The 136,397-nt window shown below is 38.9% G+C and overlaps 1 pseudogene and 2 gene segments (V, D, J or C); all 3 read right to left on the bottom strand.

Annotated features, from left to right (window-relative positions):
• Positions 1-22,532: 22,532 nt before the first annotated feature.
• Positions 22,533-29,186, bottom strand: LOC129435383 (immunoglobulin heavy constant gamma 2-like; the record flags this gene model as incomplete). The annotated part of the segment is given in 7 exon segments: positions 22,533-22,687; positions 23,150-23,304; positions 24,249-24,554; positions 24,650-24,952; positions 25,076-25,369; positions 25,522-25,815; positions 29,123-29,186. Coding segments are annotated over 7 exon segments (1,428 nt in total), but the record flags the coding sequence as incomplete, so codon positions are not given.
• A 7,522-nt stretch (positions 29,187-36,708) lies between these two features.
• On the bottom strand, positions 36,709-110,835 carry LOC129435097 (uncharacterized; annotated as a pseudogene).
• Positions 110,836-134,614: 23,779 nt separating this feature from the next.
• LOC141351055 (Ig heavy chain V region 914-like) lies at positions 134,615-135,301 on the bottom strand. The segment is given in 2 exon segments: positions 134,615-135,021; positions 135,164-135,301. Coding segments are annotated over 2 exon segments (375 nt in total).
• Between the last annotated feature and the right edge of the window lie 1,096 nt (positions 135,302-136,397).

Genomic DNA, 136,397 nt, shown 5'->3' with positions numbered 1-136,397 from the left:
TCTGCAGTAAGAGGTTTGACAACATAGACAGGGGAATCATTTATTTGTTTTACAACTTGGTAGATGGTCTTGCTCCATCTGTCAGCTATCTTGTGCTTGCCTCTTATGCCAACATTCTTAACGAGAATGCGGTCCCCAGCTTGTAAAGTGGATTCTCTCACCTTAAGATCATATCGTTGCTTGTTGCGAGAAGCTGTCTTCCTACTGTATTCCACAGCAATTTTGTAGCTCTCTTGCAAACTCTCTTGAAGCTTTTTGATGTACTCGGCATGACTAACTCTCTTTTCACCTTCAGGTTTGATACAAAAAGCTACATCTATTGGAAGACTTGGCTGCCTCCCAAACATCAGCTGATAAGGAGAAAATCCGGTGGTGTCATTTTTCGTACAGTTATAGGCATGTACCAGAGGCTGCACGAAATCACGCCATCTGATCTTGTCTTCTTCTTGGAGAGTTCCAAGCATTTGGAGAAGAGTTCGGTTAAACTGCTTCACAGGATTTCCACGTGGGTGGTATGGAGTGGTCCTAGTCTTCTTTATACCCAATAGGAGACAAAGGTCTTTGATCACAGCAGATTCAAAATCTCGACCCTGATCACTGTGCAGGCGTTCTGGTATCCCATAATGAACGAAGAAATTATTCCAAAGTGCTTTAGCAACTGTCCTTGCTTTTTGATCAGCTGTTGGAATTGCCACAGCATACTTTGTAAAATGATCAGTGATACCTAGAATGTTCTTGGTACCTTTACCATCTGGCTCAAGAGAAAGGTAGTCCATGCAGACTAGTTCTAATGGTCGACTGGTCTCAATGTTAACAAGGGGAAATGCTTTTTCTGGTTTTGCCTTTCTTCTGATACACCTCTCGCAAGTAGTGACCTTGGTTTCAACATCAAACGACATCCTTGGCCAATAGAACCGTGTGCGAACTAAATCCAAAGTCCACTCCACTCCCATATGACCTATGGAGTCATGTAAAGCTTTTAAGACAACTTCCTTATACTTCTGGGGTAGAACTAGCTGATAGACAGGCTCTCCACCATTCATACGCTTCCTGTAGAGGACTCCATCAATGACTACAAGTTGGTGAATCAGACGAAGCATAAGCTGGACTTTTCTCTTTTCTTGTTGTCTGACATGGTAAGAAAGACGTTTTCCAGTGTTTAACAGGTTAGTCACTCTACTAATGACAGGATCATTCGCTTGCTCTGCAGCCCAGTCTTGCTGTGACATCCTGGGAAGAGTACAGGAACCAGGAACATACTCAGCTTGATAGAACTCCACTGGGATGGCATCAGTTTCAATTGCAAGACATTCCAGAGCAACAGGTAAGCTAGCATTTTGGTTTTCCACTGTGCAATCATAGAGTTGATGCTTTTGACAAACAGCTCTCACAGCTTCTTCAGGAAAGGAAACCTTATTTTCTCCCTTCAAAAACGTGGAGATGAACTGAATGATACGGTCATCTTCAGCCTGAGAACTGAAATCAGGGTCGACCGGATCATGTGGTCATCTGGAGAGGCCATCGGCATCTTGATTTTTTCTTCCAGCTCTGTATTGAATGCTGAAGTTAAAAGTAGACAGGGCCGCGAGCCACCTGTGCCCTGCAGCGTCAAGCTTGGCGGATGTTAATATATATGTGAGGGGATTATTATCAGTCATGATGGTGAACTCTGCCCCATACAGATAGTCATAAAACTTATCTGTCACTGCCCACTTTAGCGCTAAAAATTCCAACTTGTGGGTGGGATAACGCTTTTCACAGTTTGACAGACCTCTGCTGGCAAATGAAATCACCCTCATGTGACCATCCTGTTCCTGGTACAAGGCTGCACCAAGACCATGAAGACTAGCATCTGTATGTAAGATGTACGGTTGTTTTGGATTCGCAAATCCCAACACCGGGGCAGTGGTCAGCTTTTGGATTAGTGTCTGGAATGCGGTGTCACACTCAGGTGTCCATCTTCCCCCAAAAGGTTCCTTGAAATCAGAATTGGAGGGAGGTTTAAAGCCCTTTACTTTCCTTCGAGGTGGACAATAGCCAACTGTTAGGGCATTCAATGGCTTGGCAATTTTGGAATAGTCTCTGACGAACCTCCGATAGTATCCAGTGAAGCCCAAAAAGGACTTCAGCTCACTGATGTTTGTCGGCTTTGGCCAGGTGGTAAGTGCAGAGATTTTTTCAGGGTCTGTTTCTACGCCGTTCTCCGAAACAATGTGTCCGAGATATTTATAGGATTTCATGAAAAAGTGGCATTTGTTTGGAGATAGCTTTAGACCAAACTCTTTCAGCTGGTTCAAAACTTTCATAAGGCGTTCCTCGTGTTCCTCCAGGCTTTTTGAGAAGACAATGAGGTCATCGAGAAAGACAAGGACTTCTTTAAGATGCAAGGTGCCCATGCACTTTTCCATAACACGCTGAAATGTACTAGGTGCATTCGTTACTCCTTGCGGCATTCTGTTAAATTCCCAGAATCCAAAAGGTGCTTTGTTGTGATTCTTTCTTTCCATTCTTCTGAAAGAGATGAGTCTGTGAAGTTGAACATGAGATTGTTTTTAGGATTAGTGGAACATACAGCATTGCAGCTGACTTTTGTAGTGGAAGACACAACACTTTTCTCTCTCTCTTTAGCTGTGGTGTTCTTTAATGTAGACAGAGCTGATGGAGCATGGAGCTCAGCTAAACAACAGTTAGCTGGGAGTGTTATTTCATGTGCAGTTTCATTCTGGAGGATAATGGGGACTTTAAATGAGGTCCTTCTGGGGCTGGTCAGGACGTAGCTGCACAAAAGCAGGCCACCAGGGAGGTTGGAGGGAGTGGATGGCTCTACTACGAGCGGAGCGTCAGCAATTGTAGACACATTCCTAGCATACCCATCCAGGACCATCTTTTGACCCGCTGGAATGGTGACTTGGTTCTTTCCCTGTAGCTTGACTTGGCCCACTTTACCATTGTTTTGTCCCAGGGTATATCTGTGCAATAGAGCTTTCAAAAGGGGAGAGTATCGGAATTTGCCTTTGGACGCAGCATAACTGTTGCCATTTCCAAAACAAGACTGAAATAATATGTCTAGCGTGTTGGTACCAATAAGCACTGGAACTTCAGCATTGTACTTGTAGTCAGGGATGAAAAGTGCAAGTGTGCAAATGGTTTCGGCTTTTCCAGCAATGTCTTCTGGAAAATGTATGCTCACTTCAGTGTAGCCCAAGTATGGTACAATTTGCCCCCCAGCTCCTTCAACTTCAATAAGATCATCTAGGGAGAGAATTTGAGAGGATGAGAGATATGTATCATAGAAAGATTTGGACACAGTGGTCACCTGTGACCCTAAATCAAGAAGAGCGTTGCGAAGTTGTCCCTCAATAATGATTTGAGCTATACATTTAGGACCCATTATGCCAGAGATTAACTCACTTTCATTTGTAGGAAGACTCGAGTGAGCTTGACATCTTAATTCTTTTTGGTTCATTTCTTTGGGACATCCTTTGCTGCAATGGGCCCCAGTATGTCCCTTTACTGAAACCCCGTCCAGTTTAACGGCATTCCATTCTTCACTTTCCATTCATCTTGTTTCACCTTGAGCTCTTTATACTTTTGGTCCACAAGCGCTTTGTTAATGGAACCTTCACATGCCCTGGCTATGTGGCCATCTTCGCCACATCTGAAACAAAACCAAGGTTTTGGTGGTTTAGGTGTGACTGGTTGAGCTAACATCTCCACTTTAGGTGTCACAGTCTTTGAGTACTCTGTCAATTCAGACTCATGTTTCTTCTTCTTTTTCTCCTCAGTTTTGGAGGATCTAAGCTGCATTTGGAGATCAGCTACCTGTTTTCTCAAAGCTTCTGTTTCGGAAATGTAGGCCTGCAGCACCCCTGAGTCACCATAAGGAGACATGTCAATGACAGATCGACTATGAATGGCAGCTTTAGGTTTTGAACTGCCTAAATGCCATTGCATTCTGTCCAGTTTTGCTGTACACCTGTCTTCCTCAATTCTGAGCAGCAACAAAAACTCTGCAAAGTCAGGTGGTGCCTTCGCTTTTGATTCCAGCTGAAGGGTAAGTATTAATGAATGATCCCAGCAGCCACGCTGAAATTGTTTCAATAACTGACGATCTGCAGATGACCGTTTTACACCATTTCTCCGAACCGCAGTACTAAGCAGTGTTTGTAGTCTTTGTAAGTAATCAGATGCTTTCACCCCAGGATCTTGGTTGGTGTTCAGAAAACGAGCAAAGATTTCATCACCATCCTCAACTAAGCCGTATGCAGAGTCTAGGAGCTTCACATAGTCTCTAGGAGGAGCTGTGGAACCAAGCTGCTTAACCACATCTGAAGCTGGTGGTAAGAGGCTCTCTAAGATTTTCCTTCGCTGGATATCTATGGGAAGTGAATCCTGCAACAGAAGGTCAACATGAAGACACCAAGTATCAAAATCAGCTTCTCCTGGGGGCTTAGGTACTTTTCCTGAGAAGGAACGCAGCCATGTGGAGTGTGTCTGCACAGAAAAAAAATAATTTTTGATGACATGTTCAACCACAATGCGCTGTATCTCAGGAGGGTTTAGGTCATCATTGGTAAGTGTGTTAGAGGCAGGCTTTGTCATTTTTTTCCTCACAGCAAGATCAGGGTTGTTGTCTGAGCTTAGGACACGTGACTTTGATTTTGCCTTCTTAAAAGGTTTTCTTTTTATATACCTCTTTGGAATGACATCACTATTGTCAGAAGGGACTTCTTCGGGGTCAGCATTATCACTGTCATCACTTGACTCAATGGACGAACTTTGCACTTGGGCACTGGGCTGCGCAGAGCGCTGTGCTAGTACTTTGATGCTATCTGCATACCATGTAACTGCTGGGTTTCTTACACTCTTAATTTCTAGTGGGAAATTAGGCTCAAGATGCATGACTGGAGTGTCTACATCAAACTCAACTATAATAATGGACTGTCCTGTCTGCCCAGTAGAGGGAGCTACTCTCACTACTTTCACAATATTACCATATTTCTCAAAAGTTGCAGTAATGTCATCATCTGTGTCATTATCAGTAATGCCTAACACACATAATGAACGTTGTGCTTTGACATTGTAACACTTTTCAATATCAGACATACTCATTGTGCTCAATCACAAAAATACTTCAGAAAATAAAACTTGAAATTTCACCGCTGTCCAAATATACTTGTAACCGGCTTTAAAAAAAATCCCCCTGCCTGGCTCGCCACGAAAAGGTATGTAACACGGGAACAGATGGGTAAGTATTCAATATATTATACTCAACAAATGTTTATGTAAAGCCTAGGCTCGGCTCTAGGAGGATTTTATAATAATAAAAGAATGGGGAAAAAGTATATTCAATTAATTAACAGCCGGCAATTTTATTACAGATACAAAATTTTAAATGAACAATTCCCACAATGTAAATGAAATCACAATGGTCTCAATTCAAAATGGATTCATACTCAACACAAAGAACAAAACTTGATATTGAACCCAAAATTATCCAGAGTAAAGTCTCAATAGTCCTCTTTTATGTGTGTGTGTATGGGTGTAATGTTCAAATGTGGATGTGTAAAGGCCTTTTTTGTGTTACTTTTTCTACCCGGGTAGTGTTTGTGTGCTTATCTCAAGTTCAACAGATCCGTATGGAATCGCGATGGCTCTTTGAATCAAAGATCAGGCCTGGCTCACCGTTCAACCGTGGATCAACAGAATCGACATTCAAAAAAACCAATCTGCACAAAATAAGTCATATTAAACATTTCTTGCTGTTAACAATATATACTTTGACATCTTATATCAGGTGCACAGAATGTTCATGAGTTCAATGGTTAATCCAACAATGTTAACATAGGCACACTTAACCACATAAAAGTGCCTGAATATATTATCTCACTGCACAACATCTTATTTTTTCCTTTTCTGTTTTCATTTACATACAAATGATGATGCAAACATTCAATTTAAACAGATTAATTAATGTTGTACATAAATTAATAATATTTCAATCCCTCACATATAAAAATACAGTTTTAATCATCATAAACAACTCTGATTGGATAATGTCAATTAGGCCCAAAGTAATGCATGAATCAGCAAAACTCTCCAGAGTTCTCAAAAACAAAAGCACTCACAATGAAGCATTGACTGTTTCAGAGATGAGATGCAACATCAACCTGAGCAATCAACAAGAGTCTTAGTAAACATAAATACACATTGAAATAAAGAACTTAACGAAATTTAAATAATATATTGCACCTACTGCCAGCCTCGTGTAAGCATGTTGAGCTGGCTTCTTCATCTGAATCTTACACTGAATATCTCACTGACATATTGCATTGTTTACTGCCCCCTAGCGGTTAGGTGTAGTATTGCAGCAAACATACAAACATTGCTTTGTGGTATACAAAAAGAAAAGTTAATGCAATTGTTTTAAACAACTCAAGTATAACTCAAGGGGGTTACAATTGCATAGTCCTCTTTAAGTAAATAAATATGGCCACTCCAGTGCTATGTCACTAATGACAGGAGGGGGCATAAATTAATCATTTTGCGCTGAGCAATGTAAGTATCTTTCATTAGTTTGTCCACATCAGACAATTCACAAGACCTTGCCTCCAGATTGAAAAATTTCTAACAAAGTCTGTCTCTTTATTTCAAGAGATTCAGAGGTCTCTCCTTCTGGCATGGAGGTAGGGTGCCAATTAATGCATTCATAACTTTACAGCAAAATATTTTGGCTGTGCTGTTTTGTCCTTGATCTGCTGTGTTGGTTCTTTTTGGTTGACGGATCTTGTGTGCTACATTGTCTCTATTAACATGTTCTACTCTGGTTCTCAGTTGTCTCTGAAGTGAACTATAGCCTTTCCCCAGTTGTTTCCCTTCCTCCGTAAAGTCTCCAAATGTTAGGGGAAATTTGGAAAAAAAATCTTGCCACTTCCTCACAGTCAGTTAAGCTTGGGTTTGGGCAAAATTCCCATATGGCTGCTATAAATTCTATAGCATAAATTCTATTCTTGGTCCAAGTGGAGCCTTTTCATTATTGGATGTTGCATGAAGAAGTGCTGGAGGCATGTAACAAGCTGATGAACTGAATCAGGTGTTTTATATATGGAGACATCTAAAATGTTCTGGGAGGGGGGGCCCGAGGACTGGAGTTGAGAACCACTGACCTAAAGAATACCTATTCTTTGCCGTTGATCTCTTACGCCTTCAAGAGGTTGCAGGGAGCATCCATTTTCACTAAACTGGACTTACGTAAAGCTTAACATTTGGTCCGCATTAGGAAGGGGGATGAATGGAAAACTGCTTTTAACACCCCCAGGGGGCATTTTGAATACATAGTTATGCCTTTTGGCCTTTCTAACTCCCCAGGAGTTTTCCAGGCACTCATCAATGACTTGCTGAGAGGCATGGGTAATCAGTTCATATATATTTGTAACCCGTCACGGAAACCAGGGACACAAGTCGGCAGCACAAGTTTCGAGAAAATGAGAAACAAAGTTTTTTTTTTTCAAAATTTGTGATTTTCGTTTTATTGCAGAATCTGTTAGTTGAGATCACGAAGAAGCCTCTCCATATTTGAGATAGCAGTTTATGTATATTTAAAAGCGTACATTTTGCGGTTAAAATAGGCTTGTTTTCTGGAGATTCTAGCGCGCAGCGGGGGGCGTCATTGTCTGTGTGTATATTTACATACTGTATAAGCTTGTGTTTTCGCCTCCGCCCCCAAAGGGAACAGCGTGACTACTGAATAAGGATAGTTCGCCCAAAACTGAAAATAATGTCATTAATGACTTACCGTTATGTCGTTCTAAACTCGGAAGACCTCCGTTCATCTTCGGAACACAGTTTAAGATGTTTTAACATTAGATTTAGTCTGAGAGCTTTCTGTCTCCTCCATTGAAAATCTATGTACGGTTTCCATGTCCAGAAAGGTAATAAAAACATTATCAAAGTAGTCCATGTGACATCAGTGGGTCAGTAAAATTGTGTTGATGCATCGAAAATACAGTTTGGTCCAAAAATAGCAAGAATTACGACTTTATTCAGCATTGTCTTCTCTTCCGGCTCGAGCGTGAAGTCACGTGACTGTAGTGACGTGGCTGCTCTGTCCCTTAGACATGTTTGCTGAGTTTTATTTTTTTTTTTTCAAACTTATAGCGTGCTGCGGCGCCCCATAAAGTCAGTGATGCGGCTGACTGTTATTTGTCCAAACACACAGAAGTTACACAGAGATCGTTGTATTCTTTATATAATTGGCTACATGTTTTGTCTATCAATATTTTCCATGAAGTCATTGGCTGATGGAGGAACGAGCGAGCGATTGGTAACATCTCTTAAGGACTTCACGTTTTCGACGGTGCTGTTTTTGGATTATCTATTTTAAATACAAACTTTGAAGGCGGGCTCATGTGTTTAACGGAACGTAAATACCGGAGTGTAATCTGATATACCCTTACATGTTACGATGTAAATTACCAGAAGTTCATGCGAAATAGACTATATATCTATATTTCACGGATTATACGCATTTGTGGACAAAAATCATTGGATGATTCACACATCTGAAACAGACTGGATTCGACTTGTGATCCCCGCAAAGGTAACGTTAAAAGTCCTGTTTATTTTTGCATTTTGTCATTCGAACTTCTGTAATAAAATACTACATATGATGGTAGAACCTCTGTATCTCAAAACGGCTTTACAGGGGGTATGGCTTAGCTAAATGAGATGTAAATGAGCCCTATTGTCTCTCCAGCCAGGGAAAAGGGAAAGTGTTACCTTTTTTCTTTCTCAAATTTCTCAGCATTCTTTTCTTGAATGTGTTACATTCAAATGGCCACAACTTCTCCAAATCTTATCAGATTTCCATGTGTTACACATCGTTGGAAAGCTTAGAATCTGCACTTTCAGAATCTATGAATAACTCAAAATGCCCCAGATCCGACTTGTGTCCCTACTTTCCGTGACTGGTCACATTTACCTGGATGAAATATTTATTTTTTCTTTGTCTCTCTTCAGGAACACGTTCAGCATGTCAGACGAGTGCTTCAGAGACTGCTAGTGAATAGTCTTTTAGTTAAAGCAGAGAAAATGCAATTTTCAAGCACAGTCTGTTTCTTTTCTAGGATACATTGTTTCATCTGAGGGTTTATGTATGGACCCTGACAAGTTAAAAGGCTGTGGTGAATTTGCCAAGTCCAGATTCGGCAGAGATTTCTGGGATTCGCCAATTTTTACTGGCATTTTATTTGCAATTTCAGCCAACTAGTCGCATCCCTGACTGCCTTGACCTCCCCCTGAATGACAGCTGAGGCTGTTTCTACCAAACAAAAGAGCTGCTTTGTTTCAGCTCCTATTCTTATAACCCCTGATCCTTCACTTCAGTTCGTGGTGGAGGTCGACTTGTCAGAAGCGGGAGTAGGTGCAGTGTTGTCACACGACAGAGTGCATCCTTGCGCGTTTTTTTTTTCCATCGCCTATCATCTGCCGAACGTAACTATGATATTGGTAACAGAGAGTTGCTGGCAGTCAAGTTAGCATTAGAGGAGTAGCGTCACTGATTAGAAGGGTCGGCGGTACCTTTTTTCGTTTGGATGGACCATAAGAACCTGGAATTTATCAGGACTAGGGTGACCAGATGAGATTGGCTGAAATTCGGGACGGGGGGGGGGGGGGTGCAGACGTAACGGGGGGGGGGGGGTCATCCAATAATAGTTTTATTTATTAATTTTATTTAATAATAAAAGATAATGAATTTCAAACGGAATCAATCATATTAATATAAGTACATATGCATATAAATAAATTTATATAATACGTATAGTATTTTATACTTTATACAATAATAGTTCATACAATAATAGTTTTCTTTATTTTATAATAAAAATAAGGAATTTCAAACTGAAGTTACTGAACTAATCCTATTTTTATTAATATAAGTACATATGCGTATAAATTTATATAATACGTATAGAAGTATTTTTTTAACAAAGTGCCTTGCCTGCCCTCGACCAATCTGACTCCTTCACGCGACTGACTGTCACTGCCCTTTCAACTGTCCTCGCGGTTGCTGCAATTTTCGCTCTCTTAATCAACTCTATAAAACAAAAAGGTCCTATTGTCTTTGTGCATATAGATGAATAAGATAAATTAATAGAAACAATACAACGTCAGCATATTTCGCGTAGGTTTTAACTGCACCAAGCACAATGAGAGCCTACAGTATAAAAACAAGATGCTGCAGCCAATGAGCAGCCGGCGGCGGCTGGCTGCAGGCAATGGGCAGCCGGCGGCGGCTGGCTGCAGGATGACTTAACCTCCTCGCTCATGTTTTATCAGACAACTACTACTCAAGATTTTGCTTTAGTATAATTTTCGGGGAAATTAAAGCGGGATTCGGATTAAGATTTAGCTTCAGTATGATTTTCGGGACAATTAGAGCAGGATTCGGGATTCGGGACAGCAGCTTAGATTTCGGGACTGTCCCGAATTTTTCGGGACGTCTGGTCACCCTAATCAGGACAGCAAAGAGACTTTACTCCAGGCAGGCGTGGTGGGCACTGTTTTTTTGACATTTTGACTTTACTCTCTCATACAGGCCGGGTACTAAGAACATCAAACACGATGCATTATCTCGTATTTTTTACCCTTCCGAATGCCCGTCTACTCCTGTGTGTATTTTACCTAAAACTATTGTAGTCTCCACTCTAACATGGGAGATTGAATCGAAGGTCAAGAGAGCCTTAGAAGGGGTAACGCCTTCGCCCGGGTGTCCACCGAACCGTTTATTTGTACACTTGCCTTGAAGGTTGTGTTGGAAAGGGGGTGTATCTAAAACTGACTTGAAAATGTATTGGTTGCTCCTACGTATGTACTGTCCAATGGCATTTTTCTAACTTGATTGACAATAAAGAAAAGCATTTGGCAAAACAAAAATGAAAAGCAATTGACAAATAGAGAGAAAAAAACAATTGGCAAATGCTTTTAAAAATGGCCATTTAAATGTATGTACTATTTTATTTTACTATATTTGAAATCATGAATTAAATAGCGAGTTAAAAAATTGACTGTTTATTTTTCAATTTAAAAATGGTTTTCAAAATCACAGTTTTATTGATCTATTTAACTACATTTTAAAGCATGAATTTAATAACCTTAAAATGTAAATATGTCTAGTAATTTGTCAATTTAAAGTGTTTTATTTATTTCCATTGAATGATTAAATTGATTATTTGATTTCTGATTTCATAAACTGGCACCAGAAGTCCTCCATAAATGAACCCTTGTGAATGAGTGTACTGTAAAATGGTAATACTATTAATAATAATAATAATAATAAAATCTATACTTCATAAAATATATAATTGAATATGAAACTTTAAAAAAAATTAATGTGCTTTTATTGGAGATTAGTCTTTGATCAGTGAAGCAAAGATTAAATGCAGAGAAAGAAAACATTTCAAACTTTAAGAACTGCCATCAGTTTCACTTCTGCAGGTTTGAGAAGAAAGAGGAAGAAAGAGGGACTGAATACTGGAAACACCTCAGTTATAATTCCATTGGGAGGTTATAGTCAAATTAAATTCATCAAGATACAGTACCAAAATAACTGCAGTCTTGGTGCAGTACTAAATCTATGCACACACTTGAGCTATATAATTTTGCACAGATGCTATTATATTAGAAAGATTGTTAAGAGTTAATAATTCTTAAAATAACCAATTTTTCATACCTTTTTATGAACTTTGTGTGCTACAGAAAGGTTATGTGGATGTTAAAGGCACTTTATTGAACCATACTGTCTGACAAAGACCTTTTCAGAAATATTATTTTTATTCTCTTATTCACCCCCGATGCATGTTTTAAGTTAACACATATTTTTATTAGATATCTTAGTTTTCTGGAGGGCTCAACAATTTCAAATGCTCAAATGCTTTGCGTGATGTGCATCTATGAAGAACGAATGTTGTTTTAATGGTCACCCCGTTTCCTTGAGATTAAACAAAAAACAAAATATAGACCCTTTTACAGCCCACATGATCAAATAGCCTGGTCGTGCATTTAGCAATGGAAGTGGTGTTATTCCCTAGTGGTTCTAACGTGTTAGCAACTGAGAAAGTGTTATAATTTTTTTTAACCTTTATTTAACAGGTTAAAGTCCCATTGAGATTATAAACTTCTTTCACAAGGGAAACCTGCCCAAGACAGGCAGCTGCCAAAATAAAAAACACATAGTTCAACAACTTACAACATAAACACAAGTTCCCTTTCAGTCGGTCACTACGACGTCACGTCGTGACCGACGAATTGGGAACCGCTTCGCGGGTGACCTATCTGCTTCGAGAAACCTTTAAAACGCCAATGAACTTGGCATGCAGATAATTGCATCTGCCGGCGCCACCCCGCCGCACAGCTATTTAATGAGCGGCAGGTGCAGTTATCAAATCAGCTTTTTAGCTTCGAAAGCTGGCAGACAAACACTGCTCACGAGAAGCTGCTCTGATCCTGTGAAATAGATCTCTGCGTGTCAGTTGGTTGGGCGAAGGCACCACAGCGAGGCTCGCGAGTGTTTTCCACCTCTTTCTTTTCACTCTCTGTATTTGAGTGTGTGCGTTCTCCTCCCTGTGTGCTTCATCAACTACACAGCTAAAAGAGTGATTTCCCCTAAAAGAGCTGCAGTTGAACTTGCGTCTTTTTAAAGACAGCCGTTCACTGCTCACGGGCGTTAAAGCGTCTTTTTAAAGATGTCTTTTCGTCCGTGTTCGACTTCTGGATGCGGCAAATACATGGGTCCTCGCGATAGACATGATCGCTGTCTCTCATGTCTGGGTCTCCAGCATGCTGAAGCGGCTTTCATGGGAGGGACATGCTCCGCTTGCGAGAGCCTGACTCTTGCGGATCTGCGGGGTCGTGTGGCGTTTCTCCGGGAACGCCGCCCTCCGTTGCTGATCACCGCTAAGAAGGCGGCTGTGAAGCTACGGAGAGACGACCTCCGCCTCACGGTGCTGAATCGGCAAGCTGGTTCGTCCAGCGGCCCTCAGCCACCGGATCCGCAACCATCTGAGGTTCCGATGGAGACGGAGAGCGCGCGTTCTGCGTCGCTTTCTACCTCTGTCGGACCTCCCGAGGATTCGGTGTCTGTCGTAACATCGGAGGGGGGGCCGTATCTTTCGGACGTGGATCCCGAGCCTCTCCCTCCTTCGGGAAGGGTTGCGGTTCCCGATCTCGACCCGGAGATGACGGCCATGCTCGTTCGGGCCGCGGAGACGGTCGGGTTGGAGTGGAGAGCTCCTCCCCCTCCCGTACCGTCCCGCCTAGACGATTGGTACTTTGGGGCTGCACGGGCTTCACAGTCTTCCCCACCGGTACCTTTCTTTCCCGAGGTGCATGATGAGCTGACTCGGACGTGGAAAACCCCGTTTTCCTCCCGGAACCGTCCGCATCAGCCATCACCCCTCACCTCCCTCGATGGGGGGGCCGCTAAAGGGTATGCCGGTATCCCGACAGTGGAGCGCTCGGTAGCGATGCAGTTGTGTCCTGCCGGCGTCTCCTACTGGAAGGACCGTCCTACCCTTCCCTCACAGGCCTGCAGGCATTCGTCAGCTTTGACGGAGTCTGGATATCGGGCTTGTGGGGAGGCGGCCTCTGCCATACAGGCCATGGCTTTGTTGCAGGGTCATCAGGCTAAGTCTCTGAAGGACCTGCACGAGGGAGGTCACGATTCGGCGGTCTTTAAAGACCTGCGTGCGGCTACGGATCTGGCGCTACGTGCGACCAAGACCACCGCACAGGCCGTCGGTCGTGCTATGTCCACCTTGGTGGTCCAGGAGCGCCACCTCTGGCTGTGCCTTGCGGACATGCGGGATGCCGATAAAACCCGGCTTCTAAACGCCCCGGTGTCCCAGGCCGGCCTGTTCGGCGAGGCGGTGGAAGACTTCGCACAACAGGTCTCCGCCACCCAGAAGCAGACTGAGGCTCTGGCTAACATCATGCCGCGTCGGAAGAGACCAGCACCTGCCCCGTCGACGTCGGCACCTCAGTCTGCCCCTCGCCGAGGGCGTCCTGCAGCGGCGGCCGCCTCCGTTCCTCATCGGGGCCGTCCAAGAAAGCGAGGAACCGGCCGTCAGCAGCCCGCCCCGCCCGCTCAGCCCGCTAAGCCTGGTGGAAAGCGAAAATCTAAGCAGCCCTGAGATGGGCGACCTGGAGGTGGAGGGGATCGCTCTTCGGGAGATGGTGAACGCACCACTCCCCCCCCGGAGGAGGACCGGGTGGGGAATCTTTGGTTTTCTTTAATTTCTGTTCCGCCGGCTTTTCAGCCGGCACCCACAAAACCACAAAAAGAGCGAATTCCTCTTCCTCCTCCAGGTCATCAGAGGCAGTCGGGTGTGACGGATGGGCTCATAACCCTACGTTCTCCCCCTCCTCTCTCGCCAAAGGATGTGTTAAGCGCACCGAGATATCTTCATCAGAGTCTTCCCCGCGCAGCCATCCATCAGCGGAGTCAGGTGAGTGCTCATTCTCACAATACACATGTCAACGCAGCCCAAGAGAGCGCGTCATCGAGCACCGCCGTTCCGCTCGCCGCGGGTACTACGATTGTGCCGTTAATTCCCCTCGCCCGGTATCTGGAAGCTTGGCAACAACTTCCCAGTCCGTCGCGCTGGCTTTTACGCACGATCCGTCTTGGTTATGCGATACAATTCGCCCGGCGACCTCCCAAATTTACGGGCATCCGTTTCACTATAGTGAAACCCGCCGATGCGCACGTACTACGTGCAGAAATTGCTGTCTTATTGGCGAAAGACGCGATTCAGCCGGTTCCTCCAGCCGAGATGAGGTCAGGGTTTTACAGCCCTTACTTTATTGTACCCAAGAAAAGCGGCGGGTTGCGACCGATCCTGGATCTGCGCGTTCTGAATCGAGCACTTCACAAGATGCCGTTCAAAATGCTTACGCAGAAAACCATATTTCAATGCATTCGCCCACAGGATTGGTTTGCAGCCATCGACCTGAAGGACGCGTACTTTCATGTCTCAATCCTTCCCCGGCACAGGCCGTTTCTCCGCTTTGCGTTCGAGGGAAAAGCATATCAGTACAAAGTCTTACCGTTCGGGCTCTCTCTCTCTCCCCGCGTCTTCACAAAAGTGGCAGAGGGTGCTTTAAAACCTCTCAGAGAGAGCGGTGTTCGCATCTTGGCATATCTCGACGATTGGCTCATTATAGCACAGTCGCGTCAAATGCTTTGCACTCATCTAGATCGGGTGCTCAAACACCTCGCCCGTCTCGGTCTTCAGGTCAACCGAGAGAAGAGCAAACTGTGCCCGACACAGAAGATCTCTTTTCTCGGCATGGAATTGGATTCGGTCAATCTTACAGCACGCCTCACGGAGGCGCGCGTTCAGTCAATTCTGGCTTGCTTGAATACGTTTTCGGGCAAGACTGCGGTCCCTCTGAAACAATTTCAGAAATTACTGGGGCATATGGCTGCAGCCGCGGCTGTAACGCCACTCGGTTTGCTGCATATGAGACCGCTTCAGCATTGGCTTCACGACCGAGTCCCGAGGAGAGCGTGGCTAACCGGCTTTCACCGTGTCACGATCACACCGAAATGCCGTCTCACTTTCACCCCGTGGTCAGACCCAGCGTTTCTCAGGGCGGGGGTGCCACTGAGACAGGTCTCCAGACATGCAATAGTATGCACAGATGCCTCCAACACGGGGTGGGGAGCCACGTATGGCGAGCTTGCAGCTTCAGGAGTATGGATATCACCCCAGCTGCATTGGCACATAAATTGCCGAGAACTGTGGGCTGTATATCTTGCGCTCGTCCGCTTCAGCAGCGAGTTGAGAGGCAAAGATGTATTAGTTCGCACAGACAACATTGCGACTGTTGCGTATATCAATCGCCAAGGCGGAGTGCGCTCTCGTCACATGTCGCATCTCGCCCGCCATCTCCTCTTTTGGAGTCAGAAGAATCTGAGGTCTCTTCGTGCCATTCACATCCCGGGGTCGCTCAACGTAGCGGCAGACGCGCTTTCCCGAGCAGCGCGCCCCGGCGAATGGCGACTCCACCCTCAATCGGTCCAGCTGATTTGGAGACGTTTCGGCAGAGCGCAGATAGATCTGTTTGCATCTCCAGAAACAACCCACTGTCACCTATTTTATTCACTGAACGAGGGATCACTCGGCGTGGATGCATTGGCGCACAGCTGGCCGAGAGGTCTTCGCAAATACGCATTTCCCCCAGTGCGCCTCATTGCACAGACATTGTGCAAAGTCAGGGAGGACGAGGAGAAAATTCTTTTAGTTGCTCCATATTGGGCCACCAGGAGTTGGTTTCCAGAGCTCACTCTCCTCGCGACAGCCCCTCCCTGGAGGATTCCCCTGAGGAGGGACCTTCTGTCTCAAGAAGGGGGCACATTATGGCACCCCTGTCCCGATCTGTGGAACCTCCATGTGTGGTCTCTGGACGGGGCGCGGAGGTTGTAGGTGATTTACCCCCGGCGGTATCTAACACCATCGCTGCAGCGCGAGCGCCGTCTACGAGACAGGCGTATACGCTGAAATGGAACCTGTTTGTTGTTTGGTGTACTTCTCAACGAGAGGACCCCCGAGAATGCCCGATCAATATTGTGCTTTCATATCTCCAGCACCGCTTGGAGAAGAGGCTGTCACCGTCTACTATTAAAGTAGATATCGCGGCAATATCCGCGCATCACGCACCCATAGACGGTAGATCTGTGGGTCAGCACGATCTGGTCATTAGGTTTTTAAGAGGTGCACGGAGGCTCAATCCTTCGCGTCCTCCCTCTATTCCTCCTTGGGACCTGTCCATGGTGCTGAACGCTCTCAGGGACTGCCCGTTCGAGCCTCTGCAGACGGTGAGTGTCAAGTTTCTCACTATGAAAACTTTGATGCTCCTCGCACTGGCTTCTATTAAGAGGATAGGGGATCTTCATGCATTCTCGGTCAACGATTCGTGCCTTCAGTTCGGGCCGGCTGAATCCAGCGTTACACTGAGACCCCGGCCGGGCTACGTGCCTAAAGTTCCCACCACTCCCTTTAGGGATCAAGTGGTGAACTTACAAGCTCTGCCTTTGGAAGAGGCAGACCCAGCTATGGCTTTGTTATGTCCTGTACGTGCACTACGTGTGTATGTGAATCGCACTCAAAGCTTTCGGACCTCAGAGCAGCTCTTTGTCTGTTACGGTGGTCAGCAGAAAGGGAGAGCTGTCACTAAACAGAGGATGTCTCACTGGATTGTAGACACAATCGCCCTGGCTTATGAGAAACAGGGCATTCCCTGCCCTTTTGGTTTGAGAGCCCATTCAACCAGAAGCGTGGCTTCATCTTGGGCTTTGGCTCGTGGTTCCTCGCTTTCAGATATTTGTAGAGCTGCTGGCTGGGCGACACCTAATACGTTCACTAGATTCTACAGTGTTCGTGTTGAGCCGGTATCCTCTCGAGTTCTCTCATCAGATCAGTGAGAACATCGAGGAACGGCTCCTGTGTCGGCTTGGAGCCTTTCTTTTTGGCTGCGCAGAAACCGCACCAGTATGGAAGGCCATTATGGCAAAAACTTTACAAAAAATGTTTTTTGTCTTTTTCCACCGCTTGGCGGCCGATGTTGCGGAGCATCGGCTGCCAGCCTCTCACTGGATGTATTCTTGACTATCTGGGTGAGGCTAGCGCCCACATTGCGCCCCCTAGTGGTTTCTTTGTGAGTATTTCCGTGGAAAGTTTGTGATTTACCACGTTTCCCTTAGCGGAGTTCGTTCCGCGCCTCTCTAGTGTTGCTAAGAGAGTGTATTTTTTATAGACCTCGTGTCTTTTTATCCATCACCTTAGTGGTAGACCCCTAGAGGGTTTTTCTTCCGCAGCGATCTTAGTCCCGCCTGACGAGTTCGCTTCCCAGTTCGCCTAGTCACTATCGTGGGTTAAGGAACAAGTAGTGACCGGCCTCTGCTTCAACCCCATTTCCGTTCCCTTAAAGAGGAGAGTCGGAGGGTTTACGCAGGCACTGGAGGGGTCAGCTTCAGTGGCGCTTTGGTAGGGATTCCCAATTCGTCGGTCACGACGTGACGTCGTAGTGACCGACTGAAAGGGAACGTCTCGGTTACATATGTAACCCTCGTTCCCTGAAGGAAGGGAACGGAGACGTCACGTCCCGTCGCCACAGTTTGCTGTTCCACTGCTGATATCGGCCGGACAATTTTTTCTTTCTGGCCAGCTTTCTCAGCAAAAAATAGCTGATTTGATAACTGCACCTGCCGCTCATTAAATAGCTGTGCGGCGGGGCGGCGCCGGCAGATGCAATTATCTGCATGCCAAGTTCATTGGCGTTTTAAAGGTTTCTCGAAGCAGATAGGTCACCCGCGAAGCGGTTCCCAATTCGTCGGTCACGACGTGACGTCTCCGTTCCCTTCCTTCAGGGAACGAGGGTTACATATGTAACCGAGACGTTAAGTTAAAAGCATCTACATTTTAGAGAGTCAGTTTTTATGTCATTCATTCTTGTCTTAAAAGTATTCAGGTAAATAAAAGTACATTTTAAGCTCATTCTGCAGCATATACAAAAGCCCTTTTTTCTATTTCCATATGGACATTATGGATATCCAGCAAGACAAGATCCTGTGAGTAAAGGGGACATTGACCAACACGTTTATGCCTAATTAGAAAACGCAGGTATAGTGGGGCCAGCCCAATAATTACTTTGTATATGAATGTGTACCAGTGACAGAGCTTTTTCACTAGGTTCTCCACATGTTAAAAGTCAGGGAGTCATCAATCAAAATTCCCAAGTATTTATAAGAGCTTACAATTTCAATCTCACCACCCTCAAGTGTGACAACCTTAGGGATGTATTGTGGTCTACTTCTAGAGCTGGTAAACAGCATGAGTTTGGTCTTGTCAGCATTTAGAATGAGCTTGAGCTGAAGTGGGGTGTTTTGGATAGCAATAAACGCATTTTTCAAATCCTGAATGGCCTTATCAAGAGTAGCCGCACTGCAATATAGGACAGTGTCATCAGCATAAATATGAAAATTAGCATCAAACACTTGTTGCCCAATGTTATTAATATAAATAGTAAATAAAAGTGGCCCAAATACAGAGCCCTGTGGGACACCCTTGAGGATGAATACAAAATCTGAACATAGACCATCATATTTAATCCACGGCTTATCACTCAGGTAGTTAGAAAACCAAGCAACAGCATTCTCAGAAAGTTAAGCAGCCTAATTTTTAAAACACCATGATAAACTGTGTCGAACGCTTTAGACAAATCAACAAAAAGTGATCCACAATGTTTATTTTTATCAAGGGCCACAAAAATGTCATTAACCACCTTCGGTGCAGCTGTAATGGTACTGTGTTTTTTCTGAAGCCTGATTGATAAGTTGATAAGATAGCATTGTTATATAGAAACTACTTAAGTTGATAACTCGCAAGGTTTTCAAGAACTTTAGCCTGTACCGATAAGTTAGAAATTGGTCTATAATTATTTAAATTTGCTGGATCACCCCCTTTTAAAACAGGGAGCACAAAGGCAGATTTCCATATTTTTGGGATTTCCTTGTTTACAACGTAAGATTAAAAAGATATGTATATGCTTTCTCGGCAGAGCCGGTGCCAGGCTCATTTCCCATATAAAGTGCAGATGATCCCAAACTACTCAGTATTACCATAACCACGTCACAATGCTGTTAACGGTCTACAGCCACACTTCACATTTAGGCTTATGTAAATTAAAACAACGCTAACTTACCTTTAAAAAAGCTGAAGGCAGCGTGTACGAACATTAAACTTCCTTTAACTCATTCACCGCCAGCCTTTTTGAGAAAAGTTGCCCACCTGCATTTTTGTGATTTTAACTAAATTTTCACAAAATTCCTTGCAGGAAAAATTATTTTCTATAAATATATAAACATACAAATTATATCAAATTAAAGAACACACCCTCTGCTTTCAAACAAACAATAAACAAACAAACAAACAAACAAAATGGGGAAAAAACGTTTCATCATATATTTACTTTTTCCACTTAATTTAACCACTGAAATATGGATATTTCTCTTCAAAAATACAACATTTTGAGCAAAAAGCTTAAAAATTGCGTTTTTTTAAAGGAATTTATGTTAGAGATCAGACTCAGAATGACTATCAAACATAAAGGCATTTAAAATAAATCTTAAAATCTTTTTAACATCCGTTTTTGATAAATTCGTTTTGGTGCGATCTGGTGGATAAAAGCGGTTATTACACTTTCACTTTGAAATTCGTCCAGAAAGGCATTTTTATTAGTTAAATATGAACTCATAAATGACGAGATAACTCGTCAATGGCGGTGAATGAGTTAAAAAGTGTCCTGTAGATTTGAAAATTCCGCCTCGACCTTGTAGGCCCTAATCTCAGAGTTTGAGCCAACTGGTGTTTGCATGAAGTCAGATGGAGCAGGCGGTGCTGGTTCATTCTAAATGTTCAAATATCCATATTTTACACGATCCATAAAATGCTGCGAAAAAACACGTTGCTAGTATCAAGTCACATTAATATGCTAAAGACGTAAAGACGCATGAGATGCCGCAATACAACCAATCAGAGAAACTGGTATATTTTAAATTAATTAATAAAAAACATATATCAACTATATTTTCCTCATTTGATTACATTAAAAGTCATGAAACATTCAATGTTTAATTTATATTTATTATTCTTGATATATATTAAATTAATAAAAAACTGTGTATGGGGGCACAACAACCCCGTTTCTCGGATCTAAGGTTTTAAGGGCTTTATGAACCTCTAAAACAGAATGATCCTGCCTCATATCCACTGAATTGCCAGTGACTTGCTAGCTTCGCACGTACACACACATGCACATTTCTCCGGATAGAGACTATGGCATTGTTTGTGAACATAATTAGCATGTTGTTCATTTGGAATTTAGAGAGCGTGACCGGCTCTGGGTAAGTGCACCGAACAATGTTAGCATGTTGTTTGTCTGGGACTTCGGGCAGGTGACCGGCTCTGGGTGAGTGCACCGAACATTGGGGCTTGCCAGCTGGACCTTGCTCATGGATGCACTTGCCCTGTGACTATAGTACCCGTTCGGACTCCGTGGGCGCTGGCAGAGGACATGAACTTAACATGAAATTTATTCGGTGACTTACCCTGTTTACAAAGTATTTTGGTTCTGAATAACTACTTTGTGCCCAAGGAGAGATTTTGCTCTGACTTAATGCATCAAATGTCGACGGATTTGTTACATAATGTTGTTAAACAGAGATGGTTGATTGTTTTGTTACTACACATGAAGAGTTTGGATCCAAAACGCAATAAATCCATTTTGACTAATTTTGGTAAAAACATGTTTTTTATACTAGGAAAGTGACAAGATAAAAAACACTATTTTCTGTTACAAACTTTCACATAACATCTTAAGGTTATAGAAACATAAAAAAATTCAAATCCATAATTTGATTTTCAAAGATTCAATATATAAACTGATAATTTTTTTCCATAAAATGCAATAAATCTATTGAATCAATATATAAATGTGCATTCATCTTTGCCATGTTATTATTAATTTAGTTGACTAATGGTATACACTGAGTAAACATCAACTTTCCTATATATATTGCGACCACAGTCGCAACCTGCCAGTCGTGAGCCTCGAACCACTAAGCTACAACTGCCCCCCATTTAACTCTTTCCCAGCCATTGACGAGATATCTCGTCAATCAAGAGAAAACGCTTCCCCGCCAATGACGAGTATTTCCGTCTTTCCGCAATACCGCTATGATCCACTAGGTGGCGCCCTTCCGCAACTTTTTAAACCCGGAAGTATTGCCCTATGGCAAGCTGCTTCATGTCGGTGTCTGTTTTAAAGATCGCTCTGAATGGGATCTCTATGAAAAGTCCGTCACAAAAATGGAATTATCTCTGCTTTTTGCTCAAAATGTGGTGTTTTTGCAGAAACCTACCCATATTCAAAAGCTGATTACAAAAGAACTGCTGAAGGTAGGATGATATATTTGAAGAAGAACATTTTCTGGAAGGCATTAAAATTTTGTGAAAATCATGAAAAACGCTGGCGCTGGATGGCAACTTTTTTTTAAAAACGCTGGCGGGGAAAGAGTTAAAAAAAGAGTTACCGCCAAAAAAGTAAATTCTCAATGTTATGCAAAATCCAATATCCAACGTGATATTCTGTCATCTTTTCTCATTTTTTTCCCAAAACAATCGCCACTCCTCCTTTTCTGCAAAATTCTTCCAATGCCAAAATATATTGTCACGTCATCATTGTGTTCAAACAGTTATGGTTAGAGAAAGTATATTTCTGTTACAGCTTTTCTAGGAAATATTTTATTTGCACACATTTTCTGTTTTTACACTGAACAAATGAAAGATCTGAAATGATTTGAATATATTTTACATTAAACAAAACTATTCTACTTCTTGGACAAAACCTTCACATGTCGATTTATTAATTATGACTGCATAATTGTCAATAATATAACAAATAATATAATTACAGAAATCTCAATGAGCTTATACAATGATGACCAAAAATACAAAACAAAGAAAAGTACAAAACATGAGAGAAAAAAATAAATTTACAATGATCATAAAGAAAAAAATAACCTCTGAGTCTTCATTTTCTTTTCTTAAGATTTTCACTGCTTCATCTAAAAAACAGACAATAATTATAATAATTTAAAATAAACACTTCAATTACATAAAACCCAGGACATTCCATGTACAGTCCCAACAAGCGATTTTGTGTTTAAAAGACAAACACAGCCCAAACACAGCCCAAATGTGTAGATAAAATTTTGGGCTGTCAGAGGAAATGTACAGTAATGAATGTGTAACCATATCCCAAAAATAAATAAATAAAAAACAAACACTTTGCAATCATTGTTGACTTTGCCTACATGATGGAATTTCATACATTTCACAAATTATTTAGGCAAAAATGACATGGCTAGAAGTGGGTTTCTCATAACCAGACTATATCGGGTCTATTAACCTAGACAGTGAAATTATGGCTATTTCTTGTTGGGTTGTACAATAGCAACAGTAATCCAGAGTGGATCTTCTCCATTTGAAATGTTCTGTACTTTATTTAATAATATTTGACAGATTACCTTAGATAGGGTGATAAGAGCGCTGTAGGTCAGAGAAAAGAGGAAGAGGAAGATGAATGAGGTAGCAGTAGACCAGAGACTTCTGAACTCATCTTCCTCCAAACCAGTTTCATTACAGTGTAATGCAAAGCCTGTTTCAGGTTCTGGAGGTTCATCTGAGAAAAAACACATAAATGTACATGAACGGTACGTACATCACACATATTGTTTAATACACATATTATACATCTGAGTTATCCTACACTTTAAACTCAAAACCATTTGTTTAACCTTCGTTGTGTTACATTAACACACGGCTGCCACTGAATTTACTTATTTTCATTTTGAATGTGCACATGAAACACATTTGGTCATAGTGCAACAGCATAACCTTTGTTTAAATGTGCATAAGTTCTGCATAAGTAAACACTGTAACTTTAATGAACCTAGACATACTCAAAACACCTTTTCTCTATGTGTTTGGTAAATATCAATATTAAGAAAATGTAATTCTAGATGGAATACAAGTGGCATTACTACACATGCTGTGTTTCCAAATTATATGGCTTTGAGATGAACCATGCATACATTTTCAAACCTCTAATAAATGCTGGACTAAATCATGCAAAACACAGATTTATTAGCAAAAATGTAAAAGAAGACAAAACAGAAAGAAACGATCAACACTTAAACACATATTTGCCAAAAAGTGGTTTGGTGTAAAAGCATCTTTCATTGAGTATAAACATAACATTAGACTGCATTAAAATAAACACAGGACAAAACATGAATCAGCACATCAAAAACTGTATCACATATTCACATCGGTCATCATAAATCATTGCTTAAAAAGTTTTAAATATTTTTGTCTTATATTTATTATAAATTGACCTGACATGTTTTTGGTGTAGCATTGGTGTTTGACCCATGCAGTACAGTGATACAGACATGAAGAACAAAACACATAACAAAAGATCAAAGGTACATACTGTAACATAATAAGAGCAATAGGACAAAAGCATGTCAGATAATTTAAGTGAGATAAAAACATAATCACATTGAAAATATCATTAACTATAATCAGCAGGGCAAGCAGGGCAAGGATGACATGACGGTTTACTTTTGCTTGCTGGCTTAATTAATGGTGATCTTGTATTGTCCATGTTGGCATGCACGACTGCACACGAGATCATAGATTCTTTGTACTGTTTATCAGACACTTCAAATAAGCTGATGACAGATGTGGAGTCCTTTCGACGGATTGGAGCACTGGTATAACCCTCCTCATATTTTCCATTATCTACTTTCCACATAATATAAACATCACCAAGTTGAGGGCTGCTGACCTCACATACCAGAGAGATGTGTGAAGGGTTTGTGCTGTCACTTTGTTGTTCATAAAAGACAACACTGGGTTTCTTTGAATCTGAATTTAAAAGGGAAGATAATGAATCATTAAATAATTCAATTACATATGGCAAAGTCAATCACAAAATTCTAATAATTCAATTGTTGAATTACCTCCTTTATTAAAACGGATCTCCTGCTTTATGTTTTTGTCACTGATAGTACAGGTGACCATTTTCCCATCAAACCATTTATCTCTATTAACAGTGACATTGTAGATTTTCTGAAACTGTGAATTGGCTTGTGATTGTATTTCAGCTGTAGTTAAGATTAAAGCTTCTTTTTCCACGTCGCATGACACTGAGGCATCTTCCACTGCTTTGTATTCATTTCCAGAAACAACAGCCTGCAAGATCACGTCACCGAAGAGGAATATGTTTCTCTGTATTGGTGACTTCAGGGTCAGCTCTAACGTAGCTACAGAAGAGTGTGTGAAAATGTTTAAATGTCAGAATGGTGTCATTTATGGTGGTGACAAAATGGTGTAATTAGGTTGGTGACATTTGGGAAAGATTGCAATTGAGCAATATAATTATTTACCTTTGATGTTTTTTGTCACATGTTTCACTTGGCCCATGTGCGTGACATTACAGGTGTATTCAGTATGTTTGTTCCATGATTCACTGCTTACTTTGTAAAGACTCCTTGCTGTGTAAAGACCTGTATCTTTATCCTGAATGTAGTACGGTTTTGTTTGATTGTCCATAATGATATTATTTTCCATCCATTGTACAGTGAGGGCTTTGGGGTGGAAGTCCTCAATAACACACATGACAGATGTACTTTTCTGAGTTATTACAGGGACCAGGCTCAGGGTTGGTGCTTGGGCTATAACTAAAACAACATATATTCTGAGACAAGTAAACAACTATGTGGAAGACATTCAAAATTTTAACTAAAGAAAGTATACCTCATTTTCTCATTTGCTTCATCTATTCATTATGTTTGTTTAAATGTTGTATAAAAATGCTAATGTCTCTAATTACCTCTTGGGAATGTTTCATTAACAGTTTCTGAAGGGTGCACTGCTTGACATGTTATACTGGTTTCATTTAATTGACTTTCTGTAACAGTGATGTGACTGATTTTCAGTGACTTTCCATTAATTTCTACTGCAGGGTGTTGGACAAAATCAGTCAAGGTGTTTCCGCTTTGATCGGTCCATTTGAAACTGAGTGCTGTAGCAGGAGAAAATTCAGAGGCCAAACAGCCAAGCGTTTGGGTAGCTGAAGTAGTACACTCAGACATCTTGAACACTACAGGTTTTTTAGGTTCATCATCTGAAAATACAGAAACCACAGTTTATTACACACAGATATTCTTGAACCAGTCAAAATCTTGAAATTTTATAGTTACACTCAAATAAAAAAGATTGGATTGTTTTAACATTTTGCTGTGTAAAATTGAACATAATTAATACAAATTGGATGCTCGTTCATTTTAGCTCATTGTGCATTGACTAATGAAAAAATATACACCATATTTTAATGGGATACTTCACCCAAAAATGAAAAGTCTGTCATAATTTGCTCACCTTCATGTTGTTACAAACCTGTATACATTTCTTTTTTCTGCTAAACACAAAGGAAGATATTTTGAGCAATGTTTGTAAGCAAACCGTTTTTGAGCCATATTGACTTCACAGTAATTTTTTTCCTACAATGGAATTCAATGGGGCTCAAAAAGAAATATTTGGTTACAAACATTGCTCAAAATATCTTCCTTTATGTTCAACAGAACAAAGAAATATATTCTATTTAGTTGTACCTCCTTTATCAAAATAGTTCTGCTGCTTAAGAACTTAGATTAAATGCTGTAGAAGTATTGTTCATTGTTAGTTTATCTCAACACACGCATTTAACTAACGTTAATAAATATGACCACACTTGCAAGATATGTAAGATATGTTTGTTTCTTTGTAATATAGAGATCTTTTCCGTGCGATGTTCACCATATGCTGAGAAAATACAGTTTTAAACATATTATTAAATATATTTAAAAATATACAAAATATACAAAAAATATATTTCTAAATGTATTTATGTACATATATTTTCTATCAATATATTATTTGGCCACTTTTTGTATATTTTTATAAATATTTTAAAGCATTTAAAAATACATTTTGCCACTAATATATTTCAGTCATGTCACATTAGAAGAAAAAAATTATTGTTGTCTGTCCTGGTTTGAACAGAATGTGTTAAAACGTCCTTCAGCAGAAACAACATTAATGAAAAAGAAAAAACGAAATTGCAACATTATAAACACTGTAAAAAATAATATTTAAAAAAAGTGAAAACTAAAAGTAAAAAATTGACTCAACATATTGCTTTTAAAAAATTCTCCCCAAACAAAATATGCATTGTGGTAATTAATACTTGGGGTAAAAATATAAAGGCCATAGTTATATTAGAACATTTAGGTCGTTTTTACAAACGAACCTTATAAAAAAACATTACTGGTGTCTATCATGAGACAAAACAATGGCACTTATGCATGTTAAGATATGTCAGTGCAAGAGGATTTTAAATTAAGATTAATATAATATAATTAAAAATAATTATTTTTTTATGTCTAAACATCTAATGAGTTGTCCTTAACTTAACACATCTCTGTGTTATTTTTGGAACAACACCCTTTGTGTTGTTTTAACACATCTTATGTTGTCCCTTTTATTTATTTGAACTCAAATTCAACACGAAATGACACATGGTGTGTTAAAATAACACATAATCTCTTAAATAGGATAACATAAACAATGTGTTAAAATCAATATAATTTCTTAGTGTGTTGTAAAATTAGAAATGTATTTGCTTGCCCCTCAAATACATTTTTAAATACATGTTAATATATGAAGGATAAAACTAGATATATTTTCAACTTCAAAAATGTATTGTGTTAAGCTTTACTTCCCAAAAAATGTATTTAAATCTTAAACATGTTTTTGGCTGGAAAAAATGTACTGTTTTGCTGTATGGGACAATATTTGAAGAGTTTCGTTGCAAAACAAGATACATTTTTTGTCAAAACATGTTTATTATTATGTTATCATGTTATTATTTAGTTTTGTGGTGCTACTTAGGTGTATTTTTTAAGTTATGAATGTTTAAATCAAAACAAACCAACTGCAGTTGAATAGATATTAATTGGAATGCACAACCAAAAAACGAGATTTCTGAAAAATTTCTCTTTGCAACGAAACTCTTCATTTAAAGATTAAATCATTTTAATTTAGTATTGAAAGACTTCATCATCTACATTATACAGTTAAAACACTTCACTTGCACTGTGGGAATAATAAACTAAACGTATGCGAAAAGCCATTGTGAAATAAACCTTTAAAAGAGATTCTATATCTCGTGAAAAATCCCAAACAGAAAACATACAGAAATACAAACAATTAGCTAGCGTTTATATAACTATACAATAACTAAAAAATAACATGGAGCACGAAGTTAAAACAGCTTGGTTTTGCAAGTCAATTTAACCTACTATTTTAAGTTTTGGCTTAAAAAGTTGACATAACTTAAATTTAAGTTGACATTTTTTACTTATTTTTAAGTTAAAGCAACATAAAAATATGTTTTGATTTGACAAAAATGCTGCAAATTTTTTTTACAGTGCAGCTATTATAATAATTATTTCAAATAATTGTGAACACAAAGATAAATAGAAACACAAAATCACATTAATACACAACTAACATTTAAGTAGACAATTAGATGGATAAAGGGACTTACTTGTGACGGTCACTTGTGTGCCTTTACCCCAGTAGTCAAAATAACTATCACAGTGCTATACAGTAGTTTAAAGCTATTCGCATAAGTCTAGTTCTTAGTATTTAACGAATATACAGCCTATTAGCCTTACCCAGAACACAGAAAATGGGCTTTGAATACTAAACTAAAGCAACTTGTGTATTTAGCTTTTGTAAGCATTTTTTTAAGATTGCTGGGTTATTTTTAACACACCTGCTGTGTTTGTACCTTTTTGACTCAATGGATTGAAAATATCCCACCATTTTTAGAGTGTAAATTTCTTAGCTGCCTTTCAAATTTTAAGTAAAAGCAAACTTATTGTTTTCGATGCTTTAACATGTTAGATTAAGTTAAGCAATTTTAATTTGTTAAAATTTGTAAATAATAAAAACAAGTCGAAATTACTTAGCCAAATTTTAAAATATGTTTAAAGTATGTTACAATCACTTGCACAATTAGTTTGCTTCAACTTAAACATTTAGGGAAGATTTGTTTTCACAGCGAGTCCATCTGTGTCAAAATCTCATATAAAAATAACAAAATAATGAAAACAGCATACGAATACGGACCTTATACAGGAATACTAAATTTAGGCTAACTAATCATGTTTTAATAAACAATTATCCTATTATTTTTAAATATTTAAATGATATCACCACAATGCTATAAAAGAATGTCTCGTACGAATAAGAAACATAACATGTGAAATGAAAGTAATGTTTCGTTCTGACATGAATACATTTGATTTCTACAAAAACAGACTTAAGCTTATTAAATTAAATGTGTAAGAAATACCAAATAAAGGTAAAAGAAGTAAATTACTTACTTGTGACGGTCACTTGTGTGCCTTTACCCCAGTAGTCAAAAGCATCACAATGATAAGTCAGACGTTACCCGATGTGCAAAAACCTTCATCCTCAAGTCTATGAACTTAAAAAAAAAAAATACAGTATCACCGAAAACACTGCCATATTATAGCAAATCTTTACACAAAAATAGTTTCACACATTTCTCAAAACAAAGGTCGAAGCTCTCATAACAGCCATTAAACACTTTTTCTAATTAACACAACTGTCCACTTTATGTTTTCAAATGACATCCTATTTTGGGTTAATGTTCTGAGAAAAGTAAATGCAGTGTACTATCATAACTTATTTATGCATAAAATGTGTCATGTTCTGTATAATAATAAAGAGGAAGAGTGAAGGGAATAAGCGAAAAAAGAAAACAGAGAGATGTATTGTAAACCTTGTGAAAAATAAGTAGATGAGAAGAGGAAGATTTTCCTACAGTAGTTGACATTAAAAAAGTTGAGAGGAATGCTAAAGGATGTTTAAAAATATACAAGTAGACAGTACAATCAGTGGAAACTCAAATGAGATTACAGTTAAATTACCCTAATAAGTATCTTAATAAGTATAATTTACAGTATTGAAAATGTACTCTCTATTACTATCAGATCTGGCAAAACATACAATATCATCATAGATAACTTTGATAATTAATACATTTCACAAATATTAAAGTCTTTATTAATTGTATGTTAATTTCTGAATTTGACAATTGTTCATAACACTATATTTTTTATTCAGCACCCGAAATACTGATAGCATGTATACTGACTGATTGTTTAAATGGCCTGATTAAAAGAGCCATATTCCTTAATCTCCAAATAAATAAAACTCTTATATGTTTTATTTATTAAATTGGTTACACTTTGCAATAAGGTTGTATTAGTAAACATTAGTAAATGCATTAACTAACATGAACAAACAATGAACAGTATAATTTTTAAACATGTATTAATTCTTGTTAATGTTATTGTAACGTAGGCTGCTTTACACAAAGCGGGAAAGAGACGAATCCATATGCAAGGAGGTTTATTTCTAATTCAGGACCTTGTGGCTGAGGCGGGTTTAGTCCAGAGGGCAGAGTTGGTCCTGGGTCGTGTGGCCAGGACGGTCCAGGGTCATGGGGCAGGCGTGGACCTGGTTCATGGGGCAGGCGTGGACCTGGGTCATGATATTCCTAATAAATTTAACTTTTCTAAAATGTTTCTTTAACTCTTTCGCCGCCATTGACGAGTTATCTCGTCAATCAAGAGAAAACGCTTCCCTGCCAATGACGAGTATTTTCGGCTTTCCACAATACCACTATTATCCACCAGGTGGCGCCCTTCCGCACCTTTTTAAATCCGGAAGTATTGCCCTATGGCAAGTGGCTGTGTGTCCGTGTCTGTTTAAAAGATCCCTCTGAATGGGATCCCTATGAAAAGTCCATCACAAAAATTGATTTATCTCTGCTTTTTGCTCAAAATGTGGTGTTTTTGCAGAAACCTACCAATATTCAAGAGCTGATTACAAAAGAACTACTGAAGGTAGGACGAAAAGTTGTTTTGTTTGTTTGTTTGTTTGTTTTTTTTTTTTTTTGAAAAAACTGTTCTTTCATTTGGTTTATTGCATGTTTATATATTTAAAGAAGAACATTTTCTGGAAGGCATTAAACTTCATGAAAAATGCTGGCACTGGCTGGCAACTTAAAAAAAAAAAAAAAAACGTTGGCGGCGAAAGAGTTAATAAAGAACACAGCTATCTCATAACGCAGCGAAACCTATTACATGTTAATAATTGATTGTCGAGCAATCGATATCAACCTATTCAGCACCTGAAGAAGGTTTACATTAAGCAACATCTTAAGGTATAGTTCGGAGAACACATGTAGGAAATGTATACCTGTAGTTAAGGTGTACCTTTTGAGTCTTCGTAACGCGCTAAGAGACAACTTTATCGGAGAACGTAACACGGTCTCACACCCATGGCGTCAATATTTGACGACACTTGACCATGCGTCAATATGTTGACGCAGAGGGTATGCCTTTCGCGTCATTTTTTGACGAGCTGGGGACTTCAATACTATTGGGTACGCGAAATTAAACAGTTGTCGCCTGGCATTGGGGTTAGGGAAAGGTTTGGGTAGGGATGTCATTATGTAAATCTAACCCTAAACCGACGCGAAAATGGTAGAAAATGGTAAGAAAATAGGAAAGAGAATGCAACGGGCTTAATAGTATTGAAGTCCCCAGTTCGTCAAAAAATGACGCGAAAGGTATACCCTCCGCGTCAACATATTGACGCATGGTCAAGTGTCGTCAAATATTGACGCCATGAGAACGCAGCCCAGACCATTGTTTTTTTATTGTTTGTTCAGATTACTCAGTTTGGCAAGTTGGGTAAACGATTTGGGCAAAAACGTACATATCTAAGTCCAGTCAACAAAATAATATTTGTTAGCAGGATGATTATGCTAATTTTATTCAGTAAACACAAAATAATAAATTGACCTTCTTAAACAAATAATCTTTGTTCAACTTACTTAATTATCTCTGTTGGGATAACATTCTGAAGTTGGATTTTTTTACAGTGTACAGTTACAGATGTCGTGATGAGAGCAGAAGTAAGCACCCACTGTTATGCTCAGATGATCACCTATACAAAACATTTGCTAAATAAAAAATAGTGCTAAATAGCACTAAAAGCTTGTAATCATAGGGGAACAATTTTTAATGCTATATAGCACCTGTAAATCACCTATAAAGAACCATCCGATGGTTCTATATAGCACAATATGGTTCTACACAAGTGCTACACAGGTGCTACATAATATGTTCCTCTATGATTATTATAGCCAGTGAACCCCTTTTAGTGCTAGCACCGTTTGTTTTTAGAGTGTACAGAAGCACTGTAGAAATGTGTATATTTATTAATACAGATCCTTCACTGATGAATACACATAATACACTTTAAATTAATGCAGTTAGAAATCCCTGCTGATAGCACATCAAGTCTAAAGAGTTATTTCTGATATCACAGATCTAAATTAAAACTGTCACAAATCTACAGTATATATTTTTTGGATATCTAAATTTCCTTGAGTATAAATCGTTTGTAGCTGCGATGTGCAATAAAGCACAGCAGCTCTTCACCCTCTTCCCAAGGGACAAAAACATTCAAGTACAACAACAGAACAGATCACGAAACTGAGAAAGGTTCAGTATGAAATGTATAGTAGCCTACAGTATATCAGAAATGTTATGCTTCAAACAAGAAAAAATTAAAATCAAGACTTAAAAACCAGGTAAAACTTTATTCATTTTTTTCTTACCCACTAGTGTTTTTTCTTGTTTTAAGCATGAACTCAATTTTTATAAATTTGTTCACAAAACATATTATCTTAAGTCCTTTCACTTACCGTAAAAGTATCTCAATTTTAAGAACACCCCACCACAATATATTCACACTTCACGGAAATTACTAATGCTTTTTTTTTAGTTAGAGAGAACGCATACAATATAAGAGAGAGTTTGTCTTTTAGGCTTTTATTTGTTTATCAGTTTAGCTCTTTATCCCATCTGAACACAAATAGAAGGTCTGTGGCTCTGTTCAAAGCAGACAGTATTGCAATGCAGAACAATATGGTAACACTTCATTTCAATAGTCCACTTTAGACATTTTACTAATTATAAGTTACTTTGCAACTACTTATTAACTACCAATCTTTAGAGTATTACTCATGGTCTGCTTAATATCTACTAACACTTTATTGTGATGATCCCTCAACAGACATTAAACTGTCTATAAGTATCTTTGCATGTGCATGTCAACTTATTCTACTAACCATAACCTCTTCCCTAACACTAACCATTAGTCTACTAATAATCTAATGACAGTTGGTTGACATACAGTTGCAAATTAATGAAAGTTAGTTGACATGTAGTTGCAAAGTTATTTATAGTTAGTAAAATGTCTTAAGTGGACTATCAAAATAAAGTGTAACCAACAATATTTGCACTTTCCCTAATTTAGTTAGGATGGTTGCCAATTTTTATAGATACAGTATAAGGGTAAAGTAGGCCTATTATGTTTTGAGTTTTTTGTCTTGAACAAAATACCTATAAAGCACTGGTTTTAATGAATTTTGTTATCAAAACAAAAACACATTACTTATATTCTAGTTAAACAAGTTTTTGTATGGAGTTTTATCACAGTGCCACCCCGCCAGTCACTGTAATATACACACGTACAAAAACCCGTGCTTGCATCGTGATTACTTTATAACGTGATTCTCGACAAATTACTGATTGTCAATAACAATCATCTGGATTGAACAAAAGAAGTAAGTTAGTATTTTTAACATGTATTTATTAATTTATCATATTTATTATAACCCTGTATGAAACATTAATGATGTTCATTGATTTCACTGTGATTGTAATCTGACAAAGTTGTACTTGTGACACAGTTAGAAAGTTCACTATAAAAAAATATGCAGCTTTAAGTTAAAACAACTTGGTTTGGCAAGTCAATTTAACCTACTAGTTTAAGTTTTGGATTAAAAAAGTTGACACAACTTATAAAAAACAAGTTGAATTTGTTTAACTTTACTTTTTAAGTTAAAGTAACATAAACATTTTATGCTGCACATTTTTACAGTATAGATAATGAGATAATTGTTTTTGAACTGTATAAAAACGTTGATTTTGAATGCAACGGTCAGATGTTCTCCAGGCATGGAACCACTGGAGACAGAACCACTGGAGACAGGACAATCAGTGGGACCACAGAGAATGGGGACCACTGGAGACAAAACCAATGGAGACATGATCACCAGAACAAGCATCTTTGGGACCAGGGGACTCGTTAGGCCATTTTTATATAGCCTTGGTCACTCCCTAGCAACCCCATTTATTTCTATCTCTGGCATTCTTTGTATATAGACCTAACCTTACACTTTAAGGTACCACTCTCATTGGGGGGCAGAGACACCCTAAAATGAAATCTCTAAAATCACCCCGGTTTGGGACCACAGAGGATGTGGACCACTGGGCATGGGACACTGGAGACAAGACCACTGGGAACAAGACCCCCAGAACAAGGATCTTTGCAACCACCAAGAACAGGGACCTACGAACATGGGCCCACTGGAAACAAGCATCTTTGGGAAGACAGGGGAACAAAAGGACTCATCACCTTACACGGTGAAGTGTAAATACATAATCAATGTAGTCATGTTTTCACACTGAACAGACTGCTATAGCTGATTTGGTGTAGACCACAGAAGAGTTCCATTCATGTAATTCTGGTTAATTAAAATGTTATTGTGACATTAACAACCAAATTATGAACCTCTCTACTGTGCTCCAGTTATACACAAAAGTACACACCATAACAAAAATGTGACAATTTTTAGTATCATAACACAACCAGCACATACCATGCTTTAGGAGCCACTTCTATATTTGCAGTCATTGCATTTTTTATTATTTTAATCTAACAACGGCTTTATTTATTTTATCAAACAAGTGAAGTGTTTAAATATTTAACATTTACATTTTACTTTTACATTTATTCATTTAGCAGATGCTTTTGTCCAAAGCGACTTACAAATGAGGTAAACAATAAAAGGAATTATAGCAACACAAGAACAGCAAAACATAAGTGCACTGGAAGTAGTCTCATCAAGTCCAACACAGTATAGCCAAGGGTTGGTTAGCATTTTTTTAAAGAAATGTACAGATAAAGGGAAAGGAAAAATAGAGAAAGATAGTAAGTCCCATATTAGGAAGTGAGATAATGGCGGAAGAGATGGGTTTTTAGCCAAGTCTTAAAGACAGCTACAGAGTCAGCAGACCGTGTCACAATCGGCAGATCATTCAACAGTTGTGGAACAGCTCCTGAGAAGGTACGCGCTGTTTTTTTTTTTTAAATAAACACTTGTTTTATTTAAAATAAATAAATAATGCCACTTGTTTTTGTGGATCATAAAGATTTTTAAAGACACACTGAGGTAAGTATTGTCACTTTTAAAGTGATGTTTAGGAAATTAATAATTCACTGTGGCCACCCCATACACAGTGATACATGGAACCTCAAATACTCCTCATACAGCACACTTCTTCACAAACTATTGATGGACACAACACCTTTTTTTGTTTGCTGCTGTATTTCGTATTAACATGGTTTCAGATTTCTTGTTTGTACTGATTTTATTTTTTTATCTATCAGGGCTAAAAGTAATTAACTAAAAGTCATTGTTTTGGTGTGGACAGATATGAAATGGAAAAGGATCATTTTAGATTGTTACTAAGTTTTTTTGTCACATCCTTAATCACTGCTTTTAGTAGCACAATGATCTGGACCTTAACAAATAAACAATATCTATATGATTCCATAGTTTTACTGGACATTTTATGCTTACACTATTATTACTGTGAGACAATGCTGAACTTGTGTTAAGTGTGATTTTACTACAAATAGATATTGAATTACGGTTACTGTAGTAAATTCATAGTTAAATTTTGTAAGGGATACACATGTTTTAGTTCTCATGAACTACTGCATTAAATGCAGTCCCTACTGACAGAGTTCACAATTTTGGACTTTTCTTGGTACTAGAGTAGGCCTTCTCTTCCAATACGCTGATAAGTTCAAACCATTTAAATTTAGGCTTTTATCCAAAGTGGGTTAGTTTGTGTGTGCAATGTGTTTCCTGAAAATGGTTTCATGAACTTACAGTAATACTGCTAAAACAGAGCATATCAAGTTTTATGTTTACATAGGCGTATACATTGTTTTTGTTAGTAACAAATTTTTTCTGTGTTTGGCTGTTATTAGATATCTCAGTTTTCTGAAGGGCTCAACAGTTTGCAGATGCTCTGTGTGATGTGCATCTGTGCACAACAAATTTTATGCTTTAATGGTCACCCTGTTTCCCAGAGAAAAAATATTCAAAGTTTACTACAGCGAATAAAGAGAGAATATATTTATAATAACAGTCTAATCTTTTTAGAAAATATAGTCTACCTATATGTCTAAGTTTTTATTTCCATTCTCAACAACTAAGGGAAATTAAGTCATTATTTGGAGATGTGCAGATATTTCACAGTAAACAATATACTATTTTTACAACTACAAATATATTTACCAATATACAAAAACGTTTAATGTGATAAGGCTTTGACAAAATACAAAATATCATATTAAAAGTATTCAACATGAAAAAAATATAATCTGAATGACTTAAAAAGTACACATGATATGGGAAGTACACTTAACAGTGTGATAGTGACCGCATGTTTGTCAATATCCTTAAAGAAGTAATAAATACACATTTAATAAAGATAAACAAGCACAGAACAAGATCGAGAAGAGAGCGCTTTCTTTCAATCATAGCAATGATCACAAGCAAGTAAATAAACTTTGAGTCTTTGTGTTCATTTTCAAAAATTTCACTGCTTCATCTAAAACAACAACAAAAAACATGGAAAAGCAATCAATATTTTATTTATTTAAATAAAGTAATTATTAATAATTATTTATACAAAACACTTAAATTAATACAACCCAGCATATTCCATACAGTGTACAACAGTAACAGTAATCTAAAATAAATCTCCTTCATAAAAAATGCTCTGTACCCTATTTAGTCATACTATGATTATCGTAGATAGGCTGATAAGAGCATGTAGGTCAGAGAAAAGAGGAAGATGAATGAGGTGGCAGTAGACCAGAGACTTCTGAACTCATCCTTCTCAGAAACATCTTTATTACAGTGTAATGCAAAGCCTGTTTCAGGTTTTGAAGGCTCATCTGAGGAAAACACATACATATATATGATGTACATTACAGATAGTGTCCAATACACATAATACATTTAAGTCATCCTATTTTTAAAACTCAGTTTTTTTACTGGGCCTCTTGTTTGTGTTATACAGTATAAGCACATAGTTGCCACTTGTACAGCATATATTCATTTTCATTTTAATGTACACATGAAATACCAAAATACCAACACCAGTGTCTTCATGTAACACATTTGGTAATTAGCCTAACCTTTTGTTTACATAAGCATATTTCTAAAAAATATATTTAGATTTTTGGTTAAAGTTCATTCAAGTTTACAGTGTATCATTAGAACACATTTAATCTTTGTGCTTATTAAATGTCAGTATTTAAAATATTTAAATTGTATATCTAGCTGGAAAATAAGTGGCATTACTATGTACCCAATGAAGTATAGATTTTAAAGCCTCAAATAATTGCTGGATTAAATCATGCAAACACAGATTTAGTATGAAATGTAAAAGAAAACACAACAGAAAGAAACAATCAATACTAAAACACATATGTGCCAGAAAGTGCTTTAAGCATCTTAGGTTTCAGTATGAAAACGACAACATTAGACTGCATTAAAATAAACAATGACACAACAATAAACACAGGACAAAACATGAATCAGCATAACAAAAATGGTATCATGCATTCACATAGGTCTTAGCTTTAAAAAACTTAAAATATTTTTGTCTTTTATTTCTTATAATCACCTGACATGTAATAATGTGTAATAATGGCTTTTGACCCATGCAATAAAACGATACGAACATGAAGAACAAAGAACATAACAAAAACCAGATATAACATTAAAAGAGAGCAACGAACAAAAGCATGTCAGACAAAGTGAAATGAAAACAGAGACACATTTAAAATATCATAAATGACAAATACTAGTTTGTAGACTAGACTGTTTTTAATAAAAATTGGTTTCAGACAAACAATACTTGGTTACTAGTGTTTGTATGAAACTTTTTCATAGTGCCACCCCACCCCAAGTCACTGTGATATATACATGTACAATAACCAATACCTGCTGCATCACGTCTAATACCTGTATGGTGTGAAGTTCTACTGAGCACTAATGAAAAACAGAACATAGAGTGTTATATTATATTATATGTATTTTTACATTATTTATTATGAGCCTCTGTCAAACAGTTGTTTTTGTTCTTAATTTGTTTCTTTTATTACTTTTGTAAATTGTAACTTTTTGTAGTTAACATGAAGCACCTAAATAATAGAGATGCCATCAGTTTCAGCTGAAAATAAGTTTTTATAGGATATCATAAATTCAAATGTTCTACTTAATCTTGTTAAATGTTAAAGAACTGTAGCGGTTTCAGCAATCCATAAAATAATTAGCACAGAACTATGCAGCTTCATTCTCAGTCTAAATGTGCTACACAATGTTACATGAGAAGCAAGCAATCAACAATGACAAATATATTTTAAATTATAACTGTGGTTTGGAGAAACAAATAAAATATTTCCTGAGAAAATATAATGCTCAATCCCAAACCTATACCTGCTATAATTTGCTATCAGTTGCTGTGAATATCTATGCCTTAGGTTATTCAAATATTTGTTTGTTCATTTATTTCCTAACACCATTCCAGAATCCAGAACTATATGCGTTGCATTTTATGGGCAAACTACTCTTTGATAACAGTCAAACTCAAATAGGATTTAGGCCTGCTGCCTCATCCAAGACTAAAAGTTCTGTCATGTTTAGCATATTCGAATGCATATTAAAATATGTATTATCTTTTATCCTGTCTAAATGAGTTAATATAGAAATAAAATAAAAAATATAGCAATAATTTTGTTGCCCTGTTCCATATAACAGAAGTTGACTGGTTCAGAATGTAAAGCTTCAAACAGCTGCAATAGTTATAGGTTCAGCAGGTTTATATTAGTTTCTTTAATAGTAGACAAAATAAGATGTTCTTGTCATGACATAGACATGTTTCCAGTTATTGTTAGTGTCAACAAACAATACTTGGTTACTAGTTTTTGTATGGAACTCTATCACAGTGCCACCCCAGTTATCACTACGATACACACATATACAAAAAACAATTCCTGCTTCATCACATCTACTATATGGTGTTATTCCTGACAGGTTCTGCCAAGCATCGTAGTCAACAATACAATGAAAGTCAAACCAAACTGTAAGTTAGTAGTTTAATTTCTATTTTAATTTCTATTTATTTCTCTTTTAATATATTTTATTATATTTTGAAAATTGATTTATTGTCATTCATTATCATTTACAGTACTGTGCAAAAGTCTTAGGCCACCATGCTATCATTAGATTTGTTGTTTTTGCAATTGTATAGTGATCATATATCATTATTTATCTTTATTAGAATACAATCATAAAATACAGGAAATGCATATGTATTATCTTTTGTCCTGTCTAAATGAGTTAATATAGCAATAAAATAAAAAATAAAGCAATATGCCCTGTTCCATTTAACACAGGAGTCGACAGGTTCAGAATGTAAAACCTTTAACAGCTGCAATAGTTATAGGTTCAGCAGGTTCATATATTAGTTTCTTTAATTGTAGACAAAATAAGATGTTTTTGTCATGGCCACTGTACCTAAAATGTACTACAATGCAGACAAAGACATGTTTCCAATGATTGTTAGTGTCAACAAACAATGGTTACTAGTTTTTGTAAGGAACTTTATCACAGTGCCATTCCAGTTATCACTCTAATACACACATGTACAATAACCAATGCCTGCTTCATCACATCTACTATATGGTGTTATTCCTAACAGGTTCTGCCAAGCACTGATCGTAGTCAACAATACAATGAAAGTCAAACCAACTGTAAGTTAGTAGTTCAATTTCTATTTAAAGATATTTTATTATATTTTGTTTATATTTTGAAAATTAATTTATTGTCATTCCTTGTCATTTACAGTACTGTGCAAAAGTCTTAGGCCACCATGCTATCATTAGATTGTTTGTTTTTGTAATTGTATAGTGATCATATATAATTATTTATCTTTATTAGAATACAATCATAAAATACAAGAAAAGTGAATGTAGTATTAAAAACAGTATAAAAGTATAAGCTGAAGTGTCAAGTATTTAGGGTAAACTCCCCTTCCACTTGAGCAATAGCAGGCAGCTACAGGATCTCTTAAATCTAAATGAAATTAAATTCTATTTTTTTCCAATTCTATTCGAATGACTTCAGTATCCTCAAAAAATCTCAAGATGTGTTTCATGCCAAGAGAGGTCACACTAAATACTGACTGATGCCTGAAGAAGACATTTTGTTCTGAAAATTGTTTTGCATTTTGTGTAAATATTTCTTGTATTTTCTGTTTGTATTCTAAAAAAGAGTGAAAAATAAATATGGATGGACATTGGCAACTCACAATACAACTAGGGAAATAACACTTTTTAATTTTTTTTTAATTTATTGTAACTAATCTGTATTTACATGTTTGGGTTTGCTTAAATTGATTGGTGCGTATATGAGTTTCTTTAATGCTGTTTCTGTTATGTCCACATAATGCTGATAATGATGTGTTTGGTCAAACAAGCAATTCTTGGTTACTAGTTTTTGTATGGAACTTTATCACAGTGTCCCCCCACGTATCACTGTGGTATACACATGTGCAAAAACCTTGATCAGTTTATGCATTGTCTGGTAATCAAGCCTTTGAACAAAACATTGGTAGTTGATGGTTTATTCATGCCTGACAAATGGCTATGAAGATGGAATTGTTATATTACAATTTCATTCCTTCTTTAAAAAAGTACCATTTTTTATATTATTCTCAAATTGGAGAAGGTGACAAGCAGCACAATGGTGTCTGTGTAGTGTTGATACAGTTAAGTGGGTTGTAAATGCTTACGGCGCCCTCTAGAGGCATTAAATATAACGTCAGCAGTTTCTGTCTTACATAATCATCAACTTTACACTTTTTATAATGGGTTTTAATGAAACATAGATCTTGTACAGCTCAACACTCATAGCTTTTGGATTGTTTCCATTACAGATACAGTTAAATATTAAAGTCTTAATTTAACCCAGAAGTCAACGCTAACTATGTCATTTAATTTGATCAAACCTTAATTTATTTTAAAATGTAGTCTACTTCACAACAAAATTTGAACTTAGTTTAAATTAGTCTAAGGTCAAAAGTCATGTTCTCTTTTCATCAAACTGTAGTAAGTCAAGCACATAGGTTTTTGATCAGGATCAGAGTCTGTTTTGTCACTGTGTCTTCTGGCACAGTAATACACGGCTGTGTCCTCATTCTTCAGTTTGCTCATATGCAGATACACCTGATTCTTACTGTTGTCTCTGGTGACAGTGAATCTGCCTTGAACAGCACTGGAGTAAAACTTTCTATCACTGTCACCCTCAATGATAGCAACAAAATCCAGTCCTTTTCCTGAAGCCTGTCTGATCCAAGCCATCCAGTAGCCACTAATGTCAAGGCCAGAGGCAGTACAGGTCAGTTTATGAGATCCTTCAGGTTTAATGACAACAGGTTCTGACTCAGTCAGTGTCTGACTCCAACAATCTGTAAAACAAAACATAACATAATAAATAAGAGATTAGATTGGAAAAAAATAGATTAAGATTACATTTAAAAAGTTGGATTTGTTTGTGGTCAAAAAATGTAACTCACACTGAAATGTCAGAAATGTCACAACTTGGCACAGAATGATTCGTGGCCCCATTCTTAAATTGTATTTGCTTTTCATTTTTGAAGAAGAAAAAAATGTACACACTTCTGTCAGTGAGACATAAATACTTTTGTAATGGGAGGACACTTTGCTTTGGTTTGCATCAGCCTTCCTCTTTGAGGTTAAATACAGAGCAAATAGAGAAAAGCAGCTGGTTGCAGAAAACAAACATTTACAGATGTAGGTCTATAATGTCAATGTTATGTCTGAGTTTCTTTATACAATTTTGTATATTTTGATATCACATCTTTATTTTTTCATGTTACAACCGCAAACTATTTCCTTTTATTTAGATTGTTTATGATAAAGTTGAATTCATTGTTTTTTTACTAACAACTCCAAAACTGTGTATAATTAGTAGTAACTTATACTTATTAATAATGCTATATATAAACTGTTTAAATTGTCTGGTCAAACCATTGAGGATATACAAATGTTTCTTCTTATTATTTAAAACATTGAAAAGTGGGGGAAAAGATTCCATAAAAGCACATGATTTGTAAAAAAAATGATTTTTCTTATAAAAACATTCCACATACGATAGTTATATAATGTTGGCCTAATGCATACAAATCTGATATAATTAAGATCTGTGATTAACTGGAAAGTTATGTACAATAGGCTATGGCTTTTGCAGGCCAATGCTGAAAGAATGCTCATGTCAACTTTTTGAATGTATTCAAGATGTTCCTGTTGATGACATTTTTTGATGTTAAAAACAACCATTCCAAAGAATAAATCGTATGATTTTGAGTTTTCTGTTCAACAGCTGTCAGGCCTTCAGTGATTTCATGCATGAATAGTTTTTGTGTAGCGCTGCAGTTTTTGGTGAAGCTGTGAGCCTCTTGCACAATAATAAACAGCGGTGTCCTCAGTCTTCAGTCTTTTTATTTCTAAAAGCAGCATGTTTTTACTGTTGTCTTTAGTGATGGAGAACTGACCCTGTAGAGATTGAGCATAATATGCACTTGTGCCACCATCTATATATCCAATCCATTCCAGTCCTTTCTGTGGTTTCTGACGAATCCAGGACATGTAGTAGCTGCTCATAGAGAATCCAGACACAGTACAGGACAGAGTGACTGATTCTCCAGGTTTCTTCACTACTGAATCAGAGGATGTCAATGACTGACCACTAACACATGAAAAACATAGAAAATGAATGTTATATCATTTATAAAAGTGATGTGAAAATAAAAATCAAAAGAACTAAAATCATTTTCTCACATGAAATGATTATCAACAGAACTCCAAACTGTAACATTTTCATTATCGCCCCTTAACAAAGTATACAGTGCAGTAAAACAATCAGATACTGAACTGCAGCTATAAACCCTGACTGAGGGTTTTATTGGGGTTTTGAGTGACACTGACCCTCCCTACAAAACAATTTGCATCTACAGCATAAAGGTTTGCAGACATACATTATATTTTTGCACATTTATACATTCAGTTCTGTTGTATATTTTCCTATTACTGTTGTATTTGGTTTAAATAGCCTAACTAAGTGAAATTGTGATTTGAATTCAACAGAAATGTTTTTCCCTAAATACCCAAAGATGAAATGTGTTTTGGTATGGAGAAACAGAAACTTTAATTCACTACTGCGGGTTTGAAGTTGTTCATTTTCTTAAATTAAATTTAGCTGAAGACATCTGTAAAGACAGAAATATGCTCATAAATGAATGTTTTGTATGTTGTGAAGGATGTTATTTCAGAATGTTTTACCATAACTGCCAGCATGATAAGCAAACGTGATGTAGAGATTGTTTGTGCTGAACAACAGCAACAGTTTTTGGAATTGTGTTATATATTGTTAGACATTATTGGTGTGGATGTTAACTGTTTGGTACTATACTGTAACTGATGTTTTGTACTGTAAGACAGGGTGGTAAACAATCAACTTTGAGTTTGTTTATGGAGAGACATTGTAAAACAATTAAACCTTGGTTGGCGCCATTAATCTTCATCTGACCCTCAGGTGGAGAAGGGACATCCATTTAATCCCTTTTATCTCTTCAAAACAAATTCCTCCTTAGGCGATCTAGCTTACAGATGGTTAACAATCCCATTTGGTGCCCCTAGGTCGCGAGAACCTGACCAACCAAATACTGATTACACTGTAAAAAAAATACTTTGCTGCCTTAAAATTTTTAGTTGAATCAACTCGGATTTACAAGTCATTTCAACTTACTATTATTTATCTTGACTAAGATGAGTTGTTATAACTACAGGTGAGTTGTTATAACTTATAAAATTAAGTTGACTTTTCTCAACTATATTTTATAAGTTGTGACAACTCATCTCTGTTGAGTTGATTTAACAAAAAAATTAAGGCAGCAAAGTTTTTTTTTACAGTGTAGGGACTTTTATGATTCTTTGTCTCATCTGTGTATAAAAGGTGGCTTGGTAAAAGACTCGGGGAAGCATTCTTTAGCAAGAAGCTCCCGCACTTTGTGTGTGTATTCAAACATAATAAAAGAGATTTTGGTAACACTTTAGAATACTGATCCCCTGTTAATGATTAACTACACAAAAACAAATTATTAATGCAACATTAACACTCTAGTAACTACTGTTAACTAACACAAAACTGATTAACGAACAAGTAAGTAATAGCACAGATGAACGTGGTAGTTCACTGTTAACTAATCAATAACTACAATTTTTTTATTTAATTAAATTGTATAGTGTTTAACCCCTGCTCTCCCCTGTCTTCTTAAAGTTGTAATATTACAGATTAAAGGCATAACCGGTCAATTAATAACTGAGTGATGAGTGGAGAGAAATTTTCATGTTGCTTATTAATCGGTCTCATTATCTGAAGTATTGTTCACTGTCAGAAATAAAGGTACAAAACTTTACATTTTCTGTCACTGGGGCTGTACCCTAAGTTTCCGTTTGGTACCTTTACAGCAATACAAAACAGAATACAATTTTGGGTAGATTACCGTACCTTAAGGACCTACATTGTTAGAAAAAAGTCAAAATATGTACTCTCTAAAAAAGGTAATTGTGTGACCGTTAGGTACAGATATGTAAACATTTAGTACCAATACCTTTGAGATACTAATATGTATTTTTGAGGTACTAGTAAGCTCTCTTTGGTCCCAGTATGTACCTCTGAGGTACTAAAATGAAATCCTTAGGTGCAAAGCTGTACTTTTTGAAAGGGTACAGCCTAAGTGACAGAAAAGGTACAGTTTTGTACCTTTGTTTCTGACAGTGTTGGGTATTGTTGTAAGCATTTATTCATTTACCTGAATGTGACACCTGCTCTGCTTCCTGATCACCACCAGAGGGAATCATCACCTAGCTAATACATGTAAAACCCGATAAGTTAACTCAACTTAAACCATTTGAGGAAACCGATTGCCTTAAACAAATTAAGTTTTAAAACTCATACATATGAGTACTGTAAACTGTAAATTATAAGTGCATATGACTAAACATGTTTGAGTTACCTTAACTCAAATATATTAAGTTTGCTTAAGTTCATACCACTCAAATAGTTTTAGTTCACTTAATACATTTTATTTTGTTCACATAACTATATAGCTACTCAAATGGTTTGAGAAAACCGATTGCTTTAAATGGTTTAAATTGATTTAACTCAAATGAATTAAGTTACATAAGATCAGAAAAACATTAGTATAAAAATGAGGACAGAAAGGGGTAAAATTATTACAGTTTATGTTTAAAAATAATGACAGAAAAGGGTAAAATTATTACAGTTTATTGAACAATCATTTATTTTACAAACATTGATTTAGACATAAAACAAAAGTGTGCTTTTCAGTCCAAATTCACATTAAAACTAATATTAGATTTAAAACTAATATTTGTCAGGATCCGTCAAAATCATGTGTTTTTTTATATCTAGTCTTTGTGTTTGGGGTCCTGGCAGTACCATGTTTTATGTGGGAAATGTGTGGTTTTAGTATTGAATTATTCTGACCACGCATTTCCCGGGTCTCGTCACTTTTTAACCGCTCCCTTACTTGTCATTGTTTTCAGCTGTGTCCCTCATTAGTTCTCCCTATTTATTGTCCTTGTGTTTTGCTGTTCTGTGCTTGTGCGTCTTGTTACAATCCTTGTTGTGTTCCGGTGTCTTGCATCTGTGAGTATTTAGAATATTTAATTTAGTCTGTTGTATGTAGTGAAGAGTTTATTGTTGGTTTATGTTTAGTTTAATGTTAGTTTAGTGTTGTGTTCATCCTGTCTTGTTTTGCCCCCTCGTGGGTTTTGTTTTCCCCTGTTTTATATAATAAATTATTCATTTTTGTCTACGTCTGCATTTGGGTTCATTTTATTGTTATATCCTCACAATATTAGATTTACACATTCCTTATGAAATAAATCAAGTATTCCTTTATGACTTTAATAGACTCAATGTACTGTACACTTTTAATAAATCCGTGTACTGTTCCTTAATTCAAACGACATTTAAAAAATTTTAAGACGTACACTTTTCCCATGAAATTTCCAAATTACACAGGGTCAAATTTGTCTATGCCAAACAGTGAGAAAACATAACAATTATTGTTTCACTGACAAAACTGGTGTACTCACAGCATGATCGGTGAATAAATAGGCCCACTTGTAGTAACATTTCTTTAGTTTTTGTTGTGTTAATGACGGTTGGTAGATGATAGTCAGTCAGCCTCCTTAATGGTAAAGATGCGTTTGTACTTACCTGTGAAAAAAAATATGAATAAATGTTCCACAAACAGAACTCTATTGGTAAAGATCTCAAATTATGCTGGACGCATTCGTGCTAACCTGGGAGAAAACACACAAATATGAATTACTTTTCCACTTACAGATCTGTAGTATAATCACAAAATAATAAATGTGGTAGCATTGCCTTTAAAAGGTTTTATGAGTGAATGGCCATCTGTCTGTCCTTACTGAGAGAAATTTAAACTTGTGCGGGAAACGCTAGTGCTAAACAGTAAGAAAACCAGGGCCGTGCAGAGACCATTGGAGGGGCAGGTGCTCAAAGAATAAAAAGGGCACTTTGCTTGCTGACACACAAGCACACAACTGAAACAAATAATAAAGTAATACAGAATAGAAAGATGATAAGTCTAACGCTTTTCTTTATTTTCCTTGCAAATAGAGTGAGACAGAAAAATCTATATAGACTGAGTTTTATATCTATATATTTATGCATTTGGCAGCAGCTTTTATCCAAAACGACTTACAGTGCATTTCATTTAGTGTTTGTGTGTGTCAACGTATATGCAGTTTTGAAATTATATGATATTATATATTGCATTGTGACATTAAGATATTATTACGTTTACAGGCTTGTGTTTTTGTTGTCATATTTAAAATATAATTCTATTCTATTCTAATCCTGTTCGAAATTTGTATACAAAGAGAGTAGCCTGCATATTTTAGCTTTTGAATCGTGTTTGTGTTGTGTTTTTGCACACTTTGATGCCTTGATGACAGGGAAATAAAATAATGACATTCATCTCTCCTTTTATTCATTTCATGAAGCCTCTAGTACTTTACTTTATTTTCAGGTAAACTAACTGGTTGCAAAGCTGGAGAGTTTTTGACTGAGTTAATAATTTAGCACGAGTATGGCTATATTACCCAACATCAGCTCCCATTGTCTTTTATCAAAGGCGAGTCCAGGAATAGTAAATTCAATACGATACAAAAATTAAGAGTTTTTTTCCCGTATTCATCGGATCTTGCTCTTCCAACAAACTCCGCGTGACAAGTGGATGACATTAGAACAGCGCGAGAGCGATTTGAAATCAAACTCCTCCGTATGATTTCCCGAATATTTCTCTCGGTACTTTGATGTCATGTGCGTTTCGGTTCTTGCATTGCTGCGTGAAATTGAGCACACCTATAAACTCGAGACAGCTACCTGTATGAACTCCTGGCAGAGAACTTCCCTGCCTTTGCCTCATCCATTGTTTTTATATAGGAAGAATGTCTTATTTTCAGCGTGAGAACTGCAAGGTGTGGCGTGTGAACTGGCTGAAATGCGTGAGACTTGAGAGCCCTGTTTGCATCTAACGTTCTAGAGATGTTAATACACACAGACAGCAATAAACAAAAGCTGTGCATGCTCTCCTCACGTTGTTCTTGTAAAATAATAATAATATAACAAGCATACCGCTTCGGTTCAATGCCGGCTCGAAATTCAAACTTGCGCGGGAAATGTTTGTGCTAAACAGTGAGAAAACACACATAAATATGAATTATTTTTCCATTTGAAGAACTGTGGTGTACTCACAACATAATAAATGAATTTTAAAAATCTGCCAAAATTACCTATAAAAGGTTTTATGAGTGAATGACCGTTTAATTCAGAAAAGACAGCCAGTCACAGTTAATCCTTTCTGAGAGAGATTCAAACTTGCGCAGGAAACGTTTGTGCTAAACAGTAAGAAAACACACAAATATTAATTAATTTGTCACTTACAGAACTGTAGTGTAGGGGAGACCGGGGCTGGTTGTCTCAAGGGTTGGTTGTCACACTGCTTATTATTCCAGACATACTACATGGCGCTACGGTACAATTTTGATATCAATTTGTTAGCCTTTAATAGCTTACTCATTTGCAATTGTAATTTTGCTGTGCAGACACAAAACATTGAGGTTGGGTGACAATGTTTTATTTTTATGGGTCAGAGTAAATTTCCATGTTGGTGTTGTTTTTGTGTTGAGATCTTGTAGGATATTAGTCATTCAAAAACAAAACACTCATTAAAAAGCCAAAAGTAGTAGCTTTATTTTGAGTCATCTTTTAGCGATCAAGTTAAAGCCGTGTGGCAGCTAGCTTTGCATGTTTGTCAAGAAGTCAGGTGGGGATGGTTGTCTCATAGCTTGCGGGGTTGGTTGTCACATGTGAGTACTGGACATGTAGACCTTTTAAGACTGTATACACATTTAAAGTTTTCATTTCAGTACTCACTGAGAGAAATTCAGTACTCACTGAGAGAAATTCAGACTTGCGCGGGAAATGTTTGTGCTAAACAGTAAGAAAACACATAAATATGAATTATTTTTCCAATTACAGAACTGTGGTGTATCACAACATAATAAATGAATAAATAAATGTGGTAACATTACATTTAAAATGTTATATGAGTAAATGACCGTTTAAATGAGAACAGACAGCCAGTCACCCCTGCTGAAAAAAATTCAATAAAACCATTACAGAAAATTCTAACGGTTTCCATTAAAATACCAATAGGAAAAATTAGCTTTTACCATTAAAACCACTACACTGTAGGGTGTTTTGGGCTATATTCCATTAGAACCAATACATATTCCATTAGAACCAATACCCAAAAGAACCAATACATACCATTAGAGACCAACAAAAACCAATACACTGTAGTGTGTTTTGGCCTATATTCCATTAATAAAATTCCCAATAAAACCAATTTAATTTTCTGTAATGGTTTACTTGTTTTTTTCAGCAGGGACAGTTAGTCCTTTCTGAAAATGATTCAAACTTGCGCAGAAAAACGTTTGTGCTAAACAGTAAAAAAACACATAAATATGAATGAATTTTCCATTGAAAGAACTGTGGTGTACTCACAACACAATAAATAAATGAATAAATGTGGTAACGTTACCTTTAAAAGGTTTTATGAGTGAAGGGCCGTCCGTCAGTACTCACTAAGAGAGATTCAAACTTGCGCAGGAAAGTTTTTTTGCTAAACAGTAAGAAAACACACACAAATATGAATAAATTTTCCATTTAAAGAACTGTGGTGTACTCACAACATAATAAATGAAAAATAAATGTGGTAACGTTACCTTTAAAAGGTTTTATGAGTGAAGGGGGCGTCTGTCAGTACTCACTAAGAGAGATTCAAACTTGCGCAGACAGTCAGTTAACGTTAGTCCTTAACTTACTGAGAGAGAAAGCACATGAACATAAATATATTTTACAGTTACAGAACTGTGGCGTACACAATGCACATTAATCTGCTGATAAATATGAGTCTGAGGCAATTGTGCTGTGTTAATGCTGCGTTCTCTCATCGTATGTCCAACATTACACAAATTACTGTAACCGAGTCAGTATTAAAATGAAGAGTCACGACAAACGGCATGTTTTTTAAGTTTAAAGATGTTTTAAAGAGGATGAAGGAGTCTGAGGAAATATTGCTGTGTCAATGTCGCGTTCACGACACACAACATGTTTTTAAAGTTTAATGATGCTTTAAAAAGGTTGAAAGAGTTTGCAGTGCTTACCTGTTAGCTCTTCATGTCTGTGTCCTGGCTGTTGCTGCTTTGTGAAACTCTGTGTGAGATGTGGGGGATGGGCGCGTATCAAAATTAAAGCACTTTATTTACTTCAAGTGTGTGTGAGGGAGAATGTGTGATTCAGTTATTCAGTATTCAGTTTAAGTTAATTTTAAATGTAGTACTTATTTGGTTTAAGTTATGGTTAATCATTTGCCGTTTTTGAGTTCATATCACAGTTTTTATTATGTGAAATTCACTTTTTTTTAAATAAGTTAAATAAATTAATTTCGTTTAGTGACTTACACTGTTAGGTTATACAGTGTAGGAGTATATTAGCTTTACCGAACTGCATTTCCCATCTACCCACATACCGGGACTGATTACTCACTCCTCTACTTCCTTGCGAAGTCTTGATTTGCCCTGGCCATCATTACTGAGCATTTACTGTGTTATTGTTTACCTGCACTCAAAAAAAATGAACTTGGTTGGAGTCAGTTTTACTAAATTTCTTGTTCACTTTACTTAACAAACACAAGTAACTGCATATAATTGGTTTAACTTAGTATTTTCAACAAAAGACTGCGTCTTGTCAGCTTTACTTCAAAATTATTTGTTCAGCCAATATAACATTGTTGCGTAAAAGTAACAGATTAATAAAACCAATACAGACTTGCATCTCATTGGCTGATGATGCTGCAGTGTATTATGGGTAAATTGTTGTTCTGGCACCCTCTTGCAGAAGTGTAGCACCATTAGATAGGTACATGAGTAATAAGTGTTCAAATATGAGTCAATGAACTTGTTCTGATATATTTTAGAACAAAACAAACCAACAAGCGGTTTGAAATGTAACATTGCATTTCAAATATGTTTGTGATATGATTGATAAACTGTATTTAAATAAAGGTTGTATTGGGAAGCTGCACTCTGATTGATTGATTCGTTGTTACGGAGTTATTAAATCATTATTTTTAATTTTGTTGTCATCAAAAAAAAGTTTCATAATAGTGACATTACTAGGATTTCTTTAGTCCATGCAACATTAAAATTGTCAATTTTACACAAACTTTATTAGTAAATACAACTTACATTTTATTTGTTGACATTACTTAACAAAGCTATGTGGAACCCACTTGACGAAGTTTTTTAAGTAAATCCAACTTTTTATTTTTTTGAGTGTGTGTTTGATTTTTGCCTGTATACTCCTTCTGATGGTTTGCTGCCTGCCCTGATCTCTGCCTGTCTTACATATATGATTACTGCTTTATTACTGCTGTTGTGTTTGCTGGTGTTAGACCCTGCCTGTTTGACTACGATTTACTAATAAACTTGCCAATGGATCCTCTGCCTACAGGAGCTTCATTACAATAACATAGCTGCAATGTTTTATATATTTATATATCATATGTGTGTCTCACTTGTTTAACCTTGTGAAGACTCAGCAATATTATACAAAAAATAAAAATAGCGCTTTATTTGTTTTAAATAATGACAACATCACACACACCAACATACATAAATCCTGGATGTCACGAGCAACAACAGAATATTATTGCATCGAACTCCAATCCCCTCATTTACTCTATAAAGCAACGCATCTACAGAGGTACACCTGTTCAACACGTGAGGATTTTCACCATAATGAGGAGCATATTTCAACGCAACGTGTTACATTAAGTAGACATTCTCTGAAACTATTGGGATTTTGCTATTAATCAATGATCTTGTTTTCCACTATTCATTGCCAGATCTCCAGTGTACCGTTATGCAGGCCTGCACTTTGTTTTGTTCATTTATTTGAATGCTTCATTATGCTCAATTATTCATATTTGACATACACTAATACACTTGAGAAATTTACATTGTGACTCTGGCTCTTTACTGTCCTCCTGGTCCCTGGGCATTAATTGGGTTATGTACTTATTCATATTACTTACTTATTCATTATGTTGACGCTTTTATCCAAAGCGACTTACAATTGCTATATATGTCAGAGGTCGCACGCCTCTGGAGCAACTAGGGGTTAAGTGTCTTGCTCAGGGACACAATGGTGTGTCACAGTGGATTCAAACCCGAGTCTCTCACACCAAAGGCGTGTGTCTTATCGTGTGTCTTATACACTGCGCCATCACCACCACCACAGGTGGAGATTATTACCAGAATATTAAGCAGTGCATTGTACAGTCTGCCTAACACATATTTTTTAATAACAATTTTATAAAAAAATCACTGTTTTATGTATGATTTGGATCAATATTCTAAAGTGAAGATCACTCACTAGTTATTCCTTAAGAATGATGATGTAGTAACACTTAAGTCATTACTAGTGGATTACCATGATCTTCACTTTAGAATACTGATCCAAAATATTAGTAATTATTTTAGAAGGCTGTAGTAGCACTTGAATCATTAGTGGGTTACCGTTATTCATAGTATTTATAGTAGTTAATGGAAAGCTTATCTTAAAGTGTAGAGTCTTTTAAACATGCACAGGCTATTCACATATGAGATAGGAGCCATACATAAAAAACATTTTTTTTTTTTTGACAGGTAAGTTAGGTTAAATAATAAAATTATTGAAAGTACGGCATTTGGATGGTTGATGAATCTATATGTTTTAGTGGTGTCTTAATGACTCTTTAGTGATTTAATGAGAACAATTCTGCTAATACGTCTTTTGTATATTTGTTTACAGTAGTACATGTGTTAATGTAGTGCAAGTAATTTTTCCTATATTTGTTTTAGTTTAGTTTTGCATGAATTATGAAACTTCTCAGTAGTTCTTTGGGAAGTATGAAAAATAGTAGTTATTGATTAGTTAATAGTGAACTACCACATTCATCTCTGTGCTATTACTTACCAGTTCTTTAATCAGAGTTTCGTGTTAGTTAACAGTAGTTACTAGATAATATTGTTTAATTACTAATTTGTTGCTTTGTAGTTGTTCATTAATAAAGGATCAGAATTCTAAAGTGTTACCGAAATCTTTAACAAGAATCTTTCTACACAACTCTTTTTGTGTTATCCATTATAAAAGCATTTGTATTCAGAACTTCCCACACTGCTGTGTGTCTTTGATTGCCAGGTATGATTTTGACTTTGTGACCAAATGATCTATTTAAGTGTAACCTGCCTGGCAAAATAAATTGTTAACGCTTATTCATTTTAAAACTTGTCAAGTCTTTTTATTATGTTTTATAAATGGAGGTAGTGTAGATTAGGAATAATTCCTCGACTGAAAACACTGATGGAGTAAATGCCCACTGTTATAGATTGGATGGAATAATGCCTCAATCTTAAAGAGCACCTATTTCATTGCTAAAAACAACGTGATTCTGTGTATTTGGTATAATACAATGTTTGTGTGTTTTATGGTTAAAACACATTATTTTCCCACATACCGTGCATTTTTGTAGCTCCAGATATCCTGCCTTCCCCAAACGCTTTGAAAACTCATCGATCTGAAAAGCGCTGTGTTCCTGATTGTCCAGCTAATCTGTACATTGTGATTGGCCTGAATATCTCTGACGTCAGCTGGAAATGTGACGCTCCTTACCATGTTTGAATGATTCGCTCACAATGCAATGCTAACAAAAGTTAACTTACTGGCTAAGTCCAAAGCGGGAGGAATTATGACAGGCCTCAACAGGCCCAGGAAGCAGGGGCGTAACTATCGGTAAGCAGGGTAAGCAGTGCTTACAGGCCCCGACCAATCAGGGGCCCGCCCGATTGGAAGATTTTGATTGCCAGTCGGAGGCCCCTTTCGCATATTCATTACTATCCGCTGTTACCGGTTTTCAATGCTTGGCAATGTGCAAACTGTGTGGTTACATCGCCCAATGAAATCATTGCTAGCAATAGAGCCTAACCAATCAGAGCCCATACTTTCTGTGGACGTTTGAAATCGGCTGGTTTGTATCTTTTGGTTTCTCAACACAACAAGAAACGATAACGCTTTAAAGACTCAAACACTACACCAGACACCTGAAGCAAAGCACAAAAGTGCAGCAATAAATAAACAAATGATTTTGAACTGTATGGATCGATCTTTCTGCATATGTAATGATTGAGCCGTGTTTTTGTCTGTACTTTAGAGCTGCTGTGCGCATCATGTAGGTACGTGACAATCTCCGCTGTCGTGGCTGTCAGTTTGGTTCCTCTCAACGAATCTTTGGATTACCTCAAGCAACGTGCGGAGTAAAAACATTCTTGAAATTGTAATATACATTTAGTTTAATTGCTAAACTACAAGTGAACGAAATTCCAATGAATTTGAACGACGCACACTGGAGTTTTACCACTCGCAAAATAGTAAACAATTGTCCAAAATAAGGTTATGATTTTCGAGTTTCAAATGGCCAGTATTTTGTTATTCTTGAACCCATAGACATGGTCTTGGTGTCATTTTAAAGTTTTTTTTCAAGCTCTTTCAAATAGTTTTAGCATTTAACCATGTTTAAATTTTTTGTCACATACCTACATCATGCCATCCTGAGGACCGTAATATGCCGCTATAAATAAAATGTGGATATAATGTAATGCTATAGCCTATAATGTGAGTGAGCATATTTTTATGTATTTAGACCTAGGCGTATGTGTGTGAAGTGCTGTCATCAGCAGTGTTTTTTCATATATTTTCGTTTACTTTGGGGTTTGTACCTTTTGCATATCGTTAACATGTATTAATACTGACTTACACACCAAAGGAAATGCAAAATCGTGAATCGGACCATAGTTGCTCTTTAACATAGATAAATCCTCAGTTTTTCAGTGAGTTTGGAGAATGCCTTTACAACCTGTATGGAACTGCCTTAGCAGTATTTTTTGAATGTATTTTTTCTAAATAATTAAGAGAATCAAAATATAACAATGGTAAATAAAAACTGTGATCAGCATCAGAATAATACTGATTGATAATTGATAAATTGAAGTCAGATTATAATTTAAACACAGAGGTCAATTAATAATACATGGAATTATTCTTATAGAAGCGCTAAGAGAGGAAAGAACACAAAATCCCTTCACCCCTGCCATTGGTATTCTGTATTTGGGCTGGTGGGTGGCTTTTTACAGTAATGGTATCTTGTGTGGTAGCTGTTAATATAGCCCTTTTCAGACAGACATTCCAGAAAATACACGGAAAATGCACCCTGGCCTTTTCCGGGATCGTTGGATTTTTTTGTTCATTCACACTGCCAATGATTTGCAGGAACCTGCAAGGTCCCGGAAAGACACATGACCTGTTTAAAGTCCTGCACTTCCATCTTCTACGCAGCGTCTGAAGTTTGCATATTATTTATTATTTCTCTCTCCAGAAACCACTCACGTGCATTTTTGTTTATGATAAGACTATAAAGGAATGCGTGACGTGTCGTTCTATGCTGATGAATGATCTCAGCTTTAGTGGATATTTGACTTTTATATTCAGTTTTCAGACATTTCTCATTGTGATTGTTAATATGCATTTAAAACCCCCATTTGGAGGAGCTGAACGATATATCTTGTTGGGATAAGGCATGGGTATTTTTGTTTTATTATAAGCTCAAATGAGCATGTGACGCGATATTCTTTTATGCTGCTGAATAATCTCTGCTTCAGCACGGTAAGTGACGGGCTAACTTACCTGATATCTGCGTCCAACCCTGTATCACAAAAATTATGTACGTGTAGTCATGTAATTTTGTGAGTCTTTTCCGCGACACTGACACGTTTTTTGGCCTTTTTTGCGTGAACATGTCACGTATTTCTGTTTACGCGTCACTGTCACGTATTTGTTACTCAACTGTTTTGTCCTATTTTCATTGACGCTTCGGTTTAGGGTTAGATTTGCTGTTTGCGTTAGGATGTCACCTTAAGTATTGGTTTCAACCTTTTATTCAAGATTTATATTTTATATTTTATGATTTTTAAACCATTGTCACCTGGCATTAGGGTTAGAGTTGGGTTTGGGTAAGGATGTCATTTTATGTAAATCTAACCATAAACCAAAGCGACAATTGTAAGAAAATAGGACAAAACAGTTGAGTAACCAAAAACGTGTCAGTGTCACAGAAAAGACTCACAAAATTAAGTGACTATAGGTACGTAATTTCGTGATACTGGGTTGCTGCGTCAGTCCAGTTTGCTGACATTTGTTGCAAACGATGTGAATGTTGATCTACATGTAAATCCCTCATTTTAAAGAGTTGAACAAAATTCATATTGCCATGACATGCGCGTCCTCACTACAGCACACGCAGCATTGTTTATGCTTCTCATTTATAATTTCCTGATTACTGCTTCAGTCTAGTTTGCTGTCATTTCTAGTTGTGAATGTTGATCTGCATGTTAATCTCTTGTTTTATAGAGCTGAACCATAACTTTTGTTGTGATGACATGCGCATCCTCACTATGACACGCCCATTACGGAATTGTTTCGGCTCGTTCACACAGAGGGTTTTCCGGGAATCTTAGGTCCTCTTTCCGGCAACAATCCCAGAAGATTTACTGGAAGTGTTTGTGTTCACACAGAAGCTTGTCTGGCAATTGTATGGGTATTTTCTGGGACCAAAGGTCTGTGTGAATGGGGTTTATGTCTGATGACAACTGTTGCGGGAGGGCTGCAAATTGATGTGATATTTTGAGGAATTGGATGATCTGACAGAAGGTCTGTTAGTAAGATGGAGTGAGTGGTGGTGTATTTTTTAGGATGGTGTTGTAGCAGATGATTGTGTTGTCACAGAGCACCAGCAGAGAATGTGGTGCTACATTTAAAATAAGGGAAGTTCTTGTTTTCGACAAATATATTCGGAGCATCTTTTCAGCAGTTAGGGCAGAAAACATTTTATAGATTTGTAGAGGTTACTCATTTACATTCTTAAAAATAATGGTGCTTAAAAGGTTATTTACATAGAAGCAATAGAAGAAGCATTTTCGGTTCCACAAAGAACATTTCAGTTTAAGGTTTTTAAAAAACATATCTTTCTAACATTTTTATAATCTAAAGCAGTTCATCACTTTACAGAACCTGTTTTTAAAATCAGAAAGGTTCTTCCAATGTTTAAAAGGGACATTTTACAAGACTTTTTAAGATGTAAAATAAATCTCTGGTGTTCCCTGAGTACGTGAAGTTTTAGCTCCAAAACCATATAAATAATTTATTATGTGTGAGCAAAAATATGCTGTTTTGAGTTGTGTCCTTTTAAAGGCAAATTAGCTGATGAAATGTAAAATGCAAGCACTGATCACAATGGTGGTTTGTTGAAATTCAATTGTGCTGTCAATTCTCGCTCTCTCGCGCTCTGAGAATGAACCCAAGCACAGACAGATGGAAAACAAAGATGACTTTATAATTAAACAAAGAAACAGAGCCCACTAGTGATGTTACGTTTGACACCGAAGCTTCGATGCTTGCTTCAGACTCGAAAAGTTCTTGCAATGAACCACTGCTTCGGAGCTTGTATCGTTACGTCACTAGTCACGTGAAATACGACGTCTGAAGCAAACACACTGGTTCATTTCTCTAGTGAACCACACGACTGCTTTGATAGCCCAATCCGGCGTTGACAGGTTTGAAACTGGCGGCTTTATTTTCCACACAAGTGAAGCCAAACCATAGAAAAGCTTTCTAAACAATTTTTGTATACTCCAGCATCATCTGTTTCATGTGAGAGAATATTCTCCAAAGCTGGTGAATTTGTTAAAAAAAGAAAGAAATCGCCCACATCACCAAATGTATAGCCTATTAGGCTATATTATAAAATTATTAAAAAATATAAAATTATATTATAATTAATAAAAATTATATTTCTGAATAAAACCACATCATTTAATGAATACCCTCCACATTATCCAAACCCTGTCCAGTTGCCCTCTGCCACATTATAAATACATTTTTAAATACATAAATGTCCAGTGATAGTAAGTTGTAGAGTGCTGTATTCTACGGCTAAATATTCACACACAAACATCTCATGTTCAATGTTTTATTGAGGGTTTGAAACATGAACACAGTGTCAAAGCTCTGACAGCCCAAATGGGGCGGGTACATTAACCTACTCGCATTGTCAGCTTTGTTGCATTACATTTATTTCACCAGCAGATGGTGGTGTGCATTTTCTGTTTGAATGAAGCTTCGAGTAATGAACCATTTTCGACACAATTGTATCGGAAAGCAATAATGCTTCGAAACGCTTCATTTGGCCATCACTAGAGCCCACGTGGGAGCAAAACACATTAAACAAGCAACAATGACTAGGACTGACTAACACTAAACTTGAATAGACTTTGACTAACTAGACTGAACTTGACTAGACAACACAACACAATAACAACATTCAAAGGACTTGACTTGACTTGACTTGACTTGACTTGACACAGGAACGGATCGGGAACAGAGGTAACGATACCAGACAGAACACAGAGCACAAGGACCTTAAATAGGGGTAAAATCAGGAGGGGAACAGGTGACAAGGATTAGTCAATGAAGACAAGAGGATGACAAGGGAGCGGGGATAAAGTGACGGGACACGCAAGCATGCAGCCCAACAAAAAGGCCACATGCAGGCACAGAAAGCATGGCTGCGTCCGAAACCGCATACTGTATAGTAGGTACTGAATTAGATGAAGTACCTACTTACTTGGCGTTAAAACAGTAGGTACTGTATAGTATGAATCCTGGTAGTATGAATGAGATTCGGACGTACTACATCCGCCATGTTGTTACATCACGTGACATACGTCGTCATCACGTCGTGTCATTTCAGCGCGAAAACAGCGGCGTGCCTCTTCTTCTTCGTTGGATAACTCCTCGTCCGAGGCATCATGGGATAGTGAAGCGTCCATCGTATGCACACTGCAAAATCTAACCGGAAGTAGTAGGTCATCCGGGTACTTTTCGCATACTGTTTTTCGAATACTATGTATTCGGACATACTACTCGCCTCGCCTACTGCTTTTCGCGTACTATATAGTATGTTGTAGGCGGTTTCGGACGCAGCACATGAGTCTATCATGATTCTGCCTCAAACTAGAATAATGCAATGACAAGAGGGCAGAATCATGACCCCCCCCTGCATTAAATGGAAGTGCTGGGGTTAGATAAATTAGGGCAGTTATTGTCATGACTTTGGTTTTATTGATTGCTATATTTTGGTTTCTCTGTGTTGGTGTTTTTGTGTTGACAGTTTCACACGTCATGGGTGTAATTAGTGTTATCTGTTTCACCTGCGTCAATCACCTGCAGTTCATTTCATGGCCATTCGGTTCAGTATTTAATCCCTGTGTGTTTTTGTGTTCATTGCAAGTCCGTCTGTGTATGTACTCGCCCGTTACTAGCCCAGCTAGTTTCCAGTCGTGTCGTGTCGTGTCTTAGTATTTGTCAGTTTTCCCCAGTTTATTGTTTTGTTTATTTGCCCCGTTTAACCAGTTCTCTCTGCTGCTCAGGATCTATCACGCTGCTCGCTGAAGACTTCAGAGACTCTTGCCATCTGTCTATCTTAGAGACTGAGATTCCTGTAACTAGAGTGAGACTCTCTGTGGCTCGGTCGCTGTCCAGCAGAGCGGGTCATCCCCGTTGGAGCTGTCCAGTTTGCTCCCGCACCTTTAACGCTCTCTCTCTCTCTCCCTGCAGTCCGGATCTCATCAACCCCTTTCTCCCTCCACTCGAGTAGTAGAAGCCCGAGTGTGTGCGGTTAACAAGCGTCTGTGGTATCTGGCCAACGCAGCTCCTCACCCCTTTCACCCGCCATTCGTGGGCTGGAGCCTGAACGTGTGTGGATATCTTCCAGCGAGCGGACCCTGTGTGCATTGACTTTCATTATTATCATTTAAATAAATAATCTGTTAATCTGCTTTGGGATCTCTCCGTGTTTATTTCACTCTGCCTGACAGTTATATAATAAGATCCCCCTTTGACATCACAAGGGGAGCCAAATTTCAATGACCTATTTTTCACATGCTTGCAGAGAATGGTTTACAAAGACAAAGTTACCGTTTTTTTTCTTTTTCACATTTTCTAGGTTGATAAACGCACTGAGGACCCAATTATAGCACTTAAACATGGAAACGTCAGATTTTCATGATATGTTCCCTTTAGGGTTCTTTATGGAACCATTTTGACAAAAAAGGTTCTTCAATGGCATCGTGAAGCACCTTTATTTTTATGAGTGTACATGTATTGATCTACAGAGATGAAAATGGTACTGTATTACTTTTTTGCAAGTCAGATTGAAGAAAAAATAAAAAGTGCATTCACTATAATAGTCTGGTTGCCAATTTGCATGCTAATGTTCAATTACAAGTAAATTGAGACTATTTAAATTATTACAGATGTTTTGTGAATTTCCAGACTAGTTTCAGAATTGAAAAAAATATATTTAGAAGTTATAGGCAGAATTATAATCATGACAGTCCTATTATTACTACAAAAATTCCCATTATAGTTCACAGTTATTGTAGAACTGCTTCATCACATTTAGTCACTGTGTCTCTCGGGCACAATAATAAACAGCAGTGTCCTCTTCTCTCAGACTCTTGGCTTCAAGATACTGTGTACTTGCAGACACGTCCTCACTTAAAGTGAAGTGATCTTTCATTGAGTCTGCATAATAAACATAATCACTGCCAGTGTCAACTCTCCCAATCCACTCCAGAGCTTTCCCTGGTTTCTGTCTTATCCAGTGCATGTAGTGCTCTGTCATGTCAAAGCCAAATATTTTACAGGAGATCTTCACTGTTTCCTGCGGTCTCTTTATTACAGCAGGTGACTGATCTAATCTGATCTCATCACCACTGATACCTGTGAAAATAAAGACATAAATCACATTAACTCTGATGTATTAAACTGCTCATAACAAGAAGAATACACAAATGCCAAAATTACCTTGTTGAATTAAAATCACTATAAAGATGAAATGCCAAATGTTTGTCAACCCCATTGTTAAAAAAATATTTAGAGACTGAACTGATGCACATGAAATATTAGGTAATTCGCTCTTGAAGTGACCAGTAACCATTTAAAGCAAGCACATTTGCATAAGCAATATTCTTTGCCTGTATATGATCTCTCAGAGTAATACACACGAGGAGGAGGAGTTACTGAAATAATACTCCTAATTGGTACTCCAAGGATGACAAAAATGGGTGATGTTTTATTCTATTATTTATGATGGCAAAATAACACCCTCTTTTGGTGGCAATTATGGAGCACTACTATGTAATGCATTATAGGTATTGTATTTTATGTTGATAACTGAGTAGGTTTTACACACTTGGATGCACTCTAGTTTTTGTTAATTTCTTATGCTCAGATGAGTCACTGTACATCTTTGCACAGTAAAACAGCTGTGTCCTCAGTTTGACTGCTAATATCTAAGTTAAGCTCAATATGCTTGGTGTCTTTGGAAATAGTGAACTGACTCTTAAAGGAATTCTCAGAGTTTTGATCTGTGCAAGACACAAGGTCAGTGTGATGCCATGAACATCTGAAAAATAACATATAGTACTCTAATGGTTAGAGAGTCTTGTAGCTCCAGAGTTACTGGTTCGAGTCTCAAGACTGGCAGGTTGTGACTGACTTGCCTTTGACTTGAGCAAGGCACCTGTCCCCCTAATGCTCCCCGGGTGCTGCAGTGATATAGCTGCTCCGGGTGTGTGTTCATGACTTGCAGTGCTTGTGTTCACTACTCACTGGATGGGTTAAATGTGACATTCCATGTATGAGTTATCATATGTTGGTTGTTATGTCAATTATGTACTTAATTGCAGTCAATAAAAAAAACCTTTAATTTTGTACTGGTAAGACTAAATAGAGCCACTCACATGACAAATATAACTTATAGCATTTGATTTACACGACTGTGTAAGCGGAGTGAAGTGTATGTAAAATGGTCCTGTACCCAGTACCACCAGTCTTATTTCACTTGCTTATGGTGAACATTTCCGTATATCATTAACTAAGTTAAATAAAGGATCAGGCCGAATCAGATTTCGAAGGTGCAGTTTCAGTGACAATAAAAAAATGTAATTTGAATAATAAAGCTATTTTTACGTTCAGGTTATATGTTATCATTTTAAGAGAGATTGTAAGAGGGCTGTGTATGTTGTGCAATATAGATCATTCTGGACATATAGCGATTTATGTAATTTCACAAAATATTTGTGAAAATTATGGTTTAATGCTGCAGTCAATTTACACAACTGCAGTGGAATGAAATCAACATGCTGACACATATCAAGTTTAATTGAGCATATTGTCCAAAAATGTTTGTAGACTCTAGCTCACCTTCTGCAGTCATTCATACTCAAAATTAATATGTTTTCATGATTAAAAGTCAAGAGAAAGATAAATTCTATTCTCACATTTTCTGTTGTCCTTTTTTCAACTTGCATCTCAGAAACAAAACAACACGTACATGAACATTAAGAGTGGCCTTCATATTGGCAGCGTGTTTCAGTACTTGCGTTGTGAGTTTTTGTGGTGCATTTCCGTTTTTGGTGTTGTTTTTAGGCTTGAATGAAGATATATTTTTTTCTATGCATGTGTTTTTTTTTCAATTGAAATTTTTTTAATACGTTTTGTATGTGATGAGGTGGAGAAACCTTTATTTTTTAAGTGCATTTTCTTTATCAAGATAATTTCCCTGTTTACTGCTTATACTCATTTCATTGCTCATTTCTTCTTGGTTAGAAAGTTGGGCTTGTAACTTGAGAGTTGCCGGTTTGAGGCTTTCAAACCGGCATTTTCACATCATTAAAATCTCATCTTTAGTATATGTCTATATGCTTGTTGTGTATCTCACATGTTGTTTGTTGGTGTTTGTTAGTTCAGTTTGTTAGATCAGTCTGAATCATAATCTAATGCTTCATCTTTTTTCTCATTTAGTTTTTTTAGTAAGATGTCCAGACACTGAAGTTGCAGTATTAATTACATAGTTTTAAATACATCCTAAAAGACATTTGCAAGCAATTTTAAAACCAAGAATTTTTGTCATACCAAACTGTAACAATCTAGTGTTATTTTAAGCAGTGTAAAACAAAATAAAACCAGTTTATCTATATATCTGACTTAATAGACCATTTACGTAGAAACCGGAAATACGTCAACAAACCGTAAACGCAGTTCCGGTATAAGCTTTGTTGTTGGTGGAGCAAGGGCAGCTAGCGTGTTTTCGACTTTCCTAATTTGTCTATCGAAGTTCACCAGCGCCGATGTGGTGAAGGGTGTGGAGATACATTCGTCCACTAAAGGGAACAAACTAGATAAGGGATATAAATTCTTCCATGCAGAGTTTATCCACAATTACCAAGGTAAGCTTTAGCTACAAAACCAGTTATAATTCTGTTTACGTTAATTGTACGTTAAATCTTATGGGTTGTGAATTTGTAATATACTGTAAGATTTAACACATTGCAGTAAATGTTGTGTGTAAGTTATGTTTAAGTGAGATGGCATGAGATTAACATAACAACCAGTAATTTGGTGTAGCTGCTGTACTAGGTAAATGTTACTGGCAGTCTGCTGTAAAGTTGTGCATTTATATATGAGATAACACGTAATTTTTTCTTGTTACATGCAGTTAAAGTAACAAATATACTACAGGGACAGGTAGTAGTGAGAGGTAGATGCTTCAGGTCAATGAGAAAGAGCGAGGAGCCTCACAAACTGGAGGTTTTAATACAGACAGAATGCCGGTTGGCATGGGCGAGGCTAGCCCCTTTTTAGGGGTGCTTCAGCACCCCTAAAAAGGAGCTCAGCACCCCTAAAACTTGGAGCAAGAAATGTATTTATTCTAAAATGTTTGTTCGTCTTTGACAAGGTTAAATAAAGTCCAAAACATACTCCGTAGTTTGTGGTTTAAAATGTATATGTTAAGGTAGAAAATGAAAACCTCCCCGCTTAGCAAATGGTGTCATCCTCTTCTTCTTCTACTTCTCTGTACCTGCATCGCTTATCCCGACCGTCATTCAGCGCGAAACACATGCAGAGTGAGAATCAGTTAAAAGTGTTGTGATGCAACTTTTTTGTTCAAATCTTACAAAATGTTTACGTTATGTTTATAATGAGCGAGTACATCACGAATCAATCTTTCAAGCCGTGTTTTTGTCTTATACTTAATCACCATGGTACACGTATAATAAGTGTTTATTTTCAGATTATTTTAGTCCGGCGGGTACCCGCGCGCTGCGGAGTAGCACAGTGCTGACTCGTCCATAGACTTAAACGGAGAGAAGTAGCGCCGGTTACAATGTTCTTCCTCAAGACGCATGCAGTTTTATGCGTCTCAGTGGGTAGTTGCATACGTGTGTCTCTGTTGTTAAAGTTTATTGTATGATTTATCGTTAATTTGAGACTTATTTTAACACTCGGTAGTCATGTACTTGCGTCTTTTCTGGTCAGTCGTCATGAAAACATGGCGTTTGAACCAGAGTGAAAACAAACTACATATCACTATATACCACCAATACCGGTAAGTTATGTGTGAAATCACTAACTGTCTGACTATCAAACTAGACAATAAATATTTTTTTAGTTTGTCACATGTAGATTAATATGAAGGGGATAACGTTTTAACCCTTAGTGCAGGAGTCACAAGTGTTTTGTTTTAGACATATAGTAGGCTAAAGGTAATGGTTCAATTAAAGGACTGTTAAAAGAAAAGCTGCAAATTAACAAACTATTAATAAACCTACCATATGTTGTAGGCATAAAAGTTATAAATTAGGAGATTTGTCGTTTTGACAGGCTTAAAACGATACACTGTATATTCACATAAAACCATACCCACACTGCTGCTGTAGCCCACCTTTGTCCTGAGACTTTAATATGGCATTAATGGCAAAAAAGTGCTAGCTTGCCATTAATCAGAAAGAAAAGGTTGGCAAAAAAAAATGCATCTCAAAACTCATCAGATTGATGCTTTAAAATATGTAATTTAAAAAAAACTTCTAAGGGGGAGCATGCTCCCAGACCCTAGAGGGGTAATATTCTTCTCGTCTTTTTCACCCCAGGCCCGTTTTCATGTCTGAAAGGTCTCCAAAAAAATCTGGATTTTGGAGTTAGTTGAACCAATGTTCAAATTGTAGTTATTTTACAATAGACATATTATTGGTTTCTGTAGGAAAAAAGAGTGAGTGGTGGCAGTGGAGCTCATTGGGTGCTTAGCACCCCTAAAGCTCTAACCCTAGAATCGCCTCTGCCGGTTGGCAAAAGTTCAAAAAGTTTCTCCTTCTTGTGTGTTCACTCTTCTTGCTGCGGCACTTTCTTCACTTACTATTACTATTATATACTATTATAAAAGTAGGGCTGTTTCTGGTTGGAAGACGAACAGCCTGGAACACAACAGAAACTGCGACTCTTTGACTCTGCCATTTTTCGTATCTGCTGCTACGATAACAGGAAGTTGTTAAAAACTTTGTTGACGTATTTCCAGTCGAAAAATGCAGAAGTGCGTAAAAGGTCTATTCTATATACTGAATATTATTGTTGTGCAATTCAAATGAAAAACCTTGGGAAATGCTGGGGCATGGGGGGCCCGGTTCTTGGACTTTGCTTAAGGCCCCCAAAATGGTAAACACGCCACTGGATGCTTCCCATTCACTTTTAATGGAGACGTCATGCATTGCCGAACTGAATTGTGGATCCGTCGGCGCCGTGTCAGTGCCGTTGCTTGAGGCAGAAGTTGAACATTTCTCAAGTTTTCAAGCGGCAACGTATGTGTCAGCCAATCAGATAGCCTTGTGCAAACAACCTAGGCAGAGATAGCCAATTACGTTTATGGAAGACTGGAGCATGTGTTGCGGCCACCGTGATTGGCTGTTGGCCACGCTTCAGACAAGCCTTCCGTCAAGCGTTAACGCTTTCGCCCTGTGTATCATTATGGCCTGCAGGTTGCAATTGATGTGCTCTTGAGAAAGGCACCCTAGTGGCTCTCTGGGTGCTGCAATGATAGTGGCCCACTGCTCTGTGTGTGTGTTAATGATTTGATGTGTGTCTGCACAACTCACTGCATGGGTTAAATGCAGGCGTCAAAACATAAAAACACAATTTTCTTTGTGTTACACATTTAGTGATAAGTGCAACAGAAAAAGCATATTTTTACAATAATGAATTATTGCTAATATCACACATTCTCGGAACATCTTTATAGTTTTGGATAAATGCTGGACTAAATCAGCTAAACACACAGATTTATTGCTTAATATTTGGGAGAAATATTAAAACTGCCTTTAGGGTGAAAAGAATCTTAAGTTTAAGTAAGTATATATGAAAAGGATTAGACTAAATGAAATGAATATAAAAGCAATGACACAATAAGAACAAAATAAAACATTTAAGACAACCAAAGATCTATGTAAAATTGTAAGGATCAACCATAATGAGACAAATACAAAGAGACAAAGACATAATCATATTGGAAATATCATGAATAATCGTCAGGGCAAACATGGCAAGTAGGACATGTTTGTTTACTTCTGCTTGTTGTTTTTGTTAGTGGTGATCTTGTATCGTCCATGTTGGCATGCACGACTGCGCAGGAGATTGAAGATTCTTTATATTTTTTTCCAAACAATTAAAAAATGCTGATGACAGATGTCGAGTCTTTTTTGCAGATTGGAGCACTGGTATAACCCTCTTTATATTTTTCATTATCTACTTTCCACATGACATAGACATCACCAAGTTGAGGGCTGGTGACCTCACACACCAGAGAGACGTGTGCAGCATTGTTGCCAATGCTTTTTTCATAAATGCTAACACTGGGCATCATTGAAGCTGAATTGAAAAAAAATATATAAAAATAGTTAAGCAAAGATCATATGACAGAGTGAGTCACAAGGTAGGATCTTTAAATCAGTGACTTACCTCCTTTATTAAAATATATCTCCTTCTTGATGTTTGTGTCACCAATGGTACAAGTGACAACTTTTCCATCAAACCATTTATCTCTATTAACAGTGAAATTATAGATTTTCTGAACCTCTGAAATGTCCCTAGAAATTAGTAGATTTACAGGTTCATTCTCCGCTCTGCATGACACTTTGGCATCTTCCACTACTTTGTGTTCATTTCCAGAAACAACAGCATGCAAGATCACATCACCGAAGAGGAATATGTTTCTCTGTATTGGTGGCTTCAGGGTCAACCTGAGTCTATCTATACAGATGAAAAGAAAATAATTAAGTGTCTAAATTTTGTTCAATTTATGTGTATGGTTACAGTATGTGCTGAAGGTGTATGTGTGTAAGGCAGTAATGACAAAGACACCTAATAAAATAAAATTGTATTTGGTGTCTTTGTCATTCCTGTCTTACACATGAATAAAATTGTTATGAAAAGAGTCAGCATGGTCCTTTGACATGACCTTTTTAAAGTTTATTTTTTATTTGAACATAACACCACCAAACATGGTATAAAAGTTTAGCTATACAATATCATAAACTAATATTTTTCCATGTAATTAAAGAAATACAGCAAACACAAACACATAGTTTTTTTTAGAATACTAAATAAAATAAACATTACAGCAAAACTGTTGATAACAGTTGTTAAAAAGCAACACTAAGCTTAGGGTATTTTAGCTTTGTTAAATATTGTCACCAAAAAATCTATTTTCCTTTTTGTCTAAGTGATTTTTTTAAATATCTAATTTTCTGCTGACATGTGATTCTTTGTCACAAGACAGAAAAAGTTATTCTTGTAACTTTGTGGTTACAACATTATGAACATTAACCATTTGCTTCATGTGACTTGTCTAAGTACCACTTTATGTTCTTGCAAATTCTCTCTGGTAAGCCCCTACAATAGAGTGCCACAGGGACAACATATTTTACCCAGAAATTATTGGGACACTAGTCTGGCGTAACAAAGGCTTCCTACTTAAGATCAAGTAACCATGGCCACTATTATAATGGCCAAGGACCACCGAAGAGGCCATATAACTGACTCGTAAAGCAACCATTCACGTTTCGCTTTGTGCTACGTTATGTTTAGGGGCGTGGAGATTTGCCCACTGACCTGACATTTATGAGAAACAAGTGTCGTGGAATTTTAGCCGCATCAAATAATACTCACTACACTCTTAGAACGAATGTGTTAAAAACAACACATTAGTGTTGATTCTGGGACAACACACTAAATGCGTTGTCCCAGAATTCACCCATCGCTGTGTTATTATTGAAACAACACATCTTGTGTTACTTTTAACACAACATGTGTTATATTTTAACACAAAATCTACAGAAAATGACACATAATGTGTTAAAATTACACATAATGTGTTAAAAGCTTACCACACAATGATGTGTAAAAAATTAACACATCCTTTCTAAGAGTGTAGGAGTCAAAGTCAAGGATCACACAGACACGTATACAGAATTTTCTTTGTCTGAATTTAATATATATATATATATGTATATGTATATTCTGCAGAATAGGCTCTCACCCTCGCGGTGCTAGAAGTTTAAAAACCCAAAGAGCCCCGATTACAAGGTTGAACACACATTTATAGTAAGATGCTGAAACATGTGTAGTCATCAGTTTCTACGTCATTTAGAAGATAACCTTCAGTTTGTCAGTGATTAAGAACATAAACAGTTAAACACAAATCTAGTGAAATCATAAAACGTATGTCTTGTTCTCAGTACATGATGTTTAAGTCCTTGGACATTGTACTTTGCTCAAAAGACAGAAAGAGCATAATTCTGTACGTTAGCAGAAAAACATGATCTCCATATGAATCACAATTTATGAGCTTATGATTGTAATTAAAAAATGAAAAATAGAATGAATAATATGAAAATAAAAGCATAATAAAAGTCCTCCACTACACAAGTTAAAAAAATCTTGCATAGTTTTAAAAATAAAGCATTTATTCGATCTTGATGAAGTATATTGTCATCAATGTAAACACTACAGCTTTCTTCTTAGCTAAGGCAGCTGTGTGTAAACTGCAGTAAATGTTCCTATGAAATAAAAAAACATTAGGATAAATTATTTTAATTGGGTTATAATTTTAGTTTTAATAAATTTAAGTTAAATAGCACAATACAGGGAGCGCATTAAAATCTATCTGGCAAAAAGACAATGATTCTGACATGTCTTGGAGCAATTGAAAATACTGTGAAAAAATGCATTTCAATCTTTTAAAAATCCATTATACATTACTCAAAAATATCCATTACATCTTTTTTATTTGAAGTTTGTCTCTTTGACGCATATGAGAAGTGGGGGTTAATGTACAATTATACATTAATACATTTTGATGTGGCTTTGTGGACATGGACATAATTTGATTAAATTGGAACATTTAAGAAGTTTTTACATACTATATATATATATAATGGCACTGATATTTAAGATATGTCAGTAGAATGTATTCATTCAGTTAAAGGGATACTCCAACGTTTTGTCATATTAAACTATGTTATTACCTTAACAAAGAAGAGTTGATACATACCTCTATCATATTGTGTGCACTTAATCACTGTGGCGCGCGGCGACACTTTGATAGCACTTAGCTTAGCCCAGTTCATTCAATGGTACCAAACAGAGATGAAGTTGGAAATGACCAAACACATTAACATTTTCCCTATTTAAAACGAGTAGTTATACAACCAAGTATGGTGGCACAAAATAAAATGTGGCACTTTTCTATGCGGGTTAAAAAGGGTAACTTTAACGTATGGCGGAATAGCATATCCGGCGCAGTAAAAAGTCACGCCTGAAAAATCCGCTCCGCTCCCCCTCTCCCTCTTATAATGAAAGCGAGAGGGGGAGTTTTACTGCGCAGAGCAGAGGTGGGTAGAGTACCCAAAATCTGTACTCAAGTAAAAGTACAAGTACTTATACAAAAATGTACTCAAGTAAAAGTAAAAGTAACAATCTAATTATTTACTTGAGTAAGAGTAAAAAAGTATTAGATGAAAAAACTACTCAAGTAGTTAGTTACTCGTTACTTCCGATCTGATTGAAAAGAAGTGTAAAATCCCTGAATTTCAGACTACTTGGAGGGCTTTCACAAACCTCTCCTTAAAAGTCTCATTGTTCTGCTTATATACTACTTATAAACCTAGGTTAAAGTAAAGCAGTCTATCTCAGTCCTCCAACATCACATAACGTGTCATTAAAAAAAATCTTAAACACACACTGACTGTTTTCTGACAGTTAACTGTGTATTTATTTTCAAGTTCACAACAAAATTTGCCTGCATCTGCCTTTAAACAAGCTTACAGTAAGAAAAAAAGAATGTGTGTGTCTGTTTGTTATCATGTTTTTATATGAATAGGTTATTTTCATTGCCATTAATGTGCAATTAATGAACATAAGGAGCTTGATAAAATGCTTATTTTAGAATTTCCAATGGAACTTATCTGTTTTTGCAAATCAACTCTACATTTATTATAATATTTCTTTAAAAACATACTTTATTCTTTTATTTTTATAAGTATATAGATTCTTTAGGAAGGAATTAAATAAAATACAATCCAGTTTTTATTCGTATGTATTTTCTACATTTAAGTAAGGTGTCCGGTTATGTGTAAGGGAGAACAGGCGAAAAGTACCAATTTTCAGAATTATTTTTTTTAAGTTTTTTAATTTTTTAAAGATAATGTTTCAGACAGAGATATATTTTTGCTGTGGTCAGTAACTCACAAGTGTGGTCTATCAATACCAGGTGGAATTTTGAACAAATGTAAAATGACTAGTATAATTTCACTTTGAACATAAGTGGTGAATTGTTACTTTTTTTAACACAACAAAACAATGTAGATTTTCGTGTTACACTTGTTTTTATTAACTATACATGACTATGACCTCTTTAATATGTAACTGCAAACATATTTTGTAATTTATCTTTGTAAAAAATAATGAAATTATATTTTCATTTTAAATTTCAGTTTTATCAAATGTTTCAAAAGCAACCAACAGTACAAACTTAAATTCAACAGTTTGAACAATATGAAAATTAAATTAAATAAAATTAGAATAATATAAATGGTACAAAAGTAAGTGTTACTTTCGTCCCGACAGGATCTCCTCACATTTAAACCCAATTTACTTTTATTTTGAAAAACTCTTGAGAAGTCAAACTTCAGAATGTGTAAGAGCACTAAATAACCTGAGGATTGATGAAACGAGAAACACAACGCGTTATAAGAAAACAATGACCGCTTTTGGAATTTACTTATGGTTGAAAACACCTTTCTGGATCTACACCCGGAAAATGGTGAGTAAATAACGCGATATTTGTCAGCTCTGTCAAGGGTTGCAAAGATGCTGTCATAGTTTGGGATGCAAATGGTATCAGTCCTGTTAGAAAATCGCTTTGTTACTTTCGTCCAGCGTTACTTTTGCCCCGGTTCTCCAGTATTATTAATGCAAGACTTAACATGCCGTTCAATTTGTTTAGTTTTATGAGGAAATGATATGGAAATGTGCAGATGTGAACGTGTGTTGTTTGTAAGGTTAGAGTAATTTTCATTGCTTGCACAAGAGCGCATATGACAAAAACAGTGCGGGAAATAATATTATAATAAGGCACTGCAGAAAGTGACACCTACCGCCGTGTTGTTTCATGTTGGAGCTTGAATTCCTGTATGCTGAGATGTCAGTTCGTTTTGGTGCACAAAGCATACATTGCATTATGAAACTATTCTTTTTGACCTTTTGTAGTGTAAACATAGACCAAACTTGAGGCCACGCGTGATCTGCCTCCGATAGCTTGCATAAGTCATCCTCCGCTTCAGTCATCTCCTTTCATCTACGCGCGCTAAAGGGTGAAACGTAGCCACCCCTCGCAACGCACGCTGCCTCTCTAACGTCTCGCGAGACTTTCGAACAAGCCATATAAACTTAATAAAAATAAAATATATTCATTAATTATTACCATTTGAAAGTAGCGTAGTAACGCCACCGAATGTAGCGAAGTAAAAGTACAGTTTTTTCATTAGAAATGTACTTGAGTAAGAGTAAAAAGTACCCATCCTTAAATTTACTCTAAAAGTACTAGTTACCCAAAAAATGTACTCAAGTAAATGTAACGAAGTAAATGTAATTCGTTACTACCCACCTCTGGCGCAGAGTCAAAGTACTCCCAAAAATGCTTTAAGACAGCTCAAATTTAATCTGAGACTCCTTAATTTCTGCAGACAAACATATTAAATAACACATTTAAAAATTCAGTGCTATATGTAATACCAAATGAAAGAGGTGAAGTACTTACTTGTGTTGCCACAGACACAAAAGTTTTTACACAAACTTGTGACAATAAGTGGATTCCCAGGTTTAGCAACAGGTTCATACTCGGTCAGTGCCTGGACTCCATCTATAAAACATAACAAGAAAAGAAAACAAAAAATAAACATTTAAAAACATTTTACGTTAAATAGTTTAAACTTAAATCGTTTAACTTACGTTGAAAAGTCAGATATGCTGCAGCATAGATTAAAATGGTACTCAGCTCCATTCTTAGTTTTGCTGTTTAGATCCACACACACTTCTGCATGCAAGGCAGGAAAGTGTTACTGTATAAAGGCTAGACACTGCTTTGGTTTGCATAACCCTTCCTCTTTGAGTTAAAAAACTGACCTCACCATCATCAAATCAGTCTGGTATTGTATAAACAGACATTAAAAAGCTGAGATAGTCTAAATGCATGGGATCTTTTCCAACATCTGAAAGATAAGCATTTTAACATTAAATGTGTGTATATCATTTGCCAAAAAAGCAATCGTGAGTTTGCATATTTCCGCTTTGTTATTATTATTATTTGTTACTAAATGCCTATATGGGCATGGGCCACAAAACCAGTCATAAGTTATTGTAGAGTATGGATCAAAATGATGTTTTTTATGCCCAAAATCATTAGGTAAAGATCATGTTTCATGAATATATTTTTTTAATTTCCTACCATAAATATATTTAAAAAAATATTTATCATTAGTAATATGTGTTGCTAAGGACGTCAATTAACCTAGCCTGTATGTCTTTGGACTGTGAAAGGACACCAGGGAAGACCCACATTGACACATGGAGAACATGCAAACAGTGTTGGGGGTAACGCATTACAAGTAACGTGCATTACGTAAAAATATTACTTTTCTGAAGTAACAAGTAAAGTAATGCATAAATTAATGCAAGTTACTTTTTTAGATTAATTAATTCGATAAAAAATTATGTACTGAATTAAACTAAACGTAGTCTTGTATGCCTACATAAAGTGCATAATGTGTGGGAACAGTCTGAGTTAGTAATGGGTCGTTCGCGAACGAGCCGCTCTAAGAGCTGATTCTTTGTAGCGAACGAGCAGAGCCGAATCTTCAGACGCATGCAGGGGTGGCACCGTAAGAGCCGGCTCTTCTAAGGGAGCCGAGCCAGAAGAGCCGAATCTATGAAAAGAGCCGGACTGCCATCACTAAAATGTAGAGCCGGAGCTTGAGCCGAAAGAGCCGAATCTATGGAAAGAGCCGGACTGCCCATCACTAGTCTGAGTCAGAAACTAAGCTGGCAGGCCAGAGCTCAAAATTTTTGTGTTAAAATAAGCAATTTCTAAATGCAGAACTTTCAGTCATTAAAAACACCTGCAAGGCCTGAAAGAGATCAAGCCTCAGCCAAGCAAAAGTAACGCAAAAGTAACTAAAAAGTAACGTAAGCATTACTTTCAATGAAAAGTAACTAAGTAACGCAATTAGTTAAGTTTTTGGAGTAACTTGCAATGCATTACTTTCAAAGGTAACTTTCCCCAACACTGCATGCAAACTCCACTCAGAAAGACCTCCTGACCAAGCCTGTAGGGTTGCTATTTGGGTTTTTGTATTATGTTCTATCATTGTGCGTCCCTGCCCAATGTGATACACCACAGCATAAATATACAGTTTACTGATTACAGAAGTTACTAATTTTAAGTTATACATGGAAGTGATGATGTTGCATTAATGGGCAGACTTGCTGTCTGATAACAGCTAAATTCAAATAGGATTCAGACCTGCTGCTTTATCCAAGACTGAAAGGTTTGTCATGTCTAGCACACTCACATGCATTTTAAAATATGTATTATCTTTTTAAAGTGTCTAAAAGGGTTATATAGCAAAAGTCTTGTTGTTCATAAAACAGTAGTTGAGGCAGAATGTAAAGTTTCAATAAGTAAGTTCATACATTAGTTTATCTAATAGTTTTTTTTGTCATACCTAAAATGTACTACAATTCAGAGAAAGACATGTTTCCAATGCGGTCCCACTTTATATTAAGGTTTAAGGTTTACTTATTACACAGTTAGTTGTGACTGTTTTACACTTTATATTAAGTGAACAGTTCCTGAGGAGTTACTCTGTAAGTACACTGGTATTACAAGTTGAAACTTTAGTCTAATTCAGTCCTGCAGGTCATAAATACATGATATATACATTGGAATCATTATGATTGTCATAAAGGTTCAATGTATCACAAACTGGTAACTGCAGTATGTGCGCAAGTTGAAAAACATGCAATTACAAAATGTAGTTACATTACACATTTGTACTTACAGATACCATTCAGTGGATTGATACATGTATGTAGTTACACAAATATTACAGCAGTAAGTACTATGTAACATTGTGTACTTACACTGTAGTTAAGTGCTAGGTACACATCTTGTTACCATGTAAGTTCACAGGTATTAGGGCCACTTAATATAAAGTGGGACCTCCTGCTTCATCACGTGGCAAGGTGGCCTTAGACTTTTGCACAGTACTGTATTTAATTAATTTATTGTAATTTATTATTAACAGTTAAAATGTCCTTTTGCTATATTTTTTTCCTTATTTAAGTTTCTATTTATTTTATTACTTAGATTTTTTGGTACTAGATGTCTCTGTTATAATGAAAATGCAAAACACAGAAACACAGATAAAATACATAACCCACATCTACCTACATCATTGACATATTGCTACCTACTAGCATACTTTTGGAATTTGGAATTGTTAAAATGTAAATTGTTACTTTTTGTGGTTAAAGATGCAATTCGTATTTATGCGTCGCTAGATGGCGCCAGATCAAATCAATAACAATGATGTTGTTTAATGACGCTCTGAAGCAGCGTGGAATTATGGGATTTGTAGTCTTTAACTTAACCGCTGATGGCCATCAATCAGACGAGAACGAGAAATCACGTTGATGGATAAGGTAATCAAGTCTTATAAATGTTGTGTTTGATGACATTGTTTATTTCATTATGTAAGTTTATATGTGATGTTCAAAACGAAATTGTTAGTCATAGATGTTACACTATTAGTGAAAATTCGATGGTTAACACAGCACAGAATTAAGTTTTCAACTTACAATCTACAATGATTTTTCACATAATGTATTGACAGTACAAATCTTATTTTGAAGTGTTTTAAAATGACCATTTATATTGCTGTACAATACCTTTGATGTGCATATCGTCCGCAGGAAGACGCGCTGATTACAGTCTACACACTAATGTTGTGATCAATATAATAGCATACGTTTTTTGAAGGGTTACGAATCAAAACAACTCACCCATCGCGTAAAACACAAGCAGGAACAGAATCTCGGTCTAGTTAAATGTTGTCGTGAAGCTCTCTCCATCCAGATAATGCAACAACAAATTGATCCTCTCTCGTTTTGTTCCAAACTCTTCTTGGGTCGTTTGGTTGGCCCGTATGCTTACAGGAGCTGACACAACCAGAGGCAGACGATAAAGAGTTATCCATAAGTTCATAAGCAAGCCATAGCCTCATGAGGAAATGCCTTCGGAGGCATGAAATGAAGGCAGCTCAGAGAAAGGCTTTCCGACGCAGTTCAAAGGCAGCGTGTTTGAAATATAAACAGAGAGCGCCTTTGTGATAACTAATCACATATTTGAAAACTACAATACTAATTTCTCGCTAGAAATGCAATAAAATGTGTAAAAAGTGAAAATATAAGTTTATTTACACTAAATTTGTGCTCCAGTCGCTTCCTTGGCCGCCATTTTATTTTTTCAAACTCGACCAGTGTTGTCATGTGGTTTACGTCAGTAAAGGCGGTGACAAAGGGTCACGTGGATATTAACGTCATTGACAGGAGACTGCACTGCCCCGTAACAATGTTTTGAATGGAAATTTTCTCACGATTTACAAGTAGTTGAAAACATTACAGATATTGATAGTAATCAGCTGGACAAAATATATAACACTGGCCTAGTGGTTTTTGGACATTTCACTGCAAATATCTTACAAATTGCACCTTTAACACAAAGCACCTAATTTATGTTACAGGAAAAGCAATAATTAACGTATCAAAGTGGGTTTACTCTGGGTACTCCGGTTTACTCCCACAAACCAAAGATAAGCAAGTTTACGTGAATTGGAGATGCCAAATCGTCCTTTTTGTATGTATAGATTAAATTGCATGTAGATTAAACAGTTCTTACCACACAGCAAAATCACCAGTGTTAAATCAGGACCACCAGGTTTGGTGTTACTCATATAAACACCAGCAGTGTTGATTTTTGCTGTGTAGCAATAGTTATATAAAGTGTAGCAAATAATAAAAAAACAAATATGTTTATAATTACTATTGTGATTTGGAGGAGCAAATAAAACATTCCTATAGTTCAACCTCAAACCTATACATATTACCTTATTAAAGTTGCTGTACTATATCTATTTTTTATTCATTTGAAAACACTTTTTTGACATCTAGTGGAATAACATTTGATTAGTTTATGTTTTTGCTTGTAATCAGTGTTTATTTATGTCCATTAATTGAATGTGAAACTGGTATATTATATTACTTCATTAAAAACAAATGTAGCCTATTTTATAATATTTTCAGAAGATAACAAAAAGGAGCACAATGGTGTCTGTATAGGGTTGATACAGTAATGTGGGTTGTAAATGCTTGCAGTGCCCTCTAGAGGCTCAAACATTAAGGTCAGCAGTTTGTTTTTTAAACATGATCATCAACTTTACACTTTTTATAATGTGTTTTTATAAAACATAGATCTTGTACAGCTCAACACTCATAGATTTTGAATTGTTTCCATTACAGATACAGTTAAATATTAAAGTCTTAATTTAACCCAGGAGTCAACTCTAACTATGTCATTTCATTTGATCAAACCTTATTTTTTTATTGAAATGTAGCCTACATCACAACTAAATGTGAACTTAGTCGAATTTCTAAATTAGTCTAAGGTCAAAAGTCATGTTCTCATCAAACTGTAGTAAGTCAAGTACACAGGTTTTTGATCAGGATCAGAGTCTGTTTCGTCACTGTGTCTCTCTGGCACAGTAATACACGGCTGTGTCCTCATTCTTTAGTTTGCTCATATGCAGATACACCTGATTCTTACTGTTGTCTCTGGTGACAGTGAATCTGCCTTGAACAGCACTGGAGTAAAACTTTCTAGCACTGTCATACTCAATGATAGCAACAAAATCCAATCCTTTTCCTGAAGCCTGTCTGATCCAAGCCATCCAGTAGCCACTAATGTCAAGGCCAGAGGCAGTACAGGTCAGTTTATGAGATCCTTCAGGTTTAATGACAACAGGTTCTGACTCAGTCAGTGTCTGACTCCAACAATCTGTAAAACAAAACAAGATTAAATTAAGAAAAGTTTAGATTAAGATTACATTAAAAAAATGTTGTTTGTCAAATAGTTTAACTCACACTGAAATGTCAGAAATGTCACAACTTGGCTCAGAATGATCCGTGGCCCCATTCTTAAATTGTATTTGCTTTTCATTTTGGAAGAAGAAAAAATGCATACACTTTTGTCAGTGAAGCATAAATACTCTAGTAATGGGAGGACACTTTGCTTGGGTTTGCATAACCCTTCCTCTTTGAGGTTAAATACAGAGCACTGCGCAGCTTGTTGCAGAAAACATCAGTTCATTACAGGCATAATAGCTAACAGACGTACAGATACATATTGTAAACATAAAACAATGATATAAAAACTGTTCACTAAAAACTGTTTTGTTTTTTAGATGTTTATTTATAGAAGCACAGATGTGGCAGTTTGAGTTTTCCCTTACTGGGAAGCCTTTCTGTCCTGGGTTTGCTGGTTCTTCCTGTGTTGCTTTTGGTTTCCTTTATAAGCAATCTGTTTCCAGTCCAAAAACATGCTGCTCAGGTTGAATTGGAAACTGTTAATGTTAATGTTTTGTCTGAGTTTGTTTATACAATTTTGTAGGATTAATTTATATCACATTTTTATTTTTTACTTTTAGAAACGTAAAACTATTTTCAACAAAATTGTCATTGTTTAGATTGTTTGGGTAGTTATTTATTATGTTTATTTTCTTAAGTAACAACTACAAAACTGTGTACATTTAATTTATTTAGTAACTTATATATTTTATTAATCATGCTATATGTAAAATATATGTATATGTGTTTACATTTACTGGTCAAATCATTGTAGATATACAGTAATTTACTGTTTATTAAAATCTATTTATCTTATTTAAAAAGAAAAGCGGGACAAAAAATTCCATAAAAACACATGGTTTGTAATATCATCTCATTTAAAATTACTCATAATTTTCTGCTCGTAAAAATATGTATGATACACTTATAATGCACTGTACATTTATGATAGTTATAAAATGTAATGCATACACATACTTCACAATATAGATGAGTCTAATATAATTAAGATCTGTGATTAAATAACACACTGGAAAGTTATGTACAGTAGGCTATGGCTTTTGTTCAGTGCCGGCCAATGCTGAAAGAATGCTCATGTCAAGTATTTCTTTAAGATGTTCCTATTGATGATTTTTGTATGTTTATGTTAAAAACAACCATTCCAAAGAATAAATCATATGATTTTGAGTTTTCTGTTCAACAGCTGCCTCTACTGATTTCCTGCATGAACAGTTTTTGTGCAGTGCTGCAGTTTTTTGTCAAGCTGTGAGCCTCTTGCACAATAATAAACAGCGGTGTCCTCAGTCTTCAGACTTTTTATTTCTAAAAGCAGCATGTTTTTACTGTTGTCTTTAGTGATGGAGAACTGACCCTGCAGAGATTGAGCATAATATGCAGTTGTGCCAGTGTCTATATATCCAATCCATTCCAGTCCTCTCTGTGGTTTCTGACGGATCCAGTGCATGTAATAGCTGCTCATAGAGAATCCAGACACAGTACAGGACAGAGTGACTGATTCTCCAGGTTTCTTCACCACTGAATCAGAGGATGTCAATGACTGACCACCAACATATGAAAAACAGAGAAAATGAATGTTAGATCATTTGTAAAAGTGATGTGAAAATAAAAATCAAAAGAACTGAAATCATTTTCTCACATGAAATGATTATCAACAGAACTCCAAACTGTAACATTTTCATTATCACCCCAAAACAAAGTATACAGTCCAGTAAAATAATCAGATATTAAACTGCAGCTATAGACACTGACTGATGGTTTTATTGGGGTTTTGAGTGACACTGACCCTCCCTACAAAACAATTTGCATCTACAGTATAAAGGTTTGCAGACATACACTGTATTATAAATTCTGTACTGTTGTATATTTTCCTAGTTGTATTTGGTTTAAATATAGCCTAATTATTTAGCAAGTTTAATTTAGCTGAAGAAATTTGTGCATAAATGAGTTTTGTGTATGTTGTGAAGGATGTTATTTCAGAATGTTTTAGCATAGCTGCCATGATAAGAAAACATTTGTGCGTTGAATGAACAGCAACAACAGTTTTGGGGATTTTGGTTATATTGTCATGTTGTTGTGGTTGTTGTAACTGTTTTTGTACTATACTGTCTCTAATGTTTTGTATGTTTTGTAGCTGTTAATATGTTTGTTGACAGCTTTTGCTGGATGTCTGCAGCTTGATGTGATATTTTGAGAAATCAGGTGATCTGACAGAAGGTCTGTGAGTAAGATGGAGTGAGTGTTGATGTTTTTTTATGATGGTGTTGTAGCAGATAATTGTGTTGTCATTGACCACCAGCAAATAGCAAGGCGCTACATTTAAAACAAGGGAAGCTCTTGTTCTGATTTTTAGCATCTTTTTAGCAGTTAAGGCAGAAAACAATTGTATAGATTTGTAAAGGTTACTCATTTACACTTAAAAATAAAGGTGCTTGAAAGGTTATTTACATAGAAGCAAAAGAAAAAGCATTTTCAGTTCCACAAAAACCCTTTCAGTTGAGCCATTTCTTTATTACATTTTTCACTTTATAAAACCTTAAAAAAAGAAAGGTTCTTCGATGTTACAGTCTTGTCATTGTTAATTTATTTTTCCTCATGTTTCAGTTTGTCATCAGTGTCTGCACCTATTACCACTACTAAATTCCCTATTATAGTTCACAGTTATTGTAGAGCTGCTTCATCACATTTAGTCACTGTGTCTGTCGGGCACAATAATAAACAGCAGTGTCCTCTTCTCTCAGACTCTTGGCCTCAAGATACTGTGTACGTGCAGACACGTCCTCACTCAAAGTGAAGTGATCTTTCATTGAGTCTGCATATATAACATCACTCCTGCCAGAGTTAACTCTCCCAATCCACTCCAGAGCTTTCCCTGGTTTCTGTCTTATCCAGTGCATGAAGTAGTCTGTCATTGTAAAACCAGATATTTTACAGGAGATCTTCACTGTTTCCTGTGGTCTCTTTATTACAGCAGGTGACTGATCTAATCTGATCTCATCCCCACTGATACCTGTGAAATTAAAACATAAATCATATTAACTCTGATATATTAAAATGCTCTTAACAAAAATAATACACAAATGCTAAAATTACCTTGTTGAGTTACAATCACCATAAAGATGAAATGCCAAATGTTTGTCAACCCCATTGTTAAAAAATTATTTAGAGACCTTCTGCACATGCAATATTAGTTCATTGCTCATGAAATAAACAGTTAGCTGAATTTGATTGTTATGTACCACTTACTGTAAAGCAAGTGCATTTGCATAAGCAGCATTTGTATGTGTACAGTATGATCTCTTTGAGTAATGCATAAGAGCTGATAAGGAGGAGGAGTTATTGGTACTGCTGGATGTTGTCCAAGTTATGAAAAAACAGGTCATAATATTATATTTTATTTATGGTGGTAAAAGTACATTGTTTACTATTTTATAATTTAAATTAATAACAGAAAATTACACTTGTTGATTTGACAGGCATTGCACAGCAAATATAATATTTAAGTCTGTTTACTTTGTTGTCTGAACAGGGCACCATAATTTTTGACATTTAGATTTTATGGGAATGCAAAAATTAGGCTTTGGGCTGGGTTATGGGTTCATGCATCATTCATATCAACTAATCTTTTCCTTTTTATTTGAGGGGTTAAGGTTTAGGCGAGGATGTTTTGTTTAAAGATTTTAATAGACTTAGAAAATTTACTGACTGTATGAATATCATTAAAAACAGGTAGGCGGGTACTGTATTTTTTATTTTTGCAAGTTTTACACACTTGGATAAACTGCAGATCTGTTTTTATTAGTGTCTCATGCTCAGATGAGCTACTGTGATACCCTTTTGAACAGTAATACACAGCTGTGTTCCCAGTCTGCAGACTGCTGATATCTAAATACAGCTCATTACGATTAGTGTCTCTGGAAATAGTGAACCGACTCTTGAAGGAATTCCCAGAGTCTATTGATCCACCACCCCATATGATCCCAATCCACTGCATGGGTTTTCCAGAAGGCTGTCTGATTCATACTGTGCCGTAATCACTGAGAGCATAACCAGAGATCTGACAGGACAACCTCCTTGATTCACCAGGAGTTTTCATCTTTGCAGGAGACGAGGTCAGTGCGATGCCATGAACATCTAAAAAGAGAACAACATACGACAGTCACTTCATATTGTCAATCTCCTCATCTGTTTCTTAAAGGATTAGTCCATTTTCTTAAAAGAAAAATCCAGATAATTTACTCACCACCATGTCATCCAAAATGTCCTTCTTTGTTCAGTCGAGAAGAATTTTATTTTTATTTTATTTTTTGAGGAAAACATTGCAGGAAACAAGGCATAAGGGTCTTATCTAGCAAAACGATTGTGATTTTTGACAATAAAAATAACAAATATACACTTTTAAAGCACAACTTCTCGTCATGTAGATCCAGTCGTGACGCGCCAGCTGACCCCACGCAATACGACGTCAAGAGGTCACAGAAGACGAACGCAAAACTCCGCCCCAGTGTTTACAAGTGTGTTGAAAGAGGACCGTTCCTACGTTGTTAGATCAACTGATACTAATTAATGTCTTTGTGGCAGTTTATTGTTTAAAATGGTCCGCAAATGTGCGTTTTATATATGTAACACGTGACCGCCCTACGTCACTACGCATTTACGTTAGGTCACGCTGGACCGGATCTAGACGAAAAGTTGTGGTTTAAAAGTACATATTTTTTTATTTTTCTTGTGAAAAATGACAATCGTTTCGCTACATAAGACCCTTATGCCTCGTTTGAGATTGTTTATAGTCCTTTGAAACTCCGTTGAAAAAAAACTGTTAAGTGTTGAGTTAAGTATTAAATGTTGGGCTCTATTAAAGTCCATTAAAATTAGAAAAATCCTGCAATGTTTTCCTCAAAAAACATAATTTCTTCTCGACTGAACAAAGAAAGACATCAACATTTTGGATGACAAGGTGGTGAGTAAATTATCTGGATTTTTCTTTTAAGAAAATGGAATAATCCTTTAACTACAGAAATATTTGTAAAATTAAAGTCAATATTTTTTGTATTAATATGATTGAATAGATCCACTCACATGGCAAAGTGGCAAATATAATTAAAAGCATTTCATTCATGTTTAATTTTAGATTCAGGAAGGTCAGCTACACCACTGTTACATTAGCCGAGTGAAATGTTTGTACACTGGCCCTGAACTGAAGCAAACTGCCAGTTTTATTTTACTTGGTGGTGGTGAAATCTGCATATCCTGAACTGAGTTAAAGGACCAAGCCGGATCAAAATGTAAAAGTGCAGCCTTAGTTAGCTGAAAATGACGAAACATGAATGAATTTACATTCTATACAATAACATGGTTTTAATAGCAAGATAGGTTATAAGACAACTGTGTATTTTGTGCAACATCTATTATTCTAGAAATTCAGTGACTTATGTGGTTATTTAGAAATATTTATGATCTGATAATTAGGGTTTAATGCTGCAGTGAATTTACACAGCTGTAGTATAATGATACAATACAGTCATATACTGTCCATGTCCATTCTTTTATTTATAATAGTGAACATTTCTCATAGCATACTTGATGTGGTCATAACATTTCTCATATGTTATTAAAATAGCATATATAAAAAGTCTTTGCCAGCAGATAAATACATCTAAATAACTATGTGTTTTTTGACACTGTTCCTCAAGACTATAAATATGAAAAGACCTTTCAAAAAACAAAACTGCCTGTTGTATCTGTTTTACACAAATTCAGCCATTTTGGTAGAGACATTATACACTGAATTTTGCATAACTGTGAATGGAGTTTTTTATCGTTGCAACATGCATCTCCATTACCTATGTACCCACAGACCAAAAAACATCTGTGAAATCTGCTTATAAAATAGTTATTATGTGTTTTAAATGATGTTTATTCAGAAAGTCTTAAAAGCAGTTGGTTATACCTCCCCATATGTGCACAATCCACTCCATAGCTTTCGCTGCAGGTTGTCGTATCCAGGCTGTAGTGTAACTGTTATCAGTAGCATAATATCCAGACACCTTACATGTGAGACTAAAAGACTGTCCTGTTTGCATATCAATCGAGTTCCTCACAATATTACATTCCACACCTGTCCTCTTGGGCTCTTTTGTCAGGGGCCTCTATGCAAAATGTTTGTAATGCTGCAGGTTGGTCTTCCCCTCATACTTTTATGAGATATTATAGTTTAGACCTCTCTTCTTTACCTGGATTGCAGGTTCTTGCGTGGACACCTTCACACTTCGACAGACACAATTACTTTGGCAGAGTGGGACATTATCCTCTGGCTTTCAGCAATTGTTTGGCTCTTTCACCTGTTGGCTTAGGGCTCTTGTGCTCTCTGGCAACTTTAACTGCCAGGAATGATTATATTTCCTAGTGTGGGGAAATCTATCTTGGAAAGGTTCTGCTGCCTGTACTGACAGTCATGATCAAGATTTAATTTTCAACATTTTCTAAGCGATACATAACCTAATTTAAAAGATGACATTTTTGGAAGTTTGTTTCTTAGAATCCTTAAAATGTATTTTAATCTAAAGGTGTTTGCCAAAAGGTTTACAATTGTTTTTGCAGACAAAATTATAAAAATTAAAAAGTATTCAAACTTTATGTGACCACACTTCATAAACAGAAGACATGTTTTTGTTGAGCGCTGCAGTCTTTTGACTAACTGTGCCTCTCTTGCACAGTAATAAACAGCTGTGTCATCATTCTTCAGGGTTTTTATCTGCAGATAGACCATGTTTGTGTTGGTGTCTTTAGTGATGGAGAATTGATTCTGAAGAGACTGAGCAAAAATAGTGCCAGTGCCACTGTCAATTCGTCCAATCCATTCCAGTCCTCTTTGTGGTTTTTGACGGATCCAGTGAAGCCAGCTAAGGCTGAGTCCAGTAACCTTACAGGACAGTGTGACTGATTCTCCAGGTTTCTTCACCTCAGGGCCAGAGGAGGTCAATGATTGACCATGTACATCTAGGACAAAGAGTCTATTAAATGTTCATGCTCAGAATTTAGCAATTAAATATTTAAGCAATTAATAATTATTGTTGGCAGATTTGTACTTACATGAAAGAAATATGAGAACTGTAAAATAACTTAGATACATTTTTCTCAAAGATTTCTGAAACTCCATACAAAATAATGTTTTAGGTGTGCAGTGAGGCTTAACAAAACCTTAGTGTTGTTAATATAGAGATCAGACTGTATAATGCTGTCTTTATTCAAATGAAACCACTCCCCATTGGGTGTGCAAATCATAGATGGGTTGATTACGGCTTTTTTATTTGCTTATCTATTTTTTTCTTAAAAAAAAATTAAGCGCACAATGGATTTGAGTCTTTCTCTGTTAACTTATATTGTTCTACCAAATATATTCCTATATTCTTGCTTTGTAACAATCTATAATTGTGAAAAGTGCAATATAAATAAAATTGAATTATATTGAATTGAATGTGTACATGAACATTATCTGATGATGTTTATGTGATGCCTATAAAAACCAGGTAAAAGATATATGCGCAGCTTTATTTTGAACTAAAAGTCAGAATATAAGAATTTCAACACAGGAAAATAAGACTGAAATCAAATATAATAGCCTATAGTCTTCAGAAGACAAGTCCTGAGAAAAAACTAGCCCTACAGTACACTGTAAAAAATGTCTGTAGAAATTACAGTATTAATGGGTATTACTGGCAACTAGCTGCCAGTAACTTACTGTAGATTTTACATTTATGTTATTTAAGTTAAGTTATCTTCTACAGTGAGTTACTGGCAACCAGCTGCAAAATTACAGAAAAATTTTTTACAGTGTACCAAAAACTTGCTTATCTGTGCGCTTAATTTTTATAAAAGTGTGTACATACTGCCCTCTGCAGGCTTTGAATTGGTTAAAGATTGTGTATAAGTGTCTCTTGTGTTGCTAAACTACAGGGTTATAAATCTCACAAACATGATTATTAAAACATGTATATGTTATTGTACTGAGGTCTGTGTGTTTGTAACACTGTGTACATCCTGACGCAGTGTACATCTTGACACAGTAATACACAGCTGTATCATCCACCTGCAGGCTCTTTCCATTCAGTGTAACTGTACTGCTGGAGGAATCCTTTGATATACTAAACTTGCTTTTCAAAGAATCTTTCTGACGAGTGCCGCTAGTACCCCAGATATGATTAATCCACTCCAGGGGTTTTCCTTTAGGCTGCCGAATCCAACCTGTTGCGTAGCTGTTATCTGTAAGAGAATACCCAGATACTTTACAGGTAAGAGTCAATGATCCATCAGGCTTAACAACCACTGAGTCTGGCTGGATGAGCTCGATTCCAAACACAACATCTGTAAAAGAAAGTAATGTTATTTATGCATCCTTCATTGTACAAATATGATTGAATAAATTATACATTCGATTTCTGCGGTGACTGTCCTAACAGCTAATAATATTCATATTACAGTAAAACTCTTACAGGGTAAAGCTGAAAGCATCAACAGTGTAAAATATGTGAGGAACATGATTTCTCACAGGCTAAACTACAAGGTCAGGTTAAACACAGAGAAAGCCTTAATAAATCTGTTGATAACTGATGCTGATTGGGTGAGAGAGGAGGAAGTGGGATTTGCATGTGCAAAGTGGCATGAAAAATATCTAATTTTTTTTAGAATTTATGAAAGCTTTTGATAAGCATTCTCTGCTTAAACAGTCGCCGACAACAGACAATGCACACACTGGGCTTATGCTGCATTCCAGGCAACCCGTAACCTGCAAATAAAGACTTCAAAACCACATCTCACGACTCTGAACTGGTAGTACATCAATCTAGTACAAGTTCACGGGTGGGAAGTCACGGGATTGATTGCCGTTCCAGTGCGCTTTCACGGGTAGAAGGTTGGAAATACACGGGTTGCAGGTTGCCTGGAACGTGTACTCCCAGTTTTGAGTCGTGGTTTTGAAGTTGTGATTTACAGGCTCAAAAATCTGCCTGGAACACAGTTTAAAATACACTGGGTAATGAGGGAAAACAAAAAAACACCTGGGGAAACAATCAACTCGCAGACCAACGAAACAAAAGAATAACAAAAAACTACAAAACATGGCAGACATGGACAAGACTACAAAATAAGAGTCTACACAGGGGAACACAGAATAGAGATCAGGCTTGTTTGAGATGAGCAAATTCTGGGCAGAATCAATCCCCGGTGATCACCGCGAGATGCATGCTGGTTAGAAAAGTGTCCGAGTTACGTCCGACTTGCTCTAAGGTAAAGCTGAGGTGTGCCAAAAAACTCTCGCGATGGCGGGGCGGGCTCGTCGGATTCTGCAGTCGACGCAGTTGCACTCCACCGACTGCGTTGACGAAAAGCACGATGGGAAAAGACTTTCTGACGACACAGCTTAATGCTTATTGGCCCTGTGATGTCAGCTGATGACTTCTTAATTCTAAAAACTCCACTTCCTGAAGTAGTTTTTACATTTATTCAACTTGTTCTTGACTTATGACATTTATATTTTTAATGAATTCCTTTAAACTTTTGTATTAGTGTTGAATTATTTGTACTGTGAGCTGTTCATATTTCACAAAGAAACGAATTTGTATTACCACTAGACTTAGATTACATCCCAACATTTACTAAGTAGTCTTTTCCAGTATTGAACAGTTCACCATTGTTGATTATTCTTATAAACATCTTAATGTAAACGCATTTGTTTGTATTTCAGTTGCATCTATTTAATCCGCGATAAAATACGCAAACGCGATCTCTTCCATTGCCTGCACTTTTTTCACTCCTCCCCTCACTGCAGCCATCTGCCCTCGTCTAAATTCCACTGCAGCCATCTGCCCTCGTCTAAATTCCAGGCAAGGCAAGCTGCATCTCAAACAAGCCTATCATGACACAATTATCCAATTATTAGTTTATGCCCTCCATCTGCCTGCCTTATTACTTTGTTTAGTTCATCTCCTATTTAATGTCCTTGTGTTTGGTGTCTTGTGCTGGATCGTTGTGAATCTTTAGATACTGTTGTGCTTGCCCTGCACTACCCTGCCCTCGCATGTTATGTTATGTTTATAATTTACATTATTATTTGTTTCACTTTGTTTGCACCCTTGGTGTTTTTTGTTAAGTCTTTTATTTAAGAGCTGTCTGCAACTGGGTTCTGCATTCCCTAAACACAACATAACTAATGTAACCGTGTAAAGTTTTAATAATTCATTTGTCATTTAAAACAACAATCTATATTAAACAGGAAAGCAATTGGCATTATTATTAACCTCAATGTATTTCTAGTTCTTATGATTGTTATGATTTTTGTAATAGTTCTTGTTAATTAAACTGAGGTTTCAATGCAGTATCATGACAATTCATACATATTTTACAAGATTTCGAACATCCCTAACATGTTTATAATGGTGGTTTTAACAACAAAAGAGAGTTTATTGAATTAAGAAAATAGAAAAATTAGGCTATCCTGATAAATTTTTAGAAGCCTTTAATCAAAAAGGGCTACATGCCAACAGTTTTCATCAGGGCAGAGTTGATTGAATATTTGAATTTTTTCTGTTCAACAGCTGTCAGGCCTTTAGTGATTTCATGCATGAACAGTTTTTGTGTAGCGCTGCAGTTTTTTGACTAACTGTGCGCCTCTTGCACAATAATAAACAGCTGTGTCCTCAGTCTTCAGTTTTTTTTATTTCTAAAAGCAGCATGTTTTTACTGTTGTCTTTGGTGATGGAGAACTGACCCTGCAGAGATTGAGCATAATATGCAGTTGTGCCAGTGTTAATAAATCCAATCCATTCCAGTCCTTTCTGTGGTTTCTGGCGGACCCACTGCATCCAGTGGCTGCCCATAGAGAAACCAGAAACAGTACAGGACAGAGTGACTGATTCTCCAGGTTTCTTTACCACTGAATCAGAGGATGTCAATGACTAACCGCTAACATCTGAAAAACAGAGAAATAATGTTTGATAATTTAGAAAAAAAAGGGAAATAATAATGCAGGAATTAAATCATTTTCTCACGTGAAATAATCATCAGCAGAACACCAAATTGTAGCATTTTCATTATCACCCCAAAATGGTCAAACAAAGAGAATAACAAGCTATACAGTAATACAATCAGATGTTACACAGCATCTAGACATACACATTGACTCAGAGTTTAGTTTATAACACAGTCTCTTAGGAGTGGAAGTGACACTGACCCTCCCTTCAAAAACATTTGCATCTATAGAGGTTTGCAGGCATGCATTGTGTTTTATTAAGATCAACTTTAAGATTAGAAGAGATTATAATTTTGCTATCTAGAATTTACTGTATTTGTTTAATTATTATTAGTGAATTAATTATTATTAGTTCAATTTGAACTCTTCTCTTAAACTGCACAAAACTATTGATTATTAAGATGTTTATTATTTAAAAAAAAAAACATTTTCCCTTAAATACCCCAAGATTTACGGAGCCCCTAAGGGGACATGGAGCAAAAATTAAATAAAGTTTAATTTAAATAATCGCTTTCACATGCGCGCCCAAAAGTTCCACGTGAGCAAGCAAAATTCTACACACGAAGGTTTCGCCTGAGCGCATGAAACTAAACTTTTGAGTTTTTTTACTCCAATGTCACCTTAGGGGCTTGGTAAAGATTAAATGTGATTTTAAACAGTGGAAAAAAATGTAACCCAAGATGACAGATTTAAAGTTGTTCATCAATGGACCTGTGTGAAGACAGAGATCTGCCCGTGAAAGTGTGTTTTGTACACTGATGTTTTAAACAATATTATTTTAGGAAGTCTAATAACAGTAGCTCCCACCATAATGAGCAGATGTGATATGGTGGGTGGATGAGCTAAATGAACAACAGCCAAATTTGTAAGTGGTGGTGTGGTGTGTGCTTTACGGCACAAATGACATGTGTCTAACGTCTGTGTTTTAATCTGTAACAGTTTATCTTATGATGGCTTTGTTACACGTTACATGTAAGTACTATAGTTGGCCTAATAATAGTAAATTAAGCATAATTACATGCAACTAACACTGAACCAAACCCCAATACTAACCCTATAGTTTGTACATGTTGTTAATCATTATTACTTGGTAGTTAAATGAGTTATTACACTGAAACAAAACCGGCAAGTAAATCTGCTCACTCTTTACATTCAATTATGCTTTTATGTTGCATGGATTTCAGATGCAAGATGTTTTAGAAATTAAAATTATAATCATGACAATTATGTTTTAACAATGACTACTATTATTCTTTAATCAAAATGTGAATAATGTGAATTATAGTTTAACTACATTTATTGTAGAGCTGCTTCATAACATTTAGTCACTGTGTCTCTCGGGCACAGTAATAAACAGCAGTGTCCTCTTCTCTCAGACTCTTGACTTCAAGAAACTGTGTACTTGCAGACACGTCCTCACTCAAAGTAAAGTGATCTTTCATCGAGTCTGCATATAAAAAACTCCCAGAGTTAACTCTCCCAATCCACTCCAGAGCTTTCCCTGGTTTCTGTCTTATCCAGTGCATGTAGTAGCTTGTCATTGTAAAGCCAGATATTTTACAGGAGATCTTCACTTTTTCCTGTGGTCTCTTTATTACAGCAGGTGACTGATCTAATCTGATCTCATCCCCACTGATACCTGTGAAATTAAAACATAAATCACATTAACCCTGATCTTCTTTTCAATGTTCTTAACAAGAAGACACAAATGCTAAAATTACCTTGTTGAGTTACAATCACTATAAAGATGAAATGCCAAATGTTTGTTGACCCCATTATTTAAAAAAATGACTTATCTGATGACATGAAATATTAGTTCATTGCTCAAAATGAACAGTGACCTGAGCTTTATGTAGCACTTAAAGAAAGTACATTTGCATAAGCAGCATTCTTTGTACGTGTATCATAATCTCTCTGAGTAATGCAACTGACCATGAGAAGAGGAGGAGTTACTGGTACTGCTGGAGATTATCCAAGTTATGACAATAACAGGTCATATTATTATATTTTTTATGGTGGTATAAAAGAACACTATTTATAATTTTGTAACATATTATAGATTACAATTTAATTTGATAACAGAACAGATATTTCACAGCAAATGATTTAAAGTATGTCAGAGTGAAGTAAAGAACTTGTCATATTTTGCTTATAAAACAAACTAACTAATAAAAAGATGCTTCGCCGATTTTGAGGTTGCATGTAAAATCGTCTTGGCTTAAAAATCCCAGATGGCACGTGCATGACGCCTCTGGCATAACTGTCATCAGTTGGGTGGTTGCTTAGTTGCTGTTCTGAAAATCCTCCTTTGCGAAATGTATAACGTTTTAACCTGAGGTAACGATCAAAGAACCATGCATTAGGATAATTAATAACGGAGATTTATTTTAGTAGACATATAAAACCATATGTTGGCAGATACTTTTATTGTTTCACAAGTTTATTGTAAAGAATAAAAGTGTGTTCATACTGCCCTCTGCAGGCTTTAATTGGTTAAAGATGGTGTAATTTAAGTACTGTTGATGTTTACATGATGTGTTGTGTACAGCGTCTTTATTAAGGTTTTTGTTCTAGGTTTAAAGTATGTGCTTCTAAAATAGTCTTTAGTGTACCTAAAGTACAGGGATTTAAATTTTAACAAACATGGTTAAAACATGTATATGTTTTTGTACTGAGTTCTGTGTGTTTGTAACATTGTGCACCTGACACAGTAATACACAGCTGTGTCGTCCACCTGCAGGCTCTTTCCATTCAGTGTAACTGTACTGCTGGAGGAATCCTTTGATATACTAAACTTGCTTTTCAGAGAATCTTTCTGATAAGTGCTACCACCACCCCAGATGTGATTAATCCACTCCAGGGGTTTTCCTTTAGGCTGCCGAATCCAACCTGTTGCGTAGCTGTTATCTGTAAGAGAATACCCAGATACTTTACAGGTAAGAGTCAATGATCCATCAGGCTTAACAACCACTGAGTCTGGCTGGATGAGCTCGATTCCAAACACAACATCTGTAAAAACAAATGAAAAGAATTTTATTTATGCATCCTTTATTGTACAAATATGACTAAATAAATGATACATTAGATTTCTGTGGTGACTGTCACAGCTTTTAATATTCATATTACAGTAAAACTCTTACAGGGTAAAGCTGAAAGCATCAACAGTGTAAAATATGTGAGGAACATGATTTCTCACAGGCTAAACTAAAAGGTCAGGTTAAACACAGAGAAAGCCTTAATAAATCTGTTGATAACTAATGCTGATTGGGTGAGAGAGGAGGAAGTGGGATTTACATGTGCAAAGTGGCATGAAAAATATTTACATTTTTAGAATTTATGAAAGCTTTTGATAAACGCTCCTTGCTTTTGCTACACATTGATAATAAAAAATATCTACATTTATTAATATTATACACAATAATTATTAATAACACACAATTAAGCTGAAAAATAAGTTAAATCAAATGTATTATCCAAGTTAATTAAACCTGCTATTTTAAGTTTATACTAGTGATGAGTTGACACAACTTGTAAAACAAGTTGAAATTGTTTAACTTCATTTGCTAAGTTAAAGTAACATAAAAACATGTTAACTTAATGATCATAGTATTTCTACATTGAACTTAAACATGACCTAACAATAAACAATGCATGCAGCATTTTATATTAGTACATGGTCATTTTAACATCTGGGTTAACATTAATGCACTGCACTAATCAAGGCCGTATCCAGGAACATCCCTAACTTGTCCATAATGATGCTTTTAACAATAAAGAACAGTTTATTAAATATTTGAACATTTTTCTGTTAAGTTTGCTGTCATGCCTTCAGTGATTTCATGCATGAACAGTTTTTGTGTAGCTGCAGCTTTATACTGCACGCCTCTTTTAGGTGTAGGAATACAGTTATACAGAAATTAGGCTTTATGATTAGTTTGGGGTTCATGCATCATTCTACCAAACAGTTTTTCTTTCTGATTTGAGGAGAAGGTATGGGTTATGGTTTAAGTGAGGACATTGCTTTTTTTGCTACAGGAACACAAGATGTTGATACAGTTAGCAAAAACACTTTGTATAAACTGTATATCATTTAGAATATGTAAAGCCTGATACTGTATTGTGTTTTGATAATTGTGCAAGTTTTACACACTTGGATAAAATGCAGATCTGTTTTTGTTAGTGTCTTAAGCTGCTCAGATGAGCTACTGTGGCAGTCTTTGCACAGTAATACACAGCTGTGTCCTCAATCTGCAGACTGCTGATATCTAAATACAGCTCATTAAGATTAGTGTCTCTGGAAATAGTGAACCGACTCTTGAAGGAATCTCCATAGTTTATTGATCCACCACCCCATATGATCCCAATCCACTGCATGGCTTTTCCAGAAGGCTGTCTGATCCATGCTGTGCCATAATCACTGAGAGCATAACCAGAAATCTGACAGGACAACCTCACTGATTCACCAGGAGTTTTCATCTGTGCAGGAGACGACGTCAGTGTGATGCCATGAACATCTAAAAAGAGAACAACATTCAACAGTCACTCTATTTTCTCAATATCCCCATCAGTTTCTTAACTACAGAAATATCTGTAAAATTAAAGTCAATAAAAAATTGTTTGTATTAATATGATTGAATGGGTCCACTCACATGCAAAGTGGCAAATATAATTAAAAGCATTTCATTAATGTTTAATTTTAGATTCAGGAAGGTCAGCTACACCACTGTTACATTAGCCGAGTGAAATGTTTGTACATTAGCCCTGTACTGAAGCAAACTGACAGTTTTATTTCACTTGGTGATGGTGAACATTTGCATATCATGAACTGAGTTAAAGGATCAGACCGGATGAGATTTTAAAAGCTTTAGTCAGCTGACAATATAACTTTGAGAAACAGAAAAATTGAACGACATTTTATAAAATTATATGACTTTAATAGCACTCTATATTATATGTTGTGATTGTATGTTGTAGAGATTTTTACTAGAGAGGTTGTATAGCTGTGTTTGTTATGCAAAATCTTTTATTCTGGAAATTCAGTGTTTTATGTAATGAGAAAATATTAGTGGTGTGAAAATGACGGTTCAGTACTGCAGTGAATTTGCACAGGTGATGGGATGTATAAGTACTATACCTGCAGACACAAGTTTACTAGAACATTGCCCGAATATGTTTGTTTGCAGTCAATTTAAAATAAAACGAATAAAAAAAACATAATTAAAATATAAGAGAAGAGTAAATCCTACTCATTCATTCTTCTTTCATTTTTTTAATGTTCTCATGTACAGTTTAATTTCATATACAACTACACAAACACAGTAGGCTATTGTCCTTTTTCATTATATGTCATGGTTAAAATGTCATTGTGCAGTTCCTCCAAAGCACATCAAGTTTATGTACTGCACAGCAGCCTCTTGTGTTACTGTGTTTCTTCGGGCACAGTAATAAACAGCAGTGTCCGTGGCCTGTAGATTTGTCATTTGCAGATATACTTGCATTTTACTGTTGTCTCTGGAGATGGTAAATCTTCCCTCAACAGTTTTAGAGTAATATTTGCTACTGCCACTTGGAGCTGTAATATGTGAGATCCATTCGAGCCCTTTGCCTTCAGCCTGTCTTATCCATGCAATATCGGCACTGTTAACGGTAATCCCAGAGAAAGTGCAGGTCAGTTTATGGCTGTTTCCAGGTCTGATGATGACTGACTCAGACTCGGCCAGCGTCTGACCTTCACAGTCTGTCGGTAAAAGAAACAAGAGTTTAGAGCACATTATAATTTTAATAAACTTTCAAATGAATTTACAATTCATCTGTAATTGTTTTTTTATTATTACAGTGACTAGTCATATATCATATATCAATGCATATAAATACTGTACACAAAAAACAATTCTTACTATTCATAATAACTAATAATGTTATTAAACCCCAGGTAATTTTAGGGACCATTTCTTCAGTGATTCGTATTAAAAAACTCACTGACTACTTTAACCGAAATGAAAACAAGTACTGGATCTAGAATTAAATTTATAGGGAGGAATCAATGTAAATGCTCATTTGCATAAACATTTGCATGATTTGATCAAATAAAGGGAGATCAGACCAACACATCCATCCCTACTGGGGCTTATCATGCACTAGAGTATGTGTCACTAGTCATATACTCTTCATGTTCATTCTTTCATTTATAATAGTGAATATTTCTCATAGCATACTTGTATGTAAAATTTAGCATTCACAAAAGTCTGTGTCAAACAACACAGTTATTTAGATGTATTTATGGTACTGTCTGCTCCTCAAGACTATACGATATAAAACTATATAAGACTTTTGCATAACAGAGAATAATGCTTTTATTGTTGCAACATGCATCCCCATTACCTAATATCCAAATATCCATTACCTATTATCTAAAGACAAAAAAATCATATGTGAAGTGAGACAGATATCTGCTTACAAAATAACATTTTATGTGTTCAAGAAGTCTTACAGTTGAAGCTAGTTGCTAGCGTGATGAGCAGATGTGTGATGTAGAGATGATGCTTTGTACTGAATAAACAGCAACAGATTTTTAGGGTTGATAGTTAGAAATTCATCTTAATAGTGTCATTTATGTGCTTGTAGTAAGTGTTAAATGTTGTATAATTGGTGTTTTCTGTTACCTTTTCAGCTGTTAGTACTGCAGGTCTATTGACAGCTGTTACTGGAGGGCTGCAGGTTGATGTGGTGTTTCAAGGACGGTCTGACAACATTTAACACATTGAATAAGATGCAGCAAATGTTGATTGTTTTTCAAGATGGTGCTGTAGAAGAAAGCAGAGCTGTAGCTGCTGACTGTGTTGTTACTGTGCGCCAGCAGTGTGTGTGGTGCAACATTTGTTTTATTTTCAAATATATTATGATCTCTCACCAGTTATAAAAAAAGTGTTGTTGACAGTTCATACGAATTTATCTGATGGTGAAATAACGGTTTCTGAAATGTTACTCTTGATAATTATATTAAATCACCAGAAACGGGTCATGTTTGATAACAAAAGTGTTCCCTCTTCTGGTGTTAATGGAGTACTGCAACAAAATAGGGCCTGTAACATAGTGTCATAATAACATTTTTTTTATTGTATTAGCAAAACAGTTTAGTTGTTGACTTGTCATACAGTTACTGTGTTCAAATAAAGTAATGATATTGTTCAAGACTGTCTCCTGAAACCATAACTCTATCTCACCTCTATCAAACACTGGTTTAACAATAAAGTGCAGTTAATGATGTTGCTGGATTAAAATCAAACTATTGTCTACTACTACTATTATTATTATAGCTTATTATATTATTATAGGGCAACACTCGTTTGTTGTGAGAAAAGCTGATAGGCAGTAGGTGAATCCATGAAAACATGAATCCATGGCATGGCTTGGCTTAGATTAGTTTGGCCAGACAGTGAACAAAACTTGACAGCTACACATATCTTTGAACAATAACTGACAAGACACAATAGCAAACACAAAGGTATATGTAGATGATCAAAGAATGTGGTTTTCTAACTGGACAATTTGTTTGTATCTTGTATCTTTATTTATTTTTGGTTTGTTATTCACCATCACTTATTGTACGAAAATTTATTGTACGTGTATAATTTTCTGTTTCATGTAATTATAGTGAAACCATTTCAATTGTACACTTAAGTCAGTATGTTATTAAAGGATTTCATTATAAATTTGTTTAGTTTTGACTTATCCAAGTTCTACCTACAATACACAATACAATATATATATTCTAGCAATGTTCTTCCACATATTTGGCTATCATGCACTTATTTCCAAAGTATATAGCAGAAGGGTGGTAATTGATGAGAAACAGTTTTTGTTAGAAAGAAGAGAGCTCAGTCCATTATTACTTGAATGTTTAATGTAATGAAGGTTATAAAAACAAAATCTGTGCCATGAAATAATGGTTCCCTTTCAGTCACGTCGTGACCAACGAATTGGGAACTCGCTTAGAGAGACCAATCTGCTTCGTATACTACTAAAACGCCAATGAACTTGGCATTGAGATATTTGCATAATGCTGGCTCCGCCCCGCCAGGTGCCTTTATAAGCAGCAGGTGCAAATAGGGAAATTAGCTTTTTCGCTTCGAAAGCCGGTATTATCTGCTACTGAGAAGCTACTCTCTGCTCTTCTGGGAACGGTTGCTGAAGTTGATTGACAAGCAGTACTAACACAGCAGACGCTCGCAGTATTTCACTGCTCTGCATATTTTTTGTTTTGAGTTTAGTGTGTGCGTTGCCTTTCCCTGTGCGCATCATCAGCTGAGCACCTAAAGAGTGATTTCCCTAAAGAGTGATACGTGAGAAGACAGCCACTCTCTCGTATATTTGGAGATCAGCGTCCTTTTCAGGATTGCTTTTCGTCCGTGCGATCTTGGATGCGAGAGGTATAAGGGTTCCAGTGACGGTCACGAGCGCTGCCTTCGTGCTTAGGCATCAAGCACTCCGAGGCTGCGTTGGTGGAGAGTTTTTGTTCTCTCTGTGAGAGCATAATCATCTTGTATTGCGGAGACGACTGACGTTTCTACGGGAATGCTGTCCATGCCTTTGCAGTGCTGACGCCGCCATGGTGCGGCTGTCAAGCGTTCGCAGGACGCTCTTTGCATCACTACGCTGAGTAGGACGGAGGATGCATCCTCCACCTACCGGCCTCTCATCCTCAGCCGGTTGATGCTCCGGTGGAGACTGCAGAGTCGTGTTCTACGATTTCTGCCGAATCCATTGGACCTTCTGGTCCCGTTCATCTCTGCAGCATCAGAGGGGTGTCCATTTTTTCCTCTGAGGCAAAGTCGTTCCGGAGATGGCGGCCGTGCCCACTCGAGCGGTAGAAACGGTAGAGTTGGAGAGGTTAACCCCTTTCCGCCCGAACCGTACCGCCCACGTGATTGATATTTCGGAGCTGCTCGGACCTCTCGGTCCTGTCCTCCTGTGCCTTTCTTTCCCAACGGCACGAAGAGCTGACGTGATTTGCGGCCTTCTCGGCTGTTCAGCTTTCAGCTTCAGCTTTCACTCTTCACCTCCCTCACCAACGGAGCTGCTAAGGGCGGGGACCCCTTCAGTGGAGCAGGGGGTTGCGATGCAGCTGCGTTCCTGGAGGGACCACCCAACCCTTCCCTCCCATGTTTGTAGACAGTCGTCCGGGTACGGGCGCTGCCCATCAGGCATGCGGAGAGGCGGCTTCAGCCCTGCACGCAATAACGTTGCTGCAGGTTCAAAGGATTTACGAGGGAGGCCGTGACCTTCAGTCGTGCGATGTCCACCACAGTGGTTCAAGATCGCCACCTCTGGCTGTGTCTGGCTGACATGATGGACGCAGGCGAGAACAACTTCTTGAATGCTCCTGTCTCACAGACCGGCCTCTTTGGCGAGCCCGTGGAGTCGTACAGCTCCGCTGCACAGACTGAGGCGATCTTCTAGGTCATGCCCCGGCGAAGGAGAGCTGCCCTTGGTCCACCACGCCGGCTCCTCAGTCTGCCTCTCGCCGTCGGCGTCCTGCGGCGGCCACCTCCGTTCCCCTTCTCGGACCCCATCTCGGCAGAGCGGGGGAACCGGTCGTCAGCAGCTCGCCCCGCCCGCTTAGCCGCTTCCCGTGAAAATCTGGAGTTTAAGTGGCCAGCAACGGGCGACTCGGATTGGCAGAGGATCACTCTTCAGGAGACGGTGATTCGCTCCTTCCCCCGGTAGAGGGTCGGGTGGAAAATTCTTGGTTTGCATCTGTTCCACCGGCTGTTTAGCGGTACCCACTTAACCACATATAAGAGTGCATTCCTCTTCCCTCTCCAGGTCTCCGGAGGATCGAGAGAGCCATGAGCGGGCACACACCAGCTCACCCTACCTCTCCTCTATCGCCAGCGGGTGTCCTGAGGAGTCCGAGCCCTCCACTGAGGAGACCGGACCACCAGCACCCTCATCGGAGTCTGCGCTCTCCGCAGAGGAGACCAGACGACCGTCACCCTCAGCGAGCTCAGGTCAGTGTCACACACACATACTGTAGATGTTTATGCTGTCACAGCAGACGCACCGGCAGTCTCACCTGTCTCGCTTCGCTGCCCCACCGCGGGTACTTTGGTAGTGTCGTTAATTCTCCTCGTATGGTGCCTGGGTGCTTAGCTTCAGATCCCAGCCCGTTTCATTGGGTTTTACGCACGATCCGCCTCGGTTATGAAATGCAATTACCGGCACAACCCCAAAATTCTCTGGCTTCCGTTTCACTATAGTGAAAGTGTCCGGTGCACATGTACTGCGTGCATAAGTCGATGTCCTGCTGGCGAAGGATGTATCGAGCCGGTCCCTCTTACCGAGATGATGATGATAGGGTTTTTCCAGCCTTTATCTCATAGTACCCAAAATACGCGGCGGGTTACGTTTGATTTGATTTACGCACCGGCTCTACAAAGGTGATCCTTTAGGATGATAACGCAGAGGCTCGTATTTCAATATTCAGATCGGTTTGCAGCCTTAGATCAGTAAGACGTGTACTTTTTGTGTCCATCTCCCCTCGCCTTAGACCGTGTTTTCACTCTGCGTCGTGGGGTGGGCATATTAATACTAAGTACACCATTCGAGCTGTCTCTCTCTCTCTCTCCGTGTCTCCATGAAAGTGCTAGTAACGGCATTAAAATCTCAGAGAGAGGTTCGCATTCTGCTTTTATTTACGTTGACTTATAATAGCCCGTTCTTGGCAGACGTGCGCGAACACAGAGAGTTAATGCTTTGGCATCTCCAAGGCCGCCTTAATGCACGGGCTTACCTGGGCTGAAGCCCAGGGGCCTCCCAAGTTCAAGGGCCTCCCAAGTTTGCGTTCATGACGAGCTGAAAATGTCATATTGTTTTGTAACTTGTCGGGTTTTCTGTCAATCACTCTAATTGCACGTTACATGGCTGCTGATTGGTCCGTTGTAACTTAACGTGAAATAAAATGTCAGACGTAACATATATTTTATTCCGCGTAATGTAATTAAGTGCGCGTTGTCAACTTGACGTTCCTGCACGTTCTGAGTGTGACAGAGAAACGGGAAATAATCCACCAACAAATGAAAGAGTATCTGAAATTTCATAATAAGCACTAGTGAGGTGCATGTCTCTCTTTCGTGCGCGCGCTCGCTCGTTCCCTCTCTCTGTGCTCGTTCAGCTGAGTCTCTGGGATGCAGAAGTCTCTCCCACGTGCACAAGAAACTGAGCCGCTAAATTAAGAAAGGAGTTCCCGCACATAATGCTGTTAGTTGTTATAAAGTTTAAGTTTACTCGCGTTTATATCAGTGACGCGTGCGCAGCTGGAGCGATGTAGTTTGACGCGACGTCAGCTCACAGTAGGCTACACACATCTGTTGGTTTAGAAAGACGAGACAGAGACGCAACGGTAAAGGTACAAGTCTAAGAAAGTAAAGGGCGACAAGACCATCTCAAATGATCATCCCCTGATAGCACCATTATAATCTCATTATCTAAAGATCTTATATACAGGTATGTTCCCTGTCTGTCTTGTGCATATTTATACTTAGTCGTTTTACATGCTTATGTATGTATAAATATTAAATACAATGCATACTATATCTTCAGTAGCCTACAAAATAAATAACTGATTAAAAAACAAGATTCTGTCTATAAAGATTTATCTTTTGTTATCATTAATGCATTTAACAAGATTCTGTCTATAAAGACTTATCTTTTGTTATCATTAATGCATTTTCACTTTAAAACTAACTTTAACTTATTATATTTTTAAAACTGTGGTGGGCATTTAGTTAGTGAGTGGCAATTTTCTGCAAATTATATTCCAAAAACTATATAAACATAAAGCTTATAAACATATAAACTTTCACACATTTTGGTTTTATTATCACCACAAGTTGCTGTGTGTGGTTGTTAAATAAAGTGTCTTGGGTTTATGCTTAAGTGGGCTCAGTGATATGTTAATAATGATATTATGGTGTTTTCTGGCTCAAAGAGGGAAAACTCACTGTTGTATGTCTCAAAAGAAACGAATGCATTTTGTGATGTAGATTACCTAGATATTACACTTAAAAAAGAGACTATAAATCGAGGGGAAGGGGGGCCTACAAAACCTCTTAGCCCGGGGCCTCACATTAGGTTAAGGCGGCCCTGGGCATCTCGCTCGTTTAAGTCATCAGGTCGACTGGGAAAGAGCAACTTTGCCCCGGGCAGAGGATCCTTTTTTCTCAGTATGGAAATAGACTTGATCGACTAATTGGCGTGTTTTACAAGAGCGCGCAACCAGTCAGTTCTGACTTGCCTCGGTTTAATTTGAGGGACGTACGCGGCTCCTCTGAACAATTTCAGAAGCTCCTGGACATATGGCAGCATGCTGTGGCTGTGACACTGCTCGAGCTGCTTCATATGAGACCGCTTCAGCATTGGTTTTACGATCGAGTTTCGAGGAGAGCGTGGCGCAACGGCATACACCGTGTAACTATTACACCTGCGTGTCATTTCTATTTTACCCCGTGGTCAGACCCAGCATTTCTGATAGCAAGATATGCCCTGAGTCGGGTCTCCTGGCATTCTGTAGCATGCGATGCCCTAAGCACGGGATGATCAGCCGCGTATGATGGGCTTGCAGTCTCAGGGGTGTGCGTAGCACCCCAACTGCCGCGAGCGGTGCGCTGTATATCTGGGACTTGTACACTCCGCTATGGAGATGCGAGGGAAGGATGTATTAGTCGACACCGATAACATTGTGACTGTTGTGTTATTTACCGTTAAGGCGGTTTTGCGCTCTCGTCACCTGTCGCATCTCGCTCGTCATCCCCTCCTTTGGAGTCAGAAGCATCTGAGGTCCCTTCGTGCCATTTACATCCCGGGATTGCTCAATACAGCGGCAGATGCGCTTCCCGAGCTGTGCCCCCAGCGAATGGCGACTCCACCCCCAGCGGTCCAGCTAACTTGGAAGAAGTTCGGTCGTGCGTAGATAGATCTGTTTGCGTCACCGGACGATACCCACTGTCACCTATTTTATTCACTAACCGAGGGCAGCCTCGGCGTGGATACGTGGGCACACAGCTGGCCGCGGGGGATGCGCAAGCACGCATTCCTTCCAGTGAGCATAATTGCACAGACACTGTGCAAAGTCAGGCAGGACGAGGAGAGCCTTTTATTAATCGTCCGTACTGGACGACCAAGAATTGGTTTTCATAGTTAATGCTCCTCGCGACAGCCCTCCCTGGCATATTCCCCTGAGGAAGGACTTTCTTTCTCAAGGAAGGGGCACATGTGGCACTCGCGCCCCGACCTGTGGGATCTCCATGTATGGTCGTTGAGCGCTCGCAAGGTTTAGGTGATTTATAGCAAGCGGTAACTAACACCATCGACGCGGTACGAGCACCGTCCACAAGACGGGCTCACGCGCTTAGTGAAACCTTTTTCGTCACCTGGTGCTCTTCGCAACGCGAGGACCCCAGAGAATGCCCTTTAACATTGTGCTTTTATATCTTTAACGTAGGTTAGATGGTAGGCTGTCCCTCCGCTTTTAAAGTTGATATCGCCGCTATTTCTGCTCATCACTCACTATCAACGGCAGATCAGTTGGCCAGCATGATTTAGTTATTACATTTTAAGAGGCGCTCGCAGGCTAAACCCCTCGCGCCTTCCCTCTTTCCTCCTGAGACCTGTCCATGGTGCTGAAGCCTTCAGGTCTCCCATTTGAGCCTTTGCAGTCTGCGAGTCTGAAGTTTTTATCAATGAAAACTCTGACCCTGCTAGCATTGGCCTCCATGAAGAGAGTAGGGGATTTACATGCATTCTCTGTTGACTTCATTTGCCTTCAGTTTGGTCCTGCTGTCTCACTGACACCCAGACCAGGCTACGTGCCCAAAGTTCCCACCAGTCCCTTCAGAGATCAAGTGGTGAGCTTGCAAACACTGCCCCCGGAGGACGCAGACCCAACCATGGTTTTGTTGTGCCCCGTACACGCACAGCGACTCTACGTGGTTCGCACGCAAAGCCTCAGGACCTCAGACCAGGGCCCGTATGTATAAAACATCTCAGAAATGCTCTTAAAAATAGTCTTAAGCTATGACTTAAGTGTCAAAAAATTCTTAGTAAGGAGTAGGACCAGTTTGAGAATAGAAGACGTTTATAAAGAGGCTGAAAGCAATTTTCAGTAAAGTGTTAGACCCATTTTTAAGTGCTGACTTAAGTGCCGCAAACTGAGGACTACAATGATTTCAACACAAAATGGCCACCCTAACCTCTGAATCAGCCAATAGAAAGCTGGCAATGTTGTACAGTCACAGCAGCATGTGACACCATACATTTATGAATCATGAAGACATTGCAATTATATTAGTATTTAAATATTTTAATTTACATTTGCTTCACGAAATGTTTAACAATATTACAAATAAGTGCATGCATTTATTTTACACGATTTTGCACCATTTTGATTAAGTTTCAACATGTTAATGAAATATACAAACGTATTGCTTTAAAAAATGAATCATTTTGATTTCACTCACAAGCTGTTTATAAAGAAAAGACTAAGTTTGCAAACACTTAGATAAAAAATACTTTAATGATCAAGCCTGAACAAGATGATCAAGCTAAGTTGGATTTCTCCACTTAAACACAATTGTAATTTTTGCCATCTTTGTAACTTTCACCTTTGGCTTGCTCAATGTTAACATTGCTAACATTATGTTTTTGGTCAGGGTTGTATACTCTATTAATATCACTTTACATGTAGTGATGTCACTGCAATCTTGTAGATACTTCACATTTTTATTGTAGATTTTATTTACATTTTATGGTATTTTATTTACCTATCATAAAATGTAAAAGCGGCTCTACTTAAAAACTTACTTCAATTGGTAACTTCTAATATTTAAACATTTTTAACTTTAATTATTTCACTTAAGAAATTCACTGAGAAATGTAAATTAAAAAAACATAAAAATTTTAGGCATTATCAATAATTTGATCCAACTTTAACTTTTTACAGTGTATATTATTAAAATGTATATACCATTCAAGTATATACCATTGCTGTCTTGATAATCCAATAAAAATTATTGGTACTGTGCAAGCACTTGAGTAAGTTTCACTAATATACATCTTATACTGTATATTATATTATGTAATATAATATACATTGTATAAAAACCCTATACTCTTTATATTTCATGTTATATTAACTCATATCTACCGTCTATATACTACTAAAATGTATTCACCGTACATTTTCTGCTCTGCAACAATAACAATATATGTAACAATATTTTTTTTTCAAAAGTGCTATAGAGATATATTTGAATTAAAGTAATTCTAACACATTCTTTGTTGTAAAGTGCATGATCCTTCGCCTCTCTCCTGCCCCCTTGTTACTCTTAACTAGGTTAAGAGACCTCTCCAGCTCTCTTAAATAATTTAGGAGCTGAGACCTAGTCTTAACACTTAGTAAGCTTTATAAATCAAACGTATTTTTAAGTCTAGGAATAAGAGTAAAATGACGTCATTCTTAGAATTTTGACACAGTTAAGACAAAAATTTTACTCTGAGCTGCTTTATACATACGGGCCCAGCTCTTTGTTTGTTATGGTGGCCAGCAGAAAGGGAAAGCTGTCACTAAGCAGAGGATGTCTCATTGGATAGTTGAAACTATCGCCCTGGCTTATAATCTTCAGGGTATTCCTTGCCCCTTTAATTTGAGAGCGCACTCCACAAGGAGTGTTGCCTCATTTCGGGCTATCGCTCGTGGTTCCTCGTTACAGACATCTGCAGAGCTGCTGATTGGGCGACACCTAATACGTTCATTAGATTTTACAGTGTTCGTATTGAGCCTGTATCCTCTCGTGTTTTTTCCTCACCAGGGAAAGCACGGAGAGCAGACTCGCAAGTCGGCTTGCAGCCTCCGACTGGTGCTCCAAATTGAGTTTCAGTATGGAAGGCCATCAGAGCAAAAATGGGTAATGGTTTGAATTGCTCTTCCTCCGCTGCCTTGGCAGCTTTTGTTGCGGAGCGTTGGCTGTCAGCCTTTCACTAGCTGTATCCTCGCGGACCTACGTGTTTGGCTCGGGCTCCACATTGTGTCCCACCAGGTTCCTTTGTGAGAATTATTCCGTAGGGTTAATCCTACCAGCCCACGTTTCCTTCAGCAGAGCACTGCTTTGCTTACACAGCTAAGGCTGTCTTATTCCTCAACTACGGTTGACTTTCGCCCACCTATAGCCCTATAGCCCTTAACGGCTTCTGCAGCGTTCCTATACCGCTCAGATAGGGCGCTTCCCAGTCGGTGGCACTACTGTGGGGTTAAAGGAACATCTAGTGCCCGGCCTTCTGCCTTAAAACCTAATTCCCCTTATCCTTAAGTGCAACCGGAGGGCTTTACGCAGACACTGGAAGAGGTCAGCCCTCAGTGGCGTTTTGGTAGGGATTCCCAATTCGTCGGTCACGACGTGACGTCGTAGTGACCGACTTAAAGGGAGCGTCTCGGTTACAGATGCAACCCTTGTTCCCTGAAGGAGGGAACGGAGACAGCACGTCCCATCGCCACAGGGCTGCTCCCTGCTGTTTATCGACCGGTCACATTCTCCGGCTTTCTCAGCGAAAAGAAGCTAATTTCCCTATTTGCACCTGCTACTTATAAAGGCACCTGGCGGGGCAGCGCCAGCATTGTGCAAATATCTCAATGCCAAGTTCATTGCCGTTTTAGTAGTATACGAAGCAGATTGGTCTCTCTAAGCGAGTTCCCAATTCGTCGGTCATGACGTGATGTCTCTGTTTCCTCCCAGTGGCGGAGCCAGAGGGGTGTCCAGGGTGGCACTGGACACCCTTGACATGTCACTGGCCACCCCGTGTGCCACCCCAAATTTAATGCGCTACTTTCACTTAATCGCTATGTTTATTTTCGACATGCGGCAGCCCAGCACATTGTTAAAAACAAACATTATGAATATTAACCCTCCCTGTGGTCGCGGCGCAAACTCTTTATTTTTCAATCACTGTGCAAAGAGACTTGGTTTCCTCTGCTGATTTTGGACATGCAGATATTATTTATACATCATTTAAAACGTTAAAGTGTCATTTTTGTGTGTCTATAAAAACTGAATGTTGTGCTTTTCACAAAATTAAGAAAATATCATAATGCGCGTTCTGTTATCTCTCCATCAGTGACGTCTTTTCAAAAACGTGTCAGAAAAATAACGAATACTTTTCATATCATCAGAAGATAAATGTCATGTAATTTTTTTGTGGACTAAATAAAGTCTAAGATTGCCAACTCTTTTTACAACAAAACCCAGCACCATGTTTTCATTCTTGACGGGATCTTTATAGGCTACTGTATGATTGTTAATTCGACTGGATTGCCACATTGAACTTGAATGCGCGACGCGCATATCCGATAGTACGCGTGCACAGCGAGAGCTTAAACAACTTCATGTTCGCGTCTTTTTTGCTGAATCGGACAAATGCTCATATGTCAAAATAGCTGTCTTGGTGATTTTCATACTAAATATTTGGTTACTGTACGTCTTAAACGAATAAACATTTTATTGCATTCGGTCTTAGCCTAACCTGTTGAAGTCTGTCATTAAAGTTAATTAAATATCAAAAGAAAAAGAAAACTTTTGCATCTTCTGTATCTTCATAAATAAAGATTAATCCAAACATCCTTTGTGTTGAGCTCTGCTATTTGAAGTAAGTTTAAGGTTTATCATGGAGTTTAGATTTCCTGATCTTTTGCTTCATTAAAGGGATAGTTCACAAAATGAAAATACTGTCATCATTTTTACATCCTCATGTTGTTCCAAACCTGTACGAATTTCTTTTTTCTGATGAACACAAACGAAGATATTTTGATGGTATGCACACAGCTGTTAACCATTGACTTCCATAGTAGGAATAAAAACAACATGATGGAATTCAATGGATTGTGTGCTTACCATCATTTATCAAAATATCTTCTTTTGTGTTTATTAAAACAAAATACAGGTTTAGAACACACAAGGGTGAGTAAATGATGACAGAATTAACATTTTTGGGTGAATCCCTTTAACAGACAGTAAATCAGATGTAAGAAATACAGTAGAACGATTTAAAATTCACCCTTATTGTTTACATATAATGCAATCAAAAGATTCATTTATACTTTCTTGATACATGATTACACGTCATTTTCTTTTATGGACTATGGACCCCCTAAAGTACCTTTGGCCACCCCCTGGCCACCCCATTAAAAAAATTTTAGTTCCGCCACTGTTTCATCCTTCAGGGAACGAGGGTTACATCCGTAACCGAGACGTTCTCTAATGAGATGCTTTTCTGCTGTATGTCTTTTTGATGTATTAATATGGACTCTCAAAATGTGTAATTTTGAAATGGTACCTCCAGTGACAGCTACGGACCAATTTTGCAATATTTTGGTTTTGCTTAGGTTCACACCAGATCTAAATGTAATTTAGTAGATCGCCTTTACATGAATTAGTTTAAATAAATTGATTTACAAAGACCACAAGTAAAGTAAAACCTGAAGTATTCAGTGCTCAAGAGATTTGTTAAACATTGCATTAATGTAAACATACTTCTATATTTTGTCATATATGTTTTAAACAGCAGCACCTATGGCCCGATTCCCGATTTTACATTTCCTTAAAATAACCCACATTATACTCAAATTCACAGATTTATAGAACATTTATTTCATGCTTTAACAGATGAAATCAACCATAAAATTGTCAGCATTTTAGCTAAGCAGTAATGATACATCATCACTTGATAAATGGCAATTTACAGTCCTGCATTACTACAGTAAAAGTTTGATTTTGAGTTTGTTTGCGCCAGCCGCCACTGCAGAGGAGTGAGAGAAAATATTTTTAAAGTCAGAATGGTTTCCTTTATGTGTAAGCACATGATTTGGGATTAGCACATAGATCAAAGTTACATACTGTAACATAATAAGAGCAACAGGACAAAAGCATGTCAGATCATTTAAGTGAGATAAAAACATAATCACATTGAAAATATCATTAACTATAATCAGCAGAGCAAGCAGGGCAAGGAGGACATGACGGTTTACTTTTCCTTGCTTTTGTTATTAATGGTGATCTTGTATTCTCCATGTTGGCATGCACGACTGCGCAAGAGATTGTAGATTCTTTGTACTGTTTATCAGACACTTCAAATAAGCTGATGACAGATGTCGAGTCCTTCAGATGGATTGGAGCACTGGTTTTACCATCCTCATATTTTCTATTATCTACTTTCCACATAATATAAACATCACCAAGTTGAGGGCTGCTGACCTCACATAACAGAGAGACATGTGAACTCTTTGTGTTTTTACTGTGTTGTTCATAAAGGACAACACTGGGTTTCTTTGAATCTGAATTTAAAAGGGAAGATAATGAATCATTAAATAATTCAAGTACAGATGGCATAGACAAACACAAGATTTTAATAATTCAATTAGTGACCTACCTCCTTTATTAAAACAGATCTCCTGTATTATGTTTTTGTCACTGATAGTACAGGTGACCATTTCACCAGCAAACCATTTATCTCTATTAACAGTGACATTGTAGATTATCTGAAACTGTGAATTGTTTTGTGATTGTATTTCAGCTTTATTTAAGGTTAAAGCTTCATTTTCCACTTTGCATGTCAGTGAGGCATCTTCCACTTCTTTGTGTTCATTTCCAGAAACAACAGCCTGCAGGGTCACGTCACCGAAGAGGAATATGTCTGTCTGCATTGGTGGCTTCAGGGTCAGCGAGAGCATTGCTACAGAGGAGGTGGAGAAAATGTTTTAATGTCAGAATGGTGTCATTTGTGTGTGTGCACCTGCATTAGAACTAGCACATAACAAAATATCAAAGTTACATACTGTAACCTAATAAGAGCAACAGGACAAAAGCATGTCAGACCATTTAAGTGAGATAAAAACATAATCACATTGAAAATATCATAATAGCAATATAATCATAATAATAAATATAATCATAAATATAATCATATGCTATAATCATAATAGCAATCAGGGCAAGAAGGACATGACGGTTTACTTTTGCTTGCTGTTATTATTAATGGTGATCTTGTATTCTCCATGTTGGCATGCACGACTGCGCAAGAGATTGTAGATTCTTTGTACTGTTTATCAGACACTTCAAATAAGCTGATGACAGATGTCGAGTCCTTCAGACGGATTGGAGCACTGGTATAACCCTCCTCATATTTTCCATTATCTACTTTCCACATAATATAAACATCACCAAGTTGAGGGCTGCTGACCTCACATAACAGAGAGATGTGTGAGCTCTTTATGTTTTTTCTGCGTCGTTCATAAACATCAACACTGGGTTCCTCTGAACCTGAATTTAAAAGGCGATATAATGAATCAGTAAATAATTCAAGGACAGATGGCATAGTCAAACAAAAGATTAAAATCATTCAATTGTTGACTTACCTCCTTTATTAAAACAGATATCCTGTATTATGTTTTTGTCACTGATAGTACAGGTGACCATTTTACCAGCAAACCATTTATCTCTATTAACAGTGACATTGTAGATTTTCTGAAACTGTGAATGGTCTTGTGATTGTATTTCAGCTGTATTTAAGGTTAAAGCTTCATTTTCCACTTTGCATGACACGTTAGCATCTTCCACTGCTTTGTATTCATTTCCAGAAACAACAGCCTGCAGGGTCACGTCACCGAAGAGGAATATGTCTGTCTGCATTGGTGGCTTCAGGGTCAACTTGAGTGTATCTATACAGATGAGTAAGAGAAGGTTATTAAATATATAAAATCTGCTGAATTTGTATGTGTGTAAAGCAGGATGGTCCTTGACCTTTTAAAAAAAAAATAATTATTAAAACAACAGCAAACATGATATGAAATAATTGCTATACCATATTATAAAGTATTTTTTTCCATTATAGAAATACAGTGAACACAAAATCATAGGTTTCTAGAATGTTTTAGTTTTAAATAAGCATTACAGCAATTACTTGATAACGATTAACAGTTAAAAAGCAGCACTAAGCTTAGGGTGTTTTAGCTTTGTCAGACAAAGAGGAAATGAGATTTCAAAAATATAAATTCCTCTTTATCTAAGTGATTTTTTTAAATATCTAAATTTCTGCTGACATGTGATTCTTTGTCACAAGACAGAAAAAGTTATTCTTGTAACTTTGTGGTTACAGCATAATGAACATTGCCCATTTGCTTCACATGGTCTAAATACCACTTAATTTTCTTGCAAATTCTCTCTGGTCTCTCTGATATATTTGTAGGCTAACATGGAAGTTAGTGAGACATTAGTCTTGTGTAGCTACTGTATACTGAGTTCATACTGAAGGTCTGGGACCCTTGACCAATTTGAATGGCGAAGGACAACCCAAGAGGTCATATAACTGAATCGTAAAGTAACTAATCACATTTCAATTTGTGCTGCGTCATATTTATATGGAGATTAGATGGAGATTTGGCCACTGACCATCATTTATGAACATCTCTAAAATGTATAACAAAAAGTTGAAAAACACACAAAATATCTTGCATACTTTTAAAAATGCATTGTTTATTCGATTTTGGTGAAGCATATTGTCACCAATGTGAACACGACAGTTTTCTTCTTATAAGGCAAGGTAAGGAAAATGTGTTGATTCCGGGCGGATCGTTAAAGATTGCCACATACACGTCTCTCTGTTTGTGCTTTGGTAGTACCAAAATTTATCAAACAAGCTATTTATTTTGTGTTCATATAATAGCACTGAAATATTTAAGATATGTCAGTGGAAATTAATAAATTCAGTTAAGACAGCTCAAATTTTTTATGTACTCTTTATTTTTGTAGACAAGCAGATTAACATTGTGCTATAACAAACAAAAGAGGGGAAGTATTTACTTACTGCGTTTGTGACAAACACACAAGTGTTTGCACAGACTCCCAGGTTTAGCAACAGGTTCATACTCAGTCAGCGCCTGAACTCCATCTGTAAAACATAACAAGAAAAGAAAGCGTAAAAGAAACATTTAAAACACATTTTAAGTTATCAGATAACTTTACAGATCAGTTTAACTTACGTTGAAAAGTCAGGTAAGCTACAACACAGATCAACATTGTACTCAGCTCCATTCTTAGTTTTGCTGTTTAGATCCACACACACTTCTGCAGAATGCTTTATATAGGCAAGACACAATGCTTTGCATAACCCTTCCTCTTTGAGTTCAAAGAAAGTCTGATCTCACAATCATTAAGTCAATCTTGCATTATATAAACAGACATTAAAAATATTGAGAGAGTCTAAATGCATAAGAACTGTTCCAACATATTCAAGAAAAGCATTTCAGCTGTTATTATTTGGCAAAAAGCAATCCTAAGTTTGCATATGTCAGCTTTGTTATTATTATTATTTTTTGTTATTAAATGTATATGTGATCATGGACCAGGCTATATTTGTAGCAATAGCCAACAATATTAGATTATTAATGGGATTTTTTTAATGCCAAAAATCACTAAGATATTAATATTAAAAATAATAAGGCTAACAACACCAAAATCTTGACAGAACTGAGGGAAAGTGTTTTGTGACCTCAGTCTGCAATTCAACCATGTGGTCCCAAGTTCCAAACATCCAACCTGTTACAAATAGAACGCATGAAAAAAGAGCTTTATGTACAATGACGTATACAATGACGGATACTTCATTCATATAATATTCAGCACATATACTGTAAAATATTATTTCTGACATAACGCTAAAAAAGAATGTTATAATCAATACCAACAATGACTAACTTAAGTCACATATTTTAGGTGAAACATAAAATTTTTAACAAATTCGATGCAAGAAGCACTCAAAAAGAAGAAATTGTCATGTGAATGGTCTTATTGCATATAAAGTGCAAAGAATAAGGAACAGAAGCGACTGTTGCATATGTTTGCAATAAAGAGCAAAGTGCAAAGAATAGGGAATAGAAGCAACTGAGTTGAAATTATGACCGAATGTTTTCTGTTTATTAATTTCTCATAACACAAATAATTTAAGAATTATCTGTTAAACATTTGAAAATCCTTTATGCAATATTGAAAGTAGCTAAGACAAACAGATATTGACAATATACTAATCTTGAAAGAGGTTTGTTTAGTGATATTTACATTTCTACACCACAGATTTGTTGTATGATGACGTTTTTTTGTAATACTTTTCAAAGCACTCACTGCGCTGTCCAAGTGCTGAAGACTCTCCAAACGTTTGTGAATTCTTTATCTCCTGTTTGTTACAAATAAAATTATATTAAGAGTACAAACTTTTTCTTGCATATTTGTAAATTATTTTTGAGATTAGACTGATCATAGGCTATCCATTTACAGCATTTAAAAGCCTGCTAATTGTACTTCCATGATGGAACGAAAACGACTTTTAAAGGTTTTCATACCAAAAAAATAACAATTTCAATACAAATGAAAACAACATGTTTTTATATCAATCTTAAACTGGTGGTCTTTTTCCTCCACTTAGTTTTCAGTTTACAAATCCACCATCTAAATAGGAAATCGGCATGGCGCCAGCGCAAATGGCTTTTAAAGGGGAGGAGAGCTGAGACTCTCATTGATTTATTGCACGTTACGCCCAAAACACACCCATTACTCATTACGAGAATAGGAACAATCCTTTTAAGCCATGCGCTTGGCACAAAAACCTTTTTCTCTTAAATTAGCAAAAGTGGAATTGGACACGCCTGTTCAGACTGTGCGCTTTAGACAATGTGCTTATCGTTTAAATAGGGCCCAATGATTTTGTTCAATAGTTTTTGGTATTTGGGCTTTCTTATATTCAACCACAATATAATTCCCTATTTGTGTTATTCTAAAATTATGATTATTCTATGTGGAGAAAATAGGAATAAATAATGAGTAAGTGACACTAAACCTTTAAGAAGTTGTGTAAATATGCATTTAAATTTAGTTTATGTATCTTGTATAAAAACTTTAAGCAATGTTATTATTTTAAGCCATTTACCATTAATAAAATAATACCAAAATAAATATGAACATTTGATATGAACTTATGTAATAATTTATAACCTGTATCATGTTGTTATTTGATTTTTTATTTTATCTGGCATCATATATCACTTTGATTTTCGCACACTTTTCCCAAGTCAGGATTTGGTTGCTGTGAGAATATATCTTTCCATCTGCCCCAACCTCGACCAAACAGAGTTCATGAGGAAGTGCTTTCATCAGGTTCATCGGTTTCATTTGACTCTCGTAAGATCATGTGCGTCTTGTTTATGTGGAAGAATAAAGACAAAATCAATGTTTTCCTAAAAGATTCATGCAGAGACAGTCCAAAATTGACACAGGAATAAATGTTGGATTTGTTTCAGCATGTACACCCTTATAAGGAAATATAGTAATCCTAATGTTAAAAACATACAAATAATGATGTTTTGATGGATAAAAAAAGACAATAAACACAAGTTATATATGGTGTATGTGCTCTTTCAGTCATGCCGGGTATTTTCATAACAATACTGTATATTTATTACATTATTACAGTTTTTCTGAATTGCTAAAACACATTTTTCGAAAACATCACTCTGATGATTCCATTCTCAAAACCTTAAACACAAATCACAAAAAAATTCAAACAAAATTCACAAAACATCCTAAATCTTCTAGCACAATCAAAAACTTCTTCAAACAATTTCACCTGTCCTTAAAATGAAACTATGCTTTCAAATCACAAATCAAAAATACATGTTTATTGTATATAACAAAACAAGTGACAAAACTGTTGTTGAGTTTAGACCACAATGAATTTGGTTCAGAGATTGGGGTTTAGTCTTTTAACAATTCAGAAAAACGTCTCGGTTACGGATGTAACCCTCGTTCCCTGAAGGAGGGAACGGAGACGTCACGTCGTGACCGACGAATTGGGAACTCGCTTAGAGAGACCAATCTGCTTCGAATACTACTAAAACTCAAATTAACTTGGCATTGAGATATTTGCATAATGCTGGCGCCGCCCCGCCAGGTGCGTATATAAGGAGCACGTGCAAATAGGGAAATCAGCTTCTGTTCGCTGAGAAAGCCTAAACAGCAGGTGGCAGCACCTGTGGCGACGGGACGTGACGTCTCTGTTCCCTCCTTCAGGGAACGAGGGTTACATCCATAACTGAGACGTTCCCTTTCAGTCGGTCACTACGACGTCACGTCGTGACCGACGAATTGGGAATCCCTACCAAAACGCCACTAGGGGCTGACCTCTTCCAGTGTATGCAAAAAAGCTCTCCAAATGCCCTTAAGGGAATGGAGAATAGAATAAGGCAGAAAGGCCGGGCACTAGATGTTCCTTTAACCCCACAGTAGTGCCAGCGACTGGGAAGCGCCCTACCAGAGCGGGATAGGAACGCTGCGGAAGCCACCGCCCCTCTTAAGGGCTAATGGTGGGTGAAAGTCAACCGTAGTTGAGGTAAAAGACAGCCGTGGCTGTGTAAGCAAAGCAGTGCTCTGCTAAGGGAAACGTGGGCTGGTAGGATTAACCCTACGGAAAAATACTCACAAAGGAACCCGATGGGACACAATGTCCAAACACATAGGTTCGTAAGAATACAGCTAGTGAAAGGCTGACAGCCAATGCTCCGCAACAAAGGCTGTCAAGGCAGTGGAGAGAGCAAATCAAACCATTACGCATTTTTGCTCTGTTAGCCTTCCATACTGAAACTCAATTTGGAGCCTCAGTCAGAGGCTGCAAGCCGACTTGCGAGTCTGCTCTCCGTGCCCTCCCTGGTGAGGAAAAAACACGAGAGGATACAGGCTCGATACGAACATTGTAGAATCTAATGAACGTATTAGGTGTCGCCCAACCAGCAGCTCTACAGATGTCTGTTAGCGAGGAACCACGAGCTAAAGCCCAAGATGAGGCAACACTCCATGTGGAGTGCGCTCTCAAATTAAAGGGGCAAGGAATGCCCTGCAAATTATAAGCTAGGGCGATAGTATCAACTATCCAATGAGACATCCTCTGCTTAGTGACAGCTTTCCCTTTCTGCTGGCCAGCTTTCCCTTTCTGCTGGCCACCATAACAAACAAAGAGCTGGTCCGAGGACCTGAAGCTTTGCGTGCGGTCCACGTAGAATCGCAGTGCGCGTACGGGGCACAACAAAGCCTCGGTTGGGTTTGCCTGCTCCAAAGGCAATGCTTGCAAGCTCACCACCTGATCTCTGAAGGGAGTGGTGGGAACTTTGGGCACGTAGCCTGGTCTGGGTCTCAATGTCACGCTCGAGACAGCAGGACCAAACTGAAGGCACGAATCGTCAACAGAGAATGCATGTAAATCTCCTATTCTTTTCACTGAGGCCAATGCCAGTAGGGTCAGAGCTTTCATAGATAAAAGCTTCAGACTCGCAGACTGCAAAGGCTCGAACGGAGGACTTTGAAGTGCTTTCAGCACCATGGACAAGTCCCAGGGAGGAATAGAAGGGGGCGTGAGGGGTTTAGCCTGCGAGCGCCTCTTAGAAATCTAATAACCAAATCATGCTGGCCCACTGATCTGCCGTTAATAAGTGTGTGATGAGCATATATAGCGGCGATATCAACTTTAATAGTGGAGTGTGACAGCCTACCGTCTAACCTATGTTGAAGATATAAAAGCACGATGTTAATAGGGCATTCTCTGGGGTCCTCGCGTTGTGAAGAGCACCAAGTAACGAAAAGGTTCCATTTAAACGCGTCGATTGTGTTAGATACCGCCTGGGGTAAATCACTTAAACCTTGTGCGCGCTCAACGACCAAACGTGGAGATTCCACAGGTCGGGGCGCGGGTGCCATAATGTGCCCCCTCCTTGAGAAAGAAGGTCCTTCCTCAGGGGAATCCGCCAGGGAGGGGCTGTCGCGAGGAGCATTAGTTCCGGAAACCAATTCCTGGTCGTCCAATATGGGGCGATCATTAAAAGGCTCTCCTCGTCCTGCCTGACTTTGCACAGTGTCTGTGCTATTAAGCTCACTGGGGGGAACGCGTATTTGCGCATGCCCCGCGGCCAGCTGTGTGCCAGCGCATCCACACCGAGGCTGCCCTCGGATAGTGAATAAAACAGGCGACAATGGGTATCGTCCGGTGACGCAAATAGGTCTATCTGCGCACGACCGAACTTCCTCCAAATCAGCTGGACCGTCTGGGGGTGGAGTCGCCATTCGCCGGGGCGCGCAGCTCGTGAAAGCGCGTCTGCCGCTGTATTGAGCGAGCCCGGGATGTAAATGGCACGACGGGACCTCAGATGCTTCTGACTCCAAAGGAGGAGATGACGAGCGAGATGCGACAGGTGATGGGAGCGCAAACCGCCTTGGCGGTTGATATACGCTACAGTCGCAGTGTTGTCTGAGCGCACTAGTACATCCTTCCCTCGCAGCTCCGTAGCGAAGCGTACGAGTCCCAGATATACTGCCCATAACTCGCGGCAATTGATATGCCAATGCAACTGGGGTGCTGTCCACACCCCCGAAGCTGTAAGCTCGTTGTACGTGGCTCCCCGGCCCGTGTCGGAGGCATCTGTGTGGACAACAGCATGCTGGGAGACCTGTCTCATGGACACACCGGCCCTGAGAAACGCGGGGTCTGACCACGGGGGGAATGTTAGGCGACACGCAGGTGTAATGGTTACACGGTGGATGCCGGCGCGCCACGCTCTCCTCGGGACTCGATCGTGAAGCCAACGCTGAAGCGGTCTCATATGGAGCAGTCCGAGCGGTGTCACGGCCGCTGCTGCTGCCATACGCCCCAGGAGTCTCTGAAATTGCTTCAGAGGGACCGCATTCTTCCCTCGGAATGAACCGAGGCAAGTCAGAATTGATTGGACGCGCTCTTCTGTCAAACGTGCTGATAAATCGATCGAGTCCAGTTCCATACCGAGAAAAGAGATCCTCTGCGTGGGGCAGAGTTTGCTCTTTTCCCAGTTGACCCGAAGACCCAAACGGGCGAGATGTTGAAGTGTTAGATCTCTGTGTTCGCACAGCGTCCGCCGAGAATGTGCTATAAGCCAATCGTCGAGGTAAGCCAAAATGCGAACACCGCTCTCTCTGAGGGGCTTTAACGCCGCCTCCACTACCTTCGTGAACACACGGGGAGAGAGAGACAGCCCGAATGGTAAAACTTTGTATTGATATGCCCGACCCTCGAACGCAAACCGCAGAAACGGTCTGTGATGAGGGAGAATGGACACATGAAAATACGCGTCTTTCAGGTCTATCGCTGCAAACCAATCTTGGGGGCGTATCGCACTGAAAATTTGATCTGAGCGATCGCCTCGGTCTGCTTCTGGGCGGCGGAGAACTGCTGGGCAAAAGACTCCACCGACTCACCGAAAAGGCCCGCCTGGGACACGGGAGCGTCCAAGAACTTATTCTTCTCCGCATCCGACATGTCCTCCAGACAGAGCCATAGATGGCGTTCCTGGACCACCATCTTGGACATCGCACGACCAATCGCCTGCGCTGTGACCTTTGTAGTGCGGAGGGCCAGATCCGTAGCGGCCCGGAGCTCCGAAAGGACAGGCGAGTCGTGTCCTCCCTCGTGCAGATCTCTCAAGGCCTTAGCCTGATGGACCTGCAGCAACGCCATAGCGTGCAGGGCTGAAGCCGCCTCTCCGCATGCCTGGTGGGCAGCCCCCGTTAAACCGGAAGACTGTCTGCAAGCACGGGAGGGTAGGGTTGGGCGGTCCTTCCAGGAGGGAGCGGTGGCCGGACACAACTGCATCGCGACCGCACGCTCCACGGGGGGATCCCCGTATAACCCTTAGCGGCTCCATCGGTGAGGGAGGTGAGGGGGGAGGGCTGAAACGGCCGTAATTGGGTAGAAAATGGCGACTTCCAGGTCCTAGTCAGCTCCTCGTGCACCTCGGAGAGGGTTGTGAAACCCGGGCAGCTCCAAAGAACCAATCATCCAGGCGGGACGGTTCGGGCTGAGGGGGGTGAACCCACTCTAACCCTACGGTCTCCGCCGCTCGAGCGAGCACGGCCACCATCTCTGGATCAAACTCCGGCGTCACGACCCGTCCGGAGGGGGGAAGGACGTCAGGGTCATCAGAGAGAGAGGGCCCACCCTCGGATGCTGCGGTCTCCGTGGACCCGGAGGGAGGCACGACAGATCCTACAGACATCATAGAACATGACGCTGCAGTCTCCATCGGCACATCAACCGGCTGTGGATGAGGAGGCTGAGAGCCGGAGGACAAATCCCCCGACCGGCTCAGCACAGTGATGCGGAGATTGTCCTTTGAGAGCCTCACGGCCGCTCCGTGGCGGCGTTCGGAACTCGCTGGACGCGGGTTGCGTTTTTCCCGGAGGAAAGACAACCGTCTCCGCAAATCCACAAGGGACATGTTCTCGCAGTGAGAACACTTACCCCCAGCAAACGCTGCCTCCGCGTGCTCGATGCCCAAGCACGAGAGACAACGCTCGTGACCGTCCTTCGGACCCATATACTTCCCGCATCCAAGATCGCACGGACGAAAAGCCATCCTGAAAAGGACGCTAATCTCCGGATATACGAGAGAGTGGCTGCCTTTAACAAGGCACAAAGCTCTCTCGTATCACTCTTTTAGGGAAATTCACTCAGATGCTCAGTTGATGATGCGCACAGGGAAAGGCAATGCACACACTAAACTCAAAACAAAAAGATGCAGAGCCTGTGGAATACTGCAAAGCGTCCGCTGTGGTACTGCCAGTCCAACCAACTTCCGCAATCGATCCCAACAGAGTAAAGTAGCTTCTCAGTAGCAGATAATGCCGGCTTTCGAAGCGATAAAAAGCTGATTTCCCTATTTGCACGTGTCACAGGTGATGTTTGGAACCAACGACGGGCGGAACCCGTCTTCCACATCTTTGGTTGAACCGACGACGGGCGGAACCCGTCTTCCACATTTCATTTCCGGGGTTTCCCCGAAGTCAAAATTAAGCCTGATCACGCTCAGGTGGGGCGAATTAACACAGCGGTTGCTAATAGGCTGACAAGGAGAAGACTCAGTGTATAAAAACACCTTTGCAGACATCAAACGAGGGGCTGGTGGTATACTTTGTGTACGCTGTGTTGCTGCTTTGCAGACGGACCACGCTGGTCGGATCGCTCTCCTGGGGAAGAGAGGAAGAGACAATCAGCTGACGAAGGAATATTGTGGAGTTCCAGTGAGAAAGAGTGGACACAGAGCCACCAAGAGCGCAGTGAACAGAGGTTATTGGCAACAAAGCGTGAGTAACCGCTGTGGTACTTATCTGTACATAACTTGTATGAAGAGTTGTCCTGGTGTGTGCTTGTTGTGTTTCTTGAGGTCCCTGGCCCCACTGGAGAGGAAAGCGTGGGTGAGCCGCGGATTGACCGGAAGCACGGACGAAGCACCGTTCACCAGTAAGCCAGTGGCCCTGTGGGAAAAAGGAAGTGCAGGTGAGCCAGGGGAGTGATAACCAACACGCCGGGCCTGTGAATATCACACATCTCTCCCTCATTTGTGATCCAGTTGTTGCCCAACCATCCTCTCGAGGTCGTCGTAGTCAGGTGGCAAGGACGATCTAAAATTAACGTGAAAGTGTATAAGAGTGCGGTGGGTGAGTTTCACTGATGGAGGGTGTTTACGCTTTACTTGCTGTGTGTCTGCTGTGCTTGTAGCGTTCAATCTGGCTAGCCTCCGACGCGTCCCGAGACGACGACAGCCGGTGTGGCCTGAGTCCTCCGGGGAGAGAGAAAACCACGCCCTGTGCCCGGGGTGTGACAACGAGAGCTTCGTTTTTACACAGAGCAGACAGTGGTAAAACACAGTGAGTACCATCCAGTGTGTACCGTGCGGATTGTGGGTCGTAACGGTGTGTGCACTGACCTCTTCAACAGAAGCTTGTGGTGAACGGAGCCCCGACGAAAGTTCGCCCCAGCTCGTGACCCCGGTCGTGGAAGAAGGAGGGGGAGTTTGGGAAGCGTTCGGCTCCGGTCATCGGACCCACTAGTCCCTACGACGCCCGGACAGCCAAACTGGAGGGGCGAAGGAATACGGTACACTGACACTGTAGCGAAATCCACTGTATATAGCAACTACCTACCTGAACCAGTGAAGCTCTGTGTGGGAACGAGGATCCCCCGGCACTGTGAGTAACGTAACCTGTGAAATAAACCTGTTCTGTGCTTATAGCAACTACCTACCTGAAACCAGTGAAGCTTTGTGTGGGAACGAGGATCCCCCGGCACTGTGAGTAACGCAACCTGTGAAATAAATCTGTTCTGTGCTTATAGCAACTACCTACCTGCACCAGTGAAGCTTTGTGTGGGAACGAGGATCCCCTGGCACTGTGAGTAACGCAACCTGTGAAATAACCCTGTTCTGTGCTTATAGCAACTACCTACCTGCACCAGTGAAGCTTTGTGTGGGAACGAGGATCCCCCGGCACTGTGAGTAATGCAACCTGTGAAATAAACCTGTGCTGTGCTTATAGCAACTACCTACCTGAACCAGCGAAGCTCTGTGTGGGGACGAGGATCCCCCGGCATTGTGAGTAACGCCACCTGTGAACTAAACCTGTACTGTGCTTATAGCAACTACCTACCTGAAACCAGTGAAGCTTTGTGTGGGAACGAGGATCCCCCGGCACTGTGAGTAACGCAACCTGTGAAATAACCCTGTTCTGTGCTTGTAGCAACTACCTACCTGCACCAGTGAAGCTTTGTGTGGGAACGAGGATCCCCCGGCACTGTGAGTAATGCAACCTGTGAAATAAACCTGTGCTGTGCTTATAGCAACTACCTACCTGAACCAGCGAAGCTCTGTGTGGGGACGAGGATCCCCTGGCATTGTGAGTAACGCCACCTGTGAACTAAACCTGTACTGTGCTTATAGCAACTACCTACCTGAACCAGTGAAGCTCTGTGTGGGAACGAGGATCCCCCGGCACTGTGAGTAACGCAACCTGTGGGATAAACCTGTGCTGTGCTTATAGCAACTACCTACCTGCATCAGTGAAGCTCTGTGTGGGAACGAGGATCCCCCAGTACTGTGAGTAGCAAAGGAGTACTTACCCTGGTCTGACTGTGTTTGATTCTGCCTCCAGGAGAAGCGGAGCGCGCCATGGATTGCTGGGCCAGAGCCCCGGTCCCCAGTCTTTTCCCCAAGTGGCCCTGGAGGCAAAGAAGAGCCACATTAGTTTTAAATTTCCCTTTTCCCTTCCCCCTTTTCCCTTTTTAAATATTAAATAAAGTTTGTTTTAATTATAGTATACTCGTCTGTCTGGTCATTGGGGTGGTCTTGGGAAACTCCTCGAGGTGGAAGAGTTAAGAGGGGTGTGACCCTTTAGACTATTTGGGTCCGCCCCGGGGTGTGACAGATTTGGCGTAGTCGGCAGGGTTCCACCTCGAGTTGAGCGACCAAGGCCCTCCAATGGCCGACGACGAGTTGCCCGAAGCCCCGCCCCGTGTTGTGCCTGAAAGGCCAGAAACCCCACCCCGTGTTGTGCCTGAAAGGCCGGAAACACCACCCCGTGTCATGCCCGTGTTCCTGGGAAACCCCTGGGTGCAAAAGTATACTGGGGTCGAGTCCGAGGTTCATTTAACTGAGTGGAGGGCCCAGATTGAGTATTTGGCCGGCCTTCAGGGGCTGAGCGCCAGTCAACAACAGCAATTCGTATTAAACTCACTAGGAGGAGAAGCCCGGCGAGAAGTACAAGCTGCCCCCGAAGCCGTTCGAGCCACCGCCCAGACCATATTCCACTTCCTCACCGAGCAGTATGGTGATACCACCCCTGTGGCCGTCCTGAGGTCGCAGTTCTTTAATTGCAAGCAGGGCCCACACCAGTCTGTTCGAGCCTTTGCCCTGAAGCTGCGCGAGCAGTATACGCGCCTACAGCGACGACGAGATCATGGGTTGGGAGATGAGGAGACCCTGCTAAGGGACCAGTTCCTGTTAGGGCTACGGGAGGGCCCCCTACGTCAAAACCTCCGAGTACAGTTTAGAAGAGACCCTGAACTTACGTTTGATGATCTGAAGAAGGAGGCTATGGCCTTGGAAGGTGACCAAGCAGAAGTAAAGGAGGCCCCCGTATGTGCAGCAGTGAGTGGCCCGGCGGCAGCCTCGGAGAGATCAGACTGGAAACAAACATTGAAGATGGAGCTCCTAAAAGACGTGCGAGATCAGATGGCCGAGCTAACTAAGGCCCTGGTAGGGGAACTGCGCCTAGGGCCGGGAAGGAAAGAAGAAGGGCCCGCCCCCCGAGAACGGACGTGCTCTGATCGGGGCCGAGATGGGATGAGGCGGCCCTGGCAGGCGAGTCGGCCCAGGTTCGAGTGGGACGAGCAAGGGAGGCCCATTTGCAAGCAGTGTGGGACCGCAGGGCATGTGAGTAGGCAGTGCGGACCACGAAGAGCCTCCGAGGGGGGTTTTTAAGACGACCGGCCACAGTGGGTCATGTGGTCGGCGCCCCCCAAAGTGACCCCCATAGAAGAATGGAACCCAAGGATGGGATGATTGGGCTTAGCCCATCAGTGGAGGCCCAGGTATGTGGCACCACGGTGCGCTGTCTCGTTGACACTGGTTCCCAGGTCACCTTATTCTCCGAGAGCTTGTCCCATGAGCTATTTGGGGCCTACCCCGCACACAAGGCTGAAGCGCCCTGGCTTACCCTGAAGGGGGCGAACGGCTTAGAGATCCCCTACATCGGCTATCGACTTACCGACTTTGAATTGTATGGAGTACGAGTTCCGCAGAAGGGGGTCATCATCGTACAGGACCACTGCCTCGGCCGTCATCGAGCCCTCCTGGGTATGAATGTTCTCTCGGAGTGTTGGGAGGAGCTATTTCGGGCTAGGCCCGTTCAGACAATACCGAGGGCCGAGCGGCCAGGCTGGGAACGAGTAGTGGCCGACTGCAGGCGAGTGCAGCTGGCTAAGAACCAAGATGGCCGAGAAGAGGTTGGTTGAGTAGCATGTCGATTTGCATTGTCAGTGCCAGCAGAAAGTGAAGCCATAGTGTGGGCCAGGGTGCCACAACAGCGTCGAGGCTCTGAGAGCTGGGTGTTGGTTGAACCTCACGAAGACTGCACACAGGTGAGGGTGGCCCGAGGACTGACGGTGGTGCGACGAGGCCGAGTGCCGGTAAAGGTCTGTAATGAAAACCCCTACCCAGTACACTTACACAAGCACCAGCGGCTGGTGACGGTGACGTCGGTCGAGGGACATCAGGTGCGGGATAAGGAAGATGTGAGTTTCCGGCGAGTGCACCCTGCAGTTGTTGAGGTAGCACTAACGCAAGCAGAAGGAGCGTCTAGGACGAGGGAGAAAAAGGTACCGGCCCATTTGACAGGGGACTCCTTACAAGGAGAGGACCTGGAACAGGAACAGGCAGAAGAGCTGCGGGAGTTACTGGAGAGATGGCAACACGTGTTTTCTACCCATGATGAAGACTATGGTTGTACGACGGTAATACGACACAGTATCCCTACGGGAGAAGCTGCACCGAGTCGGGAGCGGTATCGGCCGATACCCCCCACCTTATACACAGAAGTGAGAACTCTCCTACAAGGTATGCTGGAGCAGGGGATTGTGCGGGAAAGCAGCAGCCCATGGGCGGCACCTATAGTACTGGTCCAGAAAAAGACGGGGGCATGGAGGTTCTGTGTGGACTATAGGAAGCTGAACCAACTGACCAAGAAAGATGCGTTCCCCCTGCCTCGTATTGAGGACTCGCTGACAAGCCTGACCAAGTCTGCATGGTATTCCACCTTGGATTTGGCCAGCGGGTACTGGCAGGTACCGGTTGAGGAACGGGACCGAGAGAAGACCGCCTTTACCACGCCATTTGGTCTTTTTGAGTGGGACCGGATGCCCTTCGGTCTTTGCAACGCTCCCGCCACCTTCCAGAGACTGATGCAACGATGCTTGGGAGGTCAGTTGATGGAATCTGTACTAGTATACCTTGATGATGTGATTGTGTATTCCCCAGACTTCGAGACTCACCTGCAACACCTGGAAAAGGTGTTTCGAGAGATGGAGAGGTACGGGCTGAAATTACAACCAGAAAAGTGCCACCTGCTGCGCCGTAAGGTGCAGTTCTTGGGACACGTGGTGAGTGCGGCTGGCGTGGCCGTTGACCCCGGGAAGGTATCTGCAGTTCGGGACTGGGAGGCCCCTAGGACTGTAAGGCAAGTGAGATCGTTCCTAGGCTTTGTAGGGTACTACCGGCGATTTATCAAGGGGTTTTCAAAGATTGCCAAACCCTTGAACCAGTTACTGGTCGGGACCGGGCGACCACAAGGGCGAGGATCCCCTACGGTGGAGTGGACCACAGAGTGTGAGACGGCCTTTAGGGTTCTGAAGCAAGAATTATTACAAGCCCCGATTTTGGCATATGCTGACTTCTCCCAACCATTCTTACTTTATACAGATGCCAGCAACCTGGGCCTGGGAGCGGTGCTCGCACAGAAACAGGATGGAGTGGAACGGGTGATCGCCTACGCTAGTCGGAGTCTCCACCCTGCTGAAAGAAATGATGCCAATTACAGTTCCTTCAAGCTTGAACTGCTGGCGCTAAAATGGGCCTTGAGTGAGAAATTCAAGGATTACCTCTGGGGAGCCAAGGTAACCGTGGTCACTGATAATAACCCTCTGGTACATTTGCAGACAGCCCGGTTGGGAGCAGTAGAACAGCGATGGGTGGCCCAGCTAGCCAATTACAACTACCAGCTGCAGTACCGTCCGGGGCGGGAGCACACCAACGCAGATGCCCTCTCCCGGTTGCCAGCCAGGGACGATTCGAGGGGCCCGGCCCCACTCGAGGGAGAACAAGGAGAGGAAGGACTGATGGTCGGAGTAGTGGAGGCGCCTGGGAGCCAACAGGAGGCAGCACCTGTAAGTTGGGGATGGGACCCCCAGCGTTGGAAGGCTAGGCAGCAGGAGGATCAAGAGCTGCGGAATCTGGGCGAGTGGCTTAGGCAGGCCCGGCGACCGACCCCCGCCGAGAGACAAGCCCAGACAGAGGTGGGTCGAAAAATACTGGGACAGTGGGAGAAATTGAAGTTGCGTGAAGGTGTATTGTGTAGGACCATACGGGACCCGGGGACCGATGAGGAGGTTAGCCAGATTGTGGTACCGGCCAGCCAAGTTCGGGCACTGCTGGAGGCCTACCATGACCAGATGGGACATCAGGGGCAGGAACGCACCATGTCGTTGCTACGCCGACACTTCTATTGGCCAGGAATGGAGATCTCCGTGAGTACGTTCATTCAAGCATGTCCCCGATGTACTCTGTTTAAATCCCGGCAGGAACCCCGAGCACCGATGGTCCCGATTCACGCAAAGGCCCCCCTCCACATTGTGGCGATGGACTATCTGACCCTGAGTCGTCCCAAGGACCGGTACCAGAACATCCTAGTGGTGACAGATTTGTTCACCAAGTACGCCTGGGCCATCCCCACCCTCGACCAGACCGCAAGTACTACGGCCACAGCACTGTGGAGGGTGGTCTTCCAGCCGTTTGGGTGCCCTGAGTTCCTACATTCGGACCAGGGCCCAAATTTTGAGTCCCGTATAATTCGGGAACTGTGCCAGCTATATGGGTGTGTGAAGACCCACACGACCTCGTACCATCCCCAAGGGAACGGGGGATGTGAGCGGTTTAACCAGACGTTGTTGAACCTGTTGGGAACGCTGGATCAGAGACGCCAGGACGATTGGGTGAGTGCCTTACCAACCTTATTACAAGCTTACAACAATAGCATCCACAGCACGACGGGGTATGCCCCCACGTATTTAATGTTCGGTAGACACATTCGCCTGCCCACAGATCTCCTATTGGGTACACCGGGAGGAGAGCAAGAAGGGACTGTGACCGAGTGGGTAGGACGACACCACCACCGTCTCCACTTCGCATACGAACAGGTCAATAAGAAGATCCAGGCGGCGGGGGACAAGAACAAGAGGTTATATGACAGGACGGCGCGGGACGCCCCCTTGCTTCCTGGGGAAAGGGTACTGGTCCGGGATAATCGGCGGCTAGGCGGAGGTAAGCTGAGTGATCGGTGGGAGGCGAGGCCATATATTGTGCAACAGCAGCAGAGACCGGGGCAGCCGGTATATACGATCCGGCCAGAAGGGAAGCCCGGACCAGATCGGGTGGTCCATCGGAACATGATTCGCCCCTGTCCAAACTATCCCTCGCTAGTCACAGCGGTGGCTCCTAAGGAGCCAGAGACTGCTGCCCCCTGGTACGGAGGGTGGGTCATCTTTCCAAGAGGCCCGGCGGAGGGGCCGGCCCGAGTGGCCCCAAGGGAGCCTGAGAACTTACCGGTCATAGTGGGCCCAGCGGACGACATAGCCCCAGAGGCTCCAGGAGAGCCGGATAACTTACCTGCTGAAGGAGCCCCAGAGGCTCCAGGAGAGCCGGATGACTTACCTGCTGAAGAAGCCCCAGAGCCCCTACCACAGCGCCCCCAGCGGGAAACCCGGGGGCGGCCGCCCATCCGGTATGGAGAGTGGGTCACAGGAAGCGGTTCTAGGGACTAGAACCATTTCGGCGGGGGAGGATGTCACAGGTGATGTTTGGAACCAACGACGGGCGGAACCCGTCTTCCACATCTTTGGTTGAACCGACGACGGGCGGAACCCGTCTTCCACATTTCATTTCCGGGGTTTCCCCGAAGTCAAAATTAAGCCTGATCACGCTCAGGTGGGGCGAATTAACACAGCGGTTGCTAATAGGCTGACAAGGAGAAGAGTCAGTGTATAAAAACACCTTTGCAGACATCAAACGGGGGGCTGGTGGTATACTTTGTGTACGCTGTGTTGCTGCTTTGCAGACGGACCACGCTGGTCGGATCGCTCTCCTGGGGAAGAAAGGAAGAGACAATCAGCTGACGAAGGAATATTGTGGAGTTCCAGTGAGAAAGAGTGGACACAGAGCCACCAAGAGCACAGTGAACAGAGGTTATTGGCAACAAAGCGTGAGTAACCGCTGTGGTACTTATCTGTACATAACTTGTATGAAGAGTTGTCCTGGTGTGTGCTTGTTGTGTTTCTTGAGGTCCCTGGCCCCACTGGAGAGGAAAGCGTGGGTGAGCCGCGGGTTGACCGGAAGCACGGACGAAGCACCGTTCACCAGTAAGCCAGTGGCCCTGTGGGAAAAAGGACGTGCAGGTGAGCCAGGGGAGTGATAACCAACACGCCGGGCCTGTGAATATCACACATCTCTCCCTCATTTGTGATCCAGTTGTTGCCCAACCATCCTCTCGAGGTCGTCGTAGTCAGGTGGCAAGGACGATCTAAAATTCACGTGAAATTGTATAAGAGTGCTGTGGGTGAGTTTCACTGATTGATGGTGTTTACGCTTTACTTGCTGTGTGTATGCTGTGCTTGTAGCGTTCAAACTGCCGAGCCTCCGACGAGTCACGAGATGACGACATCCGTTGTGGCCTGAGTCCTACAGAGAGAGAGAAAACCAAGCCCTGTGCCCGGGGTGTGACAACGAGAGCTTCGTTTGTACACAGAACAGACAGTGGTAAAACACAGTGAGTAGTATCAAGTGTGTACCGTGCGGATTGTGGGTCGTAACGGTGTGTGCACTGACCTCTTCAACAGAAGCTTGTGGTGAACGGAGCCCCGACGAAAGTTCGCCCCAGCTCGTGACCCCGGTCGTGGAAGAAGGAGGGGGAGTTTGGGAAGTGTTCGGCTCCGGTCATCGGACCCACTAGTCCCTACGACGCCCGGACAGCCAAACTGGAGGGGCGAAGGAATACGGTACACTGACACTGTAGCGAAATCCACTGTATATAGCAACTACCTACCTGAACCAGTGAAGCTCTGTGTGGGAACGAGGATCCCCCGGCACTGTGAGTAACGTAACCTGTGAAATAAACCTGTTCTGTGCTTATAGCAACTACCTACCTGAAACCAGTGAAGCTTTGTGTGGGAACGAGGATCCCCCGGCACTGTGAGTAACGCAACCTGTGAAATAAATCTGTTCTGTGCTTATAGCAACTACCTACCTGCACCAGTGAAGCTTTGTGTGGGAACGAGGATCCCCCGGCACTGTGAGTAACGCAACCTGTGAAATAACCCTGTTCTGTGCTTATAGCAACTACCTACCTGCACCAGTGAAGCTTTGTGTGGGAACGAGGATCCCCCGGCACTGTGAGTAATGCAACCTGTGAAATAAACCTGTGCCGTGCTTATAGCAACTACCTACCTGAACCAGCGAAGCTCTGTGTGGGGACGAGGATCCCCCGGCATTGTGAGTAACGCCACCTGTGAACTAAACCTGTACTGTGCTTATAGCAACTACCTACCTGAAACCAGTGAAGCTTTGTGTGGGAACGAGGATCCCCCGGCATTGTGAGTAACGCCACCTGTGAACTAACCCTGTTCTGTGCTTATAGCAACTACCTACCTGCACCAGTGAAGCTTTGTGTGGGAACGAGGATCCCCGGCACTGTGAGTAATGCAACCTGTGAAATAAACCTGTGCTGTGCTTATAGCAACTACCTACCTGAACCAGTGAAGCTCTGTGTGGGGACGAGGATCCCCCGGCATTGTGAGTAACGCCACCTGTGAACTAACCCTGTTCTGTGCTTATAGCAACTACCTACCTGAACCAGTGAAGCTCTGTGTGGGAACGAGGATCCCCCGGCACTGTGAGTAACGCAACCTGTGGGATAAACCTGTGCTGTGCTTATAGCAACTACCTACTTGCATCAGTGAAGCTCTGTGTGGGAACGAGGATCCCCCAGCACTGTGAGTAGCAAAGGAGTACTTACCCTGGTCTGACTGTGTTTGATTCTGCCTCCAGGAGAAGCGGAGCGCGCCACGGATTGCTGGGCCAGAGCCCCGGTCCCCAGTCTTTTCCCCAAGTGGCCCTGGAGGCAAAGAAGAGCCACATTAGTTTTAAATTTCCCTTTTTCCCTTCCCCCTTTTCCCTTTTTAAATATTTAATAAAGTTTGTTTTAATTATAGTATACTCGTCTGTCTGGTCATTGGGGTGGTCTTGGGAAACTCCTCGAGGTGGAAGAGTTAAGAGGGGTGTGACCCTTTAGACTATTTGGGTCCGCCCCGGGGTGTGACACACGTGCTCCTTATATACGCACCTGGCGGGGCGGCGCCAGCATTATGCAAATATCTCAATGCCAAGTTCATTGGCGTTTTAGTAGTATTCGAAGCAGATTGGTCTCTCTAAGCGAGTTCCCAATTCGTCGGTCACGACGTGACGTCGTAGTGACCGACTGAAAGGGAACTGTAATACATTTGATTATTCTATGTAATAATTCTTTTTTATGCCCTTTGTAGTCCGTCCACCCCTGCCTCTGAAGAGATCTGTGCACGCCACTGCTCAGCTACAGTATATTTTACTCTGTATAATTGCTTGATAAAATCTATCCTAACAAAAACCTAGAGAATGAAGGGAAGTGGTAAATAAAATGACATAAAATCTCAAGAGAATTCAACTAGAGAGTGTTTTAGTCACATGTGACCACACTTCATAAACAGAATTCATGTTTTGGTTGAGCGCTGCAGTCTTTTGACTAACTGTGACTCTTTTGCACAGTAATAAACAGCTGTGTCGTCATTCTTCAGGGTTTTTATCTGCAGGTAGACCATGTTTGTGTTGGAGTCTTTAGTGATGGAGAATTGACCCTGAAGAGACTGAGCAAAAATAGTGCCAGTGCCACTGTCAATTCGCCCGATCCATTCCAGTCCTCTTTGTGGTTTTTGACGGATCCAGTGGAGGTAGCTAAGGCTGAGTCCAGTAACCTTAAAGGACAGTGTGACTGATTCTGCAGGTTTATTCACCTCAGGACCAGAGGAAGTCAATGATTGACCATGTACATCTAGGACAAAGAGTCTATTAAATATTCATGCTCAGAATTTAACAATTAAATATTTAAGCAATTAATAATTATTGTTGGCAGATTTGTACTTACATGAAAGAAATATGAGAACTGTAAAATAACTTAGATACATTTTTCTCTAAGATCTCTGCAACTCCATACAAAATAATGTTTTAAGTGTGCAGTGAGGCTTAACAAAACCTAAGTGTTGTTAATATAGAGATCAGACTGTATAATGATGTCTTTATTCAAACGAAACCACTCCCCATTGGGTGTGCAAATCATAGATGGGTTGATTACCGCTTTGAAACAGTTTTATTTGCTTATCTATTTTTTTTCTTTTTTTTTTTTTGTTAAGACTTGAATAAAAAATAAGTGCACAGTGGATTTGAGTCTTTTTCTTTTAACTCATATTGTTATACCAAATATATTGCTGTATTTTTGTTTCTATTCCATGTAAAGCTGCTTTGCAACTATCTATAATTGTGAAAAGTGCAATATAAATAAAAATGAATTATATTGAATTGAATGTGTACATGAACATTATCTGGTGATGTTTTTGTGTAACCCATAAAATATATGTAAAAGATATATACACAGCTTTATTAAGAAGTAAAAGTCAGAATATACGAATTTCAATATAGGAAAATAAGACTGAAATCAAATATAATAGCCTATAGTCTTCAGAAGACAAGACCTGAGAAAAAACTAGCCCTACAGTACCAAAACAAGGATAAAAACATGACAGATGAAAGAATAATATCCACCGAAACATTAATGTTGAGCACTGTGCAACTTTTATTAATATCTATTATGTTTCCATCAGTGGTTGTTATCAATTTATATAATATATAATTTATATACATAATAATTATGTGATTTATTGTAAATAATAAAAGTGTGTTCATACTGCCCTCTGCAGGCTTTGAATTGGTTAAAGATTGTGTATAAGTTAAATACTGTTGATGTTTACATGATGTGTTGTGTTGAGGAGGTTTATGTCCTCAGCTTTGTTCTAGCTTTAAAACTGCGTATGCTGAAAGTGTATCTTGTGTTGCTAAACTACAGGGTTATAAATCTCACAAACATGATTATTAAAACATGTATATGTTATTGTGTTGAGGTCTGTGTGTTTGTAACACTGTGTACCTCCTGAGACAGTAATACACAGCTGTATCATCCACCTGCAGGCTCTTTCCATTCAGTGTAACTGTACTGCTGGAGGAATCCTTTGATATACTAAACTTGCTTTTCAAAGAATCTTTCTGATAAGTGCTACCACTACCCCAGATGTGAATAATCCACTCCAGGGGTTTTCCTTTAGGCTGCCGAATCCAACCTGTTGCGTAGCTGTTATCTGTAAGAGAATACCCAGATACTTTACAGGTAAGAGTCAATGATCCATCAGGCTTAACAACCACTGAGTCTGGCTGGATGAGCTCGATTCCAAACACAACACCTGAAAAAGAAAATAATGTTATTTATGCATCCTTCATCATACTGTACAAATATGACTGAATAAATGATACATTAATATCATAATGTAACAGCTATTAATATTCATATTACAGTAAAACTCTTACAGGGTAAAGCTGCCAGCATCAACAGTGTAAAATATGTGAGGAACATGATTTCTCACAGGCTAAACTAAAAGGTCAGGTTAAACACAGAGAAAGCCTTAATAAATCTGTTGATAACTGACGCTGATTGGGTGAGAGAGGAGGAAGTGGGATTTGCATGTGCAAAGGGGCATGAAAAATATCTAAATTTTTAGAATTTATGAAAGCTTTTGATAAATGTTCTTTACTTAAACAGTTTTTTGCTATACATACATTTATTAATATACACATTAATCATTAATAACACACAGTAAATAAAATGTTTAATCAGATTGATAATCCAAGTTAATGAAACCTACTATTTTAAGTTTTGACTATATAGTGATGAGTTGACAACTTGTAAAAAAACAGTTGAAATTGTTTAACTTAATTTGTTAAGTTTAAGTAACTTAAAAACATGTTGACTTGATGATCATAGCATACAGTGCACTTAAACATGACCTAACAATAAAAAATGCATGCAGATATAATATCTTAGTACAGGGTCATTTTAACATCTGTTTACATTAGTTAACACAGTTCCATAACTTGAACAAACAATAAACAACTGTATTAAAAACTAACTTTAAGCATAACATATATTTCTAATTAGTTAATCTGTTAATTTACAGTTGTCCTAATCCTGTCAGCCCTGTATGACATTTGTCTTGTTTTATTTGACAGAATCGTGACAGCTCCTTTTAGTGCCCCAGTACAGAGGTGTTTGTTCTTCAAGGAGTCATTATTGATATCGTGTGATTTTGTGGGGTAGCAAATGGTCTATGTTTGTGTTTTGTGAGCCATGTCATCTCTCTTGAGTCTTGACATCGACTCCTTGTTTCCATGATAATTTTACAATTATTAGTTTATGCCTTCCACCTGCCTGCCCTTATTAGCTTGTTTAGTTCCTCTTAATGTCCTTATGTTTGCTGTCTTGTGCTGGATCGTTGTGTATCTTTAGAAAACATTGTGCCTGCCCTGCCCTCTTATGTTATGTTTATAATTTACATTATTATTTGTTTCACTTTGTTTGCACCCTTGGTGTTTTTTATTATTAAATTAAGTATTTTGTTTAAGAGTCTGCAACTGGTTTCTGTTTTCTCTACACACAACAGTAACTGATGTATCCTTGTAAAGTGTTACTAATTAATTTGTCATTTAAAACAAAATATATATTAAACAGGAAAGCAAATGGCATTATTATTAACCTCAATATATTTTTTGTTCTTATGATTATTATGATTTTTTTAATAGTTCTGGTAAATTAAACCAAGGTTGCAATGCAATATCATGGCAATTCATACACATTATACAAGATTTTGAATATCCCTATATGTTTAACTATTCATCATGATGCTTTTAACAACAAAGAAGAGTTTATTGAATTTTTTATTTTTTTCTGTTCAACAGCTGTCAGGCCTTCAGTGATTTCATGCGTGAACAGTTTTTGTATACCGCTGCAGTTTTTTGACTAACTGTGCGCCTCTTGCACAATAATAAACAGCGGTGTCCTCATTCTTCAGTCTTTTTATTTCCAAAAGCAGCATGTTTTTACTGTTGTCTTTGGTGATGGAAAACTGACCCTGTAGAGATTGAGCATAATATGCAGTTGTGCCACCATCTATAAATCCAATCCATTCCAGTCCTTTCTGTGGTTTCTGACGGACCCACTGCATGTTGTAGCTGCTCATAGAGAATCCAGACACAGTACAGGACAGAGTGACTGATTCTCCAGGTTTCTTCACCACTGAATCAGAGGATGTCAATGACTGACCACTAACACATGAAAAACAGAGAAAATGAATATATAATAATTTAGAAAAAATGATTGGGAAACAATAATGCAGGAATTAAATCATTTTCTCACATGAAATCATCATCAGCAGAACTCCAAATTGTAGCATTTTCATTATCCCCACAAAACGGAATAACAAGCTATACAAGTAATACAATCAGATGTTACACAGCATCTAGACATACACATTGACTCAGAGTTCAGTTTATAACACAGTCTCTTAGGAGTGGGAGTGACACTGACCCTCCCTACAAAAACATTTGCATCTATAGAGGTTTGTTGGCTTACATTGTGTTTTATACTTAAAGATCAACTTAAATAATAGAAGAGATTATAATTCTGCTATCTAGTATTTGATGTATTTGTTTAATTATTATTATTTATAGTTAAATTTGAACTCTTTTCTTATACTCTACAGAGGTATTGATTATTAAGACATTTATTAATAAAGAAATTAACTAAAATGTTTTCCCCTAAATACCCTAAGATCAAATGTGTTTTTTGTTTTGTGTTTTTTAAAAAGTGGGAAAATGAAATGATGACAGATTTAAAGTTGTTGATGTGGTTAAGTTTACAATGGACATGTGTGAAGACCCATGAGATCTGTCTGTAAAAGTGTGTTTTGTACATGTTTTAAAGATGTTATTTTAGGAAGTCTAATAACAGTAGCTCCCACCATAATGAGCAGATGTGATATCTCTTGGATGGGCTAATGAACAACAGCAAAATCTTTACTTTACAGTTATTGTAGAGCTGCTTCATCACATTCAGTCACTGTGTCTCTCGGGCACAATAATAAACAGCAGTGTCCTCTTCTCTCAGACTCTTGGCCTCAAGATACTGTGTACTTGCAGACACGTCCTCACTCAAAGTGAAGTGATCTTTCATTGAGTCTGCATATATAACATCACCACTGTTGCCAGTGTTAACTCTCCCAATCCACTCCAAAGCTCTCCCTGGTTTCTGTCTTATCCAGTGCATTAAGTAGCTTGTCATTGTAAAGCCAGATATTTTACAGGAGATCTTCACTTTTTCCTGCTGTCTCTTTATTACAGCAGGTGACTGATCTAATCTGATCTCATCCCCACTGATACCTGTGAAATTAAAACATAAATCACATTAACCCTGATCTTCTTTTCAATGTTCTTAACAAGAAGACACAAATGCTAAAATTACCTTGTTGAGTTACAATCACTAAAAAGATGAAATGCCAAATGTTTGTTGACCCCATTATAAAAAAAAATGACGTATCTGATGACATGAAATATTAGTTCATTGCTTATGAAATGAACAGTGAGCTTTATATAGCACTTAAAGCAAGTTCATTTGCATATGCAGCATTTTTTGTATGAGTATCATAATCTCTCTGACCATGTGAAGAGGAGGAGTTACTGGTCCTGCTGGAGGTTATCCAAGACAAAAACAGGTCATATTATTACATTTTATTTATGGTGGTAAAATAACAACGTTAACTTTGTAACATACTACTGTAGATTACAATTTATTTTCATAACAGAACATTACACTTGTTGATTTGACAGATATTTCACAGTAAATGCTTTATGTCATAATATTTACATCTGTTTACTCTGTTGTCTGTACAGGGCACCATGATTTTTGACATTTAGATTTTAGGAATAGGTTTAGGAATACACTTATACAGAAATTAGGCTTTGGGCTGGGTTTGGGGTTCATGCATCATTCTACCAACCAGTTTTGCTACAAGAACACAAGATGTTAATACAGTTAGCAAAAATACTATGAATGAATAAAATTTAGAACAGGTAGAGAGGCTGATACTGTGTTTTGATAATTGTTTTGATAAAGGTTTTACACACTTGGATAAAGTGCAGATCTGTTTTTGTTAGTGTTTTAAGCTCAGATGAGCTACTGTGGCAGTCTTTGCACAGTAATACACAGCTGTGTCCTCAATCTGCAGACTGCTGATATCTAAATACAGCTCATTACGATTGGTGTCTCTGGAAATAGTGAACCGACTCTTGAAGGAATTCCCAGAGTCTATTGATCCACCACCCCATATGATCCCAATCCACTGCATGGCTTTTCCAGAAGGCTGTCTGATCCATGCTGTGCCGTAATCACTGAGGGCATAACCAGAAATCTGACAGGACAACCTCACTGATTCACCAGGAGTTTTCATCTGTGCAGGAGACGAGGTCAGTGTGATGCCATGAACATCTAAAAAGAGAACAACATATACGACAGTCACTTAATATTGTCAATCTCCTCATTAGTTTCCTAACTACAAAAATAGTTGTAGTATTAAAGTCAATTCCAAAAACACTCTTCTGTTTTGATATGACTAAATAGATCCACTCACATGGCAAAGTGGCAAATATAATTAAAAGTATTTCATTCATGTTTAATTTTAGATTCAGGAAGGTCAGCTACACCACTGTTACATTAGCCGAGTGAAATGTTTGTACACTGGCCCTGTACTGAAGCAAACTGACAGTTTTATTTCACTTGGTGATGGTGAACATTTGCATATCATGAACTGAGTTAAAGGATCAGACCGGATGAGATTTTAAAAGTGCAGCTTTAGTCAGCTGACAATGAAAGTTTGAGAAACATACAAATTGAACGACATTTTATAAAATGAAATGAGTTTAATAGCACTCTATTATATGTTGTGATTATATGGGTGTATATTGTAGAGATATTTTAAGAAAGGTTGTATAGCTGTGTGTGTTATGCAACATCTTTTATTCTGGAAATTCAGTGCTTTATGTAATGATTCAGAAAATATTAATGATGTGACAATGACGGTTCAGTGCTGCAGTGAATTTGCTGATGGGATGTATTGAAGTTCTGTACATGCAGACATAAGTTTACTAAAACATTGTCCAAATATGTTTGTGTAACTCTTTTTATGCAGTAAATTTAAAATAAAAATGAATTACTCAAAAAAACAGCAACTCAAAATCAAGTTTTCATAATTTAAATATAAGAGAAAAGTCAATCCTGTTCATTCTTTTTTCTTCTTCTTTTTCAAATATTCTAATGTAGACTACAGTTTACTTTCATACATACACAAACACAATAGTCTATTGTCCTTTTTCATTACAGAAATATCTCATGGTTAAACTGTCATTGTGCAGTTCCTCCAAAGCACATCAAGTTTATGTACTGCACAGCAGCCTCTTGTGTTACTGTGTTTTCTCGGGCACAGTAATAAACAGCAGTGTCCGTGGCCTGTAGATTTGTCATTTGCAGATATACTTGCATTTTACTGTTGTCTCTGGAGATGGTAAATCTTCCCTCAACAGTTTTAGAGTAATATTTGTTTGTGCCACTTGGAGTTGAAATATATGAGATCCATTCGAGTCCTTTGCCTTCAGCCTGTCTTATCCATGAAATATAAGCATTGTCAATGTTAATCCCAGAGAAAGTGCAGGTCAGTTTATGGCTGTTCCCAGGTGTGACGATGACTGACTCAGACTCGGTCAATGTCTGACCTTCACAGTCTGTCGGTAAAAAACAAGAGTTTAGAGCACATAATAATCTAAAAAAAAAACTTTCAAATGAATTAATCTGTAATTGTTTTTTATTAT

Source organism: Misgurnus anguillicaudatus, chromosome 19 (assembly GCF_027580225.2).
Source record: "Misgurnus anguillicaudatus chromosome 19, ASM2758022v2, whole genome shotgun sequence".
Taxonomy (NCBI): Eukaryota; Metazoa; Chordata; class Actinopteri; order Cypriniformes; family Cobitidae; genus Misgurnus; species Misgurnus anguillicaudatus.
The sequence above is the reverse complement of the archived record's forward strand: the minus strand, read 5'-3'. Positions and strand labels throughout refer to the sequence as shown.